The 144,179-nt window shown below is 38.3% G+C and overlaps 1 protein-coding gene across 1 annotated transcript; it reads right to left on the bottom strand.

Moving 5' to 3' along the window:
* Positions 1–62,558: 62,558 nt before the first annotated feature.
* ADGRA3 (adhesion G protein-coupled receptor A3) lies at positions 62,559–119,686 on the bottom strand. The gene is made up of 19 exons (XM_065699742.1): positions 119,036–119,686; positions 102,526–102,597; positions 95,805–95,876; positions 94,412–94,483; positions 93,490–93,561; positions 91,778–91,938; positions 90,752–90,965; positions 89,744–89,908; positions 84,335–84,536; positions 81,074–81,223; positions 78,156–78,317; positions 77,637–77,840; positions 76,344–76,557; positions 75,980–76,188; positions 71,473–71,597; positions 70,797–70,920; positions 69,684–69,829; positions 64,341–64,436; positions 62,559–64,142 (listed from the first exon to the last, which is right to left on the bottom strand). Exons 1-19 carry the CDS (start codon positions 119,305–119,307, stop codon positions 62,900–62,902), a joined length of 3,975 nt encoding a protein of 1,324 aa, XP_065555814.1. The 5' UTR covers positions 119,308–119,686; the 3' UTR covers positions 62,559–62,899.
* Positions 119,687–144,179: the final 24,493 nt, after the last annotated feature.

The following is a 144,179-nucleotide window of genomic DNA, read 5'->3' as shown; positions in this document are numbered from 1 at the left end:
CTCGACAGGCAAGGTTCTCAGGACTGCTGTGTACTAAGAAAAGAAATGTCTCATATGCACCACTTTTTGTCCACTATTTACATCTTTGATCTTGACAGTTTCCACATAGACAACATTCTCTATAAACAAAACTCTTAAGCTCTTACTTGCCCTATCCACAGGAAAAGTTCTCTGAACACCTTTAAAACTGAAAATAAGGCTTTTTTTATTAACCTTTAATAACTCCCGATTCATATGCTTGGCCTACTTAAGCACGTATCAAAATCACAGCTCCTAGTCTCCAGGATTTTAACCACAACTATAATCCTAAATAATAGCTTCCAGATGGGTAGGAGACCCAGGACTACTAGAAAATTAATGGGAAGTGAGTCACAGCTGCAGGTAGCATCTCCCAAATTATATCTTCAAGCCCGTCTGGATTCATTTAATTCACTTTAGCAGCTACATTAGCTCTACAGAAGCAATTCTCTATAACTACATTCCAGCCATAACCTTATTCTTCAAAGGGAGAAATCTGCCTTCAACTCCTTGACATTTCTGAAGAAGCAGTTCATGGTAACTGGTAATAACCAGTCTTCAAACTCTGTGCCAGCGTATGGCTTTGCAGATGCTTTCTGAAACTCCTGATTATGCTTCAGCAAGATACCACACATGTCTCGGGGAATGGGAAAACAGTCTCATATAACCTACTGCTTGTTTCAGGCATTATGCTTGTTTAGTAACTGAGGTGGCTACCTACCATAAACCTAGCCTTTCAGGTAAGCATGTTAATCAGGAATGGGTGAAAATTTAGAAAAAGTGAATTCCCAGAGACTGCAAGCAACTATGGATAATGGATTAGTAATTAAATGGGATCAAAAGAGACTGAAATGGGACCGGATCAAAATCCTGTCCTTTACTTTAGCACAGGGTGTTGGCTGGGCTCAGAGATGCTGCAGGCTGCTACCCATTCCTCTCATCAGCCCCCTCACAATTCTCAGTTTCAGGGCCTGAATTTCTCCACAAGGTCTGCGGTCTCTTCCCCACCAGAGGATCAGGAGCCTGTGCTCAAAGCCACCATACCACAGCTTTGTGCTCAGTCTGATGTTCCTGCTCCTCAAGCTGGGCTACAGCAGGTGCCATGGCTTTCCTGACGGCTGCTGAACCAACACTGCCTTGCAACAGTGAGCTTTCTCTTCAGTACTTTTTGTACATGCTTTTGCAGATAGAACATGAGATAAACAACAATACCTCATGGAAAAGCAAGGCTAAACTTCTGCTGGGTGCAGCATTTACTACCTTGTTTGTTCTCTGGTTGGCTGCTCTCTGCCTCCCCCAGGCTGTGTTGTCCTGTCTGTGGCTGTGCTGGAGGTTTAGATTCAGGCTCATACTGTAATCAAGAGAAATTTTCCTTTTGCTCTCAGGGTAGGGTTTTCAACTGGAACAGTGCAGATCAAGTGAAGCGATTCACGTGTACACACCGTGCATGGGATCAGGAACACCAAGCGAGAGAGTGGGGCAGGTCCAGAGGCTGTGGCTGAGTCCAGCAAGGAGCCCGGATCATCAGCAAGTCCCATGCTAACAATCAAGCCAAGACCAGGCTGTGCTGCCCTGCCGGCCTGTGGGTGGAGGTTAAGATCAGGCCTGGTGAGGAGAAATGGGGTTAGGTACAGCCCCAGCCTGTATATGGGACACCTCCCTGGGGAGGGGACCACGCCAAAGCCAGGCTAGACAGCAGGTCTGTTGGTGGGCCTGGCTCAATAGGCTGCAGCTGTAGGGAGCTGGAGCTCTGCTGCCAGTGCTGCCAGTGGCAGGGACTGATAGACCTGGGAGGGGGGCTGAAATGTGGTCCTGGGCAATGGGCAGGATGGAGGAGCTCCAGAGGGGCTGGCATGGACAGTCAGGGCTGGGAGGACCCTCAGCGCCTGGACACACAATCACCTAAATGCCAAATTAAGATAAGAGATTCATTATATTTACTCTTTTATTTGCCATCAGGCAGCAGGATGCTCAAAACCATCACTCATATCCTCATTGCAAATCTTTAAAATTCCTGATGATCTTATCTTTACTTGTTGGATACTAGAAAATAATTTTTGGACTGATAAGTCATCTCCCCTTTCCTCCTCTGTTCTGTACAACCTCTCTAAGCCTATATAAATGTAACCTATGTAACCTAAACTCAGATATCCTTAGAGCAAATTGCATCAGTTGCTCAAGTGTCTAATCCAAAGACCATTTTATTTAATGAATAGGTTCCCAAAGGTGGGCCCCCTCCATAAAGCAAACAGCTAATCCAAGCCATTATTTGACCATGACCTAAGGTAACTGTACGTGAAGCGTCACAGTCTTTGATGGCAGTGAATGTTCAGAACATAAGTTTTAATTCCTTACCAAAGGGCAGTACCTCCTACCAAATGGTGATCTCTAGTTCTGCTTGGGCAGGGCGGATCTAAAGAGGAAAATTGACAGTATATGACTATTGAAATCCAGAGCCGGCTGGATGTCCCAGCGTAGCTTCTCATCCACACCTCAACCTGGCCTCAGTTTATTTAGCTTGCATTGAACTCTTGCTGTGATGCTAGCTTCATGTACCTGAAAACACAAGCTGTGCATAAATCATCCTGGGAAGGTATATGCAGTGTAATTATTTTGTTGTGTTAAAATACAGAAATTAAGATGGATGAAGATCACGTGCTGATTAAAATGTGTAATTCTTTCTAAATAGAAGGTAGTTGTAGACACATTTGCCTGTGGTGGTTTTTTTTATAGTTAAAGTCTATGCCATACCCACAGATATAATACAAGTGGTTTCCTTAGCAACCATCAGAGCCTGAAGAAAAACATAAATTCAATATTTCTAAGTAACAGTAACAGAGGAAACCAATTAATTCCAGAATATTAATTTCCATCCATTATAAAATTATTAGCAACTATTCCAAACTGAATTACAGCATACATTGTTATCCTTCAGAGAATAAATCTCTCCAAATTAGTTTAGTAAGTTTTCCAAATTAGTTTGGAAAATTAAATGAAAATAATTTTCATAGAGGTGGTAGTAAACATCTTTCCACTTTCCATCTGCCCATTGCAGTATTTTAGATTTCAGTTAGCATTTTAAACAACATTAAAACCTATTAATGATAGCCAAGTAATTTCTGTATTGCTAAAACAGCATTTACCAATATTTTCTTCCTAAAACAAAGAAGCAGACAACAAACTGATTTAGAACCTCAGTTTGCCTTTGCTGGATCCACAAACTTGAGTTTATAAAATTAAAAAATAACACTGTTGACTCCCATCTATATGAAGATAAACTTTCAAAATGGAATTGAATGTGTCCTTTATAATGAGATTTTCTTAAGTATGCAAACAAACAGCATGAAAGAATAACTGCTCTAAACTTCCTTAGTCCATTTTAACCCACTTTTGAGTTTGAAGCCAAGAATAGCAGATTGTGTTAACTCTTGAGCTACTGAAGAATTTAGTAGTCTGAGGAGTTTACTGCATTTAGCAAACATTTATGTTTCATATGAGCTAAAGGAAATTACAGAGTTTTTGTTTACTCTGAGAAGTGCAGGATGCAGACATCGATACTCATTTTCTTAGCATTTTGACCTGCCTAATCTAGAAATTTAAAAAAAATGGCTGTGCTCTGAGTCTCCTGAGGAGACTAATCACGAACATCAAGAAAGGCTTTGCTAATTTGTTATAATCCATAACTCTCATTTACACAATTTCTTTTGTAATACCCTAACAGAATTTCCTCCACCCCTGTCACTGGAATCACACCATTATACATCACTCCACAATTTTCAGAAAATGCCAACTCTTAGCATGACTAACAGGTGGCATGCTCAGGGTCTTGGCCTTTATCATCTTGGGCATACCTTCAGGAAACCATGCCTGTTCACAACTGATGGGGCTCAACTGACCAAGTGGGGCAAGAGTATCCTGCGTCAGCTGGCTGGGTTTACAAACAGAGCTTTAAACTTGATTTAGCAGGGGAGAGGGATGGAGTTCTAAGCACCTGAGACAAACCAGGGGCTCCTGAATTATTAGGAAACAACCAGAAAACACCTGTGAATTTGATGGGATGAATCATATGATTGAAGTGCAATAATTGATGGCTATAAACTATTCAGATAGAACAGGTAAGGAAGCATAGGCAGGAGAGTTGCCCTCTAGGACAAAAACGGGGATTGCACAGAGCTATTTTTGAAGAATAGCAATGCAGAAGTGTAGAGCTTATGGGTGAAAATTAGGGACCAAGCCAACAAAGGAAACTTTGTGTTTGGTGTCTGCTATGGGCCACTGGAGCAAGAAGTTGATGAAGAGGTCTTTCTTCAACTGCAGAAAGCATCATGCTCAGAAGCCCTGTTCTTGATAAGAGTTTTCAACCACTCAGGCGTCTGCTGGAAAAGTGCCACAGCAAAATGCAAGCAGTCTCTGAATGTTTTAAGGCCAATTTGCATTGCTAGTAGTCCAGCATGGAATCATATTTCCCATATTCAGGTAAAGGCAAATGGCTTAGACAATGCTAATTTTGCATAAGCTCAGTTGCTGGAAAACTTCCATTCACTGCCTGTGTAGCCAATGACATCTTAGCAATGGAAATATTAGAAACACCAAAAATTAAATAAGTCATAATTTTTGCATGTATAGAAGTGAGCAGTCTTTTCTCAATGCAAATTCTAAACAGCTTACACAGCAGGACAAGGATTTTTAATAAATGTAATTACTCATTTCTTCAAACATTACAGAAAACTTCAGTCTGACAATTACAGAACACAGCGTAGGCAAAATGTAATTTATATTAGTATAGAACCTTGTAATTTCTAATCTCATAACAAAAAGAAGATACTGGTAAAGAAAGACAGAACTAGGTCACTCTTCACATTGGTGCTGTAAAATGTGATGATATAGTGTATGCTAACTGGTTTAAAATTGGGGAAAAATAAAAGGTTAGTGTCTATTTTTACCATACCTGGTTACATTCATAATTTCGTACATGTATAGTTCATGAAATCTGGTTGTATTTCTGGTGTGGATAAAAGCGTATAACATTTCAAAATATTTTGCATAAGATAATGTACTGAGCTGTTCAAACTCTTAGGCGAGATGTTGCAGTAGATCTGTAAATTTTCCCTAAGGTACCAGGACTCTATGAAAGAACTAATGCAACAGATGTAATTAATTTTCCTTTGTTCAAAACCGAGTTAAAAAGTACGTACTCAGTGGATGCCAGAATATCGACACTCAAAGAACTTCAATATGATACAAGTACTTAAAAATTACATAGGAGCAGGCAGAAGCCTTTATTTGTAGTCTCAAAATAAGTCAAATAAGTTATATGAGGACTGAAATTAAATTGTTCCAATTATTAATTCCTGCCCACACACATTTGTGAAGAAGTATCAAGTCAAACTTCTGTGCATCCTTTCAATTGCAAAAAAGTATTTTTTGGTGTCTCTCCTTTCTTGTGCCTCAATATTACTGACTACAGTTTCTCAAAAAAACATAGTTTTATTCAACAAAAATAACTTCAGTTGACACATTTTCTGCAGAAAGTATCAACACTTTGCATGTTTTTTTATGAAAAAGTGCAAGGTTTCAGTTTTTTGTAAAATCCAAGAAAGATACATTTTTAAAATCAAATTCATTTCTTTAAAATTAGTCTCTCTTATAATTACTGTCAAAGAGTAAAAACAAGTGAGCCATGCCTCTGTTGTACACTATAGATGGCAATTTTCAGACATACCAGAAAACCCAAGTGCTCTGCTAATTATTTTAGACATTTTCTGTACCGGGCTTAATAGTCATGACATTCGGACTTTGTGTAACTTACTCAGCATTTTGTATCAACAATAACCTTAATATATGTGTGATTTTTAACAGTCATAATGAAGTACTTTCCTGAGCAGCACAGCTAATGGAATCTATTTTCACCTGGATCATGTCAACTGTCTGATTGCAGCACTTACCTACTTTCTCCATAGATGAGGTATTTATAACGACATTTTCCCCTGAAGACTCTCTAGTGACTGATATGATTTGGTGGCTCATCTCTAGCTTTTCCTTCCCTCAAAGCCATTTGTACATCTCTCTTACGAACCAGAAAACATTTTCATTACATATGCATGAGTGTTGTAAGAACTTTAGCACTCTGACAATGTTTGGTTGAAATTAAGTCAGTAGCTTGAAAAGTTATTCAAGAAGAGATAGAGAACAAGTGTATAAGCTTTACTTCTTTGGACATCAGTGAATATATTTACTAGTCATTCTCTGACACAGTGGGGGTTTCTTAAGAACCCATAAATGCACAGAACTTTCAAAGTACTCTTCATGATGATTATGTTATCTTCCAGAGCTAACAAAAATGTAGTAAAAAAAAATAGAAACTTTGTGTGAAACCCCTAAAAAATACTTCATTAACAACCAGTCCTTAGTATTACTGATGATTCAAAGTATAGTAAAGCTACTCAAGTTTTCAGGTCTAGTTTTAGCATAAGGACTGTGAAGCATTCACAGTTTCAAAGGTTTTGATTGTTTCATTTTTAACTTATACTATATAGGAAATAAAAAGAGATTTAAAAATACCAGATTTTAAAACTATTTATATTAAATTCTAAGCAAATATACTAATTATTCTGCAACATTTAAGAATGTAAGTATCAAGTGACAATAACAAGAATTAAGGACCCCAACGAAGGAACTTGTTTTTACTGTGTTCACAACCCATTAATCCACTAGAATAAAAGCAGCATTTTGTTTATCCATGTCAGTTACTCTTTCTGGGTTATAAGCAAAAGAAAACAGCCATAGGAGTAAAAATACGTAAACTTCACATCTCACAGAAGGTCCAGGCTCCCCGTCAAAAGCTGTTCTTCAGGGTCATGATATCTTAAATTTTTAATTACTAATATGAAAAATAGAGGCCAGGAGGTGCTTAGAACGTGTTTATGAAAGAGAAGGTGCTTACTCTGATGCTAAGCATAAAAGACTGAGAGACTCCTTTACATGTATTCTGTGTCTCCTTTACATAATATTTATTAGCTGAAAGACATATCAACATTCTCAAAAGTTCAGTAACATTTTGCTTAATGAATGGTAATATTTCACTCTTAAAATTTTCCTTCTTTTACCCTAATTTTGCTGTATCTGAGAAAATACATTAGACACAGTTGTCATGATCTAGAATAGGCGTAGCCCAAGAGAGGCCAGATTATGGAAATACTGCATCTATTTTTTTCTGAATTTTGATCATACATAAGAGGGGCCCATTAGGCTGCTATGTTAAAATTACTTCCTGTAGCGCAGGGCAGAAGTTAGTAACTTGCCTTAAGATGACTCATTCACAAATCAAAAATTAAAAGGAATCAGAAAGACACAATTACCTGGAGAACAGTGTTCAGATCTTGGTCTCTCAACACATGAGGAACTTGGACCTGCTTGAGCAAGTCCAGAGGAGGGCCACAAAGATGATCAGAGGGCTGGAGCACCTCTCATATGAAGACAGGCTGAGAGAGCTGGGGTTGTTCAGCCTACAGAAGAGAAGGCTCTGGGGAGACCTTTTAAGTGTCTTCCAGTACATAAAGGTGGCCTACAAGAAATCTGTAGAAGGCCTTTTGTCAAGGACATGTAGTGATAAGACAAGGGGGAATGGCTTTAAGAGGAAGAGGGTAGATTTAGATAGGATATCAGGAAGAAATATCTTCACTGAGTAGCTTCAGTTTTTTGTAAAATCCACTTCACTGAGAGGGTGGTGAGACACTGGCACAGGTTGCCCATAGAAGATGGGAATGTCTCTTTTGTTCAAAGTGTTTGAGGCCAGGCTGGATGAGGCTTTGAGCAACCTTGTCTAGTGGAAATTATCCCTGCCCATGGCAAGGGGGCTGGAACGAGATGATCTTTAAGATCCCTCCCAACCCAAACCATTCTGTGATTCCATGGATGCCAAAATTTTAGAAAGCTCTCATCTTTGTTTTTTGGGGGGTTTTTGATTTGGTTTGTTTTTTTAATTTGCTTACCTCAGTAATCTGTAAGGGCAAGAATGCTATGTACTGTGCAGACTGCTAAGTCAGTATTGTTTTCCTTGATAACAATACTTGATAACACTTTGTGAAAGATTAATTTTATAATGCTGTAAAAGTAACAACTCGTCAGCAGTTAAAAGAACAAAGAAATAGTATTGGTAGAAGTATACAGGAGGTAAAAAGGAACAGTAAGAAAGTTTTCTAGAGGCTTAGGTAAGGTTAAAAAGAAATTGAGGATTTCTTTGTAGCAGGCAGCTTTGGCAGTAGAATTTGGGAATCAGAGATATTGATTAAGTGTCAGGATATAAGGATATATATCTATAAGGATAACATACAATGATATGTTATATAAGGATAACATATCCTTATATAAGTATAATACTGCAATTCTTATAACACGTCATGCCTGAAATGCAGTCATCAGAAGAGATACATTATTCAGAAAAGTAGAAAAATAATGTAAAATTGGTGATAGTAAAGCAAAATGGGATAAAATACGAACACAGATTTGTGGAAGAGATTATTACAGGCTGCTTCTAATGTTCTTAAATATAATAAATGCAAAGGGATATTATAAGCGACTACCATCTTCTGCAGTTTGGGGCCCAGGGATTCCTTCTCCCAACTGAGGGACCCCAGTCCAGTGTGCCTGAGAGTTTTCTTCCAGGCCAAGGGATGTGGCTGCTGCTTTCGCTTTGCATGTTCGATCAGTTTGTGTCCCAGAGGCACACACACATGCATACACACAAACACAGAGGACACTGATATGGCCAGCCACACAGACAAGGTGCTGCCTTCAACAGCACCTACATACAGGACTCACATAAAACAGGAGCACAGACAGCCAAATCCCCTCCTCCTCTTTGGCCGTTAAAAAGTGATAGTCACTAGTGAAAGCACGCATACCACTCTGGGTTTGGAAGCACATACTTATTCACAGATTCCTTGAATACTGGCACCTTTGAAGTTCTTGAAGTGAATAACAAGGATATTGGTGAAAATTGTAATATGGATAATGATATGGCGTTGCAACAGGTTGTGCCAAAAACTTGTACTAATACAAAGATGCAAGATCCTACTAAGCCATCATCTGAAACTGTGTATCACTCTAGTCATCTAGAAAAAGATGAACTGAATGAAGGCTATCATTACATCTGTTGTCTACAAACTGTTTGTGAGATAAAAATGTGAAGGAAGGAGATAAAGTTGAAGTGAGGGATAAAGTTGACACAGGAACACTTGGCTATAAAATACCCATTAGTAAATAGATGGTAAAATAAGAAGGCACTGAAAATACCAATTTGGGCAAAACAGTTTATGATCTTTGTTTATTAAAAGGCAAATTTCTGTTTGAAGATGAACAGAATTATGGAAAAAAGTTGCATGCAACAGCAAGATGTGCAGAGCTAATTCTCTGTTTCCTGTGATCATATGTACATATAATAAGCAACTTCGTATTAATGATATCCATACACAAAAGCAACATTGAATATCACTGCTGCATACTCTATTTCCAAATGGATTCAGTTGTATAAACTTGTATAAACTTGTATTTATAAATATTTATCAGACATATGACATGACTGGCTTGACAGGAAGAAAACAGATGGAGCATATTGGGTTGTAAATATAAATAGTGAGACACTGAAATCATTTAACTCAGCAGCACTTTGCCATTGAATTCAGGCTGAAGTGAGGACAAGGATCAGACCTCAAAACATGGCAACAGTAGAACTGCATATGTTTTCGTAATTGTTCCCAACAATTTTAAAAGCCCTGTCAAAGTGCAGAAAAACAGAACAGTCTGATAATGCTTTCAATGGTCTAGGACTCTGCTGACAATTTGCCAGGCACCATGATGGTGACAGAATTACACTAAGTACTGTCTGCTCAGCCTAATACAGTTTTTCCTATCATCTGGAAGGCCCACCATGTATAGTTCGTTGCCAAGATTTTCCAAGAGGAATCACTCCTTTCTTTCTATATGGGTTATTATACTTGGTCTTGAATGGAGTTGATTTTCTTCACACCAGCGGTGTGGTCCTGCGTTATGGATTTGTAGCTAAAACAATGTTGGTAACACACCAGCATTTTGGTTACTGCTGAGCAGTGCTTGCACAGCCTGGAGGTTCTCTTTCTTCACCTTCTGACCCTGCTCCCAGTGAGTAGGCTGGGGTTGGGCAAGATGAGAGGGGATACAACAGGGACAGCTAAATAGAATTGAACATAGGTATAGTCCATACAATATGATGTCATGCTTTGCCATAAAAGCTCAGGGAAAGGAGGTGGAAGGGGAAACATTTGTGGTTATGGCATTTGTCTTCCTACATAATTGCATGCCAAGGCCCTGCTTGCCAGTTAGTGGCTGGACATTTGCTTACCCATGAGCAATAGTGAATAAATTCTGCATTTAATTTGTTTGTTTATGCATCTATTGCTTCACTTAAACTGGCACCAGTCTCAGTCCTTGAGTCTTCTCACCTTCTTCCTTTCTCCCCATGCCACAGGAGAGGAAGTAAGCGAGTGGCAGTGTGGTTGATTGACTGTTCACCAATATCAACCCATCACAGTGGAACACAGCTTATGTAGTTGTTTAGAGTAGAGCAAAAGTAGCTGATGTCTGTGTCAGGGAATCCTCTATAACGCTGAATTACTCTACTAAATCACACTATAAATGTCTTACTATACAGCAGTAAACTGATTTATTTTAAATATTTTTACACCAAAAGATGTGATTGTTTTCTCCAGCTCTGTGGTACAGTTCTATACACAGGTATTTTCTACTAAAAGCTGCTTTATAATTCTGCTGCAGGAAACAGAGTACCATTCAAAAGACTACAAAAGGGGTGCAAAGTGTGACTGATGCCGCATTTCTATGTAGGAGAGATGATGAAGTAATATTCTACACTCTTGGTTATCCTTATTCAAATAGACCTTTCAAACACCTTTGGTTGGCCACATATAATTTATAGTTTTCTTTGATTTATGATTAAATTATATTAAAATAGCCACAGGTCATAATGACTAAAGTTGTGGGCCACCTCAGCTTCAATCAGACCATATGTTCCCCATTCCTGCATTCAACATTTTACTCTAATACTTACTGTAGGTTTCCAGAGCCATGTGATTACCAGGTAGGAGAGATAACAACTGTCCTATTTTGTGGTGGTGGATACTTAAATACAAAGGATGTTGAATAGTCTCTGGCAAATGCTGCCTTCTTGCATCGTGGAAAGCACAGGTATGGTTATTTTGGTCTGTGTGTTCCCTAGGAGTTTCTTCCAGAGTGTGCCACCCTGTTGCTACTCAGACCTGCCCCAGGTACATATACAGAATCACAGAATCACAGAATCCCAAGGGTTGGAAGGGACCTAAAAAGATCATCTAGTCCAACCCCCCTGCAAGAGCAGGGTAACCTACAGTACATCACACAGGAACTTGTCCAGGCGGGCCTTGAATATCTACAAGTATTAAACTCTGTTCATGTTCACACCCACAGTGTGCATTGTCATTCCATAGTATCAAAAATTTTGGAAATAATTTTGAGAAGGATACCCTTCTGATAGACAGCCACAGTTATGAAACGAGCTGCTGGATTCACTGCAGAGGCATTAAGCTAAAACTGTGATTTCTGTGTGATAAAGGTTGCTTCTATCTGGCCTTAAAAGCTGTGAGTTTGTGTCTGTGGCAGAAAGTGGGCAAAATTTACTTTATAAATTATTGTAGATACATGTTTAGGAAAAAGATATTAAAATATCCTGTAAGCATACATCCTATTCACAATGATCTTTACAGCCTTTTGGTTTTAACATTTATACTGTCCACGTTTTCTGTACTGACCTTGCTAAACATATTTTTAATTCCATTAAAATCCTTTGCTGCAAGTTCTGCATAAAATATCAATATTATTGATTCATCCTTTTTCTCTCCTCAGGACGTGGTTTAATTTCACATCAATTTGTATAATGAAAAAAGGACTGAATATGCCAGAAATGAATGCTAAGAGAAATTGCTAAAAATCAATTAGAACGCCTTATCAGCTACAAAGATAGTCATATCCTTTTACTAATGAAGGAAGATATATTGTAACATAGAAAATCGGGGGTGATCTGATACCTGTTTCCAGTAACAGATTTTGTACTTCAGTTGGCTACACTGTTTTCATGCTGATGTATTAGAATTTAATTTGCCCACTATCAACATTAAATTTGTGGAAGACTAAGTAGAAAAATAAGTTCAATGGTATGAAAATTAAATGATCAAATTATAGAACAGAAAAGTATTCTTATCATTTGTATTTTGTTTGGTATTTATTTTTGTTTCACCAGCATAAGCCATTTGTACAGTATGAGTTATACTCACAGCCAGGGCAATCAAATATAGAATCATAGAATAGTTAGGGTTGGAAAGGATCTTACGATCATCTAGTTCCAATCTCCCTGGTATGGGCAGGGACACCTCACACTAAACCATGTCACCCAAGGCTCTGTCCAACCTGGCCTTGAACACTGCCAGGGATGAAGCATTTACCACTTTTATAGGCAACCTGTTCCAGTGCCTCACCACCCTCACAGTAAAGAACTTCTTCCTTATATCTAACCCGAACTTCCCCTGTTTTAGTTTAAACCCATTATCCTTTGTCCTATCACTACAGTCCCTGATGAAAAGTCCCTCTCCAGCATCCTGGTAGGACCCCTTCAGATACTGGAAGGCAGCTATGAGGTCTCCATGCACCCTTCTCTTCTCCAGGCTCATCAGCCCCAACTTTCTTCATCCAGGAGGTGCTCCAGCCCCCCTGTTATCCTCATGGCCCTCCTCTGGACTGGCTCCAACAGCTCCGTGTCCTTCTTATGTTAAGGACACCAGAACTTCTCTTGTCTAGCCAGATCCTGAAAACTTCCAAGGTTGAAGTTTTTACAGTCTCCTAGGGTAGCTGTCAGACTGCTGCTAGATGAAAGTGGTGCTCTTTAAAGTCTGAGTATCAGAACGCTTAATACATGGAATTTACATGAAGTTAAGAGCATCAGGTGCTTACCAGAACCTTCTTCTCCTCAGATAAGTTAAGTTTTAAACCGTAACCCTAACCCTAACCTTGTACTTGTCCTGGTTAAACTTCACGAGGCTGCTATTAGCTGACCTCACAAGTGTGTCAAAGTCCCTCTGGATGACATCCCTTCCCTCCAGCGTATCAACTGGACCACACAGCTTGGTGTCATCGGCAAACTTGCTGAGGGCACACTCAATCCCACTGTCATGTCACAGACAAAGATGTTGAACAACACCAGTCCCAACGCCAATCACTGACCCCTGAGGGACACCACTCGTTACTGTCTCCAGTTGGGCACTGAACCATTGACCACAACTCTTTGCATGTGGCCATCCAGCCTGTTCTTCATCTACCAAGTGGTCCACCTATCAAATTGATGTCCCTCCAATTTAGAGATGAGGATGTTGTGTGGGACAGTGTCGAAAGCTTTGCACAAGTCCATGTAGATGACATCAACTGCTCTGCCCCTGTCCATCAGTTCTGTAGCCCCATCATAGAAGGCAACCAAATTGGTCAGGCTGGATTTGCCCTTAGTGAAGCCTTGCTGGCTGTCACCAAGCACCTTGTTGTTTTTCATGTGCCTTAGCATGCCTTCCAGGAGAATCTGCTCCAAGATTTTGCCAGGCACAGAGGTGAGACTGACTGGTCTGTAGTTCCCTGGTTCATCCATTTTACGCTTCTTGAAAATGGGGTTATATTTCCCTTTTTCCAGTCGTCGGGAACTTCACCTGACTGCCATGACTTTTCAAATATGATGGACAGTGGCTTAGCCACTTCATTCGCCAGCTTCTTCAGGACCTGTGGATGGATTTCATCAGGTCCCATGGACTTGTGCACATTCAGGTTCTTAAGATGGTCTCGAACCAGATCCTCTCCTACAGTGGGCCTAAGGTCTTCATTCTCATAGTCCCTGTGTCTGCCTTCCAAGACTTGGGTGGTGTGGTCAGAGCCTTTGCCAGAGAAGACCAAGGCAAAGATGCCATTAAGAACCTCAGCCTTCTCCAAATCCTGTGTAGTCAGTTCTCCTGATAGCTTCCAGAGGGGGCCTACATTGTCCCTAGTCTTTCTTTTATTTGCAATGTACCTATAGAATCCCTTCCTGTTATCTTTCACATTGCTAGCCAAGTTTAATTCTAACTGGGCCTTAGCTTTCCTAACCTGGTCCCTGGCTTCCCAGACAACATGCCTGTATTCTTCCCAGGCAACCTGTCCTTGCTTCCACCTTTTGTAAGCCTCTTTTTTCCCCTCAAAGTTTCCTCAGCAGCTCCTTATCCATCCAAGGAGGTCTCCTGGCCTTCCTGCTGCACTCCCTTCTAGTTGGGATGCAACACTCCTGAGCTTGTAGCAGGTGATTCTTGAATATCAACCAAGAGTCTTGGGCCCCCCCGCACTCTAGGGCTATATCCCATGGAACCTTACTAAGCAGGTTCCTGAAGAGGCCAAAGTCTGCTCTCTTGAAGTCCAGGGCAGTGAGCTTGCTGCACGCTTTTCTCACTGTCTTGAGGGTCTTGAACTCAACCATCTCATGATCACTGCAACCAAGGCTGCCCTGGAGCATTACATTTCCAACCAGCCCCTCTCTGTGAGCACGAGGTCAAGCATGTCACCTTTCCTTGTCAGATCCTCTATTACTTGCAGAAGTAAGTTGTCTTTCACACATTTGAGGTATCTCTTAAATTGCTTTTGATGGGCCATACTATCCCTCCAACAGATATCAGGACGACTGAAGTACCCTCATGAGCACAAGGGCCTGCGAGCGTGAGGCTGTTCCTATCTGTCTATAGAGCTCTTCTTCCGCAGAGTCCTTTTGATCAGGCGGTCTGTAACAGATCTCCACAGTAGCGTCCCCCATTGCTGTTCTTCCTTTAACCCTGACCCACAAATTCTCTGTTGACTGATCACGTGTCCCCAGACAGAGTTCCATACTCTCTGGGCTATACTAACATAAGTAGCAACTCCCCCTCCCCATCTGCCAGGCCTGTCTTTTCTAAAGAACCTAATTCTTCTAAATATAAGCCACTAGTGTATCAAAAATAAAAGCCGCTAGTGTATCAAAGTGGAGTCTAATAGTGCACAAAAAGATAAGCTTTCACAGCGGCAATTCCCGAATTCTATTAAGTATAATTATTGAGGATTTTAAAATAATTGGGCAATTTATCTTGGGCGAGGAGTGTTTTGCCATTTCCGTTAAGCAATCAGTTTACTTGGTGTTCTATCCTTATGGGTGCCATAAAATACTGCATTTTCAACTCCTAGGAATCTTTGAAGGTGCAGGTCATTTACCTGTGACATTTTCAGAATCACTGTAACAGATCTGACATACGGTGTTTTTGAAAATCACAGCAAAAGGTGCCTACAACTGTTGAACATCTAATTCTAACAGCATGTCTATCTGACATACTACCTACCTACAGTAGTCAAATATCACTGAATAACAAAAGCATATGCATGGGTTTTGTCCCTTATTTTATCTTTGTTCCTTCCATTTATTCCTCTAGATGATCTACAAGCCAAATATTGTCCTGATTCTGAAGTTTAGCAGTAAATCATGAATACAAATGTGTTTCAATGTAAGAAAGACAAATATGGAATATAAAGGTAGATTTTTTTCTTTCTTTCTTTTAAAATTTGTATAGCTTCTTAGAGTTTAAGATCAGAAGAAACTTTTATAAATACTTTAAGTGACCTTTGTGTAAGACAGACCATAGGACTTCCCTGTTTTATCCAAAAGTATCCCAAAGGAAAAAAAATGTTTTCTGTCAAATGGTTGTGTCTTGTCTTGTGGGTTTTCTCTTTCTTTAAAAGGAACCAGTTTGTTTGAACCTGTCCTTAGGGTAATATTCAGAAATATAGCTAGTATAGCATACAGACAGTAGTAAATTGTATTTACAGCCCTAAAAGGTTGGGTGTAAAGGCATGCAAGTTGAAGTTAAAGGGTATTCTATTTTATTATGAGAATATCTTTCTGCTTCTTACGACATGAATGCTAATGCAATCCTTCTTCTCTTGGGCATTTATAATTACATAATAAAATCATCATTAATATCTGTATTAAGGACACTTGAACTCATAATCAGGATTGCAAAATCTATTTTGATCTCCGCATCTCTGAAGTCTGACAGTCAGTTAGAATGTATGTGATTATACATTGTCATATCTGTGCACAAAGTTGGAATGACGTTGATGGTAACCTGAACGCATCTGACATTTCCTTGAAAAAGCAGTTCAAATGAGTCACCAAGATGTTTTTATGGGACAGACCATGACATTCCTTATAAGACCCTATTTATTTTTTTTTTAAGTACTTATTGAACTAGATCTTATTCTTTGATTTTTCTATAGGTTTCCCATTTCACAGTCAAGGCATCTCATTCCTAGGGAACAATATATGTACAAATTCTACATATGATACTTTGCTCTTTTTTTAATGCTTTTGACATAAAGCCAAGATTTGAAGCTTTTTGTTTTTTCAAGCTTTTTGTCTAGTTTTGTTTTCAAAACTTCCACTGGTGGCAGGATAGTCCTGATTTGTAAGTTAAGAATCTGTATTTGTCCATGTGTCAGCTTCAGTCTATTATTATTTGTTTTAAAATTATGTCGAAAGAAGTCATTATGAAATAAGTTTTTAAATGTCCAGAAAGTATACTTAGGGTACACAAGTATCAAAGTTTGTTGCCATTTTTATATAAATTATATGTTTCCAAACATTCAGAGATTGCAAATCAATGTAGGGGAGACAAAGCCCAGAGCTGAGTTAGTTGTAAATTTACATGATTGAAAAAAGCAACAAACTAGTAAGATTGATAAAATGTTTCTACTAAAAGCTGTTGATTCAGCAAAGACTAAATGTCTTCAGATTACAGTCTAAATTTGCCAAAACCCCATCAACTTTCTGGCAGAGATTTTGCTGATGTATCTGATAGTACTTCAGAAACCAACCTGGCAGGTGAAGGAAGAGCTCAGAGTTTTCTAGGCTCCTTAACACTAAGACAGTTCACCATGAGGACAGTAGCAGAGCCAAACTGCCTCTTTCTTAGTATTTTGGGTAGAGCAGAGTAAATTTTCCGGGCGTTGTTCCAACTGTTACATATGTAGCCATAAGTAGAGCTCAGTGATTCAAGTAGCAAAATCCTGTGGTGTGTACTGAGTATCTGAGTCCAAGTTGATCTGAATATTGACTACTGCATAAGTTACAGTCAAAGACAAAAATTGATGGAAAAAGGTGAAAGCATTAAATACAGTTTTATTTAAAAATTGTACCATACTAAAGTCACAATGAAACAAAGTTTTTGAATGAGAACACCAGTTTAGGATTATAGTCAGTATGCTAAATCTTAGGAATAGGTTTTCGTATCAAAAACACTGTCTAGGCCTAAAAGCATTCTAAAATTAATTTTTTCCTGCATTGGCTTGGTCCTAATTTCCATCAAACTGCTTGAGAAACATCACACTAGTTTTAATGACAGATAAACAAGTTATTTGTGTGATCCAAGTAGCCTGAATTTATGCTTTTTGATGGCTTACAGATATCTAATCAACTGGTGCTTTCACACCTTTTTCTTAAAAAGAATGTAACAAATTAAATAATTTATATTATAACTAAAATACTACATTGTAAGTGGTTAGGTTTTAAAATTAGGGTTTTAACTTAGACAAAACCAAGAGCGAATACAGAGGGCTACCCACGAATACTCACAGGATACCCACACGGCTGTGAGACAGAGATTCAGAAAGTGACAGAAAATGGGACTTCTTGTCAGCATGCAGAATAAAAAAAAAATCATCAAATTCAACTTACTGAGAAGACACTTGCTTACAGTTAGCCAAAATATCTCTAAAATCCTGTTTTATCTTCTGCATGGTACATTCAACATTGCAAAGAAATATATCTATCCAGTCAAGATCCAGATGCAAGTGGCTAGCCCGCTTTAGAAAAGCAAAGAATGAATTACTTTTTTAATGTAGGTTTGTACAGTAAACTAATACAGGAAGCACTTATTAAGGAATTAGGAAGCTCATGTTTCCATCCTCTGCCTGAGGAGACTGAAAACCATGACTCCTGTGTCCTGGAAGGACACCCAGACTTTCAACCATAGAGTTTTTCTGTTTTTTATTGAAACAGTGCCAAAGGCAGAAAACCGGAAGATTCATTAAGTACAGATGAGAACCTTGTTGTGCCATTAAGCCGAGGCATTTTTCACCTTGAAGAATGTTCTGGTTTCTGAATGAAAAACAGGTTTTGTCATTTAAAGCAAGCAGCTCTAACCACTAAACTGTTAATCAAAGGGCTTTTGAGGATTAGATGCTAGGTCAGGGGGGGTTTGTAGGACTTCAGGCTTGAATTAAGGCAAAGTATAAACTCTCCCTGTTTGTGTCTTCTGACAGGTGTGGCCATCAACAGATACCTTTGAGGGTCTGTTGTAATGCAAGTCATTAAAACTGCTAACAGTTTAGAGATGGTCCTTATATTTTCTGATGCCACAGCAATCTTTTAGTATGTAACAGGAGACTTATTGAGTTAGTTCCTTAAAAGGTATATATTAATTTACATCTGAATTAATGGTTGTCTTATTTCATAGTTTTCTAATGCAAACTGCAGTGATGTCATGATTTATAGCATCTTTAATGGATGCAGTTAAATTACAGTATACTTACTAGATATTTGAATATAGACATAAGATGGTTACAAATACTGCTGGTATTCTGCTTTATTAAATTATGGCATGCTTTTGGCATCACTTCATTTTAATTTTAATTGACCAAAGCTTAGGAAGTATTCTTTTGAAAGTGATGAACGATGGAAGCTTGAGGCTTTTTGCTGAATTAAATTAGGAAAGTTCCAATGTCCTTTTTAGTATCCAGATTTCACTCCAAGATCAGTTGTTCTATAATAGCTTACAGACCTCTACTTCTTGCAACTGTCCAAAGTTTCTCTTGGTTTTGTTTCTTAGCCTTAAGAAGTAAAATGTCTTTCACTGATTTCAAGTATTGCAAACCTCTTAACTAACCATTATAAATAAATAATCCAGTCATGTTTTAGAACATAGCATTTATTAATGATTTGAGAGAAAGAAAAGTGCAACAAAACAGAACATGCACTCCCCTCAAGAGCAAGCAAATCTTAACTGCTAAAAGCAGGAGGGGTTTGGGTGTCTGTCAGAGTGCAAGTTCTAATTTAGACATCTAAAGAAGAAAAAGATTAAACCAAATGTGCTCTCTTCCAGCAGTTGTGGTGTTTAAAATGCCATCTACCCTGAGCACTCGTGTTTTATTTAGATCCTTAAATCACTGTCTTTTTGGCATTTTCTTCTCAAGAACAGTGGTTAATCCTCTCCTCTCCCTAATCCCTCCTAAAGTGCCTACATCTCCTGTGTATTTTATAAGGAATTTAAACATACTTAGGTCCATGGATTTTATTAAGGTCTTTCCAAAACACAGGGGAAGTTTTGAATGCAGGAAACCCAGTTCACAATGGACATTCAGCTGCATGAGAAGTCACCTGAGCTAGCCAGTAGGAAAAACTGGAAATTAAGACATCTGCTAGAGTATTAATTGAAATCAGTAACCCCGACTTCCACATTGATATGCTAACATTTACTTTCTCCCCTCCTTCTTGTCCAATATTTGGTTCTGCGTATGTATCTAGTTTGTTTGTTACAGGATTCATCTGAAACTTGCATTTGTGTTGCATTTGTGTTACCACAGACAGAAAAGAAATTTGAGCATTTATATTCCCACATTTTCTCATTATCCCTTTGGTAGGAGGATTAAAGTCAGAGCTGAAAGACTGGGGAGAAGTTGCATCTTTTCTGGAGTTAGGCATACTTTGAAAATGCATGACAAATGATCCTCAGCAAGAAAATATACAGGGAATGCAAAGCAATCCTGGCAGAGTTAGGTGCAGGTGATTTGGCTTTACCAAAATTTTCATGTTGCAACAAAATCTCTGTATCAGTCATTTAGGTGCTATGAGAATTAATTTAGTGGAAGCACAAGAGTGAAGAGAATTTATATATCAATATACTGTCAATTCACAGTATGTATGTATTACACCCTAATATTTCCTTGTGTCTCCAGAGCATTTCCCAAAGAACAGTTGAAATGCTGTCTTGGTAACAGGCATGACAGTATTTAGAACATGAAAATATGTGTAAGTATGAACTCGATGTACTTATTGAAAACAGTAAGGAAACTGATATCTGGGGTTTGGAAGATCTAAGTTTGGAGACTGGAGACTTAAGCATACCCTATTCCTAATGGAATTGCTAGAGCATGTATATAGTGCAGTGCAGTTTTGAGGTCCTGGAAGACTCATAGAGCGTTCAGTAGATGATTAAATTTCATGCCTTAATATTTGCATTCTCTTTATGTAGTCCCAGCTACAGAAAAAACAGTTACAGGGGGAAATTATCTTTTACTTTGAGACATTATAGAACTATAATAAGTTTCTTCAGTGTACTACATTTTCTTTCCATTTGTAGGACTAGGAGTTATCAAACAGCTTTTAATAGACACATACTCAAAAATGGAAAAATGGGTAATAAATATTTACTTAAAACAAAATAGAAAAGATTACCATAGCTTTCATGACATTCATCAATATTATGCGAGGAAAATATTATGTCAATATAGTTTGTTTACCTCCTTTGACAAGTATAAAGTATTCTGCAGGAGGCTAGGTGATGGTCTAGTTGCTACAAATCAACCACACACCGCTGAATTACTTAATTTAGCTGCATGGTGATATGTATCTACTGAAGTTCTCAATAGCTGACAGTCGTTTTCTCATGCCCAAGGTTCTCAGTTTTGCAAAAATTCACTTTCAGTAAGAAGTACCCAAAATATATCACAAATAAACATCTCACTCGGGTCTGTGGGGGTTTGTAGTGTATGAGCCATTTCTAGTTTGAACTCTCCAAGAAATTTTTTTTTGTCTAATGTAACTGATAAGGTACCAGTGATATATGGATCAGTTGTAATTGAAGTAAGATTATGACATCAATATAGTGACAATAGATTGTTAATCAACTTAGCTTGATAAAGTTGGTATCTCACACAAGAAAAGTATCTGCCATTCTATTCCATTCTGCTTCATTCCAGTCTAGTCTAAAATGGAAATCTTAATTCCCATTAATATAAAACATTGTCCAGATCAGCAAGAATCCTAGCATAAGGTCCAACAAACAGTTCATTCATTCTGCTATATGGCAGATTCCCATTTGTTCATTGTCTTGATGTATATGACAAAAGCAGAGATAGAATCATAGAATCATAAAATAGTTAGGGTTGGAAAGGACCTCAGGATCATCTAGTTCCAACCCCCCCACCATGGGCAGGGACACCTCACACTAAACCATCCCACACAAGGCTTTGTCCAACCTGGCCTTGAACACTGCCAGGGATGGAGCACTCACAACCTCCCTGGGCAACCCATTCCAGTGCCTCACCACCCTAACAGGAAAGAACATCCTCTTTATATCCAATCTAAACTTCCCCTGTTTAAGTTTTACCCCTTGTCCTATCACTACAGTCCCTAATGAAGAGTCCATCCCCTGCATCCTTATAGGCCCCCTTGAGATACTGAAAAGCTGCTATGAGGTCTCCACACAGCCTTCTCTTCTCCAGGCTGAACAGCCCCAACTTTCTCAGCTTGTCTTCATATGGGAGGTGCTCCAGTCCCCTGATCATCCTCATGGCCCTCCTCTGGACTTGTTCCAGCAGTTCCATGTCCTTTTTATGTTGAGGACACCAGAACTGCACACAATACTCCAAGTGAGGTCTCACGAGAGCAGAGGAGAGGGGCAGGATCACCTCCTTCGACCTTCTGGTCACGCTCCTTTTGATGCAGCCCAGGATATGGTTGGCTTTCTGGGCTGCGAGTGCACACTGAAGCCGGCTCATGTTCAGTTTCTTGTCAACCAACACCCCCAAGTCCTTCTCTGCAGGGCTGCTCTGAATCTCTTCTCTGCCCAACCTGTAGCTGTGCCTGGGATTACTCTGACCCAGGTGTAGGACCTTGCATTTGTTATGGTTGAACTTCATAAGTTTAGTATCAGCCCACCTCACAAGCATGTCGAGGTCCCTCTGGGTGGCATCCCTTTCCTCCAGCATATCAACCGAACCACACAGCTTGGTGTCATTGGCAATCTTGCTGAGGGCACACTCAATCCCACTGTCCATGTCACAGACAAAGATGTTAAACAAGACCGGTCCCAACACCAATCTCTGAGGGACACCACTCGTTACTGGTCTCCAGACGTACATTGAGCCATTGACCACAACTTTTTGTGTGCGGCCATCCAGCCAGTTCTTTATACACCAAGTGGTCCATGCATCAAATTGTTGTCTCTCCAATCTAGAGACAAGGATGTTTTGTGGGACAGTGTTGAATGCTTTGCACAAGTCCAGGTAGATGACCTGGTCCTTCTTGCAGCTCAGAGCAGAAGAGGCCTTTGAATGATCTCAACCCAAAAAAAAAAAAAAACAAAACTCCCCTTTCTCTACTAATGGAGCTTTTTCTACTTTGTCTGTTTGAAGTGATAAGATTTTGTAACCAAGCAAAACTTGTGGTGTTTGTCAGTCCTCTTCACTTTCATACTGCCAGTGTGAGACTTGAACATTTCAGTTTTATATCCAGATGTATCCTGGGTTCCCCTTTAGCAACTAAACCTGGATAAAACTATTATTCTTCACATCATTTCCAAGGACGAAGAATATGTGATCTTAACTCTTGTCAGATTTTGTTATACTTGGTGCTTCTGCAAAATAAGCCAACAGTTTCTTTAACAAGGCAATTAAACTAGCTGGGGAAAAAAATGCCTAACACAGTAGCTACTGCATAAACTGTCCTGTCACTCTGCTGCTCAGATTTCACGTTTGAAAAACCCTGACGTGTCTGTAAATCAATGAGCTATTTTTATTTGTTTACCTGTTGGTAAGCTGGTGAAACTTCGAACGTATTTATAAATGCTCATATCTCCTCTATTAAGAACAGCAAGTTCAATACAAAGCACACCTGAGCCCGCTGAATTTTGTCAGATATTTATGTCAACTCATTAGCCATCTTTTCAGACTACTTCACCTCAGTTTCAGTTTCTTAATGAAAAACAGTCATTTCCCCTGCTGATTTGATTTAGTATCTTACTGAATTTCGTACTTGTCTATGTGTAAGATAAATTCCCCGTTCTGTTACATCTCCTCTCTACTCTTTAGAATATTATGGCCAAAAAATTTATGCCACTTTTGCTGTCTATACACCTGAATATTTTAACAAGCAGTGGACCTGAACTAGGACATAAAATTGATGCTTCTTTATATTTGAAATATATGGAGATACAGTGCAAAGTTAGATCAAAACTATCCAATATTAAACATAAATTTGTGTAATGATTAACTTAAATTTATGTCATTCTTTCCCATAGATATATGTGTAAGCAAAGTCAAAATAATGCGTAGTCAGAAAAGTTATCGCTGAGGAATAAGCATAATTCAGATTATATTCTAAATGCATTTTCAAGAGTGTTGTTGCTGTACAGGGACAATTTTATCCAAGCAGCCTCTCCCCCATGAAGTCATGCATTCTGAGGAAGATTTAAGCCTGGTAAAATTACTCGAACTAGACAACAGCTTCCCCTTGGCATAGCCCAACTATTTGAAATATTGTGTAGAGCGTGTAAGTAAAGAATTTCTTCAGCTGCTAGTTGCTGTTGGAAGATCACTTGGATACAATGCAGGGTGTGTAGTTGCACATATTCTTGGTGCTGAGGCTCTGTGACAGTTTGGAATAAAATCTGTCATATGTGTTCTTTTGGGGAAAGTTTAGTACTGGATAAAGGCAGCTTGGAAGTATGGCCTGTCCAGTCCTTTTAAAGATCTGTTTTTCAGGATCAGGTTCTGTTTTGTCTTGCTTGGTGGCACATACACACATACTCTCCCCTAACACAGACATGTATGCACTTAAACATATATGCAGGTTGATGTGTCAGAACTTCCTAAAAAACAGTGTTTGAACTGCAGCGGAACTAACTATAAAGGCTTGGTAGGAGAGCAATTCAGTTTCTTGATCTGGGTTACATCACTGCTCAAAGCAGTATTTTTATTATTTCTTTAAAAGCCTGGGCTAGCTCCAGGCCTTGTGTCCCATAGGCTTTGCAGCTTTTCCCTACCTTACCTCAACTTCCTTCTATAAAAAGAGAATCTGCCAGAATACAGCTACAGCATGTTGTAGCTCTCTGTTCCTTCTTCCATAGGGTTCCTTGTAAGTTGCAGCTTGTCTACATCATGCTCTGAACTCTACTCCATCCAGCCCAAGCTGCACCCAGCATGTCATAAGCTGTTGCAGCAGTCCTCCTTTTTCTCTGCTGTAAAACTTCTTTAACTTTCTGCTTTCTGACAGTTTGCCCTTGCTGTGATTCCTGCCTTCTCAGAATACAGTATCACAGCCTGCCATAGATGGTGTGCCAAGAAAGGGGAACACATCTGCTTGTACATCCTGGTTAGGTCAGCAGAAAGAGAATTGGTGTACTAAAATCTACTTTTGGGGATTCTACCTTTCCTTCATCCAACATAATCGAATAAACTAGTGAAATAATCCCTAAACTGGCTATTTTGCCTGCTATGCTTGAACCCATAGCATGCATTCTCAGTTCTTTCTGATATGTGTTACAATCACATTTACTAGAAAAATCTAGTTGAATTAATTTTAACTCTAAATGGTTAACAAAATGCAGTTGGATTTTAAAGAGCTAGATTGGATTTTAGGAATAAAAGTTAACTATAGTTAGGGGCAAAACTCAGTGTTTGGAATGAAAGACTTCATCCAAGTAGGCTTTTATTTCCACCAAGAGTTAGACCAGGTTCTAATACTCTAGAAAATGGCACACTTTGCCTTTGTAATATATTAAAGACTTGGTGGTTTCTTTATATGGAGCTCATATCAGCTGAGTAAGAGACAGCTGGGGTTTGTATGGTAATAGGAGTTAGAATTCATTGTCAGGGGTAGGAAAATGAACACAATAAATTATAATGCCAAATAAAATTGTCACAATGCATTTTTGAAAACTTGGTGATTTTTCAGAAATATTTTCTGCATCGTTCACAATGATTAGATGTGACTAAACAACTGGCAGAAATTGAAAGTGCTAATTGTAAGTGTCTGGGTAGCTACACAAGTTAACGATAAATTTGTGTTCACAAATGAATGTCCAAGAAATTGGTGCCTGAAAAAATGTTGGTTCAAAGAATGTGCTCTTATATACTGCCACAGGATTGGGTTGCTTCTGCTGAAGAGTATACATGGATTTGCATGCAGCAGTGCCACACTATTTAACTTGAGCTGACTCCACACCATTTTATAGCACAGAAGTTACTCTGATACAGTACAGAGATTTTGCCTCTACTATTTTGTAAATTAATGACTGCTTTGTCTTAATTCACCTGATATCCAGTATCTTGACTATTGACAACAATGAGAAGAATGGCATCTCTTGAAATAGGGCTCCAGGATAGTGAAGAATCAAGCAAAATTGCTTAGGAATTATATTCCACTTATCTATTACAGAAGCAGAATATAAACCAACCTCTAACTAATGAGGGTTTTGACACAATTCTTCTTATGGGAGTTCCTAATTACCTACCAAATATTTTTTATTCCATTTTCTGAAGCAGTTACTGATTTCTGATCATGTGATACTCAATCATGTGGCCTTGCTGCATCTATTCGTATTGACTATGTTACTGAATCCTTAGCAAACAATTTTCAGAGGCAGAAATAAATTGGTAGTGGAACTACTTACATGGAGTAACAATGCTTTGCAGACATTTTTAAGGATGAATCCTCTCATCAGATCAAAGATTTCTGCTAGTAACGTTTAAGATGACTTTAAGGTAGCCTCCAAGAAAGTAAGAATATAGATAGATGAAATGGGAGGGGTATACCATGTGTGGAAGTGCAAGGTATATAAAATAAATACCTTAAGTTGGCTATTCTCAAGCCCATAAAGGGATGCTCTTATAGCTCATGGATGTACATGTTTATTGTCAGTCAATACCCATATCTGATAATCATTAAAATAGACCTTCATGAGTAATCAGGGAACAAAGATCGTGTTCATAAAACACAGACCAAAGTTATCCTAGTTATTTCTAGGAACCTAAATAGGTTTCTTATGTTCAGATCCTGGTTGACAGTGTTCTCTTCTACTCAATGGAAACTACCTGAGAAAAATTTGGCCCGCAGAAGGGCCAAATGATCTTCTAGAGATACTTGATTCACTTTTCACTGCAAGTGTCTTATTCTGTGAATTCTAGAAGAACCCCAGAGCAACTAGGCTCCCGGGAACCTCAATTAAATACCTAAAATCTGACAGAGTAAAATGGCCCCAGGAAAGAGGTTCTAAAAACTTCAAATGCACCAGGCTCTGTTGTAATTCAGTTAATGGACTTTCAAATTAGTCACAAAATATGATCAAAGCATCACATTGAGGCACTATTAAGAGGCATACACTTTGATCATGACTAATGAGGTGCAAAAGCAAAAAAAAAGACAAAATTTCAGTGGAATAAAAAGATAATTAAATGTAAGAACTAATCTTCCTCCATACAGCCTATTGACAAGGCAGAGGTTAATATTAGTGCATATTTAGACAGACATTATTATCTAATCCTCTAACCAGTTCTTTTCATAAAAGCTGGAGCTACTTTTTCTGAGCATAAAAAAGATCTAATTGTGAGTGTCTGGTCAGGCTTAAATGTTGTGGTGGGGTTTTTTTGCCATATCAGGACTCAAGTATCAAGTCTAAATTCCAGGGTCTAGAAAAATTGGTGAGGTTTTACTGATTCAATGAAGAACTAACGCCAACAGAATACTGTACTCCTTGATTAATATTTGTATCCCTCTATGAGATATTAAATGAGTGCCCCATTTATTGAGAGAAAACCAGAAAACCATGGGTTGATTTCTTTTTTATAGTATGGTTTTATAGTAAGAGAAATAATACTTTTACACAGTGCCTCTGGTTTATTGGTAACAAATGTGGTATTAGTGTAGTTTGTACTGCAAAGGAATATAGCTAGGCTACTGGACATGAAGGATGAGCCCTCTGTGCTGTGATGAACTATCATCACAATAAATATGTGTGATAATAAAGCCAGATTTAAAGGGAATTTAAAAGCTATTAATTTATCACCGTTTATCTTCCATTTCATTGATCTGAAAAAGGCTGTGCTACCAAAACCAAAATAAACCATATAAATTATGCTGAATGAACAGCTCTGAAGTATCATCACAACTGTTGGTAGTATGAAAAATAATAAATATATCAAAAATAATATTCAAGTTATTAGGTGAAATTTCAACCCAGCAGAACTTTACCAGCAGCAGCTAAGGTGATACACATTTTTGTGAACAGTGACAATCTTTATTCTCCATTTCCCTACCATCAGCTGCATGTAACAGCAGTGACGATGTGTACATAATGTATTATACAATAAATAGTATATAATTATGTAGTGTATATATAGTATACTATACTTGAGTAGGTACAGTATAAATATGCTATATAATTATATTTATACTATATCTATTTCTACAGTATATAATTTATAGTATATATGCTATTATATAATATTAATACCATTATTATAACATGTATTATAAAAGCTAGATTCACTAATATGCATGTCACATTTTAGTAGGTGGCGTATGGTAATCTAAATAATGGTGTGTAGTCTATAGCCTGAATAAGATACAGGATTTTACTGACCACTTCTTTGTTGAATTAGAATATTCATATTTTCAAAGTCCAAAGATCTGGAGGAAAACAACCTGTGCCTTTCATCTTGTGAACATTAAAGCTACAAAACCCCTGTATATTTGTCAAGTTTGCTGCATAGGTAGAATTCTATTTATACTTTCTGAGAATGTCATCTATGGCATTATGGTTTTCTACCTTTTCTCATTGATGAATGATGGACTGTACCATGAAATAAAAGAAAACAAAACTAAACATGCTTTTAAACTTGATAAATATAAATCCTTTTAAAGTGTGAATTAAAATTACCCTGTAGAACTTATTGCTGTAATATCACTGATCCTAAAAATTTATTAAGGGTTACTAGGGGTTGGACAAGGTGACCTCCTGAGGTCTCTTCCAGTTTCAACCTTTTCATGATCCTGAGGTTAAAAAGATTAACAGTTTAAATAGCAAACAAAAAAAAAGTAGTACAGTAATAAATTCGTAGGTATTTGTACAAATACAGTGGAAGGGAAAAAACTCACCTGCATTATGCAAAATTCCATGGAAAAAGTAGAAAGAAATATTCCTCAGAGAAGCATTATTTTTTTAAGTTTGTACTTTAAATCATTGTTCAAAGAATCCCAAATCCATGCTGTAATATATATTCTAAAATGTATTAAGATAACAGTCAGTTCTGATAGGAATTTTTAGGACATAGACTCCAGCTACAGTGGAGAATTTATTCAGGAAGTGTTACTGAGTTATGTGTTAGATTATTTTAGCTATGAATATTCCTTCTTTTCAGGTGTATAGTTTTCATTTCCTATTTTTTTGACTGTTAGATTTTTTTAAAACTTGATATGATAGTGTGGTGCTCTACCTCTTCTTTGATCTTAAATGAAGTTGATGGACTTTTTTGATCCAGAAGTTTAATTTTAGTATAGCAAAACCTCAAGGTCTGTGCTATGTATTCATTCATTACACCTGCATGTTATCTCAATCAAAGAAATGCTTTATTGTTAGAAAATTTGGTAAATGTAAAAAGAGGCCATGATTGTCAATGTAGAGTGGGTACTTTAAAATGCCAAGATCAGTGAATTAAGACTATGATACAAGTTCCAAACCATCAAAAGACAGCATTTTTCTTACTGTATGTCTTCAGGGAAGTGTGGAAATTGTGCAAATACTTGAACATGAGGGGGAACATTTTTAAAGAGTGAGCAATGAGTCAGATCTCACTCAACTATCCAAAGTTTTTGCCTACTATTGGTGTGACTGTGTTTACAATCATACATGTGCAATTTTAATTCTCCACCAGCACAGAAACATTTCATACAAAAGTTTGAATTTTTTTTCTCCTGAACACTCTGACAAGAAAGGAAAACATCACTTCCAAAGTGTAACCGTTTTATTATACTGAAGAAAGATACAAGTATTACATGATAAAGACTGCATTCAATATTTTTATATTATGACATACAAAATCATAATTCAATAAGCATTAGGTAAATTTTAATAGCTATGAATCTGTTTGTATGCCTTTAGCATAGATTTTTCTATGAGCAAGAGAAAAAATAACAATTTCCTTCACAGGCAGCAAGTGCTGGGAAAGCATGAGTGATGTTTGTGGGCAAAGAAATGAGTCCTAGAACACAACCTGCTCTGTGAACCTAAGCAATGTGTTGTTAGTCTGATATAAACACTTAATATCTGGAAAAGTTAAGAGTGTTATGTTATAAGCTACTCTATGCTGTGATTAAATATGGATGTTTTGTATATACATGGATCTTATGGAGTAAATTCAAGAGCTGGGTGTTATTCTTTATATAAGGCAAGTGGCAGTTTTCAAGCTAAGAAAACTTTTGGCTGGGAGATAGCTTCTTAAGCTGAATTTCATTGCTATTTTTTAAGCAGAAAAGAAAGTAAAAATCTAACTATGAGAAGATGATAATGGAAGATTTGATAGCCTAATGCTTTTGTACATGTGTGAAACCACTAGTGTGTTTCTGGGTATTAAGAAATAACAGGGGCCCACCACATCTTCTTCCCTCTTCTGCACCTCAGAAAGAAAGGATGGTATACCCACGCTTGTAATGTTTTCTGGCTTTTGTTAACAAAGAGGTCCTTCAGGTTGAAGGCTGATGATATCCTTATATTTGTATTCACTCTCTTCAAAGTGTCTCTGTATGTACAGCTATTCTAGTTTAAACCAGAAATTGGAAACTTTCTGAAATCTTAGGCTAAGAAGTCTACCTTCTTTTGATTTGCTTCTTAATTGTTTTCATATTATAAGACTTGTACTAGCTTCTCTTCATTCACCAATGTTTCCTTTGGTTACCCATAGGTAATAAACTGTTCTCATTCTTTTATATGGACTCCAGCGGCTTTTACAATCCTAAAATGTATACCTTTAGTCCTGAAACTGTCTCTCTTTAAAGCTGCTTTAATGAGCAAATGGAAAAGAAAGACTATTTATTGAAATTCTGGGCTTTTTGATAAGGCAAGAAAATAAAACATCAAAATTACTGAATTAATTGAGCAAAGCAGCAGCTCTTTCATATGTCAAATTATGCGTGAAATTGAAAAAAATTTTTTTAAAGCAAACATGTAAAAACCAATGAATATTTGTTTATAATACTGATCAATGCATCCAATAACCTTTGTTATGAGTTCCATCAGCAACTGTGTTTTTCAAAATTTCTAAATTAGTAAATTGCTCTTTGGCCACAGATTTTATGATTGACAGATGGTGGCTGTGCAATGTATTTTGGAACAAATGCAGCTGACAAACTGTAGGTGGGTAGTACATTTAGCTGGCCAATCTCAGTGTTCTGGCCACATATGAATAGCACAGAGTGTAATGTGGGATTTTTTGTTTGTTTCCTATTAATTATTATAAAATAAAATACTCTGAGTGTGAATACATAATTTTTTTAAAAAGGACCAGTTCTTCAGATGCTGCAAACTGTGTTCACTTGGCTGATCAAGCATGGAACAAATAGAAATATCCTGATCTAGATCAATTGAGGATGTGAGCATTAGTGCATAATCAAAAGTCACAGAAAGATATAAAGAAACTCCACTGCAATTTGTAAAGGTTTAGTATTTTGTCTTCTCCATACAAATGAAAAAACTTTAGTATGTTCTATTGGTTTCATCCATCACCTAGCAAAATAGAATCTCAGGCTCTGACTAGACTCTGCAAGATGCTCTCATAACATGAATAAATGATCTGTATTTTATTGCAAGAGCACCAGCAGGCCACCAGAAAGATAAAAATGTGCTGTATAGCATTTAAAGCTTGAAAAAAAAAAAAAAAAGGTATATTCAGTTCTGCTTCTGAGCAGAAGCCAAAAAGAAAACATTTTTTCACATATCGCAACAGAAGGCTTCATTGTACTCAAAGATGAGTAAAGTTTTAGAGAAAACAGGGACAGAATTTACAGGGATTCTGATGTATAGAATCACGGAATGGTTTGGGTTGGAAAGGACCTTAAAATCATCTAGTTTCAATCCCTCTGCTGTGGGCATGGATGCCTCACACTAGATTAGGTCTCAACACAGCCTTCTCTTTTCCAGGCTGAACAGCACCCATTTTCTCAGCCTGACTTCATATGGGAAGTTCACCAGTCCCTTTATCATCCTCATGGCCCTCCTCTGTTGTTGCTCCAACAGCACCATGTCCTTCTTATTTTGAGGACACTAGAACTGCACGCAGTACTCCAAGTGGGGTCTTACAAGAGCAGAGTAGAGGGGCGGGATCACCTGATTCCTCAGATACAAACACAAAAAAATAGCTTATTTTCTGATAATTCTCATCCCAACCAAATTACGGTCTACCTGTCTGTAATAGGGTAATCTTTTTCATAAGGTCCAAAAGCTCTAGGTTAATGAGCCCTGTTCAGGCATCCCGTCTAACCAGCCCATGATTTAAGAGAAAGAAGGTAGCTCCTATAAGAAACTGGGTGAAATAAGGGCTGGCAAACTATGTTTGAAGGTGGAACTTAGCTAGTTGTGTTGAATGCGATAGTCAAATGAGTGCTAAGTTACTGAAGATGGTTTTGGTCTTGATTTCTTACAATGGGTTTGGGCTTTTTTGATGCTGAAGGTTCAGGGAAAGGTGGCAGCTATGAAGAAAAACTTTGTGAAGAGGTATTTAAGAAGAAGGAAAAGTGCTGTTTGGAAGCTGCAAGCAGAAAATGGCTGTGAAAGCGAATGTGGTCACCAAGATACCATACAAAAAAATGCAGCAGATTGGTAAGAATAATAGCAGGCAGGAACTTTGCAGAATAGAGAAGTCATAAAGGCAGTCATAACATCGGTGTCTTCCATGCTGAAAAAGCACTCAAAGTTGCTGGTAGAATGGCAGAGGGCGGGAAAAACATACTCTTTTCTAGCACTCAGAGCAGGGTAGGAAGTAGAACTGGGAAGATGTCTGAGCACCTCTAAATCAGCATGTAGAGAAAATGAAGTGAGGATGGAAGAGAAGGATAACAAACCTCCCCTTCATTTAAGAAGTTCATTTTGAAAGCAGAGTATTGTGCATTGTGAAAGAAAATCATTGACAACAAAGAACTGAATGAAGACCCAAAAATGAGGTGCTAGCTGGAATGGGTCTTACTGTGTATGCCACAAGGGTACACTGATAGGTGACTGTTATTGAAATCTGCCTCTGGTCAGCTGATGTGTGAGATGAACTCTGAGAGACAAAGGCAAAATAAGGGAGCAGCTGAGGGGGCTGAAAATCATCTGGCAAGGAATGAGGGAAGAAATGTGTTTGTATTACAGGGCTTGGCCTGATTTTGAAAAAGACTTTTAGAGAGGTATGTATAATAGCATTGTGAGGACTCAAGACTAGCAGTTCAGTTAATTGTGCTACTTCACTAGTGTGGTGAGAGAGGAAAGCAGGCAGTTAATGCCTCATGGGTGGTTGGAGGGGGAGGATGAAAATCAATAGACACATTTTTCATACAGTCTGTCTGGAACTCATCATATGCCATGAGGTTCTGAGGTATACTACTGCCATATGGTGTTCTGAGAGACGTGGCTGCCCTGCACAATGCAAAAATTGAAAACCACCCTCATTTGAAGTAGTTTATACTGAGTAATGTCTCAGTATGAGTCTGTGTAACCTGGAGCACAACCTAGCAGTAGTAAGTAATGGCTACACTGTTTACTGTGATGAAGACTGCCAACATTTTATCTTTTTCCTCTGATAATTCGTTCCAGATAAAAACTTGTGATTCACTTCTCCTCTACTACAAAGGCCATCATGTAATTGGCTGAGTTCATCAAGTTCACCACTTACACAAAAAAAATTGGCACGATTTCTTCCTTCTTTCTGTCAAATACAAAATGTCCAAGAAATATGGCTGAAAGCAATTACATTAATGGCAAAATATGTTTTACAATTGCCTAGTTGTTCTAATTTTGAAGGTAATTCAACATTTTTTAAAAATGCACTGAAGTTTTAAAGGATGAAATAATCTTTGGCAGGTATCTCTTGACATTTGACTTCACCACCTGCAATGACCTCAGCATTTGAAAGAACCTTTGTGATGCAGCAGCAAAATACCATGATTGATCCTTCCGTTGGAGATGTATTGAACAGAAATGTAGGCCTAGAGAACAAGCAGGACATGGCTTGCTTTTGTATTGAGCTTAAAACTGAAATTACTACAGCAGTTCTCTGGGGTATGATGTAGACAGATATGTGTGGCTTTTTACTTTTATCGATACATAAGCTTAGTTCTTGAGATGTCTCTGTAGAGGCAATCATGGAGTATTTGTCTCAGGGAATTGGTGTTATGCAAATATTGAGTATTAACAGTAATGGCTTATTTTGTCTCCAGATAGAATGGTGTTAGGAATAGAAAAATACTGAGCAGGGCACTGAGTGAGAAGGCTGTTGCTTGAAAGTGTTTGCCTGAAAACTGATAAAGGTAGAAAGGGGAGAAAAGCCAGGGCTTTGCTGTCACATACATAGATAATGAGAGGGAATGAAAACCACAGGTGAAGGATGCTACATACAAAAGTATGGGTGAGTAGAAACCAGAAAGGGGAGGATCAGAGTAATGGCAAGCTCAGTGATGAAGTTCTTTAAGAACAAATGGGGAAGTGATGCCCACATGCAGAAGAGTAAACTATGTTGTAACATTTGGAAGGAGACCGTGTCTGGTCAGGAGGACTCAGGTGGTTTCTTTCCTCAAAAGAAAGATATCTTTTTGGACAGTTATGCAAAGAAAGCCAAGTCATACTTGTTTTAACAATGTGTTCCTAAAAATGTATGATGTGTTTGGGAAGAGCTTAATAAATGGCTGTAGGTGAGCTGGCTTGTAAAGCTTTTGTTAATAACATGACTCATATTGAGAAGGGGAGAGGAAATACAAGGGGTTTGGAGCATGTGAGTAAGCTATTAAAGTTCACTTCTATGCTAAAGAAAAAAGGAGAATAAAAATCTCTATCTAAAATACATGACTTTTCGGAGTCAAATCTCTAGCAGAGATCTAAAGGCAGTAACAGAGCTAGACATTAAAGAAAAGGGCTAGCATTTCACTGAAATACAGAGGAAGCCTATTGGCATTTGAGGAGTGGCAATTATACTGAGTTCTGCTGGTTAAAGCAGCTGTGGAATGAACCTCTGGTAATCAGTTGAAATTACTGTTTTGTACAAATAATTCTTTTATCCAATTTTGTGCCTTGTTTAGGGGTCTGCCCCTTGCCTGTTAGACCCCTGTATGTCTAATATCTGATACGTAGTGCTGTGCCTTGGAGTTATCAGTGCTGTAAGTAAACAGCTAGCTTTTGGTGTGCAGTCTTTTATTTATTTTGATCAAACGACTTGTGTGAGCCCCATGCTCATTGTTGTTCTGTGAATTCTGCCCACACGTAGAGGTAAGCTGTTCTGTAACTGCAGGTCTGCAGACTCTGCCTGGGATATGGCAGGCATACCAGGGCTTTTTTTCCTTCCCTTCTTCCTTATCAGCTAGCACAAAGAGTCTGCAAGGCAAACTGATCTTATAAATATCTATGCCTGAGGATAACTTGAAAAATATATCTAAAAAGTCCACAAAATTGATCATTACTAGAGAGCTTGCCCCTGTCTTGCACTTTTTAAACTGTAATGGCTTCAGTGGGGAAAACAATCGTTTAAAATGTCAAAGAAAAATATTGACTGCACAAAGGGAAGAGATACATGGGTCCAAAAGTACTGCTTTACAAAATTCCATTCAAAATGAAATTGAATACTAAGGAATGCAAGGACAGAAGGATTTGACACTTTAAATTGAATACTCACTAGACAACTCCTAAAGAAAAGCAACTTGACAGGCAATTTAAAAAAAAAACAACTCTTGCCTGTTAATGAGCAGCATATTAGAATATTTTCTTTCCACTAGAAAACAAGAAGCTGTGCAGTTAAGAGCGATAATAACAGCAGGCATGGGAATCAGTAACATTTTTATCTCAACTTACAAATGCATGAAATAAGCATTTAGCTAGAGTTCAGCTGGTTAATACCTCCTTGTATAATGTGTGAATGAATATATCTAAAAGGTCATAAACCCTGGGAAATTCCCCAAATACTGAATACTGAGAGGGAAAATGATAACTGATTTTCAAGAAAAGCTGTTCTGTTGTTGTTTCTTACTGTTAGGAAAAGTTCTGTCATGTGGGAAGAGCAGCTTGGGTATGCTACTCCTGCTTTTGGCCCTGCCAACTGGCTGAAGTTCACCACAATGTCTCAAAAAGACTTCAAGGGCAGGGATGCCTGTCTCTTAAATCTTGACAACTGAATTTCCCTGTTGGATGTGATAAACAAATGACAAGGATAAGATGATACTGACCATCAGAACAAGCAATGATGCAAATCATTAATAGTGCAACTTCACTACTTGTTTGTCTAGCTAAGTTCAAGCTATGGTTGCTTGTCATTCACTTACTGTAATTAAGTTAATATGACCATTTATTGTTACTGAATGTATCCAGATGTGGACACCTCCACTTTTCTTGGCAACCTTTGGGAAATAATTACTTCAATAAGTATTGAAAGGACTTGATGCTCTTGACAGTTATGTTACTGATCAAGCATTAACTGAAGTCTGTAGAAACATTTCATTAACATTAGAACAGCCTTTTGCATGTTACTGACTTCTCAAGACAGGAACCAAATGAAGCATTTGAGCTGCAGGTACCAATGCGTCGTGAATGGGCCTATCTGAAGTAAATGCCTCCAGCATCACACCACTAAGCTGTTAACTTGATGATCACCTTCTGCTTATCTTGCAGCTCAGCTACCTTTTATAGGTGACAGAAAAGATACTCTATTGGCATACCTAGCAAGTGCTCAAGTCCTTTCTGTGATTTACTCCTCCCTGCTCATGAATAACCTTCCTTTAGATGTCTGACTTGAATTGTGAGCATGAAATCTCAGTTTTAAACTTGACACTGATGCATGACCCTAGACACTGCAAAGGCTAATTACTTTTTAGAATTATCTCGAGTGCTTTGTACTTGCGATCAAACAGGAATACTGTGCTAGTACTGTAAATTGAGCAAAGGCCTCCCGAGTCTGAATCTTAACTGCAAGGATTTTTCTGTTGATGCAGGGAACTTTCTGCCCTTGAACATAAAACTGATGGCTTTATGGCATTTTCAATTAATCAAAACCTATCTGTCATTGGATTTTTTTAATGATGAAGGTCAAAAGCTTTTCATATGCCTTCTCCCATTATTGCAGTCTCTAACAGTGAATGTATTCTTGAATGGGTGTAACTTACAGAATGAAATATGCACCAGAAATAATATTTGACTTAATTCTTTGTATATTTCTGAATAAAACAAGAAATTGTAGATTTTTTGTAGGAGGAGTACAGAGGAGCCCTAAACAGAAAAGCTCCTGGAGAGAGACAGATTAGACAGACAGAGAAAAAAGAGAGAAAAAATACCCTGAAAATATACTTCTATTCCATTATTAAAATGTTTGCATGTAATTACAGGATGTACTGCAGATGCATTTTTAGACCTCAGCACTAAAAGTGGAGGGCAGGTACTTGAAATATTTCAAATTACAGACGAGGCGCTGTTCTTCCTTTCTTGTGGCATTTGAAAGTTTCGACATGAGGTCTAAATTACAGTCTCTCTTTAGGGATGGCTACATTTGAAACATCATACCAGCTTATAAATCTCAAAGTGCAATAACTTAATTCATCAATACTTCTCCTTGTTTCTTACTCTGCCTCATCTTACTTTTCTTCTATATTTATATCCAGGTAGTTGTTCTGGTTTGGTATCCGTGAAAACAAGAAGGTAACCTGCTTTATGGAACCCCTGCTGAAAATGGGTTATAAGAGGACATACACCTGCAATGTTATCTTTCACTGCTTTTTGCATCAATGCATTTATTTTTTAAGCCAGTAAATCACAGTAGAAAATTTAATACAGTGATGCAAATTTTGAAGTAGACTTGAATGACAGTAAATGAATGGTTTGCATGTCAAAGCACAGGCTCTGTAACATATCAGGAATGATGAAGAATCATACTTCTTAGTTGTGTACTTCCACAAGAGGGTTGGAGGTTTGGCTACCTTGATTCAGTGGAAGATGTTCCTCTTCTTTCCTCACCTGTAGAGAGTCACCTCACATAGCAAGCTGATGTATTACCCAGTTTCAGAAAACCTTGATTAGCTTTGGGAACATTGAGAAATGCCTCCCCGTACCACCTGCTCTGGTTCTACTCCCTGCTGCAGGTGTCTCTTCACATAGTCAGAGTTCAGTTTTTCAGAGCAGTGTCTCTTCACTGTTCAAGAGAAGAGAATAGCTGCAGCCCCATTTTCGCCTGAGTCACCAAGGAATAAAAGACACAGAGATTACTGTGAAAGAATAATGGAATAGTTAGGGCTCAAAAAGATCTTAAGATCATCTAGTTCCACTCCCCCTGCCATGGGCAGGGACACCTCACATTAAACCATGTTACCCAAAGCTCTGTCCAACCTGGCCTTGAACACCACCAGGGATGGAGCATTCACAACCTCCCTGGGCAACCCATTCCAGTGCCTCACCACTGTTACAGGAAAGCACTTCCTCCTTATATCCAATCTAAACTTCCCCTGTTTATGTTTTAACTCGTTACCCCTTGTGCTATCACTACAGTCCCTGATGAAGAGTCCCTCCCCAGCATCCCTATAGGCCCCCTTCAGATACTGGAAGGCTGCTATGAGGTCTCCACACAACCTTTCTTCTCCAGGCTAAACAGCCCTAACTTTCCCAGCCTATCATCATATGGGAGGTGCTCCAGTCCCCTGATCATCCCTGTGGCCCTCCTCTGGACTTGTTCCAACAGTTCAATGTCCTTTTTATGTTGAGGACACCAGAACTGCACACAATACTCCAGGTGAGGTCTCATGAGAGCAGAGGAGAGGGGCAGGATCACCTCCTTCGACCTGCTGGTCACGCTCCTTTTGATGCAGCCCAGGATACGGTTGGCTTTCTGGGCTGCGAGTGCACACTGAAGCCGGCTCATGTTCAGTTTCTCATCAACCAACACCCCCAAGTCCTTCTCTACAGGGCCGCTCTGAATCTCTTCGCTGCCCAACCTGTAGCTGTGCCTGGGATTGCTCCGACCCAGGTGTAGGACCTTGCACTTGTCATGGTTGAACTTCATAAGGTTGGCATCAGCTCACCTCACAAGCATGTCGAGGTCCCTCTGGATGGCATCCCTTCCCTCCAGCGTATCAACCGAACCACACAGCTTGGTGTCATTGGCAAACTTGCTGAGGGCACACTCAATCCCACTGTCCATGTCACAGACAAAGATGTTAAACAAGACCGGTCCCAACACCAATCTCTGAGAGACACCACTCGTTACTGGTCTCCAGACGTACATTGAGCCATTGACCACAACTCCTTGTGTGCGGCCATCCAGCCAGTTCTTTATCCACCAAGTGATCCATCTATCAAATTGATGTCCCTCCAATTTAGAGATGAGGATGTCACGCAGGACACTGTTGAACGCTTTGCACAAGTCCATGTAGATGACATCAACTGCTCTACCCCTGTCCATCAGTTCTGTAACCCCATCATAGAAGGCCACCAAATTGGTCAGGCAGGATTTGCCCTTAGTGAAGCCTTGGTGGCTGTCACCAAGCACTTTGTTGTTTTTCATGTGCCTTAGCATGCTTTCCAGGAGAATCTGCTCCAAGATTTTACCAGGCACAGAGGTGAAACTGACTGCTCTGTAGTTCCCTGGTTCATCCATTTTCCCTTTCTTGAAAATGGGGATTATATTTCCCTTTTTCCAGTCATCAGGAACTTCACCTGACTGCCATGATTTTTCAAATATGATGGCCAGTGGCTTAGCAACTTCCTTCGCCAGCTCCTTCAGGACCCACGGAAGGATTCCATCAGGTCCCATGGACTTGTGCACGTTCAGATTTTGAAGATGGTCTCCAACCAGATCCTCTCCTACAATGGACCTGGGGTCATCATTCTCACAGTCCCTGTGTCTGCCTTCCAAGACTTGGGTGGTGTGGTCAGAGCCTTTGCCAGTGAAGACCGAGGCAAAGACACCATTCAGAACCTCAGCCTTCTCCAAATCCTGTGTAGTCAGTTCTCCTGATAGCTTCCAGAGGGGGCCTACATTGTCCCTAGTCTGTCTTTTATTTGCAATGTACCTATAGAATCCCTGTTATCTTTCACATTGCTAGCTAAGTTTAATTCTAACTGGGCCTTAGCTTTCCTAACCTGGTACCTGGCTTCCCAGACAACATGCCTGTATTCTTCCCAAGCCTCCTGTCCTTGCTTCCACCTTTTTTAAGCCTCTTTTTTTCCCTCAAACTTTCCTCAGCATCTCCTTATCCATCCAAGGAGGTCTCCTGGCCCTCCTGCTGCACTTCCTTCTTGTTGGGATGCAACACTCCCGAACTTGAAGCAGGTGATCCTTGAATATCAACCAAGAGTCTTGGGCCCCCCTGCCCTCCAGGGCTATATCCCATGGAACCTTACTAAGCAGGTCCCTGAAGAGGCCAAAGTCTGCTCTCTTGAAGTCCAGGGCAGTGAGCTTGCTGCACGCTCTTCTCACTGTCCTGAGGGTCTTGAACTCAACCATCTCATGATTGCTGCAACCAAGGCTGCTCTGGTGCATTACATTCCCCACCATCCCTTCCCTGTTGGTGAGAACAAGGTCAAGCATGTCACCTCTCCTTGTCAGACCCTCTATTACTTGCAGAAGGAAGTTGTCTTCCACCCAATCGAGGAACCTACTGGATTGCTTGTGCCAGGCCATACCGTCCCTCCAAAAGATATCAGGGTGGTTGAAGTCCCCCATGAGAACAAGGGCCTGTGAGCGTGAGGCTGTTCCTATCTGTCCATAGATAGCTTCATCCACAGAGTCCTCTTGATCTGGTGGTCTGTAACAGATCCCCACAGTGATGTTTCTCATATATGTTCTCCCTCTACTGTAAAGATACTCTAAAGATACTCTAAATACAGCAGGTGTTTACCATTAGGATGTGAAATGCTGGATGGCTGTAGTACTGGAGCTGCAAAATGGAATTTGGGTGAGAAAGCAAAGGTTGGAAAGTGCCCCAGCATGCCTTAGAAATGCCTGCAGTGCTAGCTCCAGTGTCTCTGAAAAGAGTCCTTTAAATGAAGAGCAGCATGTACAGCCTCCTTTCATGTAATAACCTAACAGATAGCAAATCAAAGACCTGTGTGAAAGGGCAGATGGAGTTCTGGAGAGAAAAGGAGGGCCCCAAAGCACAAAAAATGCTGGAATGAATGGGAGAAACCAGGCAAGTAGGCAAGTGTCTTTAGTGTTAATGGAAATACAGATTTCAAAGTGAAGTGTGATAGCTAATTTGGTATAATCAACTGACTTGATGTGCTGGGAGATGTGATTTTTTTGCAGGCACAAATGGGAAGCTGTTTTGGCAGATCTGTTAGTTACTGAGAACCCTTCAGATCTCTTTGTGAGAACTGTGTTACTCTGGATTGTGTTTCCAAACACTGTTTTTACCTCTTTGACTATTTTTACATACTATGTTACGACAGATATCTAATTGAGAGGGTGAAGAGATAGGGAGGGATGTGAAAGTTTGCTGGGGTGTTGCATGCTTTTGATCAAGCACAACATAACTTGCTCCTTTGGGAAGTAGTTCTTCTGCAGAATTGCAAATAAATACCAGACAGGTACTTACTTTTTTTGGCTCCCATTTTTTGTTCTGAAATGCGTTGAAACATTTTTCTGAGAAGGACATGGTGCCTTCCAGAATTTCTGTCAGCCTCGCCTCACTGGTTTGACTGGATATATGCCTAGTTCAACATACCTCAGTTAGCTGTAGACTTCCTTACCAGGCATAATTTGTGGGTTTAAAGCTTATTTCTTCTTCTTCTTTATTTTTAATTGAGAAAGTAAATAAGGAAGAAAAGTCACCTTTTTAATAATCCAGGAAGGGCAACAAAAATTAAGTACATTCTGTGTTACATAAACTGGAGGATTCATATAGTCACTGACATTGCAAACATTTTAACAAATGGTACCTGTTACCCACTAAAGCATAACTCTTGGTGGTGTTAGTCTCAAATAACGATCAGTTGCTTATGTCTTGTGCATCTTTCTTTTTGGAAGTTACATCCTTTGGGTTTGTTTCACTGGATGTCTGTATTATACATGTAGTGTAAAACCGTTGTTTTCAAATCATTGTTATTAATAATGTGATATATTTCTAATGTGCCAGGACTTTAAATCTTCTTTTGCCAAAAATATTTGGAAAAATAGTAGCTTTGCATCAGTTTATAATGGTATATACTGAACTTCTTAAGAGAAAATTATCAGTATTATATTACTGAGGTTAAAGCAAATGTCAGTATCACAGCAAGTGAAAATGCCTTTTCAAAATTTATTTTATTTTGTTTCTGCTACTTAATGCAAAAGAGACTTGCTGCTCTTATAAGACTGACAAATCCTATTGAAAAACTTGCTTAAATAATTTAACACCATATAGCCTCTTATCTACCCTGTTCTCTTCTGGAAGTAGCATGCTGGGAAATTAATAGGAAACAGCTAGTGTCAAAACCAGCTTAAGCTGTGTCTCTGCCCTCTGAACCTCATGTCTCTACCCTTACTGGGTCAAATCAATTACTTTTCCCAGGCAGCAGTCTCTGTTAATGAAGTTTTTCCTTATGTGCAATGTATATTCTGAGGTAATAGCCTTATAAAGAGGAAGAAATTCTCCTCTATTTCATAATAGCTAAAATAAGAAATTCTGCTCCCATCCTAAGCTAGAGAGAGAGTGTAGTAAGAACTAAGCTGAAGAGATCAAAAGGGATACTATTTAACAGTGGTCATCACATATGGAACTGTTTTACAGTGACAGATATTGCAGGAGGCAATTGGAAAAGCCAGGCTGGATAAAGCACTGATTGCAGTAGCTGTGTGGAGAAGTGAATTGTTCCTCATAGGGTTTGCATGGAGTCCAGGGGAAATCTGAGCTTTTTATCTGTTCAGAAACCTCCATAGGGAGAATCTGGCATTGATCTGGGAATGAAGATATGATGTGTATGCTTTTTAAGTAAATAAAATGAACCAAAGAAATACCAGATCCATATCAGACTAATCTAGTGAATGGAAATAACCTGGTGAAGACACATCTATCTGCTAGCTCTTAAGGGCCAAAAAGAACAAGGTCTGTCTTCATCTAGATGGCAAAAGGCTTACCAATACAGAGCAATTTGTATTGGCAGAAATGTTGTAAGACAGAAATTACTTTGAGCAGTTAACATACCTAATTTCGAACATTCAGTCTGAGCGGTTGGATACTTAAGCTTTGGGTATTTAAGCCCCAACCCAAAACATCACCACTCACTCTGTTAAAATAAATTCACTGTAACCAAGACTTGCATCATCCCACCTTAAACACCTATCTCACAGCATACAGATCAAAGTTGACTTCATGCTATTCATGAGGCGGGTAAATTATTTGAGGACAAGATTTACAGCAAACAGCATGTAAAGCAAAAAAAAAAAAAAAAAAAAAAAAAAGAAAAATAAAACAAAATCCAGAACAACTATTGTTAATAAAACCAGCAGCGTGTTTTTATTGTGTTTCTGAATCAGAAACTGAAATCTAGAGTACCTTTCCCTGTGAAAACACCTTACCCATGAGAAAGCCACATTGCTCTGAAGCGTTTGATTGGTTAGTTGGTTTGGTTTGGGTTTTTTATATTTACTTTTACTTTTCAAACTTTGGTAGTTTCAGCAGAGGGAGGTTGAAGCATTTGTTAATCCAGCGCACCAGGGAAGCAGGAGTGTATGTTTTGCCTTGTTATGGACATGAGGGAACAGAAAGTTTTACCACATCTGAAGTGTTTTTGTAGTGTTACTTACTGCACAAAAGAACTCCTTTGTGACTAAGATCAGTTCCTGAAGGGAAGGAACAGATGTTTGTGGGATTTGTTCCAGTATGGTAGATTTGTATCTGAAGAGTCCTGTAGGATGAGGTAGCTAAGATAATGTGGGAAAATGTCTCATCTGTTTGGATCCCAACAAGGCATAGGGATATCAGTACTGAAAAAGATTTGGGTTTGAACTATGTGCAGTACTATAGCAGCTGCAGAAACTGAAACTGCATTCCTTACAGATTAGTTGGTAGAAGTAATAAAAGTTTCTTCAGTTATCTCCAAGGAACTAAGTTCATTTTTGAAGCTATATTATTAACTACTGCCTTTATAGAAGTGTTAAGAGAGACATGTTAAGCAGCAAACAGGATTAGTACTCATTTCTGCATGGACATTATCCATTTATGGCTAGCTTACTTTAAATAACATTTCCTGCTTTAGTGTATTCTGCTGGCACATCCACTATAAATTGCAAATAGAGGAGGAATAATTTGGCTTATGGTATCTTTAATAAACTTTAATGGCTAACAAAAGATAATGTTGTAAAACAATCTCATCACTTTCCAGATGAAACCGACTTTCCCATCCATGATCTCTAAATAGTATCTGGAATCCATAAAAATGATATAATGTTTAATCAGGTTCCAGTACAGAAATCTCTTGACTCTCCTTTGAGACTTTTTTAAATTACAGCATGTGCTCTGTTAATCAAACTCCTTGTTGCTGAGAACAGAAATCATTGTCCTCTCAGTAATGGATTTCTGTGCCCGTTTAATGCAGGAAGTGACAATGTACACTAATCTTACTATATTGGTAGAAAGCATGTGACTTGCTTTGTGCTTTTACTATCTCGAGCTCAAATTTTCCAACAGAAATTGACCGTGTTTATGGGATTCTTGTGTGAGGAATGCAACTAAAACTGCAAATCAATTCGATGGGTGTCAAAAGCTCAAAACTATCCTTTCTTTCAGCTATAAACTTTCTTCTTTTATACCAAGCTCATTACATAATTTAGAGCACCTCTGTAAGTACAGTAACAGTGAATGACATCTAGAACCAGTATGAAGCAATAGCTTGAAAGTGTTTCCCAGTTTAGATGCAATAGAGTGCTCAGTTTTCCTTCTGATACTCCAGAAAATCCATTAAACAGGAAAGACACCTTCCCTAACCAGGTTAGGACTGACTGACAACCACATGGACACTAAAGCTGTCATCACTTTATTATACAACTTCAAGACCTGCCTCCTTATATTTCCTTTTCCCTCTTCCTCAAAATCCTATGTCTGGCCACCATCCCATCAGATTTGTGTGCTAATTGTTTTATACATCCCACTGGAGAAATGGTAATTAAGGATAATTGGGAAAATACTATTTTTAATCCTTAGCTGGAAAGCCCAACAGAATTCAGATGGTAACAGGAGAAACAATTACAGAATAAAGGCTTTCTAATATTCCTCTTATTGGACCACATTATTAATAATCAAGGGCTCATTCCTCTTACAGGAAAATGTAACATTGGCAGAAAAGTGATGCTTTGAAATAAAGATGAATTCCCTTTGGTGTCTGACAGCAAAATAATGTGTTTCTCTTCATGATAGGTGATTTTAGATTTATGAATTATACCTGTGCTGTATACTTACCATATTAGTAGAAACACCTAGCTATAAATATCGTGCACACAAATACTTGGTATATTTTATCCTATATGAATAGAACCCCAAATATCAAAAGCAGATCTTGTCATGTTGTATGTGTTTGGAGCTGGGATAACAGTATGTGTCAGACAGTGGGAGAGAAAGGTTTAATAAGTTTTGGAAATAATGCTTAAGCATATGATATAAATTCAGCATTCTATTCAAGGAAACATTAATATTTTATAGGTCTTTGGTCTTGCTCTCCATTTTCTCAATTTAAGCTCCAGGCAGTTCAGGATGTTCGATTTATACCAATTACATGTGATTGTCTTGTGTACTTTGTAGTGCTTTGAACAATCAGGGAATGTAATCATCTCTGTTTCTGAAGCAATAATGGGTTTCATTTCCAATGTGTTCATTATACGCCATGTACTTCAAAGGCTAGATAAATTTGATGACTTTTTGTTTACCTCCAACTTGCACACTAGGATATACCTTGCCTGTTAACACTCTGGTTGTGCATTCTTGGTAAGGTAAAAATCAAAGAAAAGTAAAGCTCTGAAGATTTTTCTGTTTTAAACTAGCAGAGCTATAACTCAGTCAATAAAATACTCCATTTATCTGGGAGAGAATTGTGCTCTTCTAATAAAAATCCAACATCAACAATTCTGTAAGAATGGGCCATGCACCAGGCTAATGCTGCTTCAATGCTTTTTCCTCGATTCAATCTGTTCCTATATTAATCAACAGATTCTTTAGGTAAGAACTGCCTTTATTGTTAATCTTCTTATTATAAAAATAAGGATTTGTATTTTGCTGCTCTAACACCAAATCTGTGCTTAGCTGGAGTTTCCTGAGGCTGACTTTTTCTGCTCTGTGATAGGAAAAAGCTGGGGGGGGGGAAGAGGGGTGTGTGTGTGTGCGCTAGGTGGAGTTAGGGCGATCAGAATGCAGTTGCTGGTACCTATGCTAGTCTTGTTCCCACATGTGGTCTCAGAGCTACCCCAACTCAATCATATTCTTTAAACTATCTCCCCTTCTTCAGACTCCCTGCTTGTGCACACACTTATCCCCACTTTGTAAAAAACAAAAGAAAAAGCACCTCAGCAATATTCTTCCCCTTACTAGTGAAGGCTGGTGCATGTGATGAATACACAGACATGCCACCTAGCCATTTTCCTTCTCTGCACTGCAAAGCTTCTACAGCCAAAGCTGACAATGTTCACACCCACAAACGCAACACTACAGTGCTTGAACCAGGGCATCTGGCCACGGTAAAGACTCAGGGGGAAGTGAAAAGCACCTTGAAATAAGATCCAAACCAGTCACCCCCTAGAGCTTGCAGAACAGGAAGCATGGATACAGCAATAGCTGCAAGGCCTGCCTTTCTCAGAACTGATGAGCTAGATACAGGTGTTCTGGGTGAGAAACAAGCTCTCCTAGAACTAAATGGATGCTAGCTTACCTCAAGAAATCTTCCTGGGAATGTATGAAGGCAGGGAAATGACAGCAGAAGAAAGTGCTTTTCCTATTGTCATATTTTTATATTTTATTATTTTTAAAATTTATTATTTTTTTAATTATTATTATTATTTCTTAACAAAGTTTCTCAAGTGCTTGGTCTGGTTGGGAGGCACAGGTTAGTTTTCCAGGTCTACCTGGGGAAAGCAGACGTCTTCCTTGAACAGTGCTGGAAATGCCAGGCTTTGAGTGTAAGCAATTCTCCACCTCTCTTATGTTACTGTGGATTCCCACACTGTCAGAGTGTGTCACAGTGTGCAAGATGAAGCACAGAAATCCTTCTCGTGCTACTCAAAGCATACTCATAGATCAGGGCTGAAGACATCAACAAGGATACCTCCACAGAGGTGCTGGAGGCAGTGATGACAGCAGAACCCTAGATGTCTCCTCTTCTGACCAGCACTGCAATTACAAATGCTTGCTATTGTATTGTACTCCCTCTTGTATTTGCCCTTATTGTCCATTGTGCTTGGTTGATTGGTTGATCTTTGGTTCCTTTTCTTTCAGCCATAGGAAGGGAGACAGCTCTTTTCTCACAGAGCACAGACACTTTCTCCTGCCAAGGGATGTGGATTCGAACTCCTCAGCCTGAGAACAGGGGCTGAATGTAGCATTCCTGCTACCTTACACTCTGCTGTTTGTTGCACAGAACATTGCTGCTTCTATAAATACTTGCTTCTCTGTAAATGCTATGCATAGTCTAAGAACAACACATACTGTTTGATACCCCAGCACAACACCACCTGCTATTTAGATATTAATGAGTCTTAGGTATGAAATGGTGCAACAGCAAGGCACTTAAGGAACTTTCAAGTACTGCAATTTGTTATTAAAGCAGTAGTTGAAAAGAAGAGGATCAGAGAAGCAGAAGGAGCGAGACCTTATATGTACCAAACCCCTCAGACATTACAAAGGTAGGCTATGGATTACTGGTGAATATAAGAGAGCAGATCAGCTGCAGTGCAACCTCCTGACTCCTTCATAACTTGAGGACTTGCCTTAGCACAAGGCTTACCAATAAACAAAATTCCCTGTTATCATGCATAGCTCCAGGATTTTAAATTATTTTATTTTAATCTGATTTTTTTTTTTTCCTTGTCAGAGGTATAAGGCCTTTGGGTAACATCCTCTTGTATATGAATACCAAGTTTACTCTCTGCAAGAACAAAAATATTCTGAACAGAATTAACTTCAGGAATTATTAATAGTGACTCACACTCTCTCATAGTCTCCAAAGAAAAGGAAATTGATTGAGTTATGAATACTCAGCATAAAGGTTTAAAAGAGCAGGGCCCAAGACAGCGGTTTTCATCAGTTCACTTCCTTTCAGATAGTTACTTAGCAAAAGGTGCATTGAGATTCTGGCTTGTTTTTCCAGAGATTAAGTTAAATACCTTTACGCAATTCATCAAGAGGAATTATCAAAGGTCAGTTGGCAGGTTGGAAAAAAACTAAATCTTTTTTCTGAGAAGAAAAATACTCTAGTCTAGCTAATCCATTAATGATTTAAATTCTGCCTTTTGTGTTCACAATACTTAGTCCAATTTTATTCTGCCTGTGTTGCTCTTCTGGCCCTCTAAATCTCTGTCAGTATGAAAACAAATGATATTTTTAGGTAAAAGACAACTTAGTAATATAGTCATTCAAATTTACCAAACAATAAGTTCATGGTTTATGGCATTCCCCTTTTCCTCCCCATTCCCCTCTGTACCCACAAACCTATTCAATTTTACTTGATTTAAATAATTACTACAGTTTCATCTTAAGTAATAAAGAAGATTTCCAAAGACTAAATTACTCTTGTTGAAAATATTACAAGCAAGTTAACATCAACATTTAGAACACATAGAAGTCATGTTCCCCAAGCACTGCCTCAGGTGTTGGTGTCTGTCACCAACTTTCTCGCACTGCAGACTGAAAGAGCTTGCTATTTCTGACTTTCTGTGGTATCAGCTTCAGGTTTGTTTGCTGTTTTTAAACTGATATCCGTTGCCCATTCTTTGCACTGACAACACTGCAGGGATTGGCAGTGGAAGGATATCTTCATACCTCCTGCAGGATTCATGTGCAGTGAGATGAATAGCGCTCTGTCAATGTTCCTCAACTATGATTGTGGCTAGTGAGGCCGGTGTGATCCTCTCTGATTCCTCTGGGTATGGAAGTTCCTAATAACACCAGCAGAAGCTAGGCTAATAGTTGCTGTGCTAAAATAGACAGCATTAGCTTTCAATCTCTCTAGTACTGACTATGAGGCAGTTCTTAAAGGCTACTGAATGACATATGCTAAAGATGACTTATTCGCACACACCAAGAATTTATTGTGTAGGAGTGTTATAATGAACAGAACAAGTACTCATTCCAGATCTTTTTCTGTATTTTTGACATTGTATTTTCTGCATTCTTCTGAAACTAACAGCTGGAGACTTCAAATTTAACGATTACTCAGTGGTTCATCATAAAAAATGTCTGAATTCAACAAAATCGACTTAAGGAGAAGTGTTGAAGTGAGTTGCACAACAGATTTTGACTTAAAAGCCTGACTATCTAGTCCCTAAATTATGAGAGATTTTGATACTGAAACATCTTTTTTGTCTAAAGGTGTATCCTGAAAGTTTAAACTTGGAGAACTCTGCATACTGAAATGGAGATCAGGAAAAGACAGAGGAAAAATCTGTACTGAATAGGGGAACAGAATATTTTAGTTCTCTGCCTCTATGAAAATTCAACTGAAATAATTGCAGAGAATGTTTCCACCGAAACAAACCAAGAGAACACTTGGGATCTGTTTTAGAAGCTCAGTGGAGGAGCAAGAGTCCTCTCACCCTGTTCTGTAACTGCTCTCTCCAGCTCTGTGGTTCCCCATCTGCCAGCCCAGTGGAACATCTGATTTGGTGTGTCTCAGCCCAGCTGCTTTGCTGAAAGTGGCTAATTTGTGACTCCTTTCTCCCTCTCTCCACTTCTTGCCAATACGTTAGCTGTGGCCATCTTTTCTTCTTGCCTGTGATTTCCTGTACATTTAAATTAGACAAAGGTGGGTGGCTGAAGTCTCACTGGATTGTGCAGAAACGCTGGCCCAGTGGTAAACTGTGGGATTTTTTAAGGGTGTATGAGGGAGGTGGTGGTTTATTTTTTTGTTTAACTTTGCTTGGGACAGAATTTTTTCACTCATCTAATGTGACTTGGCATGTTTGCAATATCTTCACCAATACCGTCCCACCCCACTCAGCCGGTGGGTCTCAATGGATATTTGTCAGTTCATGAAAAACAGGTGTATGATACTATAGGCGTTTTACTGCAATCTTGAAATCCAAATGGTTCTCTCAGTATCAAAGCCTAAACATAGTTCAGAGGCTTCTTGTCTCATTGGTTGTGTAGTAGTTCAGTTACAAAATGGAAGTTCTGAACAGGTTTTCAGGTTGTTGGGATATTTCTAGGTTTGACTAGAGTGGTAGTCTGCCCTCAGTATCAGTTGGCTGATTTTATCTATACTCACACAACACAGAAACTTACCATCTCCTGAAGTTTTTATCCCTTTTTGAGTAGAGTAAGTCAAGAATGTTCCATACAAATTGAAATGGGTAAGTATTGTGTACAGTTCTGGTGTCCCCAACATGAAAAGGACATGGAACTGTTGGAACAAGTCCAGAGGAGGGCCATGAGGATGATCAGGGGACAGGAGCACCTCCCGTATGAAGATAGGCTGAGAAAGTTGGGGCTGTTCAGCCTGGAGAAGAGAAGGCTGCGTGGAGACCTCATAGCAGCCTTCCAGTACCTGAAGGGGGGCTATAGGGATGCTGGGAAGGGACTCTTCATTAGGGAGTGTAGTGACAGGACAAGGGGTAACGGGTTAAAACTTAAACAGGGGAAGTTTAGATTGGATATAAGGAGGAAATTCTTTACTGTAAGGGTGGTGAGGCACTGGAATGGGTTGCCCAGGGAGGTTGTGAGTGCTCCGTCTCTGGAGGTGTTCAAGGCCAGGTTGGACAGAGCCTTGAGTGACATGGTCTAGTGGGAGGTGTCCCTGCCCATGCCAGGGTGGGGTTGGAACTGAATGATCCTTTCTAACCCTAACTATTTTATGATTCTATGATTCTGTAAAGTGGATACTTATCTGAAAGTACAATGCCCCAGTTGGATCTATTTTCCTCCTGCTTTTCTAAAAAGTAGGGAGGTTTATGATACAGAAAATTATAAGGGGAATTTAACGTATTTACCTCTCTTAAGTGAAAAGCTGCTTTGGATGCTTGCATACAATTTCCATGATACAAATATCCACAGGGCATCTCCTAAACATTACTTCCACACCTCCAGAAAAGAAGAGTGCTTTCACAGCTCAGAATCATGCTGATGTGGGCCTCCTGTGTTGTAGTCCCCAGGCAGCATCTCTGAACAGTGCTGCCCAGCACGTATTACATGGGCATACCATTGTGGTTGGGAAGTACCTCAGTAGTCTGACAACTTTATGGTCACAAGGTGACCCATTTTGTCATGTGGATGAACCTCGTAAGTGTAACTCCTTGTGTCTGCTTCTTTAAAATGCTAGTCCTCAAAGCAGCTGTCTTCTGAGTCAAACTCTAGTTGGAAGAACCCATTTTAAATATTTACTAGGATTTTATGATCTACTTTAATATCTTTTCACTTAGAGTTCACCACTATCATAAAAGTATGCTTTCGTTCTGCAACACTGAAAAGAATTTCATAAAACTACTCGGGATTGCCATTTTTATTACCCTGTCCAGTTTTACAAGAGCAGCACAATTGCAAATCTTTCCATTTATCTTCCAGACTTCTTCATGTTTCAATAATTAAATTGAGAGATTATATATCCAGCTGGCTTTACAGGACGAACTCAAGACATTTATAGCAAAAAACCTGCGATCATGTATAGGTATTAGATCAACCCCCAAATATTTTGCTAAAAGTATTAGTAAGTGTTAGTTCTTTATTCACATGATTCATCATCAGCCACAGTTTTGAAGGGGTCATGAAGATGACTTCCAGCAATATAAACCACATACTAAAGTCTATCTTCATATGTTAGTTAATATGCGTTTCACACAATGTTTTCTAAGGACACTTTTGGTTAACGTTCCAGTGACTGCATTTGAAATTAATCTGACTCTTCCAAGCTTTGAAACAGGGAAAAACCAATATTGGCTGTAATTAAACTATATTTTCTTTAATGGTCCTTGGATATAAAGAAGCACTAATAGCATAAATAAAGCTGAGGGACAGGAAAACTAGGGGATCAATGAGGAAAATACCCAATTCTGCGTTCTGAAGCTGCTTCCAGTGTGCTATGGAGTCATTATAAGTTGATACCTAGTACAGCGTGCCAAGGGCTGTCCAACAGAAGGTAGCAGGAGTAAGATCCTTGTGGAACCAGACAAGAAACTCACACAAAAGGTGTCAAATTTTGTGAGGATATTCCTGCACAGACCACCAGTGAACCAGGTATGCCTCCTGATGAGGACAACTTGGGGAGCAAGTGGAGAGCATTGACAATGGCGAAGAAAAAGATGGAATATCCTCCTGCTGCTAATCATATGGGTCTCATGGAGAGAAAACATGATTTTTATGAGGTGGTGATATTAACTGTACAAAAGTATTGCTGAATTTCTATAGATGACTGTGGTGGTCAGTCTATTCCAGTAAATTGGTCCCAATCCCAATCTGATGAGGAGGCCTCAGTCACTACGCTGTAACGGCACAGTGTTATACCAAATCAGGCACTAGCTGCCTATGGAGGGGTACCACCATAACATGCCCATTGCAAGAGGCAAGAGGGAGAAACTCTGAAGGTTTGTCTCGTTCTTTGTCAGTCTACTGAACCTGCTCATGCAGCTAACAGCCCATTGCCACCTGACTTACAGATAACAAAGAGGGTTTGGAGTTATAATTTATTGGTGGACTTGTCTGTGATGAGTTCTGACAGCTCCTTCCTCAAACAGAAGGAGCATGATATTAATTTGCTTGGAGAATAGTTTAATCATTATCCTAGATGTGTAATAATGATAAAAACAACAAAATACTACAGCAGTGGAAAGATAAGTTGAATAAGTGATTCTGCAGAGCAGAGCTCCCATTGCCACAGAGGTTACCCACAATTCAGGCAGAGTCATTGGCCATAGGTTTTGTAGTAAGGTTATTGGGGCAAAATCAAGGACTTTAGGAAATATTTGCGTGTGGGCTGCAAATTCCTCTGAATCAGCTGCCTGCAATGTATAACACATGAAAGGATTTTACACTGCAGTATAGAAAAATGTGCACCCTGCAATATAGCCTTCGGAGCCATCTTCTGGGGAAAAAAAAGGTTTGCCAACGTGGTAAATCATATTTTATAAAAAAGCAGAAAGCAGCAGCAAGCAAATAAACCTGTGATGGCTTCTTAGCAAAAATCAAAACGCAAGAATGTGAGATGGGATTTTACAGTGTGCATTTTGAGTCAGAAGCAAAGAGCTCTGTGATCTCTGTGAAAGTAATTTATTAGCTGCTAAATCACCTGGGATCTTCTGAAAATATCCATAGGAAATTTTACATTCTTTAATTAACTACCAGGGGATATTTGAAAGAGGGTGAAGCTGATACATTTTATACACCCACCCACAGACATGCTTGTGCACACGCAACCCCTGTTTTGATTTGCAGCAAATACTAAGAAATTAGCAAAAAATCTAGAATGAGTAGAATTATCCTGAGAATTTGGGTTCAGTTCTGACATTAACAAGCACAGGCTTTTGTTGGACCAGACCCAAATCTCTGTTCTTTGTTCTTGTCGTAAATAAAGCTTCAGTTTGGCAAACAACAGAACCAGCAAACATTGCCTTGATATAGGTGGCTGGTTAATGTTTCACTCTTAGCTCTGTTTCCTTACTTATTTTCTATCTTGATTTTCAGTGGCTTTTAAGCAGAGCTACTACCATCACCACTACCATCATCACATGTATAACAGTGTCACAATTCACCTAATGGGTATGGTGAACATAAACGTAACTTTTGCATTCATGAGCTGATGCTGCAAAATTGGTGTTTGGTATTATTCACTCAGCGAATACTCAAAACCACCTGATTTCCTGCATTAGGCAACATACTGTTGATTGATAACACATTTCTTGTATCTTAATAGTGAAAGTTTACGTGGTAAAAATTGCAGTGATTGTCTGACTGCAGATGTTAAGAGATGCCATTTAACTAATACCTTCATCAACAACTAACCCCATGAAAACTGGCAGGATGACTCAAGACATAGGAGATTACTAATCGGAATTCAAAATTGCCTCTTCTAGCTTATGTAAGATATATGCATGTAGGTTAAATTCCACTGATTTCCTTGTGTTTCTTGGTACCTTTATGACTGTTTCTCTGCCATTTTAGACAAAGAGTCTTCATGAATGCTACAGTTTTGTAAAAATGCCCATGAAGAATCCAGAAGACTCAATTTGTTACAGCATGGGTATTATGGCGAGGGTTTGGTTATTGTTGCATCCACATACTTCTGAGATTGAAAGGTGAATACTTAGGTACTGTACTCTTTCAGGAGTTCTGAGGTGCACTGAAATGAGCATATTCCTGTCCCTAGCTTTGAAATTATTTCAGAATCAGTAAGTGTCATTATGTTATAGTTAATAACAGAGAAGAATATCTTTCATCTCCAAAAGCAATTTACAGTTTATAATAAACTGGCACATAAACTCTTCAGAAGGATCGCTTTCTGCATTAACTTCTCCTGTGCCTTACAGATCTATTTAGCCATAAGAGTCAAAATGCTTTGCTGAGCTGACATTAGAGCCTGCTGTTCTTTGATTAAACTTCTCTCGTAAGAAAAAATGTTAGACTAACACCTTGGTTAATGATGCTATAGACCAAAAATATGTTATGCACACTGTGATTTTGAGTGAAAGCTCTGATTTTTATTACTATCTATCTGGTAATACAGATAGAGCCGATAGCAATAGAAGGACCAGAAAGCAATTATACAATTCTAAGGCACGATAGAAAAAATGAAAATAATAAAAAAGTCTTTATTTATAATGCAGTATTACCTACCGGTCTTCTGCATTTTCTGTTCCTTATCGCAGCAGCAGTGCGCTCTTTGTTTTCTCTGCTACCACTATAACTGAAGTAGGCTTTCATTTCTGGAGATGAATCTTGAGTGTGCTCTTATTTGGGGACTTTTTCCATTTTAATGTGACTGCAGGCAACTTTGAAAGTCTGCTCCCTATTGAAATCCATGGCAACGCTCTCTCCGTGACTGAAACTGTCTATTGTGACAAGCTTGCACTGCCTCTTCCCATCCTGCTATTGCTCACATTGTTACTTCAGATCATTTATTTATTATGTCCCTTCCGTATCTTTGTGATAGTTCCCCTTCCTTTATATTGCCCATTACCAGTGCACGGCCCTAGCAACGTTATATTTATAATTTCATCTTCACAATTTTTCTCCTCTATTCTTCTTTCTCAAATCTTCTTGGGATCTTTCAGGCCCTTGAAGTTATTTCTGCAGCCATAACCTCCCTGGAAGTGTGGGAGGATCGGGAGGCAGAAGCAGCACCTATTGGTACCTACCAGCCCTCAGAGTCCTGGTATAAATGGAAAAATCTTTTCTTTCACATTTTCTTCTTCCATTACTGTCCCCATTCTCATTTTGTCTGTCCTTTAATGTTCCTTGGCTTCCTCCTTGCTTTTGCACAAGCGAGGCACAGTTCAAGGGAATTTCTGTCTCCCCACTATCAAATAGATACAGTTGCAATGCTGCTGAAAAGTGTATACATCATTTAAGTTTGACCAAAGGAAACATCACAAAACTTGTCAAACTAAAAACATAAACTTTAATTTGTTCTTAAAGGGAATATTTGCATTATTAAATATATATATGTTTTAATAGCAAGCGTCCTTGAAACAAAGGCTGTACAACAAGAACTAAACATTTTCCCAGTACTCTTGGCTCAATTCTTTGCTCTTCAAAAGTGATGTATGTAGAGTACCAGCTCTCCTGACTTCATGTATTTTTAGTTGCCCTCCTAGGTCAGAGAACAGCTCTTGTCATTCAAAGCCCACAGAAATGTATGGGGAAAGGCAGAGCTGCTGGCTTCTTCCCCACGGGGCTGTAGGCAGTTCCCTTCCTTTGCACACAGCCACTGAAGCTTATCCTTCTGGATGAGAATAGGAGAGTTGGAACAGGTGGAGTACAGTACTCGGCATCTTATGCTCACGGTATAAAATAATGGAGCAACAATTCCTTATTGATACCAAATTTCCATGTTCTGTAAGTCATTTTACTGATAACCAACACACACTGTTTATTTTTTCCTTATGTTTATTGCCTACAGGTCAAATAATTTCAAATGAAGTCTGTGTCTAACTCTGCCGCAGGCTAAGAGCTGCCAAGTGCTGTGCTACGGCAACAGCTCTCCAAGGGACAGCTTCTCCAGAGTGAAAAACCCAGCTTGTTTCTCATAGCTGTGTACGTGAGGCCGAGGAGGGCAGTTGTGCAGGTCAGGCTTTGGAAAGCAGCATGTGTTTTCTTCCTGCTGATTTTCATGCAGTCCAGTACTCTGGGAGAGCAGTGACTTAACAGTTAGCAGGTAGCTCTGCTGGCCATGGCTGGACTTGATCACAGCTAGTGTGACAGCATCGACTCACTGAGATTCTGCATCCATGGAAATGAGGAGTCAGGGCCTCATCACCACAATGCACGAGGTACCAGCAGCTCACCTCCAACACCGGCCTGATAGCACCCCGGCTTCTGATTTGATAACATGCAATGGGAAAGGCAAGAGTAGTAAGAGGCATTCCCTATAGCTTTGTGGTTCTAGACAGGTGTTCTGTAATACACTGAAAACTCACCTTAATGTAAACTACACTCCAAGAGTAACTTAGATCTTTTCAGCAGACACAGATGGAAAAAACAACCAAAATCAACCTGATACCCTGAAGAAGTTTGTATGCGTCTTCTTTTCTGTTTTTCAATAGAGCTGTATTTAACAGCTGTGTTTAAGTTACACTGGCAGGTGGGCATAAATTTAAAATCTCTGTCTTGTGCCCTGAGAAAGAAAAGGGGTAGGCTTTTTATTTTCTTAAGTGCTCTTCTGTGCATTAGGAATGATGATTTAGCATTCTCTTGAGAAGACTGAGGTGATACTTGTCAAGCAGAAACCCTACGGAAATTAACAGGAATAATATAGCAGCTCACAGATACACCTTCAGGAAACCTTTTGCATTTCTGATCCAGACTAACAAGGATATCATGCTAGCGCAGAGCTCATCGTCTTTACATAGGTAAACAGTTCATGTCTCACGGAAGAAATCCTTTGGCCTTGCAGGGATTTATTGTCTGCCTTAATTTCAATAATGTTGAATAAAGCTTTAAAAAATGCTTCCCACTTAAAAAAAAAGACCCTGCAGCAGCAGGCAGTATTCCGGGGGGGGGGGGGGGGGGGGGTAAGGGTGTGCAGGGGACTTGGGGTGAGCTTTCTGGGGCTTTGCTTATTGCAGTGCATATCACTAAGGAAAAAAGTATTTTGGGAAACAAGATAATTAGATGGAACCCGTTAGGAGAGGAAAGATACTCACGCCATATGTGTTGGACAAGCTGAGCTACCAACTTGCTGAGTTAACAGCTGTTATCTGTTAACTTCAGCGGGGAGAAGGGTTGAAAAAACCCCATCAGGTGCCTGTTTAAGTTGAGTATAAGCTGTTTGACAGCAGGGAGGAAATAATTTTACCCCAGCCCTAGGACTGTGGTAATTACACTGTTCTACAACAAGATGTTCGGGGAACACAGATCACCCCTCCGACAGCTTTGGCCATTAATTGCCATGGTATTTCTAGCATGTAACCTCACTACAAGTTACTTTTTCCTGACACTCTTGGGTCTGCCTGCCTGTTTTCAGACAAAGGGTTCAAACATAGGCCAGTGGGTGCTGAATTAGCACCACCAGATCTCAGCAATTATCACCATGTATCTCCAGTATTATCACCATGTCTAGACACTGGGCAATCTAAGGGCACCTCAGAGGAAGAAGCAGCTTCATCTTTGCACTGTGAACACATTTTTACCTATTAAGCAGTATTTAAATTTTGCTCTTGTTGCTTTTGGGATCTGCATGAGGAACTTGTTTGCTTTCTCTGTCCAGGAAGGATTTTTGGTTTGCTAGCTTAGGTCTGGCTTGTATTTTTGGCGTTGTGTGGGGCTGGGGTCTTTTTGTTGTTGTTTTGTGTAGTTTTTTTTTTCTGGCAAGCACTGAACTAAAACTTCCCATCTCCTGTATCAGAAATACTGGACAGGATTAGGAAACTCTCCTCCCATTTCTCAAACTTCCCTCTATCACGAGTTTATCCAACAGTTCATTACAAAACTAATGATCAAATCTTAAGCTGTATTTCCTTCCTGTTCTTGCACCCAGGAGCACTAAATATAAGGTGGCCACAGGGAAGGGAAATCACACTGGTTGAGCTGATATGTTTAAAGAATGAAACTTGCCAGGTAGCTCACTTACATAGCAGGCAGACAAGGAAAAAATCTCAAAGTATGATACACTGTCAAAGAGATGGACACAACAGGGGTCACTTCATCATTGGCTGCTGAAGGTGACAGGAAAGCTACTGAGCCATGTATTGGACATAACAGCTGACACTATTTACTCCACCTGCAGTTATCACTGTGCAGCTGACTGTTTTAGATAGAAAGATGCATTTCTCTGAAGCTGGTAACATAAGGCTGTTCTAACTCTATTCCTGGCATTTTTAAAGCCAGTTTGCACTGTCCACATGGTTGAGAGAAAACTTCAGCCATGAGATACACACATGGCCTTACAGCACAGGGTAGGATAATGCCAGTCATTCCCAGGGATGTGCTGACAAACTGGTGATGGCTCCCACATCCTGATCCTCCTTCTGTTGAGGGTTACTGGCCAACTGTGTACATCACCCGAGCACAGTAGCATTCCAAAGCAACCCGCTGGGTTGTTCATCATCTACAGGTGGAAGGAATGAGGCACCAGTGATTGCACCCATTTCTGCTTATCAAATCTTTGGATTGTAATGGCCTGCAAAGAGGTATTTTTACATCTACAACTGTATTTCATAGAACATGGCCTTTCAACTATCCTTTCCCATTTGGCATCAAAGTCTTCTCCCCTGCAAACACTATCTGCCATGTAGTTATCATGCTATGATTATACTCAAGTACAGTTTTACAAGAAAATTTGTAATAGCAGTACAACTTCAGCCCACTAGAGTTGAAGATTAAACTGTGGTCTGACCTGGTTAAGTGTTCTGTGTCAACACAGTCGACAAGTTCTCGTATTACAGCTCCTATGAGAGCCTGTGGAAGTTGCATGTCTAGCACCTTTAGATAAGCCTGTCAATGATTAGATGCACACTACATCTGAGGATTTATTACAAGTACCTTCCTCAGCAGTTCTGGATGTTACCAGGGATGCCTCCTCCCCCTAGGAGGAAACCCATCCTTCCTACCAGTTCCCATTTCGCTAGTTGCATCCATCATCAGCTAACAGAAGAAATCATGACTCAGCCTACTGCAGTGTTCTGCTGCTCAGATTTGGACTCTGTCTGAGACGACTTATGTACTCACCATGATTTAAAGGGATATTGCTGCAAACAATTCAGGAAGCTGCTCTACAGCTTAATGATGTAGAACGGTGTTGGAGGCTGCAGCCAACAATCTAACATTGTATTAACTCATAACAGGTAAGTGATTAGGAAAAAGGGTGCAAGAAGAACATTTCATCTTGGTGCACCTGTCCCTGGTGGGGGTTTGGGGCAAACCATTCCATGACTATGTTGGGAGAAAAAGAGAAATCATAGCAAAGAGAACTTTGGGTGGATGAAGTGAAAACATCAGGTATGTTTTATATGAAACAATCATCATATCAAGAATTACAGCAACTCCTCACAGCAGGCCCTTTAGGCTTTGCGAGGGGGCTGAACTCCTCCTCCAAGTGAAAACTTACATTTACACTTGATTTTTTCTTTTGTATAAATGTTTCTGTCTACTGTATCTTTACTCATTTAATGAAAAGTATGTTCTCCAAAGCAACTCTAGCCACTTAAGAAATTAATCTTTTATGTTATTCTAACATTTAGCATTCTCTTTCATTCATGCAAGTTAATTATTGGATTTGAGGCTTTTCAGAGATGTCCCCTTGGAAGAGATGCATCGAACTTCGACTAGTCTGCACTTACGCATCAAGCATGAGATTTCAAGAATCTTTATCTAATGGAAACTAAAATTAAGTCTTGCCTCATCTACTTCACTGCAGAGCTTGAAGAATGTAGGATTTATAAGCACTATCATACTGAGTAGATGCCAACTTCAGAGAAAATACTACATTCAGCTAAGTGCTTCATTTGTATACTCAAATCGTGTATTTCGGGATTTCATTTTGATCAAGTGCTTCCATTCTCATTTCAGATCGCTGCAGCAACTGAAGGTCGGTTGGGTTTCTAAATGAAAGTCACATTAGACATGCACTCAACGGGCTGTAAAGCTTGCTTAAGGAAGTTGGCATGTTCCATCTCTGCACTGATCTTATAGCTACTGTCTTTTGACTTTGCAGAGCCATCCCCCACCTGACTCAAGGTTTGTAATATGTTGGAGAGCCACGGCTGGAGTCAGCAGAAGAGCCCAGTCAGCAGCACTAGTTCTGCAAGGGCCTTAAGAAACAGCCAGGCTGGTGAACAGCAGCATCCAGCTGCCTTCCTCACCTCTACTTGAGCATGCTTCAGATGTTTCCTTTTCAGATGTGAGGTGGTGTCGGTGGACTAGTATTACAGAGATGAAAGTCTGCCATACAGTCTTGTCAACCTAAAAGTTTCCAAAGATTGTCTATTGTATACAAAACTAATTTTACATCTAACATCTAGATATCACTATTTCATTTCCTCCTCCATCTCCCCAAGTGTCCATACTCAACCAATCGTGGAAATGGTGGAGGTATAAACCTAGTTTAAACTAAAACAAAAATCATTTCTACAATGCAAAAAAGTTAGGCATTGAATGCAGGGATTAAAAATTCACAGGGTGTTTGTTTAAATTAGAAACTTTCTTCATGCTTTGTGTATTAACTTTGAACTGTAAGGACAACAGTATTTCTCACAGATGTCTATGCTATTAATTCCTATCAGATACAGAAACTGACATGACACCACCCCCCCCAAAAAAAAAGCAGCCAAAACACACTGAAAAAACTCCAATCCTTCAGTTCACTCAGGGATGTGAAAAAGCACCAATACAATACATAAGACAAACAGCTTTGGCAAGCAGGACAGTATGAACTGGTCAAAATAGAGTAAAGTAAAAAATTTAAAACATAAATTTAAAAGTTAGCATTTTAGATATTCTGGTAACACCTTACCTATGAGCAAATAGTAATATAGAGAGCTCTTCATTCAGTAAAACCAAAACATTTGCACCTTCATGTCTTAATTGTATGTTCAAGCAATGATGTTTCATGTGTGAATTTTGTATTCAGATGCTCATCAAAAGCAGGAAAACTTACCTTTTTGGTTAGAAAAGACACTTTCTTCAAAGATGCCTAATCCAAAAGCGACTTGTATTTCATACACGTTTTTTAATGCATTACCAGAGATTGCAGCACTTTGACATTATGCCTTCCTGCACCTATCCAAACAGTAGCTGTAAGGTCAATTACAAGCTAAAAGTAACCTCTCTTGAAGCAGTAAAATAGAATCAAAACTGCGTCATCCACTTGTGAGAATGTTGCTTGAGGAATTTTTAAATGGTAATTACTCACAAGAAGCAGAAATAGAACCCAATTCCTAACACTGTACTACTGGAGAGGTTTGTACAATGCATCCAAGATTAGTTCAGACCATCAACCTGATCAGTAGAGGGTGCAGTGAGCCTGGCAAGCAATAACTAAACATACCTGTGTCCTCACATTATAAATTATTTAACACATCATTTCAGTACTGAGAATTAGCCCTGTATCTGTAGTCGAACAGATACACTTAACTAAAATATCCAACAGTGACAAGTCTAAAAGAAGTAACCAGGAAGCCACGTACATACAATCCAACTCCACTTGTTGTTTAAAAGTTATCAGTATTAGATTATACAGAAATATGTTTTGCTATTTAATACATATGGTTTTATCAAGACAAGAATCAGTACCAGAAACAGACAATGTATTTCCCTGCAACTGCTACCTCAAATTTGTCACTGCAGCAGGATGACACAAAATACTATCTTGCTTACATTAAGGTGTCAACAAGTATAAAAAAACTATACTTGTAATTTAAAAAATAATTCTGTAATATTTCATTTTACATGAAAATTTTTGACCTTGACACTCATTTTTGTAATTATACTACTATTATAAATTTGTGTTTAAACTACAACTTTAATTTTCAAGATTCACGATGATAATTTAAACATTACATGTTTTAGCTATTCCTAACTGCTGGGATTCACATGCTTTTAAAAACTGCTAACCTTATTAACATAGCTCTGCTACTGGAACTGTTTTGACACAGATGCTGTATAGCATGGGAGAAGATTATTCTGCAAGTTGTCACATACAGGTGAGTAAAAGTGAACTTGCAACTCAAAACACTCCACAAGAGTCAGCTTGTACAGAGACACCGAACCTCAAGCCCCTGATTTTGCACACTGATCCTACTCCTAACAGATTAAACTCATTACCACCTACCAAAACACCTTGCGCTATCATTCTTCCCCACCATTACAACTGAGTTTTTACTGGTCCTTACTGATGACCTTTGCAAATTAGCACCTATTGTCTGTGAACATCCATAATCTTCTCAATTATGAATTAAAACAAATTAACAAAAACATCCCAGGCAGATCACTTATGAGGGCAAAATTCCAAAACCATTACCAAGTAAACTGAAACTCTGTACACATGCCTTAAAATGAGCTGCAGCCATCTGAAAATATAAGTAACTTATGAAACAAGTAGCAAACAATTATTTTGGCATTAACAAATTACTTGTATATTAAAAATATCTTTAAAACATTGCTTCATTTTCAAACAAATTCTAGGCCTTATGCAAGTAACTGAGCTATTTCCATCGCCTATTTCAGTCGCCAAGTATTGTCTTTAGTAACTAAAATTCCTAAGTTTCAAACACTGAAGTAATAAGATCAAGATGATGCTTCAGTGCAATAATCCTCAAAAACCCAATAAATAAGTGAAACACTGGGCTGCTGGGGAAAATACTATTTATTATACATTTAAATACAAATTTGAAATGTATTGTGGACACATCTGCAGGGTTACAGGTAAAAAATTAAAATGTACAAAGTTGTTGTGTTCTGCATCCCTCAAGACTGATGCTTCCAAAAAAATGTCACAAAATATCAAGAGTTCATCTGTGTAAAAACAGCAAAGATAATAGAGCATACAATCTCTTGCTCAGCAGATTATCTTTGTTCCCTCCCTGCATAAAGTACCGACAGTTTGTAAACAGTCTTCAAAAGTGTTAATAGCTTTAAGGAATGTGTAATCACAGTTCGTATGGATTCATCCCTCAATGAATTATGCCGCTACACAGTAGTTTCATGTTTCCATAACCCAGTTCTAATATTCCCAGTACCATCTGCAGTAAGCAAGGGTCCATCCTGTCCACTGCTTTTAAGTGGTCCATTCTGAATGGCTAAATTTAAGCCGTAAGATTTTTGTTGGTTTTCAAGTTCAACCGCTATGGGTTTCCTTAGAATATCTTTTTTGTTGTTGGTAGCTATTGCTTTTTCAGTGTTTCTGCTACTTTTTGGAAGCGTACTGCAAGCATCACTGCTGTCTTGTTGGGACTGGTTATACTGACGTTCTCTATATGCCAAGTAGGCTCTTCGGCTCCTTGAATGCCCTTCAATGTTGCTTTGACGACTTTTAGGTAAGCCATTTTGCACACTTCCTTCCACACTTGTGGGAACATCATACGCGTATTCCCTCAACACGGCAAGCCTGCTAGCACGATGCCCCTTGCTTCTGTTCTTATGGTGCCGACTTTGGTGCCCGTTTGTCCGGAACTGTACCTCTAAGGGAGCTACATGCATTTTGATATCATTATCCACTGAATGTTCAGTGAGGCTGTTATCAAGCTGAGGACCTGTGTTCAACGGCAGGGAAGTAGGGTGGCACTGAGCTGCTGCAGCTTGCAAGTTAGTTAGTTTACAACCTTGAGAAGAATTTTTTAGGCTTGATGCACTTTTATTTGTGCATGAAGATTCTGCACTACTGTTAGTGCACTTAGGGGCTTCTCCATTGGTTCCACTGGAACTGGATGGCTGCACATTTACTTGCACTGAATATGTACTTCTTCCAGGGCAGCAAGTTGTTATCCAAGCATGCCTGACATCTTCCCTGTTAATGCAATGGTGCACCATAAGGAAGGCACTGAAGCTTAAGCACGTTGCCCCAAAAAAACAGCTGAAGACCAGGTCCATGGGATAGTACAGGGAAACTGACATAGCTCCGAAGATCCACAGAGCAACATATAAAAGCAAAGTAAGGCCTACTCCCAGCAACTGTGACTGAAAACTGTGCTCGTTCTCCAAAGCGGATGTGGAAACTAGTGACACGGACAGTGAATCTTGATGAGCCAGTTCTCCGTGTTCATTGGTGGCCAGACGCTGCTGCTCCTCAGCAGGTTCCTTAAGTTCGTATTTACGTTCAGGGTGACGTTTTAGTTGTATGAATATGCTCAGAAAATACATACAGTTTATGAAAATTATAAAGCTAGCTGGTCCATAAAATGCTCCTAAGCTAGGCTCCCACGTCATCCAGCAACTGGAAAAGAAACAAACCGAAGAATCAAAATTAACATCTTATCACAAGTCACTTATGCTTTATCGGTTCATAATGGTACTTTGAAATGGTCTTGGCTATGTTACATTTTCTAGAAGAATCGGGATTAATGGTAACAAGTACTAAGAAAAGCAAACCCATGAAATCTTATGACAGAGCTCCTAGCTATACGATACTTACTAAGGAGCATTAGGTCTGCTGCCATAATTTCGGATGTTTGCTGCTGCTGTTATTCCACAGACTATGATAGGGATCCCTCCACCAATAAGGTAGAACCTAAAAAGTAAAAGTCAGTATATTAGCGGCTGCTTAATGGCAATGGAATTTATTCAGCATGAAGAAAATTAGAATTTTCCAGGATTCTGAAACTCATCAAGTTCTTTGAGAAAATAAACAGGTTTGGGCTTCGGCAATATGACTTTTCTCCTAAGACTTCCTCACTGCAATTCTTTCCTCCTCCTCACTACAATTCTTTCCTCCCTGGTAAACCACCTCTCTCTCACCTCCCTCACTGGCACTAAACAGAGGTATGTACAGTTAGAAGGAAGAAACAAAAGTTGGCAGTCAGAAGCTGTAAACTGCTGGAAGAAAATATGGAAACTTAGAAGGAAAATAGCAATCTCTTGTTCCAGAGATAACTTGCCCATATTATGGACACTATGTTCAGAAGATCAGCTGCAAGAAGTCTTGTACCTTGAGTTTTCTGGGGGTGGAGGTGTTGGTGGTCATCTTATTTATTTGGTTTTAATAGACCCTGCAATCTCAAAGCATATACCTCCTGCTTTCCTGTGGTGGTGTTAATGAACACTGCCTTCACAAGCAAGAGGGCATTTGTTATTGGAATATCTTACTTTTCATTCCAATTTCTATGAATTCACATTGAATTCATTAGTGGCAGATCAACAATTATTGATAATTGCTCCAATTAATGGCACTCTGTCCTGGATCTTATGCTAATCCAGCCCAAATTCAGATCAGAACATGCAGTAAAACCTACTACTGTGACATACAGATTCATAGTTTAGTTTATCGTCAGGAGACACCTACTCCTATGATCCTGGACCTTTCCACTGTGTTCCAGATTATTCACCAGGAGCTACCACTGTCCCCCTTGAGACACAAAACAACAGTCACGTAAATCCTTTTTCTTAGAAGTCTAGGTACACTAAATGTATTACTCAGTTGCTGAATCCTACCAAGATCAAAGATTGTGATTGGTTTATTCCATATCCTGATGCAGCAATCAGGACCTGGCCAAGTGAAACAGATCTTTGTGGCAGATTTTACTCCTCCTTCACTAAAAATAACTAAATCATTGCCTCAATGACGCGCTGCTACTCAAACATGGACGGGTGTAGGTGGTCCTACACAAAGCAAGTTGTTACTGGTAGGAAAGTGAAGCAATATGGATTGCTTGCAGCTGTAATTCAGGTTGCTGTATTGAAGGAACATATTTACAACTGGTCTTGGACCAAACCAAGACACCAAATACCAACACCAAAAAAAAACCCCAAAACAAACCAAAGAGAAAAAACAAAACCTGTGCAATTGTGTGTTGTTGAGTTTAAGTCTTCAGAAATTCCTAAGAGTCCAAATTACAACCCAAAATTATTAAGCAACAAGGAGTTCTATGAACAGAATAGCAACCAAAAAACATACAGAAGACATGCTGCAAGGCCAGACTGGATGGGGCTTTGAGCAAACCTGGTCTAGTGGAAGGTGTCCCTGCCCATGGCAAGGGGTTGGAACTAGATGATGTTTAAGGTCCTTTCCAACCCAAACTACTCTGTGATTCTATGATCCTATGCTAAAGGATATACAGTAATACTATGACTTGGAGGTAGAATGCTGTGTGATATAAAACTTTTCTTTAAATTAGATCAAAAAGAGAAAAACAAATCCAATTATATGGGTATACAAGAGGTGTTATGCTGGTAACAAACCATTAAATAGCAAAACGTATTCCTAAGTAGAACATTCACCCAGTACTTTTATTATAGTAATACAAATATTTATATTGTTATTTTATTTTATGCTTTACATGAAGTACCCCATTAAGATCTTCAGTAAGATAATTTACAAAGCAGTTCTTTTACGTAAAAGAAAAATTGACACCGTTTCCTTCTGTCCTGTTTGGGGTGATGGAACAACTTATTCTTGACTCCATCACTAGGCATATCAAGGATGAGGGGGTCATTAAGAACAGCCAACATGGTTTTATGAGGGGGAAGTCATGTATGACCAACCTTATAGCCTTCTATGAGGAAGTGAGTAGGTGGAGGGATGATGGTAGAGCGGTAGATGTAGTTTTTCTTGATTTCAGTAAGGCATTTGATACTGTCTCCCACAGCATCCTCATAGATAAGCTGAGGAAGTGTGGGCTTAACGACCAAGTAGTGAGGTGGATCGAGAACTGGTTGAAAGGAAGAAGGCAGAGAGTTGTGGTCAATGGCGCAGAATCTAGCTGGAGGTCTGTGACTAGTGGAGTTCCTCAGGGGTCGGTGCTGGGACCGGTGCCGTTTAATATTTTCATCAATGACCTGGATGAGGGAACTGAGTGCACCCTCAGCAAGTTCGCTGATGACACAAAACTGGGAGGAGTGGCTGACACACCAGAGGACTGTGCTGCCATTCAGCGAGACCTGGACAGGCTGGAGAGTTGGGCGGGGAGAAACTTGATGAAATTTAACAAGGGCAAGTGTAGAGTCTTGCATCTGGGGAAGAACAACCCCATGTACCAGTACAGGTTGGGGGTTGACCTGCTGGAAAGTAGAAGGGGAAAGGGACCTGAGGGTCCTGGTGGATAGGAGGATGACCATGAGCCAGCAATGTGCTCTTGTGGCCAAGAAGGCAAATGGCATCTTAGGGTGCATTAGAAAGGGTGTGGTTAGTAGGTCAAGAGAGGTTCTCCTCCCCCTCTACTCAGCCTTGGTGAGGCCGCATCTGGAATATTGCGTCCAGTTCTGGGCCCCTCTGTTCAAGAAGGACAGGGAATTGCTTGAAGGAGTCCAGCGCAGAGCCACAAAGATGATTAAGGGAGTGGAACATCTCCCTTATGAGGAGAGGCTGAGGGAGCTGGGTCTCTTTAGCTTGGAGGAGACTGAGGGGTGACCTCATCAATGTTTACAAATATGTAAAGGGTAGGTGTCAGGATGATGGAGCTAGGCTTTTTTCAGTGATATCCAGTGATAGGACAAGGGGCAATGGGTGTAAACTGGAGCATAGGAAGTTCCACGTTAACATCAGGAAGAACTTCTTTACTGTAAGAGTGACAGAGCACTGGAACAGGTTGTCCAGGGGAGTTGTGGAGTCTCCTACACTGGAGATATTCAAGGCCCGCCTGGACAAGTTCCTGTGTGATGTACTGTAGGTTACCCTGCTCTTGCAGGGGGGTTGGACTAGGTGATCTTTTGAGGTCCCTTCCAACCCTTGGGATTCTGTGATTCTGTGTGCACTGAACAAATGCCATTTCTGCATGACAAACTCCATTTACTTCTTGTGATTGGCATCTGAGGACCTCAGGTTATTTTTACACTCTCTTGCCTGGCATGGCAAGGCAAAATATTTAGTTGGCATAGATTTTTCCCAGTTAAGAAATTCCAACTGGTGCCAGCTGTTGCACTATCTTCTCCACTTGGCTACACTGAGCCACAGCAACTCCCCTTTAATGTCTATAGCAGCTTTCTGAAGAAAACCAGACCTATTTCAAAGTCTTCCTCCACCTTGTTTGTGACCTGTGACAAAGTTCCATCAACACTGAATGACTATAATCACCACCAGCAAAACCGTCTTATTTCCCAAAATAAAGAAAAAAGCTTGTCTATGCTAGAGTGGAAGGAAGCTAACAGGTATGAAGTGCACCTTAAGAAAATACCTACAGAAACTGAAGATCAGTGTAAAGATCATGCCTATCTACCACCTGCAAGGTGGACTTCTTCAAACCCCAAAACCACAGAGCAGAATAATTTACATAAGGCACCCAAGTAGAAAAATGTGTACTTACACACATTAATCAGGGCTTTTATTTTTAATGGTCCAAAATACCTTTTGTAATTCTGAAAAGGCATATAGAAGAGGAATATAAGCAGTGTGGAGGCAGAGAATCTGTTGTTTTGTTCCTCCAAGTTCAAGAAATAGGAGACCTGATAACAATGGGTGACCAGTTCTTGCACAAAACTTTATCCTGTGTCACCACAGATAGTTTTGTTTTGATCATAAATTTAAAAGACAACTGAATTTAAAAACACCCAAACCAAACAAAAATAATCTTGCTACGGCTGTTCCATGCAAAAACACCACACATCACTCTGACTGTGGAAATCCCTGATCTGAAAGAAGTTGGACACTGAGAAAAATCTGAAGAATATGAAGCCTGGTTGCTCTGATCTGATACTTGTCTCAAGGGTCACTGCCATTGTCACAGATAAGCTGTCCAGATCTGAAATGGTATGTACATGTTTATGTCTATGCAGAGCTGAGCCTGTGAAGCTGGTAATTACTGTAATATTTCCCAAAGCAAGAACTCCATGACAAATAAGGGATGAAAAAGAAAAAACTCACAATAGGTGTCATAAAGGCTACTCAATACCCTGCTAGAAGGCACACAGTTGGCAATGGGCATGATACAGTGAATACAACAGATTGACTCTTCCTTGAAAGAATAAACTAGTAAAAGTTAAGGAAAGCAAAGAGAGCACTTAAAAGTGGCATGAATATTAACCTTCTACCTTTTAACTTATCAATTAGATCTTTCTATATGCTTACATGTAATAATACAAATTTTATGGTATTCAGAAAAGCATTTTTGATTTTCTGCAGTCTCTGTACTTGGAAATCAAGCTGTCTACATATTTGCCTATAACTAATCAAAGTTAATCGCCTTCTGCCACCTTGTGGAGGATTCCAGCTTAGCAGTTCTTAATTAACACCCAGAGGCTCACTAAGCTACATGAACAATGTATGTTACTCTTTTCTATCAAAAATACTTTACCTACGATGAATTTCACAGATCATTAGTTTGTCCTATTTTGGTGATTTCAGAAATAAAATTTTTAAGAGGAATGCTTCACGAAGAACACTTTTCATTTGTAAAGAGTGACACCTATTTTTCAAATTATTTTTAAGGTATCCTTGGAAAAACAAACTTTATTTAGTTAAATTGCAGTGTTTATTGTTAATTGTGTGATAGCAGTTCTACACATTCTTTTTTCTCTGATAATTTTGTGGGAAGTGTTGCTATCTCCGATAATTTCGTGGGAAGTGCTAATCAAAGCCCCACTGATGATGCCGAAAAGCTACCAATTTCTTATTTTACAAATCAGACACACAGAACTGTAACAGCAATAGCCTAAGACCAACTGTCCTTCACCTCATCCTCTTTAACACAATGCTGAGGAACAGAAAAATCTAGAAGGAACTTTATGGAACTTCTGGAAGGAAAAGGAAGCAATGACCTGTTACATTCTCTGGTCAGAATATAAGCTCAGCAACCTGGGAAATAATGAGTTGCAGAAACAGTCCCACCTCAGCATTGGTCTGGGTGGAGGAGGTGGCTCATCAGGATCTTGACATCTTTTTGCTTTTTTGGTTACTTGCTTGTAAATATTACGAGAAGTCACTCCCAACCACAGTACTGTCGCAAGAGTGGAATAATGAAGAATTATCCCAACCTGAGAAGAAAAATGTAAATGAAACAAAACATTTCCTTAATAAGTTAAAAATTAATCATTTAATGCACAACTCACATAAAGCCTGAATTTTCAAAAGCTCATTTCAAGGTAAGAAAAAAATCCCTTATTGTGACTGTTCTAAATGACAATTCATTGTGAAAAATAAAGTATGTTTCAAAAACCCATCTTCATATCAGCTGAGTCTGTAAAGGCTACATAGCTGCAGCTGCCTCTAGTGGAAGGAAAACTTAGTAACACATGGAGGAAAAAAAACCAAACCAAACCAAAACCAAAAAGGATTATGGAGTATTATGGTGAGGGATTAGAAACTCCTATGAATCACTGCATGAAAAAAACCCAAACCAAACCAAACAAAAACATTAAAAGAAATTTCACTGATATAATTCCAAAGTGGGAACTGTCATTATACTGAAACACTGCAACTGAATTAAAGATGGCCAAGTCTCAGAAGAACAAGTCACTATAAATGATGAGTCTCAATAAAGATAGTGATGTTTGTCTAGCGAAAGCATGGGTCTCTACTTTAAATAATTCTCTCTCCCTCCCTTTAGGGTATACTACCAAGCAACTCGAAGTAATTACTTTAATACCTGTGGAAATCAGTTTTCACATAGTCAGAAAAGGCCACATAAAGGCCTATATATGATAATTTCATAGTAAGTTAGTCTCAAAAATAAAACTAATCAGTAAAACTTGGGTTTTGTGACTGCATTTTAGGAAAAAAAAAAAAAATTCCAGTTTTCAAGTAAGAAACTAGTTTTACTGCCATGGCTGATTGAAAATACAGAGAAATCTTAAAAAAACCCACCCTATTTTTTGTCTAAAATTTTGCCTTCTGATAATACACCTGTACTGTACTGTTCTGCATGCAGAAGAAGAGGTGTATACGTATGTAGGAGCATGAAATCAGTAATGGGTTTTTTCAAGTGTTTGCATGTTTACTTACTGCTTGGCAAATGCTGGCATTCCTGGTCTGAGTTATGCCTCCAATAAACATCACGCATGTCAGGAAAATATGAAAGCTCAGGTTAACTAGCATATGCCAGCTTTTCACACTGATCCTGATCACACTGTTAAAATGAACAAGTTAGACAAAGTAAAACACAGCTACATTATTGTCTTTCATAAACTAGCAAGATACACTTGTGAAAAATAAGCTGTAATTACTATGAATGATCATTTGACTACCATATACTTTGCAATCAAATAGAATCTGGTCTTCATCACAAGAAATTATAACAACCTCCTATTAACTAGCTTTATACAACTATTTAAGGCCCGATTCAAAAATTTTAGCCTTCAAGCTTTCACATCAACAAAAATGTAAAGTTGAACAAATAAAGAATTTGTTAAATTCGACCAACATTCTTGAGTGGTCTCTTCTTTCATCCTGAAGCAAAAGTGAAACACATGGTTAAAAATATTAAAAAGAGATACATGGTTATGAGAGCTAAACTGTCAAACTCAAGAACAGATGAAATGGCTACTTGCTTATCTGTTAGTTTGCATCAACAAATTTCGTAGGGAAAAACCTCAAACAAATGCAGATTACCGTATCATGTTTCCATCAAAAAGAAAAAGTATGCATGAAACTAATTTTTCTGTTAAGTTCTGATTCATACCTGTGATGGTATATATAACTGACTATGATCATCAACAGACACATTAGCAAAACCATGGCAGTGGCATAAATTACTGGATGCAGAAGATCAGCTGGCTGCGTATATAATTCAGCTCCTGTCAAGTCCTGACAACAACAACAAAATTAATATTAGTTCACCATATCTGTTCTTCTTCTGAGGGCAAGGGAATGGCAGAGGAAACACAGGTAGCAACAGGAACCTTTTAGGTGAAATATGATGCGATACGATCCGACTTTGAAGGTGATCAAACTTTGAGCAGGTAACTGGACCAAATGACACCCACATGTTCCTACCAGACTGTTATTTTATGATTACTGTTTGACCAGAACAGATAGCTGATAACGCAAACAGAATTCAACAGCTCTTTAGCATAATTCAAGTTTTCTGAAGCCAATCATCAAAATATGACTCAAGGAATAAGCGTGAAATATACCCTTGGACTGCTAATGCATGGAAGTGTTTCAGACATTTAAGAGGTGACTTTTTCATTTACTAACAACAAGAGGAAAAAAAACTTCCATTTGGGTGCAGTTACAATTTACTAGAGTTCCATTTCCATAATGGTAATGGACACTGGGAAGTAAACAGAGAAACAGAAAAACACCCTTCAGTCCATTCCAGCACAAAATAGGCTTTACCACTGATCATAGAATAGTTCGGGTTGCAAAGGACCTTACGATCATTCAGTTCCAACCCCACCGCCATAGGCAGGGACACCTCGCACTAGACCATGTCACTCAAGGCTCTGTCCAACCTGGCCTTGAACACTGCCACGGATGGAACATTTATAACTTCTTTGGGCAACCCATTCCAGTGCCTCACCACCCTCACAGTAAAGAATTTCTTCTTTATACCTAACCTGAACTTTCCCTGTTTAATTTTGCACCTGTTACCCCTTTCTCCTATAACTACAGTCCCTAATGAAAAGTCCCTCTCCAACATCCTTGGTAGACCCCCTTCAGATACTGGAAGGCTGCTATGAGGTCTAACCCCAATCTTAGGCAAACCTGGTTTATGAAAAATAATTTTTCAGAACAGACAGGATACAGAAACTCCTCTCACCTATAACTGGGTATGCCACTCTAAGACTTCTAGCGCTGGCGAAGTTTAAAAGCGTGCTAGTGGAAAGTAGAACAAATTTGGCAATCATAAAGGAAGGTAGAAAATTAGCAGGAAGCCTCAGTTTCTTTTCAGAAAAAGCACAGTGATGTAAAATCTGTTGTTATGGTTTAAGATGGGTAATCTAATTTCATGGACAGAAGAAGAGTTCTTGAGGCTTATAATTAAATTAGAGTCAGCAGTCTCTTCACCACTCCTTCAATTGTTCTTTCATCAGAATATAGATTTGTTATTCCTAACTAACTCACCAACCTCATTTCAAACTAATTTAATCAGATTGTCAGTTTGAGTTTTATATACTTGGTTTTCTTTGGCACCTGGAAAAAACACTTCGGGAAAGATCATAAGATATTATGCCTCCGGCAGCCAGTGTCATATGATTTCAACACTACCCATAGGTTGGTTGATATCCAGCCAGCGATCCCTAGGAACTCACTGCTGCTACAAGCATGAGCAAATATATTGCCACACAGTCAGTGAGTATTGAAGAACAGCAACTTACAGAATCATGGAATGGTTTGGGTTTGAAAGGACCTAAAGATAATCTAGTTCCAACCCCCCTGCCATGGGCAGGGACCCCTCACACTAAACCATGTCACCCAAGGCTCTGTCTAACCTGGCCTTGAACACCGCCAGCGATGGAGCATTTATCACTTATTTGGGCAACTTGCTCCAGTGTCTCACCACCCTCATGGTAAAGAACTTCTTCCTTATTAAGTTTAACTTCCCCTGTTTAAGTTTAAACCCACTGCCCCTTCTATTGCTACAGTCCCTCCCCAGTATTCCTGTAGGCTTTTATAGTATTTTGACGGCTGCTTCCAGACTGGTAACAGATAACAAGATGTGACGCATGTATTGGTGTGAACTTTGAGAACAAGATCTACAAAATCACAAGATCTACAATAATCTTCTGAAATACCTGAGGAAACTCAGTATGCCTAGCCTAGCTAGCATAGGCCTTGACTCAATACCACTAAGCCAATGGGATTCTTAACAATTGCACTCACATTTTTAATCTGACCAACGAAAAGGAGTGAGGGGAGCTAATAATGCTATTTCTAAGCTAAACTGACCCTACATAATATTTCAGTAAAAAAAAAAAAAAAAAAAAAAAAAAAATTGACAGCAAAGTAACAGTAGAGATGGCATTAAGAACAACACTGGGGCATTTACAGCCAACTAGCAGAACTCTTGACTACCAGCACTGTTTTTTTCCTCTGCTACAGGCCTATAATAATGAGACTTCAGCTGAGCCTCCTGGTTACCTCCTCTGTTATTGAACAGTGGTTAAAATAATTTCCAAATTAATACAAAATTTTACAACTGTATCTTCCCAAATCACTAGATTAGAAAACTAGGCACTCCGTTACAAGTTTCCTCATGAAACAAGACCTCATCTTATGTTCTGAAATGTATGAAGACAGGTCAGTACATTACAGCCTGCTTTCTTCTACACACATACACACTAAAGTAAAGTAGACCAAAAAAAAGTGACATAGCTCTGGTTAACTCATTCACCATCCAGCTAGGATAATGGAGCATTGCATTCAGGTCTCTCCTTACACTACTGTTCATGTATCTGACATTAATGACAACCGCTGAATTAAGAGCCAAATGTCTAAAACAGAACCAAAAGAATCTCTTATGAGCCTGGGACCAGAACCCAGACTTTCATAACACTATAAGATTTTACAAATGAACTAAGTTATTACATCTTTTTTAATTACTATATGGATAGGCATTATGAAAACCTTTTTCAGCAGCCACTTAAGACATCTAGAGCTTTTGCAGTGTATTAACTGTGTGCAAGAAACATCTGTTGGATGAATATTACACTGCCAGCCCCTACAGCCTAATTATTTTGGAAATCAGCTAAATATTTAAGGAATACTAGTTTTTAGCAAGCATAGAATGAGAGCCACCCACAGAAAAGGAAGAAAGCTGCCCCTTCCTCTACCTTTTTTTTTGATTTCTGATTGTCAATAGTTCTTCATATAACCCATAATACTGATACAATCTTACCATCTATTAATTTACAAGTACTCATTTACAGCAGCAGACTGAATATGCTTTTCATTTTATTTCCTCCAGATGACAGAAATGTGGCCAACTTAAAGCATAATCTCTTTAATGCATACTACACATACAAATGAAGTTTAATTCTGAATTTTAAAGAATGCTATTATGTTTCAGAAAAGGATTATATATTTAAAAAATATCAAAGAAAGTAACTATAGGATTATAACAGTTTGAAGTAATTTAAAACAGTACCTTCAAAGGTAAAGTTGCCGAGTTCTTTTTTAAAGCTTGGCATGTAAAACTTAATTTACGCTTAGCTTTTTGGCATTCTAATATTTAATTCTCTTAAGAGGAGTATTTTTGAAAATTAGGGTGACAAAACAAAAAAGTAGCTTCTAATGCACTGATCATCATAAAGGAATCCTCTTCCTTCCACACACGATTACATGACAATGTGTATTTAATTCCACACGGAGCACATTAACTACAACAAACCCCATACCAAATTAACACCTCACAGTATTTCCTAAACCTCTTACTATTTCAGTCAGCTTCCTGCTAGCCCACCATTTTTAGGTATCACATTTTATCATTTAGCATCTGTGGTGATGACTGATGAGCAGGATAGCAGACACCATCTGTAAAAAGGGAAGCTTTCCAGTCCAAATGCTGGAATCAAGAGCTCTAGGAACAGAGAGAGAAGTAACCCTGCTTCATAACGGACAAGCACGAAAAGAAGGTGTCTTGTTCCCTTCTTCTTTAACTATTGCTACATTTTAGAACTGGTTAACCATTTTATCGGCATTGATTTTTTCCTTTTTCAATTGATGTCTTCTGGTAACAGACTTCTAGACTAGTGAATGAATAGCTAATTTGCAATGAAATAGCTATCTCTGCTTATAGCTCACAGAAAAAAAGAAATACTTGGGAAAACACCTATCAACAGACAAAGCTAACAACTTAAAAAAAACCTATGTTCTCTGTGCTAAACTTTTTCAACTTTATTTTTAAACTGTCATTATTAGACTTAAGTTCATAGAAGCCCATTTGATTAAGTAGCTCATTAAAATGGCTTCCTATAATACAGTACTTTTAATTTCAAAATTCTTTTGTGCCTAGTATATTCAGCAATAAAGTACATTTTAACAGATTTCTATTTAAACCTCATCTTACATCAACATTTGTATCAATGCGAACGAAAACTGAACATTTCTTACGGCCAGTTTTGTGAAATGCAACATGGGAATGCTCATTTCCTTTAATTCAAGGAAAAAACAAAACAAAACCAGAATTGTATTTTGAATATTTTTAAGTTCCAGAAAGAGACATGTAATTCTAACTGTCATACCATTAAAACAGCATAGTTGCTGAGGGAGTAGCACTGAATGGTGGTAATGTTTTCATCGGACAGAAGAATGCGACAACCATCAGATTTCCATCCCCCTTGTCCGTTAAGGAGATCAAAGTCCCACTGAGCTGCAACAGCATCTGCTCCATGTGCAATGCGCCGCAGTGTCACATTTATAGGAACGTGGTGACTGGCTAGGTTTAAACCATCTGTTACAAAAGAAATGCATTTGCACGTAAATTTCTCAACACATAACATGCGAATCCTAAAAACCTTTTATAAGATCTACGCTAGCTGAAACAAAGAGGTCAAAAATGTTTCCTACTTTTTAAAGATCATAAAACAGTAATAATAAAACACAAACCTATCTTGGTAAGAATAACTGGTGTTACAACTGTACGACGTTTCCCATCATCAGCCAGATTTGTGGAATTTCCTGTTGCTGGGAAAAGCTTTCCATTGCGAAATGCAATAAGCTGAAGCTTGTAGACAGATTCATCTGCTGGTCTGATTTCTCTTTTTTGCTTCTGGGCAAAGAGGGAAGCTGGCAACTGGATAGAAGCCTCTACAACTGTGTTCTAAAAATAAACAGATTTTAAGTTTTAAGAGAAAGTGAAATTCTTTGCAGAGATTAAAGTAACAACTCCTCCAACTGCATTTAGCAGACTATGTGTTATGACAAACCTATCTGACAAAGCTTCCAAGTAATCCACGATAAAATTATTGAATCAGGTTATTGAAGTCTTTACAGTTTTTAAGAAAGAAAAAGAAATTAAATTAAAATTCTGCAGTTACCTTACTTATGAACTTCAACTTTACTCTCTGTAACATCCGTAAAGTATTACCAGTTTTTTGGATTAGACTACTGGCAACTAAAAGCAGCAACCAAGACAAGCGAAGAGAAATGCTGTAACTGTGCATTAGTACCATTCAAAGGGAAATGCTGTGTACAAACAGGTTTTGACAACTTCTATATAAATTATACTTGGGTAGAGAAGCATGCATGTAATTTCATAGAATTACATAAATATAATTTCAAATATACACCCTAGAGTGATATTCAAGCAAATTAAGTGATAAAAGCAAGCAAGTATGTTAGGGAACGTAACTGAAAAATTACCTTTACAGAATATGAGGAAGTGTTTCTATTCTATACACAGCCACAAATACATATGCATGTGTGTGTGTATATGCTCACACACATTCAAATAAAATTAACCTTTTAGTTTCATTTTCTACTTCATACCTAATTACAGCATCACTCTGAGCAGAATACTTCAGATATTTAAGGAGACTGGTAATATTTCATTTAATATGTAAGGAAGGTGAATACACAGCAAAATAAAGCCAAATATTATTATGGCCTAGGGAGCATTTCAATTTCCATACTTAATGAAAAGGTCTGAAAACATCTCTCAACTTAGTAAGTTTTAATAAAGGAAGCCACACCTACTCATTAGAAATCGTGTCCATTAAAAATATTCTATAATCAAGCCTTATTATCTTTTGTCACTTTAATTATCTCTTGTCACAGTCATTCTGGATTATGTAAAAATGCTACTTTAACATTAGAAATAAATAATACAAGCTTGCTTTCCAAATGACTCATATTTAAGATATTTTTCCAGAGTCAGTAGGGGAACAATGAGTATACAACCTTTAAAGCCAGACTTGACAGTGTATTTGAAACGTTGCACTTAAAGCTTAATTGTTTATCCAGATTTCCATCTGGATCTCTTCTCCCATAATCATTGAGTCCTGTACGGTCTGATGTAGCCACTTTCTGAAATACAGTGCATGTCATCCCAGTGAAACCAGCAGCCTTTATTACGTAAGCCTCAAGAGCAATATTTGGAGAATACTGTGATGACAAAAAAAAAAAAAACCAAAATCAAACATTAAATAACTTTACATATCACAGGAATAATAATAATAATCTTAGAAGGGATTCTCTGCCTTAACAAAACAAACAAAAAACCAAAACCCCACAAAACAAAACAAACAACACCCAGAAAATTGTTTATCTGGCAGAGATAAATCTGTTCAGAGTATTTCTCTTCTCCCTACAGAAATAGTAGTCATTTCAGATAATGCCAACATCTATTAAGAAAAAGAAAAAGCTATTGAAACTCAAGAGGCAGCAAAATATCTTCTAAATAAATAAATTTGTACTTACAGTAGAATAAACTTGAGCTCCATTTGCAAGCCGATACATAGCAATTTTCTGTAGACACTGCACAATTCTAGTGCAAGCCTTGGCTTCCCTTTGCGCCATCCACAGTACACGCTCATCAGCTAACATAATGTTACTTGCTATGTCCACCATCACATCACCAAGCTAGCAGAGAAGAGAAATAAAACTATTTTATATCTCTGAAATCATTCATCAGGTAGGATCATTATCAGAAAATTCAATGCGACTTGTCAGCACAAAAAAGGAAGTTGGTTGTTCCTATTTCAATCACCTGCTTGTCATGTTGAGATATTGAAATTCTTTTGACTCAAGCATTTACCTTCTTTCAAGAAAAATTTTATGCCAATGTAATTTGTCTGTTTATATTATACTTAGAACACAAAAACACGAGAAATAAAGGTATTTCATTAAAAGCAAAGAGTGTAATGCTCCACATTCTACTGTAATAATTACTTAAAAGGACTACTTATAATCTACTTTAGACGTTATATTTATTAAAATAAAATTAAAATAAAAAATAAACTATAAGTCAACAATAAAAAACAGTTTGCATGTATGGGGGAAGATAAGAAAAGAGTAACACAGGCAAAGATGAGGATGCAATCCTTCTGCTTTTCCTCCTTTTTGCTATGGCTGCCTTTTCTTTCACTGCTTCCTTACTTGCCTTCATTTTTGCATGACCTGTTTTAGGTCACAGGTTGTACATGAGACAAATACCTGTAGACACCAGAGCTGCTTTCAAGCCACCAATTATGTTGTTGTAAGTTTATGCTCACAATTCCTACCCTGTCTTCTGTATGACAGACAAATACAAACTATAAAGGGAATTTATTTAGGCCATAACTCCACCAAAATTAATGAGCACCTACACTGACAACACTGACCTTCACTGGATTTGCATGACATTTAAGAAACAGTGGCAAATACGGGACCAAAAGAGAAGGTGCATGTATTTTCTAGTTGAATTGACTGAAATGCAACTCACAGTGACTAGATTTAGGGACTGTGATTTTCTGCTTAAAGAGAAACAGGGTGGGGTGTGGAAGAAAATTCCTTTACCATCCAGATCAGTTTCTTTTCAGAATATTACTAGTAAGGACAGAATACAGTCAGTTGTTGTGATTTTTACATCTTTAAAAATAAAGGCAAGAACTAAATATAAAAATATTTACTGTTTTAGGAACTGCCTCTTGTAAGGACAGAAACTACAGTCAGTAAACATTCTCAACAGCTATCATAGCCTCAAAGAGCATTTGCAGGTTGTAGCCCTTTAAATTTCCAAGAACAAATCAAAGTTAAATTAATTGAAGATGTTTATTATGATATAATGACTTAAAAAGTGGTAACATGTTTTACACATCAACAAATGGTGGGTTTACAATAAAGTATCAGTATTAAGATCCTGAAGTCACTGGACTCAAGTTGTTTCATACTGTTAAAAAAAAAAAACCTACACATTTCTTCCCCAGCTTACCAAGGTACAGACAAGTTTTTTTTGCCAACTCTATTCTAACTTAAGACTATCTGCCAAGAACTTTCTGAACATTTGCCTTCAGTTTGCTGCTTCTGATATGCAAAGCTATAAAATTAAGATTTTTATAAATTATAAAGAATATCCACTGTAACACAAACTAAAGAACAGTAACATATGTGACTACAGTAACAAGTTTGCAGAGCAATACCCTAATAATAACTCTTATTATAGATACTAAAAATTACATGAAATGGTATTCGTGTTCCTTGAATATACCAGTGAAGAAAAGGCTGACTTCAAATCAAACCGATTAAGACGAAAACTACCTAAGAATTTTTCATATCATCTATCTACTTTCAGACATGGCAATGTAATGCCAGACTGTGTCACTCTACAGCCAACAAATCGCAGCCAAGAATACCCTATAATGTAACAAATCATGTAGCAATCTAAAACGTTTTGATTTTTAACTGGGTACAAAACCAGCCATTTAATTAATTGCTTGTATAATTCCAAAATACACCAAAAAATCCAAGCTCTGATTGTAAAAAACGAAGTTTGGCTTGACAATTCTCCAAGAAGTTCTGCAAAGAATTTGGAATCAGCATTTATGGTTTGATGGGGATAGACTGGAAAAATTTGGTTGGGTTTTGTCTGGGGGGTTTTTTGTTTGTTTCGGTTTCTTTTTTGTTTGCTTGGTCGTGTTTTTTGTTTTTGTTTTTAGTTATTTTGTTGTGAGTTCTTTTGGTTGTTTGGGTTTTTTTTTGCACAAATTTAAAATTGAGGTATTGTGGTCTCCAACTTCCCAACATGCACTGTACAGTGAGATCAATATAACCTCTGTTCAGCAGTGAAACAGAGAGTTCCTACCCACAAGTGGTACAACCACTTGCATTTTTCTCCCCAACAATGAGCGTTCTCTAAGATTTTATTTTAATGTCTTATATCCTGCAAGATAGAGGAATACTGAAAACCTTAGAGATAAAGCTCAATACTGAATAAAGCCAGCCTACCGTGGTGGGAGGGGAGAACATAAGTCTTGTTTTATTCATTATTGAGAGGATCTCTGAGGCTTTCATTACTTGCATTTTTATTAGATAAGAACACACCAATGAAAACCTGTGTGACCCACTCCATATTAAATAAAAACAGACTTACTGTACCTATCTCCCTGCTCCAGTGCTGACCAGAGGTGTTACTCACATTACAGGTCCAGTGAATGCTGGATCATCTCAGCGCGAGTGCGAAGTCTGTGACCATGGGTCAGCAACTTCAGGGACCTACTAAACAAACAAAAACATGGAACAGAATCTGATAATCCACTAACTCAGTGCCTGCATTTAATGTTGAGAAAGTTTCACTGCTCAGAATACTTAAGGACAAACACTTCGATTATCTTTAAAGTGATGGCAAATTATCCAGTTACCTCTTTATATTTTTCAGCGAATCTTCCAAATTTCTCTATCATTTCAGCCACAAAAATAACATCCATCTTATCAGAAAAATTTGCTGCTTCAACAGTGTAAGCCAAGAGCTGTCTTGCTGTTGCCACTGCATTAGTAAGGTTGAGCGGCATCTACATAGAGAACAAACAATAATTTTTAAGAAGTGAAAATTAAGTGCAAGATACAGGCAGCAATTCAGTAATTAATAAGCATTTTCCCTGAAGAGGATAGCAATTCCCACAGGGATCACAGTGCTTTAGGTAGCCAGGGACTACCACCTCATCTGTTGGCAAAAATACTTCCTATAAGCCAGGGAACCAGCACCTGTACCGGCACCCAAAAACTGGATTTTGTCCTGTTGCCCTAGTAGGGGGAAAGGTGTTGCACCAAGAAAAGGAAAGGGGGGAAGCCACTGCTGTAAAGTGCTTATTTTCCTTTTTACCCGACAACACAAAGCTCCTAAAATACAGCATTTTACAGCAACAGAAACCAAAAGACATTCAAGCACACGACTGCTGTAGCATTCACTCTTGCTTTTGTAATCACAGAAAGCATTTGGGATACACACCCCAAACAAGACAGATCTTCTCTATGACGAAGCTCATTATTTCATTCCTGAAACAAGCACCAAGCTGGAAAATTGTTCACTAAATAGTGTAGAACATCAACATGACTGAGCCAGCAGGGACCAAAAATGGGATATTTCACATAGGACAGTCAAAAGCTGCATGAATGTTATCAGCTCATGTTCAGATGCTGTTTATCCATGATAATCTAAACCAGAGTTGTTCCATCTCTCTGTTTTCTGGTATACAGATATCTAGTCTGTCCTACCAAATTTGTAATGCGCCACATAAGAACAACTATGTATTTGTTCCTGCTGGTCTTAGCACTTGTATGTAGATTTGAACGCAATTAATGGAAGACTTTTTTTTTCCCCAAAGCACTAGAAGTCATGTATATAAAGAGTAAATAAATTTCAAAGTCATAACTCACACTTTGAACAAAGTAAACTTTCATATTCAGATATTCTGTATAATTTCTTTGAACTTTTTTTTTTTAAACATGAATTTCCTTTCACCTAAAACTTTATCTGTATGATACACAAACAAGAACAGTGAAATGTACGTCTTCTTGTATAACTGCTACAAAGGTTTCACTATACTTTAAACTTAGACCTCTACTTCACTTAAATTACTTGGCAGAGTTCTAATTTTCAGAACAGCTCAACTACCTTTGTGTTCAAAGGTGTTAAAGGTGCTTATAATGCTACTACATTTATTATTAGTCTCAAAGAGACAATAAATTTCTCTACAGAATACTGTTAAAAATTCTAGGCATACTACATGTAAAACGAGGAAGGGCCTAATAAGTAAAAACAACTACGACAGAAACATGCCACTTCTTCCTTAAAAATTAAAAATTAAACCTATATTTCAGTGTAGCACCGCTGTGTACATGTATTTTTAATGACTACTTCACACACGGAAATTATACTTCAGCTCTTTCTGAAGATACTGATCTGACCCTCACATTTTAAACTTTTTAAGGTGGCAACATTCTTTCACAACCTGATAAATGCTGGCTAAACAAAAGCAGTTAAGCCAGACTGAAGTAATCCAGGCTCTTGAGCAGTTCCAACTCTACAGTACATAGCCAGGAGTAGTTACATACCCTGCCGATAAAATTACCAGGAGAGGAAAAAGCAAACTAGCAGCAGCAAAGCTCTCAATAAGCAAACACTCAACTCCTGCAGTCTCCTACAAAGGGATGCCCAGCGTTATCTCCCACCTGCTAATTTTGCGCTACCACCCTCCATTTCAGCCCTCAAGTATGTTTCTTGTGACCAAGCCACAGCATGCACCTCTACTGCCTGGAATGTAAAGCAGCAGAACAGTTATTTCAATCCCTAAGTTTCTCTTGGACCAGAACAGTTAGCCCTTTCCCTTTCCCCCTCTCTCCCATACTTCCAATCTCCCTTACACCACTGCTCATTGGTCCTCAGGGAATTAGAGCATGAAGATAAAAAGCTATGCCTGCATTAGTAAGTAACTGAATACAGAGGAAGAAAGGCAGGAACAACTTATCTACACAATATGCAGTACAATGCTTTTGCCCCAAACTAGATATAGCCCAAGGCACTAGATGTCAAGACCTCACTACACGTATAAATCAGAGACATCCAAGCGCAAACATCAGTTCAGATCCAGATTGTCTCAGTCAGGGCATATGGCGCTTCTGATACAGTGTGAAGTTTTCTCTAAAAGTATGTGAACTCACACCCTGATCACAAGCACTAATCCTATCCTGAGATCAGACAAGCACCAGAACTTATGTTAAACACAGGCAATGCTACCAACATCAAGTCAAGTGGCATAGCTGTATTAGTAAAAACCAAACAAACCAAATCAATTAAACAAACAAAAAACCCAAAACACAACAAAATCCAAAAAAACCCAAACCCCAAAAACCACAAGACACACCATACTAAAAAAAACATTCTCACATCTCCGTAGTTTCACCAGCTGCACCGATGCTAGTGATCTATGTATGCAGTGGAAAACATCAAGCTTAAAGCAGAGGCTCAAAACTTTGTGGAGTATTATACAATACAGCACATACAAGGCTGGATACATCATTGTAGAAAAGCATTTGTGAAAGTATGAGTTAACTAGACATAAGCCTCGAAAGGAATTTGGAGAAGAGAAATTTTGTTTCATACCTACATTTAAAATTGAGAATATGCTCTCGTATCGTGGTAAGTACTACCAGACTACAGTGCCTAGTTAATACTCCTTTCACTAGTTAACTCTCATTGCCCACACAGTCTATTAGACGTTCACAGCAACAGCGGCAGAGTTTGACTACTCTCTGTTATCATAATGGAAATAGCTGTTCTACCTTACAACTTCAGCCTGCCTTATTTCTTTATAGCATGTGTCCAGGACAGGGCACACAGTTCACAAAACCAATCATGACAAGTACCATTCTCCCATGCTTTACACAAGTACACCAAAGAATAAAATTTCCTTTGCACTTTCAATCTGGGGGCACTCAAAACAGATATTAAACTAAGCTCTTAACATAACCCTACAAATTCTAGTGTTGTATTCACAGGCATGTGTTCATCAGAATTTACCTACATCACCAGCATTACCAGCTTAAAAAAACCCTCCAAGAAACAGACTTCAGAGTTTTTATTTTCATTAAAGAATTTGATTTTCTAGAAATGCAAAAATTACCTGATTGAACATATAAAGAACTCGAGTCACATCATTTGCATACTGGCACCTGGAGTAGTCCTCTTCGGCCCAGTACCCTCCCCTGTCACATCTGCGCCAGGCTCTTCTCTCATCTTGTGAGTTGCCAGGATATATCCCACTGCCAGCAGAATACCGTGTGCACAGCAGGTATGCTGTGATGCCTGCCAATGTTCTAGGCCACCTGGGGAGGCAAAAGCAAAAAAAAAAAAAAAAAAAAAAAGAGACAAATTTACATGACAAGTAAATAAAAGGATTACGCACCACAACGTGAAATAAAGAAAATAATGAGACACTCAAAACTAAGCATCTCTAAAGTATTTTAAGTGCCACCTTGGCTCACGTTCAGTATTTTCAAGCTGTTCATATTTGTGTACTATTAACAAAATGAGTTCTAATGCTAGCATGCTTTTTTAATTCTTTTATGAGGTTGCAGGTGGAGAGAAGGTGCTTATAGAATTACTAAAAATAGTTCACCTTTTTATAAGAAACCTTGCCTACTTCATGAAAAATTCTGTATTAACACTATAAAACCAGTTGAACACATAGTAAAAGCCCTGCAAGCTTTTTACTTGTCCTGTTCACGTGCACCAATGTAACTTTCAAATGACACCATTCATATCAAAACTAAACTGAAGATATGAACAGCAGACTACATTTACAGTATTTAAGAGTAGCAGTAGTACTATGACTTTGATCAATTTTGCAACCTAACATGATACCAAATAATAATCAATGGGAAAAGAAAGTGGTCATAATGTTAAGAGTAGAAGAGAATTCCTTTCACGGGAGACATATGGAACTAAGCACTTTTTAAGAAAACTTCTAAGTCTCTCAACTTTCTCCTCTGTAATTTTACCGCATATTTTATCAGTATAAATATATGCAGAGATAAAAATGAATTAAAGAATACATAAAATTAAGTTGCAAAACACCTTTAGTGCACTGATCATTCATTAGATCAGAAATGATTTAAAGGAAACTTAGGAATAGAAGGCAACCATGCTTGAATCAAGCTTCAGTGCTGAGAACAGAGGAGGACAGGGACAAGGAATGCCATTCTAGAAAGAATGTCAGCCAGTCTACCTGCCCCTGCTTCTGGCACTCTCCCTTGTTAACATATGGATAAGCGGTATTTTATCATTCAGTAGAGTAACACTTGAAGTTTAAAAGCAAAAAGCATACATACCTAAATTGCAGAACGCTAAGCATCTCAAATACAACAAGCCAACATACAACATTTAACTAAAACTGACAGCAAAACAGAGCTTCATTTGATTGTACCAGACTTTCTGTACCCTAATTAAGTCAAGTTCCTTGAACAGTCTTAAGAGCTAACATACTTTTTCTCAGTTTTAAGTCTTTCAAAGGGCTTCACATAAAGCAGTTGTCTCCAAAAATTGAAATGGTAAAAAAAAAAATTCCATTAGATTAGACAGTGATTTAAAGTTTGCTTTTTGTATCTGGACTGCATTTCAGTGAGTGGCCATTTAGTCATTACTATCACGTAAGTTAAGATATGCTCAAAATAGATCTATATTTGAAATTAAAAAAAAAAAAACAAAAAAAAAAAAAACAAAAGAGAAACAAATATCTGTGTTTCCAGAACGATGGAGTAACTGCCTAGAAGAATGTTCCATCTCGGGAAATTAAAACCTAAGTAATACTGCCAAAACAGAAACTGAGCAAGTTAGCTCCATTTTCCACATGGCCTTAGAATAGTTTAAACTCTGTGTTACTGACAGATGTTATATGACACAGCCTCCAAGACAAATATTTTCACAGAAAAATGGCACTCACTAGTCATACCTAGTGCTAAAATATTAGAAAACTAAAAACCAGAGTGGAACACCAGAACTTAAAGAAAAAACATGGTTTGCAGGAGAGCTTTAATTGCTGCATTTTTAAGTGAGTATAATTTCTATATCTATCTTCTGGAACTTTGGTAGCCATCAAATGGAAAAAGGGAGAGTTTCAGTGTTGAACACTACTTCAAACGTTATTTGATTATCACAATATTATTTGCCTTCTCTCCCTGTTCTTCCTACCACTTCCCGTATTTTTTATTCCACCTTTTCCCCTTCTGTTACTGTCCTTTTATTCCTACTGCATTTACTTTTCATTTATCTCTCTATACAGCATTTTATCTTTTACCACAATCTTCTCAAAAGAATATTAGCAATGCCAGTCACAGTCTGTACTACATTTATAAAAGATATCTACAGAAAGATTTAACTAATAAAACTCATATATTATTTGTCTTATGTTTTAGAAAGCTTTCCACTAAACCAGATCTAAAAGGTGGAAAATTTAAAACTCCCATCTTTCTGTTATAATCTCACATCACAAAAACAACATACACAATGTCACCAAGAAAACTGCTTTGTGGGGAAGTGTCCCTTACCCTCTTTCCTCTCCCATTCACAATACACCTTATGGAGTTACAAGTTTCTTTGCAGCCCAATGGTGAATGAGACAGAGGAACTGATTCCAGCTGCAACTACATTCACACTTCCCTTATTCTTTATTTTTGCCAAGTGAACGTTAATCTGAGTCATTCCCAGCCATGAACTGTTTCCTCCCAATACTTGTATGAGATAAGCTGATGAGGAACTCTCCACTTCCCATAAAGCCAGAGAGGACATCCCTCCAGCAGGGTTCGAAGAGGTGACTGATGACATGAAATTCTCATTATTCAAACAAAGGCTACTTCAGTTTGGCTGTATTCTTGATTTCTTATGAGCCTAAGCTAGAATGTCTTTTTCAGTTTACATAACTGCTAGGAGAAGTGCAAATTTGGACTGTATTAACACTCTTATCTCACTGCCATTTATAATTAGGTGCCCAAAATTTATAACATGTACATGAGCATAGACAGCTGTGCAGAAAAAGATGGTTCATTTACATTTAAGCACTGTAATTTCATTTCAGGGAAAAAAAAAAAAAAAAAAGCCAGACCATGAGATTATAAAAGAAGCCTTTTCTTTATGCATATTCATTCTGTTTTGAAAACATTCCTTTCTTTAAATCAACAATACTTTCAGTCACGATGAGTTTTTATGTCATCATTTCATTGGCTTACAGGTAGTCTAATTTTTTTTCTTATTATACCTTAGTAATTCTCTAAATTCAGCATGACAATTACAGTTTTAGGATTAATTACATTCAGTGAATAATAGTTTTCAAAGGGTAAGTCTGATATTTAAGACTCTTCTATCACCTACCAACACAAAATTATTCTAAACAGAACAGTTGGAAGACTTACTGAAATAGAAGCATTAGGTTACATTTTAACATGCAAGCTGTATTTTCAATTTAATCATGGATTGTAATATCAGGGATATTATCTGAGTAAGACTTAAAAGAACCCTTTTTTTTTAAAATTGGTTCCATGATGAAGGCAGTTTTTGCCTAATCTTTGTAAATTCATGCTAAACTACTATTACTGCCAAAGACATTGAAGACAAACATCCACCTTTGCCACACTTTACTATCCCATCTCTGAAGGGATAAAAATCTAGATGTCAGTTTTGAAACAGATTCCAAGCTAAAATGACTAACCAGTTCCAACTAAAAAGCTATAAAATCAAATTCACCTAGGATCATTTACAGCCATCTGCTCAGAACCATTTTCTCACTAGTCAAAGCCTTATTTCCATATGGTCTCAAAGGTGAAAAATTACTCTTTATTATTACACTACCTAAACTACAAATGGAAGTCTGTTACAGTAAACCCAGACACAGTGAACTTTTTGATACACTGAACATTTCCTGAAATCTTATTTCTTTCTACTGAATTCCAGAGGGGATAAATCCTATTACACTGAACAGTCACTGAACAGCATAGGTTAATTTAATGGAAAACACTCTGAAATAAGCCTTTACCATCTGTTTTCACCTCTAATGGCAAATCAAAGAAAAGCGATTCACACTTGTATCATAAAAAAAAGCATAAGTGATTTAAATAGATGTGTTCTTTGATGAATACAGCATGCATCTGTTTGACTTTCTTCACCTTTTATCTTACGCTGAAGTTCTCATTTTCTAAGATAATGCTCACCCCTGCAATTGAAACCACCACAGTGTAAAAGGAGGATATACACGAAGGTTTTTATACAAATAATTCCTTACAATGTGAAAGGGAAGTTCTTCGGTAGCTCCAAATTGCCTCTGTGCAGCAGGTTATCTTAACACTACTTCCCTTACCAACAGTTCCACATACTCAGCTACCATTCCCAAATTGTCCAACTGATAAACAAAAAAGATGAACTCAGAACAAATGCTCTCGCTCGAGACTTTACCTGAATTCTTGCTACAACTGGAGAAGGCCTTCTGCACTTGAAAGCTTGTCTTCTCTCCCCCAAAAACTATGTACCAGCAATGTGCTTTAACTTACTTTTAATTTCTTGAGATAAAAGATTTATGCTCTTAGATTAGCTGTATAGAAATAAAGCAACTTTAAATAACTGTAATGTATGCAGGGAAAGGAAGAAAAGTTTGTAAACAGAAGATCAAGCAGAAGATCAACATAGTCAAGCAGCATAAGGAAAGTGAAAATAAGTAAGTGTGTAAAAGCAGTTATTACAACATTAAGAAATCCTACAGACTGTACCGAAAACATACGTTATGATATACACTAATTCTCAGCAGGAGCTATTGCAGGGAGGTACAACACAGAGTAGTTATAAAGGGAATTACCTTACAGATAGAGAATCTATACAGAAGCTATCTGTTACAGCTGGCACCTCCAGGAGTAACGTGTTGTTAGAGTGACCAGCAGCAGAAAGATCAGAAAAGGGAAAACAGGTGAAGAGGTAAGAACAAAAGAGAAACATAATGGAACATCAGAGCTACCACTACAGTCTCAACAATTATTAAAAGAAGCACCATTCATCTTATTTATTCTAATACTCATAAGGTGTGTGTGTGGAGAGTATCTTGTGCATATTTATGTGTGTGTATATATATACATACACACATACATAATTTTTATAAATATATATATATAACTTATTTCTTATATAGCGATTTTGTCATATAGGAGCAGGAGGGTTTTAAAAATAGAACGATAATCTGATGGAAAGCCCCGGTCAGTACGCAGTCCCACTCTAGCTTACAGGTAATCTGAAAAGTTTTACTCTATTCCAATAATTTCATTTATATATTTCAAATATTGTCACTTACTTTCCATCTCTTTCAAAGATGTGAGCTAACAGGCTCAAAGTTTAACATTCCATGGTATAGTTGTGGGCACTTCTTCCAACACATACTAATTTAGTACAGTTAATAATCTATTACACATCATTTATGATATCCACATAGGTGCCTTTAAAGCATAATACTAATACCTTAGTTGAAAAAAAAAAAAAAAATAGAATTAACATTACAAACCTGAAATCCCCTTTATTGTTCACAACCCTCTCTGGCGGGCAGTACTGCGCAGAACTTTCTAACACCACAATGTCTACTGTCCTTGTGTTATTCCCACGTCTGGTTTGTACATGGCAACCCCAGTTTCCTGTGGAGCCAGCCTGAATGTTTGAGATTGTCAGTGCACTGGGAAGATAAAATAAACAAAACCCAAAAGTCTTGCAAAAAAATTTATATAAACTTTTACCAAAAAGATGAATAAAGTACAGAAAGACAATGGAAGAAATAACCAATTACATACAACTGTGAGCGATCTTACAAAACCAGAGCTATCTACGAATCCATGTACTGTAATTCACAGAAAAATATTTATTATACTTCTAGCTTTCATTTTTGCCAAGGTAGGAAAGGAAAAGCACAGCTATGCGAAAAAGCTCCTTGACTTCAGAAAGAAGTCCAAATTCCCCAAGTGTTTCTTCTAGTTTGTTCCAGAAAGGCCAAACTAAAATAACTTCCCAAATGCATAATTTGTGATAAAGTTTAGAAGTCCTAACTTCCTAATACAACTACAGGATATATAACACTTTGTAAATGCTGAATGAGTCAAAAATCTGCTGCAGGCAAAAGAAATTATACTTGCAGATCTCTGCTGGAGATCTTAAATATTATCAGCTGTGGTGTGTTCAAAATGAACAGGAAAAATCCATGAGCAGTTCACTTAAATACCCTTTTTTCATAATTGCAATGTTCTCCTGCAACAGTCTCTGCGGTAACTTGCTCTAGCTAATCCTGTTGTAAGCAGGTGGGTTTGACCAATCAAATCGCTAGACCTCCCTCTTCAAACTTGGTAGTTAGCAAAGGTGACCAAATCCAGGCAATTTAAGAGATGTGTGAAGTTAAAAGACTACTTCCCTAATTGGGATATTTCTGTCTACATATGTTCACCCAGCAAAGATATGAGGGCCTTACTGGTTATGGAAAGAGTCACTAAACCAGAGTGTGAAATACATTTTCTCTTTATGGATTCACCTTGCAATCAGTGAGCAGTTATGAATCATGTTTTTTTCAACAAAAATACCCTGGGACTCATCAGTTTCCACTATCTTTCCATCCTGATACCACAAGACTTGCATGTCTTGATCAATATATGAAGCCATACACTGGAAGGGTAGGCTATCTCCTTCAAACACAACCTGACGGTGAGATGGAGTCATATAGAAAGATGGTAGTTCAAGTGGTGGTTCTAGAATTCAAGAAATAAAATGAACAATTAATAGCAAGATTCTGTTATATACATAATTTTCAAAAGAGGAGAAAAAATACACTGAGTGTAAGATTTATATAAAAGCTGTCTTTCACACATTGGATATTGAAAAATACAAGTTTTCATCACATTCTTCTTCAAAACATGTATTCCTTTAATGTAATACACTTCAAAAAAATCTTCTGCTACCCCACATCCAAAAGAATGAAGAATATAAACTTGAATGAAAAATATATGTATGCATTTTATTTCTTTGTAATTTCTCACTATTAAGATTTCAAAGTCACAAATACATGCTTTATTATTTTGACAGAGTAACTCTAAAGAAGTTCAGCAAGTTGGTCATTGTTTCATCAGAACAAAAAGGCTAATTAACAACAGAATCATCAGGTAGAAAACTAAGTTATAAAAGCAAGACCTTTAAACTTCAGAAATTTGGGCTTGGAATAATTTACACATCTTAAGTTGGATAGCTAGGCTTTGGAAATTTCTGACTCTTGTGAAGTTTGGGTAAAAAACCCTGAAAAACATGGATTACCAGGAAAAAGGAGTTTATCTCCACAGAGCACTACTCATCCTTAGGTTCTACAAACTAACATCCACAATCACAAATTTATTTATTTCCGAAGCAAACACCACTGAATCACCACTAAAGATTCAGCCTTTGAAAAAGAATTACTACTACCACTACCATACAAGTGCTGGATTTCAGGGAAACAAAGTTTGTTCACTGATATTAACAGAATATGGAATATGTTAGAAAACAAGTACGCATTCTCTGTAGTGCTTACCGCAGGTTAGAAGCTCCTGCTTAACACCAGTCACCGTCTGTGACTGAAGTGACTTGGGATATGCACATTTAGTTTCACGTACAGTTATATTTCTTTCCTTTAACCACTGGTGCATCCACAGTATATTGCAATCACAAAGAAGATAATCAGTCTGAAATTCTCTGCAACACAAAATAAGTGCTCACAGTGACAAAATGCAACACTCAAAGGTCTGAAAGCTTGACATCAACAGCTGTGCAATGCCTATGTCACACACACAGAGTCCAGCAGTCTGACCCCAGAATAGCCTACCACTACATATACACTTCTGCAAACTGTGGTCTAAGAATAAAAGTACACCCTCCCCAAGAAAAGGGATCTTCTCCATAAATATGAGCAACATCTGTGCATGAAAGGTTTTCTAGTAATTTCTTTCATGGAGTAAGTTCAAGTATTTAATTGAGCACTAAAAAGAAATTGCTTGAATATGCATCAACATAAGAACACATTTCATTACCTCATTTTAGCAATCAAATGCTTTAACAATAAAATCAACAAAAATATAGTCTTTCACATATTTCTCTTTTCAGAACCACTATTTACATGATTTTGATAGCTTTATTCTGCTTTATACAAAAATCATCTTTTTCACTGATTCTTAAAGTCTTCTCTGTACAATTTAATACTTTCTACTAAAAAAACTACCAAATATCCCCAGAGGTGTCTGATGCAGTCAGCTAAAGTAAAAAAAGCAAGTATAAATACCTTCTCAGTTTAGAAACAGTTAAAAATGTATCAAGCCATATGACTTTGTCTATACTGGTTTTTATTTCTAGTGAAAGCGTAATTTCTTTTTCTTTTTGCAAATATCTGGAGGATAACACAAGATCACAGACAGAACACTTCAAAAACTAAATCAACATTCCTGTGAAACTCCATTTGGTCTTTGTTCACAGGAATTCCTCCAGACACACATTTTTAATAGCAACAGTTATACCCAGGCTCTTGTCAGATCTGTGATGTTCTTGGACAGCGACCTTTCTGTACACAAATAAAATACCAGGAATAACAACTTAGGAACAATTAACAGAAGCTGAAGGAGGGAAAGAAATATTTGCCTTTATAAACAAGAAACTCAGTGTCAAAGCCAAAAATCAGAGCTCTTGACAAAGTCCCAGCACAGTGAGCCAACTGTCATGAGTATCAGGGAAAAATGCAAGCTACTCATCAGCACTGGTAACTTTTTTCATTTACTGTCTTCCTTATGCAAGACTACAGCTCTCAAGAAATTAAATGACAGAAAAGTAACATGAGGTCGAGATACACACATCGTTTTATGCAACAAAATTATACTGTTCTAAAGGATTAAGATGTTTCTTAAAAGTATTTGTTTCCTTTGTCAAAAAAAAGGTGTGGAACACTGTATTTTTTAAATATGAAGTAATAAATGACACATACAGAATAAAGCTTTTGGAAGCCCAGATGCAGTTACAGCTTTATTCTCTCAGAACTAAGCTACCACATATTAAGCAACTTTTGAGGAAGTTATATAAACACACAAATATCTGTACATACATTTCCTATGTGCTTATTCAGATAAAGAAACCACTGTTATGAGGCTTAAAAGTAAAAATGAAGAAATGTAGTACAAGCAAGTTATGTGAAATGGTTTTTGTTAAGAACAAAAATGATGATGTAAATTAAGATTAGATGCAGTAAATGTAAGTACTTACAGAGACTTCAGTGAACCAAGATGATCAAACGTTCCCTGTGTAAGCGTAGAAAACAGATTTCCAGAAAGATTCCTATGAAGCAAAACCATCATGATTAGAACTCATGCTCAAGCAGCTGACATTTGAAATTAAAAAACCCCTCTTCAAGATAACATTATTTTAAAACTCACAAGATACTATTACAACACTGTTACAAGACCGTAAGAATAATAATGAGGTCTGATAGCCTACAAAAATCCCAAAATTTTATGTTCCCCAATACTTTTTTAGCTGAAGAATTTTAAGATTTGGAACAAGGATTGAAAACAAATACCTTATTTTTGTTTAAAGCAACAACTAGCACATGTTGAGCATACATTTCAAGAAGTTTAAAATTAACTTTGTTGTCCACAGTGAACTGGTGTTGCCATTAACGTGCTATTAAGAAGCATGTTCGAGCTAGCAGAATGTTTTTTAAAAATATTATACATCCCACTTTCTCTGTTATCAGTGAGAACATTGCCTATGACACTAGCAACCAGGGCAAAGAAACATTCTGTAATCTTACATGTTATCTCCTTAACGTAAATGAAGAACTACAAACCATGCAAGAAAGCCAGCAAAACACAACCACACTGATGCCACGGTATAAGGCGTGGATTTTAAAAGATTCTATAACCCTGAAATATTTTTGTAAGGAAAATACTTTGTACAGTCTGCTAGTCCCACCCCCTTGCCCTGCTACACCTTCTAAGAATCTGGGAAACGTCTGCAGAGGACACAAAGCACTGAGTAGCATGGTTTGGGTTGCCCCTGCTACACACCCTCATGGTCACACTGCTTGTCCTTCACGCACATGCTTAAAAACAAACTACTCCCATTGAAACAAAGATTATTAATATATGTAAGACTAAAGAAGTTATATACATCAAAATATACTTACAATCTAATTAGATTTACAAGTCCTCTAAATATGTCTGCATTCAGGCAGCCTATTCTGTTATTAGTTAAGTCTCTGTAAATAGGAAAAAGGAAAAAAAAAAATAAGGAAAAATCATTTTCTTTCAAATGACATAGTCTGCAAACAGAATCATGAATTTTAGTTGAAATACTTAACAGACTGAACCGGATTTACATTTAATCTTTTTCAGCAAAACCCAAATGGTACAGCTGTATGGGTTTACACAGGCACATACAGTCATTGCATTTCTACAGCAATAATGGTTTGCCCATACACAGTTAAATGAGCCCTGTCTGACGAGTAAATCCCCTTAGAACAGGTCTGGCTTACATCACTAGAAGTAAATTTTCGTATCTGTACAGTATATTCATTACATGTGCTACATCATTTAATTTAACATGCCAGAGAACCCTATAATGGTACATTTGCTGTACATAAGTAGGACCACTTCTATATTTACACTTCCATAAATATTTAAATATTACATATTTTACAATGTAGGTCTTAAATCAAATTGCCAAAGACATTTTAAAGGAATAAAAATTAAGCTTGCAAGCAGTAATGGTCCAGAATAGGTCCTTCACCTTTACTTTTCAGGTTTCTGAAAGTGTAATTACCAATAAAATTTCCTTTTAAGTGAGGCAAATCATCTAATCAGTGACAAATGAACACACATACTACAAAAACTTAAGAGGGAAAGCTGTATGCTGACTAGAGGAAGCAGAGGAGGGGTAAAGCAGCAAAATCACTAAGACTTAAAAGATGTCCAAGATATTCCGAAAATCTGAGGAGTGAAAGGAGAAGACTGGATGAGGGGAGGCCACTGCGCCAATATCTTGTTTTTCATGTTTCGTCTGGGACAGAATTTTTACAATGAAAGTATAAAACCTTAAACACAAAAAATGGGTTAAGGGGAATGCTGGCACAACCTTCAATAAAGCAGCATTAACAGTGCTATAACTCAATGTAGTATTAATAGCAAGGGACAATGTGTTCCACTATGACATTTTCGGGGGAAAAAAAAAGCATAAGGAGTTTAACATCTAACAAAGCAAGACTCGATGGCACCAAAGCTCTGAATGAATGTTCACCCACTGATATTCCAAGTCACAGAAACAAAAACAGAGGAATAAAACAAAAGACTGTCCGTAAGAACAAATGAGACTGACAAGCCGTAAGTAGTGGATGTTCTTCAGTCATAAGACTGAAAGCAGACTTTGTTTCATACATAAATATATGTATGTATACAGACAGCAAATACATATTCAACTTTAAATATTTAATAGCTTAGCTATCTAGATTTCCAGAACCTAAGACTTACTCTACTTCTCAGGGGTTGTTTTGTTTAGGCTGATTAGCTATATATACTACTTACAGTCTTTTCAGAGATGAAAGCCCCAGAAAAGCTCCTGGATCTATTGTACTAATAAGGTTGTTCTTAAGGTCTCTGTGGAGAAAAACGAAGACATTTACCACAAACTACCCTTTAAAACAGATACACATGCATGAAGATACACAGGCATGAAGACAGACTTAACTTGTTTGAAAGTCTTGTTTGAAAACTGAAAAAAACCCACAACAAAATCAAGCACCCCAACCCCCCCTCAAAAAAAAAAAAAAAAAAAACCAACAAACCAAACAAAACCAAAACCCATGCAACACATTCCTTTTTCTAACAGTATTTTTCAAAATTTTAAAATCTGTATTTTAATTTGAAAGAGGAATAAAACAGCATGTGTATTTCATTAAATATTCTACCAGTTCCTATCACATGAAAGGTTACAGAGCTAAAGACACTTTGCCACAGTGTCCCAGTAGGTTACAGCTGCTCAGGGTGTAAAATTTGCTCATCACACAGTACCATACTGTTTAGTACAGTTGTCTTCTTCAGCCTACCCGTTTTCAAATACTTTAGCAGTGCCCAACACCTACCAAAAGAAGCAAAACAAGATCCTAAAAACACATCAAAGACACAGCAATGAAAGTTACCACTGGTTACTGCCCCTAAAAGCAAAGCCCTGGCTGCAAAACCCAAGTAAAGCTGGTAAAAAACTCAGAGCACAGATTTTTAAAACTTAAATTTCCAGACTATGACATTGTAAGGAGAAATCTGAGGTAACTATGTCATTAAACTGCTTAATTAATTGTGCAAGTGATATAGGAGTTTTAACTCCTAATTCAATGTATTTAAAGATACAGCTTAATTTGAAAGGTCACAGAAAGTATCTGCCAGCTTCTACAGTTTTGAACAAACTTTTATTACTTTTAGGACAAATGTTAAAATTATTTTGACCTCCTTATGAAGCCAAGATTTTTACTATGCTATCTGAAACTCTGCAGGCACTTATTACTACAAAAAAAAAAAAAAAAGAAAAAAGAGAAAAAATAAAAATCATTCCTTGGTAATATCTGAATGTTCTGCATTTGAAAAGAAAATCAGTAATTTCAACTAAAGTCAATGTTTTAGTATGCAGGGGGTAGAAAATACATCTCTTAAAACCTACCACAACGTTAACAATTCTGCCCAAAAGAGAACAGCACAAGAAGATTATGTCTGCCATCACACAGATATGCATGAGTGAAAACAAATTCATCCCAAGATTTCACAATACCATTTCCTGAAGACAGATTAAGAAGCCATGATAAAACAGTGTCACGGCACATGGATCACACTTCAATGCTGCGGCTAATAAACATTTTTAAATACTTGAGATATTTGAAATAATTTAGATTTACCTTGCAGTAAATTAATTTTCAATAATCACACTCATCTCAACTTGATTTTCTTGCCCTTGGACTGCCAACTACTTGCAAAGCAGTTTTGTGAGCCTGAAGAACTGTCATGTTTTTAAGCCTCTTTCTGCAGGCTTATAAAGCCAGTACCAAGACCATGACAAATTTGAGAATACTAAATGTTATTAATCTCTTATTTACCATCAGTGTTTGGGACACGAAGAAAAATAATACTTATTCTGCACACACAAAATTTCAGCTTAAATTCATGCAAGTCCCACTTAAAATCTCACTGTGGAAAATACTCAGGGAAGAAAAACCTGGACAACATACCTTGGAAATCCACTAGCCTATAGATTATCAGTGAGCACTAAATGAATTACTTGAATTCAAAGCATACACCCTGATATACCTCTTTCTTAAATCCACTGCTTCAGTGTAAAGTTTTAAAACTAAAAGCAAGAGTTTTACTATTTCCACAAACTGTTTATACATTTTGTCAGATTAGTTGATAGTACTTCCTAGTCTATTCTTTATGTAATTTTTTGTCTTTTTGTCTCCTCCTTAATACCAGTTCTAGAGGGATGATTACACTAGAATGGATAAATTCTCTTTTAAGAATGCCAAAAAATATGTGTTTATGAAACTCAGTGTGTATTCTGTATTTTCAAATAAGATAGCAAAGTACTAATGAAACACCATCCTAAAGTAATTGTTAAAAAAAAACATCCTGAAAGTCCAAATTGTCAGCATTTTCTCGACCAGCATCTACAACAGTTGGGGAGTCTCTGGGGATTTTCCCCTTCCCAGCAGCAGTCACTAGTAAGCACTAGCTATGTATTCATCTATCAAAAAGTATTAGCAGATGAAAACTGTGAAATAAGATATTTAAAGATCTCAAAATTAACATCGAGCTGACATGCCTGGCAGCTCTTCTGAAAAAGTAAAAGCTGTTGATACACAGGCTGGTGCAACTGCCAAGATTCCAGATCTAGGACAGTTTCTAAATGAAGAAATGACAATCGTGGGTAAACCAACAGATTGAGAGGATTCTCATATAAAAGGGAGGTGGAGGAGACAATCTCAGACAGTTGTGTTTGGCTTTGAAGTTTCTGTTGGTTTTAACATTTGTAAATACATTATACAAACTATTCATTTTTAGCAATAGGATTTTAATCATTTTTCTTTGGAAAGCTCAACCAACAGGATAGTGTCATAGATACCAATTTGTCCAAATAAAAAAATCTGTCCAAAATAAATCCATTAGAAGAGTGTTTCAGTTAGGGTAATATTAGAACTCCACAGTAGACAGTTCTGAGATCTGGACATTTTCCAAATGGGAATTAAAACATCGTTATAAAAATAATCTCTTCACTTTCTGAAAAGTTCTTACATGCACTTCTGAAATCCCCTTGCATCTAAAAAATTCAACGGTGACTTAGATCACTTCATTTTGCTGGTCTGTGCTTACCCCATCAATCCACCTGTGACATGCACTGATGAACTCCAAAAGTAAAAATTTCTTCAGGATGTGATGCAAAAAAGTTTTAAAAAAGGAAATGCTCAAGCCATTTCTGCAAACTAAACAAAAGCTAAAACCCAGACCAAAAAACCTTTTTGTTTCCTTCAAATAATTTCTATAATTACTTCCAACAGTACAGAATACTCCAAAGTATTCTATTTCACAGCACAGATTTTTTTTACCAGAGACTACAAGCCTATTTCCCACCAGCACCACTCATCTTTTGGAAATTACCAAGAAGAAGGTGAGGATGGGAAAAGCAAGTATTTTGTTAGTGTCTTGTTAGCCTAACACTCTGGGCCTTCTCCTGAAAGAGCCAAGGCTAACAAAAAGATGGAGCCATCAGAACCAAAACCAGAACTAAAGTTAGAGCAGAAAACAACTTCATGAATATTCCTGAACTGTTTCTCTGCTCAGTAAAATTCAAACAAGAAATACTGATACTTTACTATCTCTTTTAACAACTTCAAAAAAAGAAAAAAGAGTCAGATAAATCATTAAGAGAACTCAGGTCTATCTTTTCACATGCTCTGCTGCACTACCACAGGAAGAATTAAAATCAGAAATTATTACTCTCTGAAAAACTATTAGATGCTTCTACTTAAAGCATCCATATATCTGTAGACTGGTGCTGCAAAAACAGGAGACAAAAGTAAGACTGTCTACAAATAACCCTCGTTTCACACTGCATATTTTCCCTTTGCAAAGGTATATTAGTATATCCTAAAAATACTTTGGTAAGCCCTCACCATTATTTATAGTTCAATAAATATCAAACCCCTCATCTGCTATCTAAATACCTTAATAAATCCCAAGCCTGTCTCTTCCTCTCTTCTCCCTCATGTATGATTAAAAACAGTACTTTACAAATATATAATCTTCCTTATCCTTGCAAAAATCAACCGGCAGCATTGACTAGCTTCCAGATGGAAAGACAGCAGTTTGCTTCTAAACTGGTGAAGTTTGAATAATGCTGTATAAATTCAAGTATCTACTAAATGAAAAATTAGCTGTCATAATTTAGTTGTGCAAGAAGTTATTTCAGCATTTAAACTGCAGGAAATTCATAGCAAAACATAGCATTAACAAAGTCAACAGAGATTAAAATATTTAATATCTTTTTGTACAGATACTTTAATTATCACTTATGGCAGTTAAAATCTTTGATCTGCTTACTGTTATTTGCATGATTTTTTCCTGTAAGAGTAGATGTTGACATAGTAGAAAATTACTATGCTATAATTAACAAACATTTCACCCTCAGGTAAAACAAAACTCTTGTTTTGGTAATCTTATCACCCTGTTTACAAAATAATGCATTACCAAATTTTACATCTTAATAAATTAACATACATACACAAAATTTAGCAAACAGATTTGAAATTCTTACTTGGGGGCAGCATTTTTAACGTACTTCCCCATAATTTTGGACATACAAGCAACAAATAAAACAATCTCTTCCTTGCAACAGTAAGAGTGAATAATTGTCAGAAAGGGATGAGGTCAGAACATAACATGTTTGAGTAAAACAAAAACGTGAAGGGCTGCAGATATCATATCCCAAGTTTATTTGAAGAACTGATAAAATAACAGAAACCATGTAAAAATATGTACAGTTTCATTAAGATGCCCAAGAACTAAACAGGAAAAAAAAGTTTAGTGTGTTAATACATGAATTATGAAATAGTGAATGTGTATTTGAGGATTCAAATACTGATTAAAAAGCAATTAAAAACAATTATTATGCTGATACATGTTCCTGATACTACTATGATTTATTTTGTTTTAAAGGCTTTGGTTAAATATATCTGTACATCTAAACTCTATCCAAAAACTATTAAAGAGAAATGGCAAAAAATATTTGTTGGCAAGTATAACGTTACAAGGAATAAACAAGCAAGCATTAAATGCATACAGAATCTCTCCCCTAGCAAGCAGTAGTGTTAAGTGACAATGCTACTGTCTGAATGAACTATTTAAATGCTGAGTGAACTTATGTTTCCTCTCTTTATCTCTGTTTCCTCTCTTAAGAGTGGGGAAAAGAGCATATCTACAAAGGAAGAAAACACTCAAAGAAACAAGGGGAAGTATGAGTAGTAAGAAAAAAAATAAGCAAGAAACTGTCAAAAATCTGCAGTTTTGAAGGCATGCAAGTTATCACTGTGTACATTAAGGAGTGTAATTTGAATCAGCTTAACGATGTTAAAATTTAAAACAGTTACAGCGGCTTTCAATTTTTCTTCTACTAAGGATTAGCCATTTAAGTTTGAAAAATTACTTTACAGTAGTAGCTTCTGTTCAGGGTCACAAGAACATTTAAAACAGAAAAGTTTTGGTTTACTGTGGTTAGATACTGTTTTTAAATAAGTCATGCACACACAAAATAAATAGAAGAGAATGTCATTAATGACTAGTGTCATGCTAGTTATCCTTTCCTTCATGATGAAAGTGCCTGATCATTTAGCATCATCTGTTGATGTGTTAACTCTCACACCGGTGTACATAACGCATGTTGTCTCCCTCAGATGAGACCACCACACCCTCTATACTACTATCACAGATCACTTTAAATGCTCAAAACATGGTAACTGCCTTATTGTTTTCATTCATAAAAAGGGAAGATATTAAAAAAACCTAAAAGACCTTAACAAATGACAGGAATTAAATGGAACAAAGCTAGGTTCTTATGATTTTAAAGAAAATTAAGATTTGGATTCATAGAGCAAATGTAAATTATCACCTCAAACTAATTAGAGTTTCAAGTATTTCCTGTCTGAAAATTGTAACGAGTTACAACAAATAACAACTGTCAGCAGACGCCTTTATTACCTAAGCAAGGAAGTCAAAAGAATGTGTATAGATCTATAATGCCATCACTCTGATAACCTTGCTTCTCTGGCATGCTGGCTTTTTTCTACAATAAAGCTCATCTGCTAGGGCATAAAACAAATCTTTCTTCTGGCATGTGGGGAATGGAGTGGTATAAGTGTTCGAATTTACTTAGGCCAGGTGACCAGGATTGCAGCCTTCAAGTTTTAGAGGAAGAATAAAATACTTTTAATCCTCTGAAGCCAAATTTCATTTGGAACGCTTCCTAGATGTTGCGAGATGATTATGAAGCTGGCGACTTTCCCAGTCAAATGGCCTAGAAAAATCCTTATCTCTAAAGTTTCTGCTTGCTCCCAGGTAGATCAACCTGCCAATCCTGACCTTCTACCAGCTGGAAAAAAGCTGACTGTAACAGAAGCTGCTTCTTATGCCATAGGCAATATATCATCTGAAAGGGAAAGTGAAAACAGGAAGCAAAACATGTCCAAAAAGTTACTCCCATCAGATTTGCCCCCATTTTCCTCTCCCCCATGCCTTCAGTATATACTTGAGCTGTGAAGAAGCAAAACTGTTAAAGCAAATGTCAACAGGAAACTTCAAATGAATCTAACCTTCATTTGCTTCCCATGCAAATATCACTTACTATTGTTCAACAAAGAGTTTGACACTTCATAAGAAATTAAAGAAATAGTTTTCTTTACAACATAAGGTTTCATGTTATGAGACTAACAACAACAAAGCACATCCAGTTGGTGTAGCATTTCATTGAACTTCCTACGGAACTGCCCTAATCACACCCACTGCTCAGATTATCCCTTTATGCTGTTACTTGACATTCACATCCTTGAAGAGAATACTTATCTGTGTTAACTATTCAAACACACATAAATTAAAATACATCAAAATAAAGAACACATCTCTTAAGATATTTTTGTTTTCAGAATTATTAATGAAACATAAACAGTATATCACTTATTTTTAAAGTGAAAATAGCTTCTTAAGAAGTGCTTACAATCTTTCAAGAAGGTGTAATCCAGAGAAAGAGCCATTCTTCAACTCTGTTATTTTATTATTACTCAGGATCCTGTAAACAAAACCAGACAAGAACAACATATTTTAAGTTTGGTAACAAATTATTTGCTGCAGCTTATGCTTCTGCTGTACACCTTTCTGTTTAACAGCCTTTACATCAAACTACAATGCCTAACTCATTATCCGTGGTGTATATAACAGCACTGCTTAAAGACTGTGAACGAGAAGAAGAGAATTTTTTGTTACGTGACCCAAGTAGCATGCAACTTCACATAATTAACATCCGAGAGTACCCTTATAAAAAAACTATCATAATAAACCACCGGAATTGCCATAATAAATAATGGTACTAAACAGCCCGTCTACACATTCAACATTCTGTTCTTTCATACCCATTTTGATTTTCAAAAAAGCCATGTGGCATATTGCCTGTTTCCCCTCTCCTCTGCTGCCACCCTCGGCAGCTTGCATAAGTTCACTTCTCCCATGTCATGCCACCCTTCCCAGCCATCATCCCAGCACATTGATCCTTCTTCTCAATGCAGTCTTCTTAAAACATCTGAAAAAAAAGTTCTGCAAGCACTCCTCTCACATATAATTTTTTCTCTTAAAGGCCCACACAACCACAAACTCCCTCTTCCACACAAGTTAAGTGGATCAGACCCATCTAGACAAGTCATTCTCCAGTCACAGCTGTCTGCAGATGTGAATTACCCTAAAGTTAGGAAACCCCTTGTACAGCTGGGCTTAGAAGGACCTGCTTCCTATACACCTTCACATTTCTCTATCACAAAAAAAGGGTGTATTTTCCTTTTGAATCACAAAATTCTAGCATCCACAATGAAGTCTCACAGTACAAAGCTCTGTTCCATAAAGAGTGCTTCATCTCAATAAGTTTTGAGCACAGCTCCTGCTATCTTCATTTGATGCTCTGCATTTCTTACAATGAAACAAGCAGTAAACAATCCCTACCTACCCTCCCTTTAGTGTGTAATTATGTAGAAACATAGATGGTCTCTTGCCAGATGGAAGATTCATATTTTACTTAATTACTCTTCACACAAAAGTAATTTTGTGCCACCATTATAATTCCTGAGCTCTTTCCAGCCTTATTATGCTAAAAAAAATCTGAGGTAAGACCACCAGAACTCAGTCTTTAACAGACAAGTCACAAATCTGCATAATGGGATAATGATGTTCTGTTTCCTACTGTTTTCCTAGCAATTTTTAATACCTAAGATCTCTTTACCACTTACCTGCACTAAGAATTGAAGATTTCTGGTCAGCTCAGTGCCCATCATCATATATATGAAGACAGAAGTGTCATCATTCCCGATACAATTTTCACTGTACTACTTCTGCCACTTTACTGACCAAATATTAGTTTCATAAACGTCTTCCAGAATTCTTCACTTAACCCTCTTCCTTATTACATATCAAGCAACTCACACTCACAATGTAATGTACACATTACGAAGAAATATGTTCTGCGTTTCAGATCTCTCAAACTCCATTCCACTGAAAAGGCTAACCATTTACTTCCATATCTGCTGCTTATTCTCCAGCAAGTTAGCTGTTCATACAGTGTTCTTCCATTTCAGACTGACACACCATTTTCATCAAATCCTTTCAAAAGGGACGGAGAGACAACTTTTAGAAAAGCATCTGTCCCACCATATCAACTGGATCATCCCTGTTTGCAGATTCTGAAAAACTCGAAGTTTGTGGGGAAGAGCTTCCCATTACAGGAGATGCTAATATTCCAGAGTACATCTCTTTCTCTTTGCCTAGGTGTAAAGTATATTTATTATAAACTGTAAATTTATTATAAATTCTACTGATTTGTTCAATATAAACATCAGACTCAGAAACATATTCTCCTAAACTCCTGATGTGCTTATGAACATGTGCATTTGCCATCCCACCAGTCCTCAGAAATCAGTTTCATTCTAAGCAAGACTTCAGACATTTGCCATCTGACTTCTCCATCCTTGAGCTCTCCCAAAAGCTCTCCCATGCACACCATCATGTCCTGGAAATTTATTCACTCTGTCAGATTGTTCCAAAACTTCTGCTACAGTCACTTCTATTTTAGACAAGTCCTCTGACAAACGCATCTTACAGATCCATCACATCCATGCACTTCTTCACTTATACCAATTACATTTTCAGGCACTTAAAACTGCCACTAGGAGACTGCTTTTCAGCCTACTACATCTTTCAGATATCCTTTAAAATAGCCATAAACTACACACACACACACAACACTCTTTCATCCAATACATAAAATTTATTATCTAATGACAAGGATTAGTACTTGAAAACACATCATGAATAAGGTAGAACTAAAATACAGAAATACCAATCTATGAAAACAGCACCATTTTGACACGACCATGTATTAAGCTAAGTAGTTTTCTTTCCCAGGTTTCTCAAAGATTGTTCATCTAAGCCACAGAGACTTCAGGCATAGGGCAGGCTTTTTTTGGTCTCAAAGCTCTGATTTTGCGTCAATCTTTCTCAATTTCACACACACAGAATGAAGAGAGCTGAACAAATTATTTGAAAATCTTTCCATTTTCAGTCTGACAGAAAGAAGTTTGAAAATTCTTTGAAAAAGTACAGATTAAAACATTCAACCAAGGTAACAGTTCTGATGCTAAAAGAGAGATCCCATTCCTTCTCTCTTTCCCTTACAGTCATACCATGTATTTCTGCAGCTCATCTCTAGTCATCCCTAGTGCCCACTGCTCTGCAAGCAACGAATGTTAAACTACACATTTACCCAAGGCATCTTTCAAGAGGTCAATTTGTGTCAACTGTAAGAGTGTGCTACACAGTCAGCTAATCCCAGGTGAAGGCTGCTCACAAGAATGGTAGAAAGGATGAGAAAAAAATACTTAAAAGTATACTGAGAATTTGTTGTATGTGCCTATAATGACTGTAACATCCCCTAGAGTGTCAACTAAGAAAACGTACTCTTGTGAAAATACAGAGCCAGTCAAATACATTAAGCTACCTTACAGGAAGGAAAGGAGGAAAACTGCCCCTTGGCTGCAGCTGTGATAACCTAGATGACCAAACAAATGAAACAGAGTGTTTTTAAAAAACAGATGTACAAGTCCAGGAAGCCCAGGTACTCTTTAGAAATCTACATGTATTTCAAGGAAACTTTGCACCAAGGAAAGCCCAACATTAACAGAAACAGAATACATATTTGCAAGACTTCAAGTTTGGTAAGCATAATAGTAATAATCTCAAACTTGGCATGCCTGCAAACCTAGTAAAATTTAATCAAAGCATTAAAATCACACATCCTTAAATCTCTGAAAATACTTCCACTTTACTCAAAAAGGTTTTAACCTATACAGTAAGTATTATTATAGAAATGGTAGGTACAGGATTCATTCTGCAAATCAAATCTGTTGAGAGCGAAGTACATCTTTATTTCAACACCCTACTGGTTTCAGAAATGTCAGCAGGAAGAAAAATAATAACATATAAAGAAATTCAGGCAGGTATAAAACCCCTTACTAATAGTGAATGCAAACTGAACATAAAGCATAACAGCAACGGCAAGAAAAAACACAGACCAATTTCAGACTTACGGATACAATAAGAAGAAAAATATGAGGTTCACAAAACATCCAAGTCGACAGAAGCAAGCACACACGCTACCATCTTTAGCAGCACAGAAATAATTTGTATTTTAGTTATAACTGACTTTATCTTAACATTTATTGATTTTATCTGTATTTTTCTAGGAAAAAAGAGCTACTCAAAACAGAGCAGAAACTACTTCAAAAGCAGCTATAACTGACAGAACTAAATTCAAACTAAATAAAAATTACAGTTCTATAAAAAAAATATTTTTCTGGCATTGCCTATAAAATAATAGGCCTAAAGTAGAAGCCTTTGAATATCTGTGCACCAGGTAAATTTCTCTCTGGAGTGTGATGTACGAATTATAGTCAGCCTGATTTAGTATTTTCACTGCAGAGGCTGTTAGTTGCTCAACCATAAAGGTTTAGTACAATAAATGGTAGATTTTACAACACTCCATATAACCTAAGACATTTCATCACACTTAAAAATGTTGTAAGTACAATCTTTAAAAAAAATGCAGTTTAAAACTTGCTATTAATAAATTTAGTCTATACATTATTTGAAGTGTTAAGGGGTGTGGCATAAGATGACAAAATACAATGAAGCATTCACCTCAAAGTAAACGTTTTATAGTCACTTGCACAATTTCTGTGCATTAATGTACAGTGAACTAATGGACAGCTATGTATCACTTAGGCACAGCAAATTATTTGTGATCAGTAATAATTCTAAGTTACTAGTTTAAGACTATAACTTTTCCTAAGAAGCAAGTAATTCTGAAAATAGACAAGCTTTTCCATCATTAAGAAATTTAAAGGGAAAACCATAAAGAGCAGCAGATCTCCACTCATCCCCATCCTGTTCAACTCTTCTTTAACAAGTGACTTTGCAACCTAAGTTACACACTTCGAGGATCCACAAAGGGGTTTCTGTAGCCCCATGTCACTGTTGCTCCATATGTCTTACAAGCTTCAGAGCAGATTTCCACCACACCCCACAACCCCTCTTTTAAATAAGCAACAATACCTGCTTGGAATAAATTCATTTTGCTTGCCCAACCTTTACATAACTACAAATAAAATATGGAACAACCGCATGCAAACATACAGCCACAGGAATTAAAAGACTTTTAAGAAAAGGCAGCTAAAAAGTAGTTTCTAGAAAGCATAATTAACATCTCAAGCCACCTTAAAGTAACACAAACAAGCAACAAACTCTCCTTTAATCAAGCAGAATGGTTTTATAGACCAAGAGGTAAAAACAATGTACCTCAGAAAAAAAAAAAAAAATAAAAAAATTCCACACACACACACACCCCCCCCGCCAAGAAGAACTCCAACCAAACCAAACCAACAAGCCAAATACCATCCCAGGTTTTCACCCATTCCAAGAACATTGCTGAAATGTTCCTTTGTTGAATAGTCTTTATTAAGCGACCCTTTATTAATAGTGATCCTTTGTTGGATCTGAAAGCCCTGTTTCCATTTTGCTTCATAAAGTGGCAGAAGAATTTGGCAAAACTCTGCAAAGAAACTCAACTCTGGCTCTTAATTTATTGGCAAGACCTTTAGATATTGATGCCCAGTTTCTAGCATGCAAAACTTAACTATTCAGTCCAACTCAAAGTTTGTCCTTTGTACTACAACGAGTTTTAGCAACACATACTAAAGGTGATGTAATCATTCCTTTCTTTTTGATACATCAGGAAGAAAAATAATCAAGGCTTGATTCTTTTTTATTATTAAAGTGAAAAGCACTAAGTGAAAAAAGGTTTTATTCACTAAAACAGTTTTGGCTTCACTAAGACAGCAGTCAACTAGACAGGAATTTAGAATGCATATGCAAGCTCACAAATTAATCCTTTCATAGGATACTACTAAAATACACCTCCATTAACACTATTACAAAATAGTCGAAATGGCCACCAAGAAGGCTGTACAAAGCCTGAGAGACAGAGTAACTTTTAGCTGAATTCTGAAGGAAGTTCCAGAACACATTTTAAGAAACTCAAATAGAGATCCAGGAAAAAGAAAATAAATCAAATCATTACATGATGATCACTGTATATTCTAGGACTGGGAAAGCATCCACCAACAAAAATTGGATTAAAATCACCATCTGTACAACCAAGAAAAATGCTTCCTGCTGAAAGCTGTGAACATGCAAAAAGGAACACATTTTTTAAAGTTTATCTTGTAGAAGCTGTGATTTAACAAGGATATAAAATCAATATTTCTCAACAGTTAGTATTTTGCCTTCTAGTGAGTTACTGGTGTCAAAGGGAAAGAAACATAAATAATAGACTACACAGAACATGAACAGGACTTGCATAAAAGTAACCCTAAAATGAAAACACTCCACAAGCTACATATAAAGAATTACAAATCTTTCCTGAGCCTCTAACAAAAGGAGACAGTATTTTCCAATTTAGTAAAAGCATTATAATTGAGGAAGCTTGGCAATGAAACATTTGCAAAGTAGTCTGCAACAGATAAAAGATTTCCTGTACTACTTAATTTTTATGCATCTTAAACAGTATTAAGACTGTAAACTAAAACATTCAGATATAGTAAAATTACATAACTAAAACTGTGTCTATTTAAACAGCTCCATTTGTAACTGGGAGTGTCCTAACTTTGTATCATGTAATGATGGACCTTTTTTTTTATTCCTACACGATCCCTGAACATTCAAGCATCTAATTTCTTCTAACACTAACACTGAGGTGCTGTTTTTAAAGCTAACCAAAAGGACTGTAATATTACATTCTACGAAGCTTCATTCAAGCTCTCTCTCCCTTAAATCTATGTAAGTTGGATACAGTACTCCAGGCGGGGTCTCATGAGAGGAGAGTAGAGGGGGAGAATATCCTCCCTCAACCTTATCACACTCCTTTTGATGCAGCCCAGCATACTGCTGGCTTTCCAGGCTGCGAGCACCCACTGCTGGCTAGCTGGTCTCACTGAAAGGGTTGTGGTCAACATCTGTTCAGTTTCTCATCAACCAACACCCCAAATCTTTCCCCTCAGGGCTGCTCTGGATCACTTCTCTGCCTAACCTGTATTTGTGCTTGGGATTGCCCCACCCCAAGTGTTAAGACTTTGCACTTTGCTTTTTTGAACTTCATGAGGTTGCGTTGACCTACCTTTCAGGTGTGTCAAGGTCACTGTGGATGACATCCCTTCCCTCCTGCATGTTGATAACACCACACAGCTTGGTATCATTGGAAAACTTGCTGAGGGTGCAATCCCACTTGTCCATGTTGCCAACAAAGATGTTAAGCAGCACCAGTCCCAGTATCAAACTCTGAGGAACACCACTCATCGCCAGTGTCCACCTGATATCAAACTGTTGACCACAACTCTTTGAGTGAGACCTGCAGCCAATTCCTTATCTCCTGAGGTCCATCCATCAAATCCATGTCTCTTCAGTGTAGAAACAAGGATATCATGTGGGACAGTGTCAAAGGCTTTGCACAAGCCTGGACAGGTGATGTCAATGGCTCTTCCCTCAATCACCAATGCTGCAGCCCCATCATAGAAGGTTATCGAATTTGTCAGGCACGATTTGCCCTTGTGGAGCTATGTTGTCTGCACCCCATCACCCCCTCACGTGCCTCAGCATAGTTTCCAGGAGGATTTGTTACATTATCTCACCTGGCACCACAGTAAGATTGACTGGCATATAGCTCCCTGGGTCTTCCTTCATTCCCTTTTTAAAAATTGTCATTATGTTTCTCCATTTCCAGTCAGTGGGAACTTCACGGACTGCCATGACTGCTTAGATACGACGGATAATGGCTTAGCCACTTCATCCGCCAGTTCCCTCAGAATCTGTGGATGCATCTCATCAGGTCCTTGTGCACCCTTCAGGTTCCTTAGATAGTCCTGAACCTGATCTTCTCCCACAACAGGAGGTTCTTCACTCTCCTAGTCCCTGCCTTTGCCTTCTGCAACTTGGGCAGTGTGACTGGAGCACTTGCCATTGAAGACTGAGGCAAAAGTTGTCAAATAGCTCAGTCTTTTCCACATCCTAGGTAATCAGCTCTCACATTTCCTTCCACAGAAGGCCCACATTTTCCTTAACCTTCCTTTTATCACCAATGTATCAGTAGAACCTTTTCTTGTTGCCCTTGAGTCTCTGGTCAGATTTAATTCTATCAGGGCTTTAGTTTTTCTAACCCTCTCCCTGACTGCTCCGACAATTTCTCTGTATTCCTTCTAGGCTACCTATCCTTGGTTCCACCCTCTTGTCCTGGGTTCAGCAGTAGCTAGTAGCTAGTGCAGTGCTTTTTAGTAGCTTCTTAGTAGCTAGTGCAGTGCTATGTTTTCATTTTTTTGGCCTGGGAAGAGAGCTGATAACACCGATGTTCTCAGTTGCTGCTCAAATGTTTGGTCTGGCCAAGGACTTTCTGAGCTTCATGCTCTACCAGGGAGGAGGGGAAGCTGGGCGGAAGCAGAGACAGGACACCTGACCCAAACTAACCAAAGAGGTATTCCATACCACAGCACGTCATGCCCAGGATGTAACTGGGAGTGACCCAGAAGGGCTAGCACTGCAGGGTTGGAGGAGGTATCGGTCGGTGCTTGGCTGGGGGGAGTGGGGTGAGTTACTGGTCGGCTGGTGTTGAGGTGTTGTATTCTCTTCCCTTGTTATTTCCTTTAGCATTATTATTACTGGTGGTAGCATTAGTGATTTGTGTTATACCTTAGTTACTAAACTGTTGTTATCTCAACCCATGGGAGTTGCATTTTTTTCGATTCTCCTCTCCGTCTCTCCAGGAGCAGGGGGAGGGCAAGAAGGGGGGGAGTAAGTGAACAAGCTGTGTGGATCAGTTTAAACCACGACACCTCTGTAGGCTTTCTTCTTCTGAGTTTGTCCAGGAGCTTATCTACCATATGTACACTGTTTAGGCTTCTCACTGTCTCACAGTTAAGTAAAATTTTACCCCACCCCTCCATACATACATGAAAGAGAGTAACTTGCTTCACAGAACATTCTGCACACATACATGCCTAGCCAGACTCTCCTAACAAGCTGTTACAGCCAATGCATTCTATTTGTCATATCACAGTAGTATTAATTATAGCACAGGCCATCACACCCAGTCTCACATTTATTTACATTTCCTGTCAGGTATATGTGCTCTCTAGAAAGTGCTTTGTCTAGACATGTTAGCAAGCTCTTCCTGGTAGCTGCTGGCACATGAAGATTTTTCACAAAAATTTAAATCTTAATCCTATAGATGTAAACTGGTTTTGGGTAGTTTAGCTCCCTGAACTGACGAGGCATGGAGCCAGAAAAATGCTAGTACAGCAGCAACAGAGGCGGGGGAGGGGGAACCCACCCACACTGTGAGAAACTGGGAGGTGAAGGTACAAACACACCAGTTTATACCTCCAATTCAGGTTAAAGTTCTACAGGTAGCTGGATGCAGATGTAACATTCACTCAGAGGAAGAGATCTCCTCTCCCCTGCCCTTGCTTCTCATCATCCCTATGTCAGAAGCAGGAGAGGGTAGAAGGAGACCTCCCTTCTCCAGCATAGAGCTGTAAGGCCAGCTCACTGCAATCTACGGAAACCTTAACGAGCCTAAAAACACACAATTCTGAGAACTCGCTCTTCTCTCTTAGAGAAGAGATTCAGAGCAGCCCTGCAGAGAAGGACTTGGGGGTGTTGGCTGACAAGAAACTGAACATGAGCCGGCAGTGTGCACTTGCAGCCCAGAAAGCCAACCATATCCTGGGCTGCATCAAAAGGAGCGTGACCAGCAGGTCGAAGGAGGTGATCCTGCCCCTCTACTCTGCTCTGGTGAGACCCCACTTGGAGTACTGTGTGCAATTCTGGTGTCCTCAACACAAGGAAATGGAACTGTTGGAACAAGTCCAGAGGAAGGCCACAAGGATGATCAGGGACTGGAACACCTCCCGTATGAAGACAGGCTGAGGAAGTTGAGGCTGTTCAGCCTGGAGAAGAGAAGGCTGCATGGAGACCTCATAGGAGCCTTCCAGTATCTGAAGGGGGCCTACAAGAATGCTGGGGAGGGACTATTCATTAGGGACTGTCGTGACAGGACAAGGGGTAATGGGTTAAAACTTAAACAGGGGAAGTTAAGATTGGATATAAGGAAGAAGTTCTTTACTGTAAGGGTGGTGAGGCACTGGAATGGGTTGCCCCAGGAAGCTGTGAATGCTCCATCCCTGACAGTGTTCAAGGCCAGGTTGGACAGAGCTTTGGGCAACATGGTTTAGTGGGAGGTGTCTCTGCCAATGGCAGGGGGGTTGGAACTAGATGATCTTAAAGTCCTTTCCAACCCTAACTATTCTATGATTCTATGATTCTAACTGCTTTATGTTCCTGTTAACACCAGAGGCTGTTGCCCTAAAACAACAGTTCAAAGTATTGGAATCAGTTGTTTGAGATGTCTTACAGGATGCTTTTAGAAAACTGAGCATAACTTGCAAACTCTGCCTAATGCTAACTTTCTGACAGAAATAAGCCATTATGTTCACCTCCTCAGATGGAAATAGCACATTATGTGGGTAACAGAAGTTTTTCCAGATTGTGTTATGCCACTACCATTTCATTATATGATCCACCTCCTACTGACAGTCACTAATCCCACCTTTACTGATTTTGTGTGTAGTTGCTGAATTTCCAAGAATTCTTGCCGATAGCTCACTAAGCCAGTTACACTCTTCCTTCAGCTCCTGTTTTCATTCCCTCTTAAGTCCTTCTGACTTCTCATCTCCATGACCAACACATCCATTCAAAGAAACCCACGCTCCCATCTTAACTCCTCCCCAACTCCCAGTAGTAGTTTCTGAATTTTTATCTAGATCTCCTTGCCTTTCTTCATTCTCTGTCTAGACCCTTGCTTCCCTCTACCTCAAAGCATCTTTTTTTCCCCTAAACTGAAATGACCTAGCAGAGGACACAGACTGTACTCTTAGATAAAGCACCTGAAAACAGCACAACCCATAGCCACCTACAGATGCAATGCTGTAAACTTGCCTGGATAAATCCTAGAACACACCGCTCAATGCAGAGAATTGTGGAGTCAAGCTTCCTATTTCTTAAACATCTTTTATCAATCTGTATTTATCATGTTTGTTTGTTTGGGTGTCTGACCACCCCCACCCCCTCCCCCCCCCAAAAAAAGCAGCTCTTAGTTGGCTTTCCTTGCCAGAAAGGTCAAGTTACTACTTCAAAAGTGTACTCCGCAGCCCTGCCAAAACTGGCTGACTAGCTTGGATCACACATAGTACCAAAGCAACTACCTTTGGGACATAACAGCTCTGCTCTGCACTGCAGTGCACTGTCATCCCATTTACTCTAAAGCAGCTTGGAGATCTGTAGGACAGTACTGTACTGTACCATTGGACAAGCCCTGTGTCATTACAGAAGGAGGAGTCACAACACAGTAATGCACATAAGAAGTAATTAATGGATATGATCTGTCCCACTGTAGCACACTAAAGGCAACAAGACATTGCTGTGCTCACTGCTGAACAGCCAAATAGTGAAATCCAAAGGTAAAAAGAAAATTCTAACCTATTCACTGCGTTAAAGACTAAAGATAATCAATAAAATTAAGATTTTGCAAATCAGTATTTAAAATTCATTCCTTATCTCACTGCAAAAAGCAAAACTCACAAAAACACACATTAGTTCTCTTAAGCTCTGAAATTTAAAACCATTTATTATGACTAAGGAAATGATCAACTGTTTTTAATCTTCATGGATTAACTAACTACTGGTACAAAGAAAGTATTCAAACTGTATAGAGTCAAAAACCATAGAGACTATTATGGTGAAGATAGACTAAATAACGCAATAAAGAGAAATCCATGAACCTGCAACATATCTGGCCCATGCAAAGTACATATGGGAACCATTAAATTCTGAAAAATATAATCTTGCAGTTCCATACTTACTTTAAATCATGAAAATAAACTCTGAAACATAACAAGCTGCAAGCAAAGAGGAATGAGACACATTCATTCTTCATCACTGCAGCACAAATTCCAGCTCAATTTCTTTAAACTAACTTTTAGATTTGGCATACAGCAAAGGATGAATCTATTTCTGAATTTTATCAACAAGGTAAAAGACATACACAAATCTGATAGACTGAGTAAGTGTACTAAAATACAAACCTACCAGAAAAAGAAACATCGCTAATAACTTTTAGGAGTCAGATGCCACTGGTAAAAAGGCAAGTACAAGTACCTGTGAATTACTAAATGGTAGACAATTCTAAAGTTCTATCTCCGTATTACCATGTGTCCATAAGCAAAATTTATTTTGCATAGTCCATGTATCCACTGACCAAAGAAAATTAAAAGATGTAATGGGAACTATTAGCATTTCTGTCTTCAAACGAATATTATTCTTGCCCAAGCTATTAGTACTGGGCATTCATAACAGTCTAAGCTAGAATATTTGAACAAAAAGGCACCAGCTGCAAGAATACCTTCAAATTAATAATGGAAATGTACCTTAAAAGAAGATGCAAACTGCTGCAGTTACTATGCCTACTTCCTGTTTGTCAGCATTTTGGTAAAGGACACTTTTCCAAACACACAATAGAGAAAGGCTGGTATACGAAAAACAAAGGAAATTAAAACGGTTTAGCAAAGCATTAGATCACACCCCAGAAAAACACTATTATAAATCATAAATATAAATCACTACATAATAGTATTTTTCTACTTCAAGTTTTCTTCAAGTTTTAAAACTTGAAGACTTGAAGAGTTCTTTTTATATAAGGAAAAAAATTATGTAATAAAACAAAATACATGTAATTACAATGCAATCACAACGTAACCACAGACTGTGATACAAGTTACTTCTTGCAATACTAGTGATCTTTTGCTATGAAAGTTTCAGAATTTAGGAACTTGTGTTATAAATGGAAAGGCTGTGTAGATATCCAGAAGTCCAAAATGTATGCCCTTCACAGCATGCCTTTCAACTGCTCAAATCCCATGACATTTTAGGATGTTTCTCTACAGCAACCCAGTTAAGTACGTATTGGAACAGTTCTGAACACAAATCCTGGCTGATGGCCTAGAAATTCTAACACTTTTAAGTGCAAACACTTACATGTTCCTGTCAGGATATATAGGTAAGCAAAGTTGTTTGCAGACCAGTATGGATCCAAACTCAGAAGTACAATTCTTTACTGAATAAATATGCTTTTCCTCTGTTTAATTAGATTCCTTTTCCTATAGCATAGCCTATGTATAACAGGAAACAAAAATTCTCATCAAGTAACAAGGATTACAACTTCATGGGCTTGTCTTCAGTACGATTAGACATTCTCTTCCAAAGAACGAAATAATGGCTAATATCCAATAGGTTATGGCATCATCATTAGAGATTACCTCAAGAAACACAACAGCAATTAGTATCTTATCTCAGGCTGCTATTACAAGAGTATAGTGCATTCCTTACTTAAATGTGAATCATGGCAATTACTTCAGTTATCTACTGAAATACAGAGCATGTCAGACAAAGTACCGAGTTACATTCGTGCAGTTATCTTCACACCAAAAGCATCTCACCTGGCTAGTTAAACTACAAAGTTCAACGCCATCTATGCTGTTCACGTAGATACACCCTTCATTTGCATCCCAATCAGTTTTTATTATATATGGCTTGAAAAAGGCCTTTTGCTTAGCTATATGTATAATTGAATTCACCTTGTAATTTGACCAGACTCTCAGTAAAGCACCAGTTAATTCCACCTTGATTCTAAAGCAATTTCAATTTATAGTACTGTCAAAATCCTAAACATTACTTATTCTCCCATAGATGTCTCTCTATAATACTTTTCTTCCACTATTTGCTTTCCTTCCTCAATCATGAAACAAACTCACTCTGTCTCTTACCAAGTGGAATCAAGTTTAGATTTCTTTTTTCTTTTTTTTTTATCAATTATAACAGATTCTAAGCAGTACTGACCTAAATTACTAGGACAATAAAATGTTTTCTGGCAAACAAAGGCCAAGACATTTTATAAATGAAGTGACTTTGCCCAATTTATCAGTATCATTGTTAACCACTAACTACAATGGGTGCAAGAATGAAAGAACCTTGTCAGCATTCTAAGATGCTATTAATTTATCCTCATTTCCTCTACTTATTTCCTTCCTTTTTTGAGACTTTTGTCCTCAAGATAATTTAACTGGGAAAAAAAAAAAATTTAAATGCTAAATGCACCGTAGCTGATCTACTGAAAGTCCCAGAATTTGATCAGGGATAAGAATGGAATCAGGATTTCTAAAATTAATATAAACACTTAAGTCATTCCTAGCTTACTTGAAAACCAAGATGTTATGTAAAACTATATAGGCCCTCATATTTAAAACAGGTTTGCACAAAATAAGAGTCAACATAAAAAGAAGTTAATTAAAATGTAGCTGATCTACACGACAGCGATCTATTTTCAACTACTTATCTCTGCAGTGATCCACTAATCCAAAAAGCTATAATAGAACTCGTACTTATCTTAATAGAAGAATCCCACAAGAATCAAGAGTCAAGATAACTTAGGGCACTCTGACTCTAATCAGACGGCCTTTCACTATCCAAGTGCTGCAATTCTTATTTTTTTTGTATTTTTTTGGCAAAAGATTAGGTAACAATTAACCTATCCACTACTAATCAACATGTTAGTGAAATGGCACCTGGCAACACACCCCATAAATCACCTGAACTTTCTAACCAGGTTAACATGGATTCAGTAAAAACTCTCTCAGTAATATGGAAAGTCATGCCTGAAGAATCAACAAACTTGAAAGATCCTGAACAACAGTTACTGTGTTCACTCTCTTAGAATAAGCAGAAGCATTGGTTTAGTAGTCTTTGCCTTATATTTAAGAAAAATTTCAAAGCCTGTGTTCATATTAAATTGTATCAGCACAGTTACAATACTACAAGTAACAATGAAAATAATCACATTGGTTATTGCTATGTTTATTAAAAAGTTTAAAAGGGAGAAATAAATATTTTGGAAGTTATCATAAACTTCAAAGGCCAGTTAAAACTGAAAGCAACTAATTAGTGTATGCAGATACGCTCTAGATACACTCTAGATAATGAAGGACTATGAAAATCAAGATGAAAGATGAACCATTCTTCCAAATTCTTCTGTCACTGCAATTATGAACAAAGGCCCATACACGGCAAGGCCGCTGTGTTTGATATCTTTTTGTCATCAGAGCTGTAATTCCAAGTTTTCTGAACCAAAAGATCCCGAAGTCAAGTTCGGCATAACAACCATACTAACATTTACTGTTATCAAAATTATAATGGATAATACCATATTTTTCAGTTATTCAGCTGCAAAGCACTTGAGCCTAGCAAAGACTGAAAAACATCTGTTGACCAGTCATCAGCACCTACTTTTTGCTTTCTTTTCTATTTCACATATGAATATTTCTGGTCCCTTCTCACAGGTAACATAGAACCATCTTCTGAACCCTTGCAGTGTGCTAAGTGGGAACAACTACTTTAGCCTTAATCGCCTTCCTTTTTTTAGCCTTCCCTTTTCTCATATGTCCAGATTCATCCATCTGCCACTGACTGGGTCCACAAAGTCACTAAGACTTCCTGAAGGAAGCCCCTCCTTGGTGGTTCAATGCTGTCTTAAGTTCATAAAAGCAGCCGTCAGACTGTTGTTCTCATGACAGAACTATAGTCATACTGTGCTTATTGGTAGATCTTTCAAACCTGTAATTTCTAGTTAAGTAGATGCATATCTTAAACTAGACCACATAATTCAGTTTCTTTGCATCGATTTTCTTAAGTACAACTTGGCTACTCGAGTCTTTCCATGGTAGTACAAGCACTTTAAGACTCTAAAAGAACAGACAGGGTTCCACTTCCAGGACCATCCGCTAACGAAGTCCAGTACTGCTGATGTCAGGGGGGTTGGACATCTTTAAAGACGCCTTCCAGCCCAAACCACTCCATGATTCTATGAACAACTTCTTTGTTAGAGTGACCAGTTAATGTCTCCACAAGAAAAACAACTTGCAAATCATTTTTTTACATGTGCACACTCATGTCTAAGTAAATAGCAACATATTTCTTACTTTGGAATAAGTTGCATATCCTGTTTGAAACTTGTTATTCAAATGGATGAACTAGGATTGCCTCCACATAAAAAGAGCACACCTACTGCTACATGGAAGTAAACTGAGCTTTTTTCCAAAGAAACAAAACAAATCCCTTTGGCTGGTTTTATTGCGACGTGCAACAAACAAGTTGCTGTTTGCTACCGCGAAGCTTCAGGCCCACCTAGCCGACAACACACTGAGCAGCTCGTACTATTAGCGCTCAGTTGTCAGAACTACCTCAAAGCACGGCACTCCTAAGCCTCGTTTCTCCTGAGAAATTAAAAATAATTATAACAGTAATTTAGGGAAGTCTAAAACAACCAACACCCCCCAATAAACAAATAAAACAGTGGAATTAATTACTTTTAATAAAAAAAAAAAACCCTAAGCCTTCTAATCAGCCCGAACCCTTTAATGTAGAGCAACCCCAAGAGGGAAGAAGGAGCAAGGTGGAGGGATGCTGCTCCCGCCGAGCCGAACCCCCCGCCCCGCCGGTAAGCAACGGGATGCCCTCCCCAGATCACCATCCCGGGGAAGTAAGGGAAAACATTAAAAGTGTAGGGAAAAAAAAACCACCAAACACCACAGCCCCAAACCAAACACTTCTGGGGCTTTCCTCAGCAGCAGAGGGATCAATCGCGCTTCCACACCCCCTGGCTGACCCCATTTTACCTCAGGTCAGCACTCCCTCCCACCTCCCCACCCCATCCACGTCTGACCAAGGCCGCTCGCCCCCAACCCGGAGTCGGTACTCACAGGGTGACCGTCCGGTTCGGCAGGGTCTCGGGAGGCAGAACCTGAGCGAGCTCCAGGTTGCTGCAAACTACCTTCACCTCCACCGGGGCACCGGCCGCCGCCGCTTTGCCGGTGCTCTTAGGGCGACCATCGTACTTGCAACCCAGGGGCAGTGCGGCACTGCCACCGCCCCCCAGTGCCGTCAGGAGAAGGAGCGCGGGCAGGAGCTCGGCCGGGCGACGGCGGCGGCGGCGCGGCGAGCGACAGAGAACGCGGCGGCCCGGCGGCAGCATGGCGGGGCCGTGCAGGGCCCCGCTCCGCTCCTCCCGCGGGCGGCGGCGACGGACGGGGTCAGTCGGGCCGGGAGGGAGAGCGGCGAGTAGAGGCAAGAGCCGCGGTTCGCCCTGGCCTAGGTCCGTGGAGGCGGCACCGGGCGCAGCCGCGCCACTACCTCCATGTGGTGCCGCGGGGCCGGCGGGTTGCGGGCGGGAGCCGTGACCACCAAAGCCGCCCTCCTCTTTGTGTGGGACCGAGCGGGCTCCGTGCAGCTGCAGCAGCGCCGCCTTCCGCCGGTGCCGGAGCCCCGCGGCAGCCAGCACGCCCGGCGGGCCTCCGTCCTTCTGCGCAAGCGCCGCGCTGGCCGCCGCCGCTCGCGCGCTTCCGTGTCGGGGGTCGGGGGTTGCGTTATGGCTGCCCTGCGCCGTGCCCAAACGGAGGGCTGGAGGTTTTATGAGGAAACATGCGCCTTCCTGATGGGGAGCTCCTGGTTCGTTCCAGTCGCCGCGCTCTCCAATGGCTGTCGGCAGCGCCAGACGTGGTCCGGGTCCGCTCTGAGTCCCACCGCTCCCTGCAGTGGCGGCACTGCGAGCTGTCGAGGCCTTCCTGCCCCTGCCTCCTCCGGCGCGATCACCGTGCTCGAGCAGTTGCCTGTTCCCCTATTGCCGATGTCTTTGGGCCCTTCGGCTCTGTCCCGTCGCAGGAACAGGGTGGAGCAGTTTGGTTCTGCTTCCATGCCTTACCAATTGTGCCCAGTTCCAAACCCTTGGACTTAACTGGAGGAGCTCTTGCCATTCATGCTTTCATAGAGGAAGGATCATCCCGTGCTTAGGGGCTGAATGACTTTCAGTACTCCTGAACACCAAGTATCTTGTGCTTGTAAGACATTTGTCCTCAAATCATCCCTGTAAAATGAGGTAACCTGTTATTCTCACTTGGCAGTCAAAGAGCCAAAGGATGGAAAAATATCAAACTGAAATGGAAAAAAAAAGCCCACAAACAGAAAACCAACAAAAAAACACCCTTCCTACAATATGCCTTTTCATTTCACGCTTGGGGCTGCTTTTCTGGGTGTAGTTAGGTCATGTTCCCACATTTCTCTTCAGCCAGGTGTAAATGCCTTTTTGCCAATGACAGCTGGAATTCTCAATATGTTCTTTGCCCCCGGTAGGTGTGAGGATAATAACTGTTACCTGACTCGCAATCAGATTACAAGAACTGGCAGTACCTACTTTAAAATTTTAGGCAGGACTTTGCAGAACCCATAGGAAGTTCTGGTCCCTAACCAAGAGCTCACAATGCCGCATTTTTACAGAAGAGCACTGGCAAATAACATCCTGCAAAGTACCTGTTATTACACAGCAATGCAATTTTAGGCATTGGCAATAACAGCTGCCAAAATTAGTCTTACAAAGTCATTAACCTAAGGTGTCCTTGGATAATACTGAACATTCGGGTTGTGACCCAGTTTTAAATGTAACCTAATGAAAGATGCTGGCAAGGAACAGGAATTGTGGACTGGGGCAAGTGGAACAAGGTTAGAGTAATAACTTCACAGTTATCGGGGCATGTTGTAGATACCCTTTACCCACTATCATGTTTTCTCTCCTTGATTGTATGGCCTTTTACAAATGAGGATGGAACCTGTCCCACGTACTGAAATTGTTGATCAGAATGCAAAGAGGACACAGGTCCGTCAAGTCTAATATTAGGTTTGCATGCCACTGAGTCACTCAGCAGGACCAACCTGATCTGGGAGAGATGTAAGGCTGCTGGTACACTTGAGCTAAATCAGGTCAGGACACAAAATACAAAGTTGACAATTCCTTTGTACTCCTATGCTGCTGTTGTGCCAGCTGCAAAAGAGAGCTCTAGTTAGCATAAGTTCACCAGTTGATTCTTCCATGTGGGGATTTGTTTTAAGCAAATTCAAGCTGCGGAGTGCATTCGTACTGGATCAGTGCTTTGTAGCATGGAGCCCCATCATTTTTGATCTGGCACCAGGAGTTTTAAAGCTGGAATGACAATATCAGACCAGAGCCTAAGATACTTTTCCCCTCAGAATTAGTGCCAGGTTAAACAGTTTTTCCCTTTTGCTGCTTTCTTCTCATAACCTTCAGCTACATCAATAACATGACCCAATTCACTGCACAGCTTCCTAAAACTTTTTGTGCTGGGTTAGGGATCAACATGGAGACAGGGCATATAAGCTGCCTCTTCTGGCAGCAGAGCTGGCTTGTGCCAGTTTAAACCATTGATCCCACCAGAATTTTGGCTTGGCATCACCACAGCTTCAGCATAGCTAATCAAGATTGCACTTCAGTGCTACTGGTGGAAACATTCCCAAGTTTTTCTGAAGCTACTTGCTTCTCTCACGTTTGTGGCAATGCGTATGTTTTGACACCATTAGTGTCCAGTTGTATTAGTGAGCTGATCCCCATAGTCACATCACCTAAAGATGATGATGGAAGTGGTGAACTGTTGCTTCTGGTGACTGTGATCATAGACCAACTTAAGTCTTTATTTTCCCTTAATCATGGTGAGACACATTTTTTTTGCCACTGGTTTTCATCTTAATATCATGTCCAGTTCTTTTCAAGTGTGTTACTTGCCCTTGATGTTTCTGAACAATCATCTGCTCTGTTCTTTCCACTCCACTGTGACCACCCCTACTCAGATCTCTAACTGGGGATCGCAGTTGCAACTCTCCTACAATTTTAAGTCATGCCTCTAAACTGCCACTATGGAAACCTGGAAGTGCTGTTCTCTGTTGTTTTATGTTGTCTTAGTTTTATTGTTTCCTCAGTGAATCTGATTCCAGGGCGTATAGTTCCTCACCTATTTTCAAAAAGTTCGAAGGCTTCAAGCAAAAGGCTGGTTTTGAAGGCTTGTGCATTTACCCTCATCTTTCTTCTTTCATGCAAATTACTGCAACTTCCATTCTGTGCCAAAGATTTGAAAATGTATTCTCTTCCATTGACTCAGGAAAGCTCTTAATCCAAAACATATGTCCCACAGCAGTCACTTAACAAATTTCATTTGGTTTTTGTTGTTTTTTTTTTAACTGTCGTATACCTTTGTCAAGTTTATTAGATCACTGCCTTTATTGTAGTTGTAGTGGTCTTAAGGATATAAGGACAAAGTTACATTGTATATTTGCTTCAAACACCAGAAAGTCCTTACCCTCTAGCTTTCTAACAAACCTTCTACCTACAGATTATGTGCCTTTGCTCTTGCTCTACCTGTGGTAGTCATCCGATTGTTCAGTAAACCAACTCAACAACTAGGCTAACCTTTTATATTATCTTTCAGTTTAGTTTTCTGCTAGGTTACTGAGTTGAAGGGTTAAAGAATGCCAGAGCTGGAGGAAGGTGAGGGCACTAGGGAAGGGAGAGGAATCTCTTGCCTGGTCAGCAAAGTAAGTCATCCTGTGTAGCTTCAAGAAAGACAAGGTTTGTAGAGGGAGGCAGTATCTTTTATTATAGCAGTTGGTATTGCAAAAATGGAACCAAGCTGTTCCTAAAACTTTCTGGACATAGATCATAGAATCATAGAATCATAGAATGGTTAGGGTTGGAAAGGACCTCAAGATCATCTAGTTCCAACCCCCCTGCCATGGACAGGGACACCTCTCACTAAACCATCCAACACAAGGCTTCATCCAACCTGGCCTTGAACACTGCCAGGGATGGAGCACTCACAACCTCCCTGGGCAACCGATTCCAGTGTCTCGCCACCCTAACAGGAAAGAATTTCCTCCTTATATCCAATCTAAACTTCCCCTGTTTAAGTTTTAACCCATTACCCCTTGTCCTGTCACTACAGTCCCTGACAAAGAGTCCCTCCCCAGCATCCCTGTAGGCCCCCTTCAGGTACTGGAAGGCTGCTATGAGGTCTCCACGCAGCCTTCTCTTCTCCAGGCTGAAAAGCCCCAACTTCCTCAGCCTGTCTTCATACGGGAGGTGCTCCAGTCCCCTGATCATCCTCGTGGCCCTCCTCTGGACTTGTTCCAGCAGTTCCATGTCCTTTTTATGTTGAGGGCACCAGAACTGCACACAATACTCCAGGTGAGGTCTCACAAGAGCAGAGTAGAGGGGCAGGATCACCTCCTTCGACCTGCTGGTCACACTTCTTCCTGCAATTCTTGCTGCTTTTTCTGTATTGAAAAAAAAAAAAAAACCCTCAAACTTACTTTCTCTCAATCCCCCTCATTCTCCATCAGTTTTTGTAATCTTATTGCTGTTGGTAGTGCTTTACTGGAGGTGGGGCATGTAAACTGAACTTTTTTGAATGTGCTTTTGTGCTTTGCTTCCAGATTACAAACAAGTATACTTTGTCCTTGTCTGTTTTTTCTCTTCCTTTATAAAATTTGGCACTAGTGCATTCAATGTGGAAAATTATTTTTTCCTCTCTTCTTCCTCATCTACTAAATACTAAATTCTTTATCGAAGATATTAAGAAAAAGGGTGTGGGAAAGGGGGGAAGGCAAAAAAATAAATCTTACAGTGTTTGTGTAAACAAAAGTAGCTTTGGCAGCACTTCAAATCCTTCATTTGTCCTCAGGTCAGAGAGATAAATAGGAGCTTTTAAGTGATGTTTGTCTATCTGTCATTCTGATTCTTTGCTTACTCCTGTCATTTGCTTTTATCAGTTCAGGTTTCACATCCCTGCACATTTTCATGGGTTATCATCACCTTCACTGAAATGGTTGCTCCCTAATTCTCCTCTCAAGGGACTGTCATGCTGTCACTGCCTTTAGATCTTCTCTGTTGTTTTTTTTTCTCACTGTCACAGTCTTCTACCTACCACATGTCATGGACTGGGACATCATCAGTTATGTTTTGTTTGCTACAGCAATTGTCAAGGAAGAAGCATTTGACTGCCCTCAGTTATGTCTGCAGTAGTGTGGTTATCTGCTATTCCAAGTACAGGATGCTGGTGATAACTGCTGGCACATGCTGGCATGGTGTTGGTAACCACTAAATCCAAGCAGTCACAGAAGCATCTTTCTACAGCTACTTGTTACAGAGCTGCAGGTTGTAGTATTACATCCCTGCCTCTATCAGACAGTTCACTGAGTTACCCAAGCTCTGCTGTTGCTTGTGACAAACACAGGTATTCGCAGATGCTTGGCTGGTGTTTGTCATGTTGGACATCCTCCATTTGTTCTCAGACACAGAGATGTTCTCCGCAAGCCCCTCAGTCGACTGCAGTCAAGGGTCAGAGTTCTTCAGTGTCAGTAGTATAACTGGGGAAAATAGTTTTTAGACTCAGTTGGGAGTCTCTAGAGAAACACTATTTCTCATTACCCAGTTGTTCCTTTAAGTAGACATATTTCAAGAATGCTTTGGCAGAATACCAAACATTAGTTGGTTTAGTTTGTGTAGTTACAGAAAACTTTTTGGAAATGCTTAAAAGGAGAATGCTCTCCAAGCTGTTTATTTAGAAGTCTCTGGGTTTGGTTATCAGTAAATCCCAAATTAAGCCACCATTAGACTCTGAAATTTTACGTATTGAAACTTGAAATATCAACAGCTGCACTTTTGCAGAAAGAACAGTCAGGCCCTGAAGATTTTCATGCTTGATTTTCATTATTTTCTTTGCCTTGAGTGAAGGAAAAAACCCTATACGGTGTGAGTTCAGCAGATTCATAGAGGGATCTCACTCCTCTTCTGCTGTTCCAGCCTATAATTTTAGATGGAATACTGACTTTGAAATACAGTCCTATTGCTGAATTTTAGGAAGCAGCGTACAGAGCTCAAAAATACATAAAATGTGTTGTGCAAGGTTTCTTTTTGACATGCAATTCCATCACCACTTTTTTAGTGTTTGGCCTCCAAATAATTGTTTCATATAATTTTGCATTCTCATGGCTTTTTATAAATCTGATGTGAATTTTCAAGGAAATAAATATAGAGCTATATAAATTTAAATTTATATGGAAGAGAAGGAGATAAATGTAGTTTTTATACAACCTTGCATTAAAAATTTTGCTAAAATGTATAAATGTCAATTCAGCCCCTTTTGAAAAGATTGTCATTAGCTAGGCACATTACTCAGTAGTAATAAGCTTGCAGGCTTCCAAGCAGTAATCTACTAATAAAAATGGAAGTGAAATAGTTTTCTTTCTACTCCTTATTATACTTTTTAAAAAACTTTCATGCATTAATTTTATAATGTAAGTAGGATCCAAACACACAGAATTTGGGGAAAAATTAGTAGGGAAAACAAAAGCTGAACTACTTCATTCCTAACGCATCAGTGTTTATGGCTGAAAGGAAGGTGATGGTGTTCCAAGATGGTAGTGATTATGTCTAGCTAGATGGATGAGGATTTGTACTGTTGTGTGAACATATGAAAGACAAGCTGTCTGATGTTTAAGCAATTCAAATGGTTCAGAAGTTAAACTTCCTTAACATGAATACTTTGAAGAATTTCCTTCACTCCCAAATCTTATCACCTTAGATTTTACAGAACATTAACTATAGAAAAGTCTCAATTTTATTGGCTGCGTAATGGTGCCTGAAGCAAGAGATTCTCTTTCTCTTCCCTGACCAGTACCCTGAACTCAGGCAGAAAATTCAGAAGGAAAACCAGAAGGGAAAAGGCTAATGTGATAGTTAAAGAAAATAACAAAGGCTACACTGGCCAGAGGCAAACAGCAGCTGAGTCCTACACTGACAGGCGACTGTAGGTCAGACAATATCCTACAGGATTGAGCCAGGGCTGGATGATAGTCAAAAAGGCAAAAGGGGAGGATGATAAGGAGCACATCTGGGCTCAGAGGTGTACCTGCAGCCAATGTAGCAGGAGCTACAGACACGTTGATGACAATAAGTAACACGTTGCCCTTGAGGCAGAGGCTGAGGTCCTTGCTGTCAAGTAACCAAGGTGCACCTACACCCTGTATGGCATAAAGACATATAGCATGGCCAGTACCATGCACAGATGCAGAAAAAAAGCAGTAATCGGATCAGAGAAGCAAAGTGTCTTACCGTGGTACTCCTTCTGAACTCAAACCTATACCTTTCAGCAGGTGGAGCCACAGCAGTAGGTTATAGCATGCCTGTCTGGTTGCAGAGCTAGCATTCCTGTCATTAGAGAAGAGATCTCTGTGGCACCCTCAATTGCTGAATAAAAACACCATCTGAACAGTCTGCAGTACGACTCACACTGGTCTTTTCCCCCAGTCCATTATATCCAAAGGTTTCTTTTAGTTCAGGTAAGCAGCCACAAACCATAAAAAAAAAAAAAAAAGAAACAATAGGAAGCATAATAATAAACAGCAATTAATGCATCATTATAGGTTTGCGTCTCAAGGCAGAAGGAAATAGGGAAAACAATGCATTTTGATGTCAACATCAGCAGAATTTCTGGGTCTTGCTTTTTGAGTACTTAATCATCCTGACACTAAGGCAGTTTCATGGGAGTTTCAGCAATGAAACTATCCAGAGAAAACTTTTTGTTCAGGCAGACCCCACAGCATACTCACTTTTTTGGGCTACTTTCAAAACAATGTGATTTTATGTTGATAAATGCAGAATGTAAACATGCTCTACATTGTATTTTGTACTTCCCAGACATTTTTTCAACTTAAAATATAAGTATTTAATTTAGACTTCATTAAACAGTTATTATATATTAAACAAATAGCAAGTACATACTAAAACATATTTGCAGAGTATTATGACTATGCAAAAGGTCCATATCAATTTCACAGTCATGAATCTATTACATAACTTTTAATCCTTGATGAATGTTTGATAATCAGTATTCAAATAACATACATTAACTGTCCTATTAAATCTAAATTAACTGTGGCTGAGGGAACATTAAAGTAAAAGGTTATCAATTTTCCCAGCAGATCTGATCTTTGTTTCATATTTTCTACTAAAATTAGTATTAAAGACAGAGTAAATTTGTTTCATTTAGCATGTACTTACTAGGTGCTCTGTGAATCACATTCTGCCAGGCTTCTCTGCTAACAGTGATATTAAAGATTCTCTCCTGTTTTCTTCCAGTGCGATCAGCATTACTTGAAGATAATAAAATATCACGTATTTATTTAGGAAAAGTAATCCCTGTTGACTGAAAGACCTGGCATTCAGCAGTTCATTAAAATCAGTGAGTCAAAATTTGTGGGATTTACATATTTTGAGTTTACAAAATGACCAAGTCTCAAGAGAGGATGCAAGATTGGAAATTTTTTAAATAATTTTCTTTAAATGAATCAGGATCACCACAGAATTGATCTAGAAGTGACTGTATTATTGCAGTCCTGTGCGTAACAGATATGAGAAGCTGCAATAGTGCTAGAATTAGACCTTGGAGTCTAGGACTTGAAGAAGACTGCACAGTCATGAGGAATAACTGGCATCAGAGTGTTTTAACCTAAAAACTGAGATGTTTCATTGGAGAAAGGGACAAGTCTCCTCAAAATTAATGCCAGAAGAACCTGGCATTGAATCATATAGTCTAAAATACACTATCAATTCAATCCTGTGTTGGATTCTGCTATATTTTTCCATATTTAAAATTCACACAGATCATTAAGTTCGAATACTACACAACAGTAATATGGCTTCTGTGCTCTGGAATTCATTCGGCTGTACAAGACATGTTAATTGAATGTCTCTGAGTAAGAGAGATGCTTAGCAGACTCTCCCTGCAGTCTCAGCCACCAGCTAATTAATCACTAGGAAAAAAAGTACCTTTATAGATGCTGTATGACACCATGTCATGGCCACAGCGAAGAGACAAAATCAAACGTTATTTTTACAAGACACAAGACTTCCAAATATTAAATATAGACTTTTCAACTGTGTTTTCTCTGCTCTTGTGCAGACCTCTTAGGTTTGTCTACTAATTTCTATTTTGTAGCATCTTGCAGCCAGGCTGTGTTCTCGTAAGTTTACAATTCCATGTTGTAGTTTTTCTCCCACCCTATAGAACTGCATGCAAGGTGCGTCAACTGCCTGTCCCTAGCAGGCAAGTTACAGAACAGAATGGAGACTGCCATGGTATGCTGCAAATGGTGAGCAGTCAAAGGATTGCTTTAAAGTGCACACTCCTGAAGTGCAGGCTAGCGTCGAGTCTTTCTGGCTAGCTTCACATTTGTTGTGTAGAATCTTATTACTTTGAGTCCTCCTTTGCTGCAGAGATAAAACAGTGTTGGTGAGGACTTTTCCACAGCATTTTCTAGGGTCTTGATCATTCGCTGCTCCGTCTGTCATGGAAGTTGAATGTTGAGGGAGCTGTTGGCAGTCACTGCCATGAGAGGGTTCAAGCCTCATAATCTTGAGCAGTCTGAGAATACAGGGAGTCTTTAAAAAAGTTAAATTGTTTTAGCTAAAGAAATAATATAGACAGATTTACTACCCTTTGCATTGTTTAGCTGTTTCTGGCTGACCGTTGAGTTTAAGGCCAAGATCCAAAACTTTGATGAGATTTAAGAGATAAATGTCTTCGTGTATTGGTTCTCAGCTGCTTAAGAACCAGGTATTTTGTGTTTCTCTCCACTTTTCAAATAGTGTCCATTTTCTTTGTCTTGATAGGACTTGATGTTCGTTCCTCGTATAGAGCCAGAGATTATATCATTTCTGTTTCTTGACATCCATTTCTTGCTGTACTGCCTTAGCACTGGTGTTGTAGTCCTAGCTCTAATTTGGCTGGAGCAGTTATCTTTAATCTCAGCTGATTCATGATCCAAAAATACCAAGCAAACAACGGTGCCAACATTTTGCTTTACTGTCCCTCTCACCATGAAGAAATACACACTTACGGAAAAGAGGAAGTACAGGCAAAAAGAGAAGGTACAGTCCTGTAAGCCAAAGATAGAAGCCACTTCTCAAGTCCAGTTTAAGCAGAACTTTCTCCTTTGCCCACTAAACGCATTTGTAGATTGAACTAGATTTTATTAGTTAAGTGTTACTGTTTACAGCTTAGTTTAATATCTGTCCCCATTTCTTTGTGTCTAGAAACCAAGGGGAGCATAAATTAAATTACAGTTTAAAATAAGAGAATAAGTGATTGTTGAGGAAATATGAAGAAGAATTATAGGCCACTAAATTTAACTTCAATACCTGACAAATAACTAGAACAATTAGTAAAGCAAGAGCAGTCAGTATGTAAACAGCTTGAAGAAAACTCAGTGATAAATCGGTAACACATTTGTAAAAAGCACAAATCAAGTGAAACCAAACTAATTGGTTTCTTCAATGAAATAATGAATCATAGAATCATAGAATGGTTAGGGTTGGAAAGGACCTCAAGATCATCTAGTTCCAACCCCCCTGCCATGGACAGGGACACCTCTCACTAAACCATCCAACACAAGGCTTCATCCAACCTGGCCTTGAACACTGCCAGTGATGGAGCACTCACAACCTCCCTGGGCAACCGATTCCAGTGTCTCACCACCCTAACAGGAAAGAATTTCCTCCTTATATCCAATCTAAACTTCCCCTGTTTAAGTTTTAACCCATTACCCCTTGTCCTGTCACTACAGTCCCTGACAAAGAGTCCCTCCCCAGCATCCCTATAGGCCCCCTTCAGGTACTGGAAGGCTGCTATGAGGTCTCCACGCAGCCTTCTCTTCTCCAGGCTGAAAAGCCCCAACTTCCTCAGCCTGTCTTCATACGGCAGGTGCTCCAGTCCCCTGATCATCCTCGTGGCCCTCCTCTGGACTTGTTCCAGCAGTTCCATGTCCTTTTTATGTTGAGGGCACCAGAACTGCACACAATACTCCAGGTGAGGTCTCACAAGAGCAGAGTAGAGGGGCAGGATTACCTCCTTCAACCTGCTGGTCACGCTCCTTTTGATGCAGCCCAGGATACGGTTGGCTTTCTGGGCTGCGAGCGCACACTGCCGGCTCATGTTAATTTTCTCATCGACCAGCACCCCCAAGTCCTTCTCTGCAGGGCCGCTCTGAATCTCTTCTCTGCCCAACCTGTAGCTGTGCCTGGGATTTCTCCAACCCAGGTGTAGGACCCTGCACTTGTCGTGGTTGAACTTCATGAGGTTGGCATCAGCCCACCTCACAAGCGTGTCAAAGTCCCTCTGGATGGCATCCCTTCCCTCCAGCGTATCAACCGGACCACACAGCTTGGTGTCATCGGCAAATTTGCTGAGGGCGCACTCAATCCCACTGTCCTTGTCAGCGACGAAGATGTTAAACAAGACCGGTCCCAACACAGATCCCTGAGGGACACCACTCGTTACCGGTCTCCAGCCTGACATCGAGCCATTGACCACAACTCTTTGTGTGCGGCCAACCAGCCAGTTCTTTATCCACCAAGTGGTCCATCTATCAAATTGATGTCTCTCCAATTTAGAGAGAAGGATGTCATGTGGGACAGTGGCAAACGCTTTGCACAAGTCCAGGTAGATGACGTCAACTGCTTTACCCTTATCCATCAATTCTGTAGCCCCATCATAGAAGGCCACCAAATTGGTCAGGCAGGATTTCCCCCTAGTGAAGCCATGCTGGCTGTCACCAAGCACCTTGTTGTTCTTCATGTGCCTTAGCATGTTGTCCAGGAGAATGTGCTCCAAGATTTTACCAGGCACAGAGGTGAGACTGACTGGTCTGTAATTCCCCAGGTCTTCCATTTTCCCCTTCTTGAAAATGGGGGTTATATTTCCCTTTTTCCAGTCGTCTGGAACTTCACCTGACTGCCATGATTTTTCAAATACGATGGCCAGTGGCTTAGCAACTTCATTTGCCAGCTCCTTCAGGACCCGCAGATGGATTCCATCAGGTCCCACGGACTTGTGTGCGTTCAGATTTTTAAGATGGTCTCGAACCAGATCCTCTCCTACAGTGGGCCCAAGGTCTTCATTCTCACAGTCCCTGCGTTTACCTTCTAAGACCTGGGTGGTGCAGTCAGAGCCTTTGCCAGTGAAGACCGAGGTGAAGAAGTCATTCAGAACCTCAGCCTTCTCCAAATCCTGCGTAGCCAGTTCTCCGGAAAGCTTCCTCAGGGGGCCTATTTTGTCCCTAGTCTGTTTTTTGTTTGCTACGTACCTGTAGAATCCCTTCCTATTATCCTTAACATCCCTGGCTATGTTTAATTCTAACTGGGCCTTAGCCTTCCTAACCTGGTCCCTAGCTTCCCGGACAACATCCCTGTACTCTACCCAGGCCACCTGTCCTTGCTGCGGTACACAGAATTTCTTAATATTAGTAAGACACTGATACTGTTTGCACATGGCATTCTCAAAAAGAAGCTAAATAAAGTGGGATTAAATAGAACCAACACAAAATTAATAAGCAGGTAAATAAACACTGAGAAACTTTAAGAACAGTTGAGCTGGTTGCTGGGAGGAGATCAGAAACACTTTAGATGATCAAACAGTTACATAGCTCAATTTAGACATGAGGGGCTTGTGTTAACTTTTTTTTTAAGATTACCCCCATAAAACAGCACTGAGTGTAAGAAACACCTAAATAAAGAAACTGAGCAGAACAGCAAAAATGACAGCCATTTTGGTTCTATGCCAGCACCAGAATAGCTTGCATCAGCATTGTTTTTCTGGTACACAGCTGAGTTTCTTTATTTAGATGTATTAAATACTCCAAAGCCTATCTAAATAGAGCTTTGATTACCGCAGGATTATCTCAAATTTATTTATTGACGTTGCTTCTGTTGATGGATATTTCTGTCCATTCATCTATAAAAATCACACAATTCATGAAATGTTTATGCCTTTTTGTTGTGACTGAGTGAGAAAAGATGTCTAGTGGTGTCACATGCATCTGGGAACTTTTGCTCTGTTTTCTTTATAAAAGCTGATAAAGATTCTTAGGATTATTTGTTTATTTTTACCACAGTAGGCATGCTGTTGGCAGTTATGGCATCTATGTGTTTTGACCCCTAAGAGGATATTTTGGATTTTAAGAATACAGAACAAAAACTTGTCTCAAAAGCTGATGTGACAACAGAACTCATACGATAAAGAAGTGAGAGTCCAAGATATCAATGAGAAGAATTTTTGTAAGACAGCAACTGTAGAAAGAACATCAGCTGCCTCATCATTGTCAAGGTTTTTCATAGGTGCTAGAGGAAAGGAACATTTTTTAGAAGTCTTAAAGGAAGATTACCAGGTTAGTTTTGAATATTCTTGTTCCCAGGTAAGAAGAGCAGTAGACATTTGAACAGAGAGTAAGCTAATCAAATCTGACAACAAAACATCAAAAAAAGTATTTTAGATATTAGAATAAAGTATCGAAAGGCGACATCAGTTGTAAAAAAGGATTGAGATGCAGAGCACAGAGAATAAGCAGATACAATTAACAGTGTTTTACACAAGAAAAAGAAAATAGCTGGAATTGTTAAACAGTTGATTTTGTCTGCCTGTACCGTCTGCAGTAGTTTTTATTTCGCAGTATAATGAAGGGAACAGTAAGATATAGATAATGAATGACATCCTTGTCAGTAAAACTTTGCCACAGTCACTTCTAAACCCTTAATATAGACCATATTGCATTAAAGTTGAAATAAATGCAAGATTGCTTCTGACTTCCGCAGGAGTGGGTTTTCACTCCTGGGCAGTGTACCTTCTAATTTCAGTCAAATATCACATGACATGAATAGTTCATTTTAAAAAGAACAAGGATAAAATATCATTAGATAGATTGGGGTTACCAAATTGGGAGCTTTTATTTAAAATAAATAAAAAACCCCAAACCCACAACTGCATAAGGTGATGAGAGTTGTGTGATACCCTGAAGGTGAAGAAATTTGAATTAAAGCTGAATATGAAATTTCAGCCTCAAATGCTTATTGATCATAATTACTATTCCCTGAGTGCCAGTCTACAATGATAATCAGAAAATTCAAAACTTGGAAGATTTTTCAAGTGAACTATTAGCATAATTTATTTTCAAAGACACACCTCCCACAAATCCCTACCAACAGTCAAAGAGATACAGCTTCTTCTGAGGCATAGCAAAGAAGACCATGCAGTGGCCTACTATGCAGTGGTCTAAACTAAGAACAGAATCCTAGGATAGAATCATAGAATAGTTAGGGTTGGAAAGGACCTTAAGATCATCTATTTCCAACCCCCCTGCCATGGATCAAAGCCAGTATCTGAGTAAGACTATTTGGCAGGAACAGGAAGATTTTAAACAGGCAGAACTGTGTTAACGAATTATATTTAGAGAAGGGAAATAGTACAATATATGTTATTTCAGTTTCATTGAGTATAGTCAATCTAATTACAATTTGCAATCTGGAAGAAAGCATTTCTAACATAGCCATGATTCAACCCTCTTGTGAGACGTATATGCAAAACATGCAAGGCTTTCAAGACATCTATGCTGCACTCAAAACCCCTTTAGAAAAGTAGCTCTTGCAGATACTAACTGTAGCAAAGTCAACCTACAACAGAGCTATGGATGGCCGTGTAGCCATGGCAGCACCAAGGTCAGTGCCAGATTACTGTCTACATATTTATGTGAATATTTAACAGACTTAAGTACAATTGCTAGAACAATAGTGCTAACAACACTGAAACCCTGAAACCCTAACCTCTGTAAGTGCACAGAGCTTATCACAACCTGCATTACAGCATAAATTTACTGCTGGAAGGAAGAGCATCACTCCTGACTTGCTGTTGATATTCCCTGTTTCCTTGAAGTGGCTTTTTGTTCAGTTACTGACTTTGCCTAATTTTATATAGAGTAAACAAACTTAATTACATGCAATTGTCAGCTTTGGTACCCACGGCCTAAGCCTTCTCCAACCATTAATTTAGAGTGAAAGAAAGTTCATTTGCTCACTGGAGGTTTAGTGCCTTCTGAAGCATCTTCTGCTGATCACTGCCACATGCAGAATACTCACATAGGTGGATGCACTGAATCCAATACAGCATATCAACCCTGATGATCCTAGATGATGAACAGGTTTCACTGAAAAAGCACTAGCAGTGAAAATCCCAAGGGAAGTTGGGATGACCTTCTCAGGCCATGCAAGCAGGCACAGGAAAGCAAAACTGCATGAATTACAATTCTTTAATTCCTGATGCAGGGAAAAAAATAGTATTAAAGGTGCTTAAAAAGACTTCAGTTTATGAGAAATTAAATTATCCTATACTAGTATGATAGGATCTAGACATATGTTTTAACATAGCATTACCTTGTTTGTATAAATAATAGCTGTGTGCTAACATAGATACACTCATCTGAATTTCACTTGGGCCTCCAACTGCAATAACATCATTATGAATCAATAGTCTATTTTTACCAGGCTCACACACTTTTCACCCTAGAAAAAGCCTTTTGTAATCCACTAAGGAATTATGATTATGGCTCTTAGTTTTTGCAATATAAAGGGTAACTTCTGCCACAAGATTTTCACAACCTCGTGAAAGCTGAGTTCACCAAAACCCCACTCCATTGCTTTCACCACACGTTACCCCACCAGTCTGAAATGCGGTCAGATTTTATCTGACTCTCACTGGGCAGGAAATGTATTGTTCATATAATTTTGTTTTAACCAAGAGTATAACCATATCTAATCCAATTCATTTTGAATAATCTAATCCTTTGTGATTTTGGAGCTGGGTGAAAGAGCTGTAAGTATCAGCAAGTTTATATTTCTGGCTTAAAATGCCTGGGGTTCTTGAGCTGACAGTCTGTACATCTGCCTTGCTTAGGTAGCATTTGTCAATGAAAGACCCTCATCCTCAGCATTTGTGCCCCAGATAGACTGGCAAGTAATTGTACTCACATCTTCAGAGTATGCTCTAGTTTTCCTAGGCTCTTTTCTGAGTGGTATATGTACTGTCAGGAGAACAATTCTTTCTTCATAAACAATGCCCATGTTGATGACTGTATTGTTTATAAAACTCACCTCTTTTATAGTCAAACAGTGTATTATATAAATGTGAAAATAAAATGCTTATATTACGGTCTTAAAGATGCACAGCTGAAGACATCCTTCCTCTCCTAAATGCAAATGCTATTAAAATCACTTTTTTCAGCAATTAAAGAGCATTAGGTAGACTCTCAGTTAAGATGAATTTACCTCAAAAATGTATTCATCACTCTCTTAAAAAGTAAAGCCCCAAAGCAGAATGCACATAGTTGCCAGCAGCTTTAGTTAAAGCTAAAATTAGCCATGCTGATTAAGTGGATTTTGCATAACCTTAACTATTAATCCTTCATATTGGTCTTCTTTTCTTTGAAAAGTCTTGAAGTACCAATAACCTAAAGGTTTATAGAGTCACTTTTTAATACTACTTAGTTAAGATTTAATCCTTTGCATAATAGTTAACATTAGCACCATCTTTTAATAGCCCAAGATTTCCAACATGCACTTGCTGAACAAAACAGACATTTTCAATTCCAGGGAAATAATGGCAACATGCATAGCAGAAGAACTTTGATTTAAAGAATTAAGAAATGTACTTGCAAGAGATAAAATGGAACTAACAGTAAATTAATCTCTCAGCTTTCACCATTTCTTTAAATAGTGTTCTTTTCTGGCTTAAATCTCTCACCTTCCATTTTCTTTAATTCAGGTCCTTATTTTCTAACAGCTAGATTGCCTTCCATCTTACCTGGCTAAGCGAGGCATAAATTACATTTTTCCAGTGAGACCAATATGGAATTTGACTCCAAGTCTCTTTCTGAAAGCTTCCCCTGTTTTATTGATACTTCCTCTGAAAAGGCAAGATAGTACCTCGTCTTGAATCATTCTGTTGCTGTCAGAGAGAAATTAAATTGCTGCCTGTAAAAGTTGAAACCATTCCTGTTCTCAGATCAGGAAAAGGAGTAAGGTAGGTTGTTTTTCCTGAAGTGGTACATCATTGCAAACTTGGCTCTTGTTTAGGGCTGGTCCTGCTACCAGAGGGTGCTCTTCCTTAGGATTTATCTAACACATTTTGCTTCAGGTTTACTTGAGGCTAAGAGTGCAAATATTGTTAGTTACCCAAGCTCAGCCAACACCTGGAAGCTCATTAGTTTACCATAATTCCTTTGTGTGCTCCAGCCCTGCCTCAACGTTTCATAGCATTTGCTCATCTGCTTTTTTTCTACAAAAAGTAATCAACCTTCACATTTTGTAAGAATTGGAATTATCTGATGTTTATTTTTTTAGCACCAATAATTCAAAGAGAGGTTGGCAGCCTCAATGATCCTCCTTCCTTCACTTTAGAAATAATGAACAGAAATCCAAAAATGAGCTGTTATAGGTAGCTGGTAATTATAGTTCACACCTCTGTTTTGCCAGTCAAACAATTAAAAAAAAAAATCAATTATAAGGCAAATTATTAATTGAGCACTAAACATTTTTACTCTTTTATATCAGTCTTTTTTCTTCTATGTTCAAGCATTAATTCATTAATTGTTTTAAATATCACTTCATCAGCAGTAAACTCAGAGCAGCTGACAGTTGTGTTTTGTTTATATATTTGATCAATACAACCAGCTAAAAACTTTCAGATCATTGATCATGTCATGTTCTGCTGAGAAATTGGCCAGTAAAACTGGATGTTAGGAAATTGATGACTTAGTGGTTCAAGGGTCAGTCTAGTAAGAAACTGAAGCTGGCTAAAACAGAATTTCTTTCCCCCTTTTCGTTTTTTTCGGTAGGTGGTCTTCTAGATGATCCATGATCTCATCTGCAGTCTTCATGATGATTTTCCTCTTTATTAATGATAAATTGCTGTTCCATAGATCACCTTACTCTGCTGTCTGTACTGTGTTGTAAGAGTACTAGCAATGGTATTCTAGATGGGAAACATAGTGGCATTCATAGTTCCCTTAAGGTTTTCGTTCTGTCCTTTTCAGTTATTTGTGAGTTTGTCAAACTTTCACCTTCATAGCTGAAATTTCTCCGATATGATCATTAACCAAAGATCAGTTTTATTCTAGGTCACTTACTTAGAAAGTTTTGGAAAAAATTACATTTCATCCAACTTTGTGATCTTAATTCATGTAACAGTTTGCTTTTTCTTAAGTGAAAGGTTCTGGATTTTTTCTAACACAGCTTTAAGCATCCTTCTTATCTGAACACTTTGAAATTTGTCACGTAGAACCCTTCATGTAGAAATGTTCTTTTCAGTGCTTTTATTACCAACGTACTCCTATTTGGTGGAGTTATTCAGATTACCCAAGCTACGCTCATTTTTCAATGGTATGGGCCATGTGTGGAAAAAAGCGGAACTTTAAGAAACAAATGAAATTATGAGATGGCCAATGTTTGGAAACTTGAATTCTTTCCTGTCATTTTGTTAAGGTTCCTCTTGGAATAAGTACATGCAAGCATTTAGCTCGCTAAATGATGCAGTGACTGCAGGGTAAACTAGCACCTAGAAGAAACTCCACAATGGTCAAAGAATTGTAAAGAGACATGGTGCCTGAAAAAATGAGCAGGATGAGTGAAGTCAGGAGAGGTTACAGGTATCAGATGCTGTGAGTGTTGTAATGGCATTACTCCATAGATTCGCCTAAGTTAGGTTCAAACAGCTGAACAATTTTTTTGACTACTTATTTCCAGTGTTCAAAAAAACTTTCCTTCATTTATCGTAATGATGAATATCTACATTATATATACACAAATACAGTTTGAGAAGAACTTGTGTTAAAGTTTTAATGATTGTTAAGAGGATAAATTTTAAAGTGCTGTGTGGGCAATGAAACAGATAAACCACAATAGAAAAGTGCAACAGTTTTTTGATGCTGTTCAATGAAAAAGCTACTGTTTGCAGATAGATATGCCACGTGTTAAAATTCTAGTCCTAGTCAAATACTTATCCACCCTTTTAGTAGATTGTGATCACAACTCACTTCAAAAGCAGTTATAATTATGTCTTTTATAAAATCACCTCTTTCCCTTACAGATTTATAGGAGAAATTTGAATGATAAAAAGGTAATCTCTAATGTCATTACAGTGTTCATGTTTGAATTGGTTGTATACTGAACACAAGCCTTTAAGATTTCCTTCTCTGCAGAAGCTGAGATTCTGTAGTATTGACTTTAATAGGCAATCATTCAACTTTTAAACTTCCAAAATACAAAGTAAATTTAGTACAGGAAACTTGCTATTGCAAAGTTATGGGTAAAAAGGTACGTTTCAGCGTCCACTCAGCAGTATTATGGCATAGAAAAGCAGAGCTTGGATACATGATTTTGATTTTCATGTCTTCTTTCTTACATTTTAACATTTGAGCCATAAAGCTGTGTTAATGTCAGTTTTTGAAGGATTATACGAAGTTTCATACTCTGCTGAGCATTTCTACAAACATGCTTTCCAGAAAAAAGCAGCACTGTAAAATTATTTTCATTATGTTCATAAATATAAAAAAACAAAGCTAACAAAGAACTTTTAGATTTCCATTTTTATAACTATATTGTAAAGCAAATATCTATCTACATGTTTTCCTAACTCTTCAGAAATGTGCTTAGTGCCAGAAAATTCTTTAGTAGATGTGGGAAGGTACAGATAGGTATTGTCTCCTGAAAAGTACATTTGCCTGATGAAAGATCTAAATGTTTTCCTAATCCTGATATTGATCTTTTGTATGGCTTTTGAGAAACCATTTCTCTTTTCTCTAGGGACTCTGCTCTCCTGTACAGTGTTTTTTTCAGAGACAGAGAAAGATCTGTGAAAACCAGCACTGGAATCTTTTTGCACTGGCATGCTTACGGTATTGTATCAGGAAACAATTGGTATCAGTTGATTTTTTTAAGAATTCTTTCTCTTTTGACAGTGTTATTTCCTACTTATTTTGTTCTCTTTCCATTGTTCCATCTGTGAAGACTTCTCATCTGAAAACTCAGAACATTCAAGGGAAAAAAATTAAATTGAAAATTTTCAAAAAATTAATAGCACCTTATTTTTAAATAGGGAAGAGAATAAATCAATTCCTAAGCAAATTAATGGCTGGAAAGTATTTCATGCAAAATAAGCAGGTACTGCCAGAAACAGAATTTGTGCTAATCATGAGATCATCTCTGAATTAAAAAGCATACCCAGCTTGCTTTGTCATACTGACATTCTCATTGAATTTTGCTAGGAGAACAAAGGTTTTGTGTCATTTAAATTTTGTCCTTGAATGGCAAAGGTATGCTTAAGGCAGTAATCCAGCTGTACAACAATTACAAGCTTTATAACCAATAGCACATGAGAGAGTATGCTGAGAGGTTCACATCTTGGGTCTGTTCTAGGCATCAATCCAAGAGTCTGTGCTGTAACTGCAGGAGAAACACACAACCTACAGTCTTTAGAACACCCTTAGAAGTCTAGCATATGTTAATGAGGAGTTGGCTAATCTTGACTGGGAGAGGGAGAGGGAGATTGAAATAATGAAAAAATAACCCATCTTGCAATTTCTATTATCATAGTGGAAGTTCTGCCATATTGAAAGAGGTCTGAGAAAATAGTTGTTAAGATATTGGTTGCAGTTACATGAAAAGAAAACATTTTCTTGGAGGAAAAGATTTGGGTACCATTCAATTTTCGTGTTTTTTGTTCTTTTATTTGGGTTTATTAAGCGGGTTGTTCTGGTGAAAGCTAAGACCTGATCCAACTTCCAGTGACTTTAATGGAAAGCTTGTGTTGATTTTGTTCATAGAAGCTGTGTTCATATAGAGTCCAAAATGGGAATATTTTTGTATTCTACATGTTGGATATGTGTTAGAATTTGCATTTTTCCACTGCACTCTGAGGAATTTCACACTAATGCATTTTAAAGGAAGAAAATGTGTTTTTTAAGCCAGAGATTATTATGATTTTTCTATATTATGTTTTCTAAATTATTTTTAACTAATTTTCTAAATTATGTGGAAAAATGACAGTTCCATTAGAACCAAATATTCTGTCATATTGCAGCATTGTGCATCGTATGCATTTTTTTCTCAATGAAACAGCCAGAATGGCAAAAAAAAAAAGAAGAGGAGTTCAGTGCAGGATAGCTAATACATGCTGCTTAGGACACGCATCTGGCAGTGAGTGCACATTCCAACCTGACTCTGGCAAAGTAAGTACTAGACTCCTGCAAATATTTCAGCTAACAACTCTGTTCCTCATTGTTTTGGACCATGTGTCTGACCACCTTTTTCTTTTCAGTCTCAAATTTGTCATCACATGGATCAGAGGTGTCTAAAACATGAGATTTTTTTTTTTTTTTTCAGGAAGAAAAGATAGCTTTAGCATCTCCAGATACTGAAGGAGTGAATCAAAATTGGGACACCAATAACACATCGTTCTCAGCATACCTCTCTTTTCCTGTTGGTTAAGATTCATTAAAATTTGGACCCAATATAAGCATTAGAAGAAATACACTTTACATAAGCTCAGTGGAGAACTTGTTAGGGTTTCGTTGTATAATCTGCCAAAGTCCACTTTGAGAATGACACTTAAGCCCCTCTCAGCTTCTTTATGTTAGGTGGATTGGGCTGTTCCTACAGAGATTGAGCAGGCTCCATGCTAGAGTTCAGAGGCCAAACCAAACTTTCCGTGATATTTTCCTACTGTTGCCAAAAGTTGTTTAAAAAAAACCCCCAGACGCTAAGATCAGGAATGCAGTCCAGAAGCAGAGTATAAACGTAATTGGTAATCAGTAGATCACACTCTGCTGCAGAACTTGGAACTCAACATAAAGTTACTCAGTCTTTGACAAGGAAACAAGTAACTGAAACCAATGACAATCTGTAGTAATAGTCCATATAAAAGGTAACATCTTTCTATTACTGCAGCTTCTTGCCTTGGCTGAGAGACTCAGAGGAAAGTGATGTGGGTAGCAGCACCACCAGGGTACGGTTTTTAAATACATTTAACAAGCTGCATTTTATGTATTCAGCTAAAATAATGGTAATTCACAAAATCTGCTTTTCAAAGTCTAGAAAATAAAAGGTTGCCTTTGTGTTCCCCATCCCAGTCTGTCTCATAGATCATGATGTAAACTTTTCATTATAAACATCCACTATTTTTCTGCAGGCCTCCATGGGAATGTAAGGAACCAGCAAATTTTCTAAGAGCTTGGTATGTATGTTCACCCAACCTCCACATCCTGGCAGCTTTATTGCCTCCTACTGGATATTGATCAGTCAGGGGCCAAAAGCTTTAATACAACAACCCTTACTAGATGTATCCAGAAGTTTAGTTTGAAAGAGGCAATTAAAAGAGAGATACAAAGGACCTAGATCCAAAAACAGGCTTGCTAACTCATAGCCTCCATTTTTTTTTGTTGTGTGCTTACAAAATTGTCTAGTATTTCATCAGAAAGAGAAAAATGTTTCTGATTTCATCTATACTATGCAACTGTTCAATTTTCTTTGTGCCAAGCTAAAATATGAGGAAAGAGCTAAAAAGCTTAAATTGAATGAGATACTGTATTCATCCGTGTGACTTTTTGTTAAGTAGGCAACCTGTGTGATGACAAAAAGGGTCAGTGCTGCACCTTTATATGTACTGTATCCTTTAATCTTTTTTTTTTTTTTATTCATGCATTTAAATCAAGCATAAGAGAGCTATATTAAACAGTTGTATTGATTTATTTTTTTTCTTTTGATTCCATTAGTTTAGCTTCAGGGTCAGGTATGTGTTTTGTGAAATTCCCAGAATAACATAATCCTGAGACATTGCTGCACATCTGTAATACTGTTTGGAAGACCAAAAATAATATACATATAAAACATAAGTTGTTTGGAAAAGAACCTGAATTTGCTGCATTTCAAATAGGTATCTGGATTACTTTGTCAAATTAAAGTACTGCTGTACCTACTTATCTCCCTTTCCAGGTGCAAGCAGTAGTGTTCACTAATATTTTGCAAGGTAAAAATGAAGAGTACAATGGGTAGTATTTCTTGCAAAAGGAAAAAATATTTACAGCATAATGGCATAGCACAAATCTTTTGAAAAGTAATATCAACTACTGTCTCTCATAGTATGCTGCTGCTTAATTGTAGATAGTTCCATATATAGGGAAGTGAACTTTATGTAAATGCACTAATATAATGAGATTTCTTAATCCCGACTGGTGGAAGAAGCTTTTCAAGCGTATTTGCTAAAGTCATAGTCAGTGTCATCAGTCATAGTCAATGACATTAGAAACAACATTTCTCTAAGAAAAGAAAATGAAAGATACAGTTTCACTGCTGTAAAAACCAGTTGCACTATTTCTGGCTTATTCTGAAAACAAAATGTGGGACTTTACAGGACTTAATACATGTAACAAATGACAAAATAATTCCATTTAGTCAATATATCCCAAGTATAAAATTGCTCTAAGGAGAATCCTTTCCTAGTTTATTCAATTATGTGCTGAAAAAAAAAGCCTTGAAAGGAAAAAGCAGTTAAAAGTGTTAAGGGTTTTTTTTTTTTAGGTTATTGGTGCTTTGGTGAGAAAACCTGCATAGAACTGAAAAATCGAAAAGTGCGTCTATGGTCATTCAGTTTTAAAGCCAGGTTTATCTGAGAATTTTGAGTTTTGCTTTTGTGTGGTCTTACGGCATCTTGCTTGAAGCATTTCCCATAGTATCCTCAACGGTAATGTGTCTCCTCTGAGTATATTCTTTGGTGCCTAGTATTATAGTTGCACCTACTTTTCAGGCTTTCCATCAGTTACAAAAACAATATCAGTCTGTCCATTTATTCAGCCATGTATTCTCTCAAATTGTAGTTTTCTATCAAATTTGGTTGGCGCTGACTGGTGATTTCCACTGAAATCAGTAGGAGGTTGACAGACTGTGAGACAAAGCTTCATCATCCCTGTAAACACTCAAACTTGTCAACAACTGAGTGTTGTGACGGGAGCACACACCTGTGCCTCCTGGGAGTGCAACAGCAGCAGGGGCTGTGGGTGGATGAGTGCATGGGGTGGGGAGGACAGACTCCGTAAGTTATTTCCTGCTTTGGCTTCTTCTTGTTGATGCATATGTGGTCAAAAGCAAGCAAAAGCTGTGCTGGGAAATATGGAAGTTGTGAGTGTTAGAGTGGGAGAATAATACAGACATCACATATGTAATCTCCCAGGAATAAAATCCAAGTGATATGTTTCTAAGGGTAAATATGATTTAGCTGTTAACAAGGGAGAAGTTTCAGAAGCATCATAACAGGCAGACACTGGGCCCACATTTTCAAAAGAGTCAGATTTGTTCTCTGGATTTGCATTCATTTGGACACTTACATGATCTTCCAGAGTGAGATAACTCTTGGATAAGGTGCTAGGATTTTGAAGTACATACTGTAAAAAAATGGGACATACTGGTTTTAAGCAGAATGTGGTATGTGCAGCAAGGATTATATGTACATGATTTTGAAAATTCAGCTGTGTAGTGAAATAGCCTGCAGATTCATGACATAAGTAGGGAAACTACACTGCTTTCACACACACATAAGATTTCTTTGCCTTCTATTTTAAAAATGTTAACACATTTAGTTTAAAATCACTCAGATGTGTCATTCTAATCAGTTGCAGCCAGTCTGATTACGTACACCAGATGTTTTCCTGGCAAAATCATATCAAGCAAGTTTGCCTGTAGGTAGCTCTACAAACAGCTTGAAACTCTCAATTCCTGTAAAACATAGGCAGGTCTCCCTGAAACATCAGTGAAGAGCTGCTTTCTCAGCAAACAAGTCACATTCACGAGAAACCAAGGGGTCTGTCTCTGCTTCTGATGATTTTTACATTGGTTTTCATATATATCCTCTTTTTTTTTTTTTTTTTAATCTTGACATTTTTGCATGATGGCTCATTGCCTTTAAGCATGTTCACCTAGAAGATGAACAATCCAGACACGAGGAATGGCAGGACATGCTGAGATATAAATGAATAGAGCATGGTTTTACATGAAAAGGCTTTTGCCAGGTTTTCTAGTGAAGTGTGCAAATTTAAAGCAGTGGATCAGCGCCTTGCTATCTGCACACTTAGTGTTGG

This window comes from Lathamus discolor, chromosome 1 (assembly GCF_037157495.1).
Source record: "Lathamus discolor isolate bLatDis1 chromosome 1, bLatDis1.hap1, whole genome shotgun sequence".
Lineage (NCBI taxonomy): Eukaryota > Metazoa > Chordata > Aves > Psittaciformes > Psittacidae > Lathamus > Lathamus discolor.
The sequence above is the reverse complement of the archived record's forward strand: the minus strand, read 5'-3'. Positions and strand labels throughout refer to the sequence as shown.

Coding starts and splice junctions, on each gene's coding strand:
- ADGRA3 (XM_065699742.1), bottom strand. CDS start 119,307: ATGCTGCCGCCGGGCCGCCGCGTTCTCTGTCGCTCGCCGCGCCGCCGC. Junction 89,909..90,751: donor AACTGCTCACTGATTGCAAG/GTGAATCCATAA, acceptor TTATCTTCCCAG/TGCACTGACAATCTCAAACA. Junction 81,224..84,334: donor TTCTTTATATGTTCAATCAG/GTAATTTTTGCA, acceptor TTCTCTATGTAG/ATGCCGCTCAACCTTACTAA.